Below are 141,983 nucleotides of genomic sequence, written 5' to 3'. Positions count from 1 at the left end.
AGCAAGTGAACAGAAGAAGTAATACATTGATTTCATTGGATTTGGTCCAAGTCAAGAAAACACGAGTGAGAATTTTACATTACTCTGCTCCAAGGGAGGGGGGAGATTTCCTCCAAGAATTTTATAATGATAGCATTTGGGTGTGGGCATTGCACTCAGCAACATAAATCATGATGTTTTGATGGGGGTTACAAAACCAGTTTTGAGCTTACAGACGCTAACACTCCATCCTGCAGGCCCCTGGGCTGGGAGCTGGTGGTGAGGTGAGCTGGGTGCACTTACCCGAGGACCCTCAGGGCCTGCGAGACAGGGTTCACGGTTAGGCCCCCTAGGAAGAGTGGGCCTGCCCAGGATATGGGCTGATGTGCAGGCCCGCCTGTCCTCCGACCACACACTGAGCAGAACAACGATGACCTGCTTTTCCAAGAAATGCAAGGCTTGGGGTGCTTCACGGGGAACCAGGGTGCTCCCTGCAGCTCTGGCCGAGAGAGACAGAGAAGGGAGCAACTGGCATCTCCCTGGAGCTGGTTGTAGGGGGCAGACGTGCTTTCCCTGCTGCCAAACCAAACACCACTCCTTTGTGAGAAAGCACAACTGAAGAAATATGGACTGTAGCTCTCTGCACAACAGCCAAGGGACGGAGACACCCACATGGCCGTGTGCAGAGGGCTGGGAGGCACAGAGTGCTGTGCCTACAGTGGAATGGTGCCAGCCGTAAAGGGAACGAATACACACCTACCACAACACAAACGAGCCTTGGAAGCTTCTGTTAGGTCAAAGAAGCCAGACACAAAAGGCCACAGGGTGTGAGATCTTTGCACAAAATGTCCAGAAGTGGCAAATCCATGGAGGCAAGAAGTGGATTAGTGATGGCCCAGGGCTGGAGGGCACGGGGGAGACTGGGAGGAGTGGGCAGCTGATGGCGGAAGGGGGTGTCCTTCAGGGTGATGAGCGTGTTCTAGACACGTCCGTGGCGAGGGTTGCACAGCTCTGTTAGTGCACTAGGAAGGACTGAACGTCACGCTCCAGGCGGGTAAATTGTACGGTATGGGGCTGGCATCCCAGCAAAGCTTTTACAACAACAACAACAAAAGTGGGCTGGCTCAGGTGGCCTGGCCAGGTGTCACCAAGGTCGCCTGGCTTCCTGGACCTGCCAGTGCGGCCCTCTCTCCCCACCCACCTGTCCTACTGTGGAACCCCTTACCCCACTGGTTAAATTCTTGCACTGTCCTTTGGTCCTGGGGCCATGGCTGCGACGCCCTGTTGCAACAGTTCTTCTTACTGGAAGTGGTGGGAGAAGAGGTCCTGGGGGGCAAGGGGCAGACCGAAGGTCGGTGCCAGAGCCGGTGCCAGGTCCTTGCGTCCTGCCCAGTGGAATAAACAAGGAACGGGAGTGTAAGCAGGTGCCCCATCTCAGCACCAGGGCTGCTCAGGAGTGTGGATCCCTGTGCCAAGGAGCTCATCTGGAACAGACGTTCGGCTTCACTGATCGTGGCAACGCTCGGCACGAATCGCGATCTTTCTGTTCGGAGCCACGGGTCCTGGATCTCGGAGGGTGGAAACAGGCGTGATGGTGCTCGACGCTGGAAGGATTCTAACCTCCCCCTCAAACAGGGTGTCAATCCTTTCACGATGACGTTTGGAGAGACCATGGGCCAGTAGGTTGAAACGACCTTCCAGAATGTGCCTCCAAAATCCCGGCCCAAATCCAGGATGGAAAACGGAGGCAACTTGCTGGCTGAACGCTGAGCCATCGCTCAGTTCTGCGGAGCTCCCCACCCACTGCCCCCTCCCCTGTGTCTGCGGCCTGACGCTTCCCCCAGCTTGGGGCTCTGTTCTGGCCGTGATGACTGCATCCCCTTGGGTTTGCCCGCCTCGCCTGCCCTCAGCTCCCGGGTCCTGGGACTCATGCAAGCTCCCGCTGCTTTCTCTGTTTTGCTCTCTCGGCAATGGGGACATCAACCCCTTTTCATGCTGAACGGCTAAGGTAGACAGACTCATGTCCCCCCCAGAGAGGCCCACCTCCCGATCCCCGGAGCCTGTGAATACGTTCCCTTACATGGCAAAAGGGACTTTGTTGGCATCGCATGATTCGGTTAAGGCTCTTCAGAGGAGGAGAGGATCCTGGATCATCCAGGTGAGCCCTAAATGTGATCACAAGGGTCCGTTCAAGGAAAGAGGATCAGAGGAAGGAGGATCAGAGGAGTGGTGGTGACAAAGCAGAGGTCGGAGAGGAGGGAAGGTCCTGTGCATAGGCCTTGAGGATGGATGGATGGGCCGTGAGCCTCAGAGGGCAGCTGCCCCCAGATGCTGGAGGGGGCGAGGAAACAGCTTGGCCCCTAGAGCTTCTGGAACGAACGCGTCCCCACCGACACTCTGATTTTAAACTTCGGACCTCCAGAACTCTGAGCTAGCCCATTGGCGCAGTTTGAATCCACCAAGTTTGTGGGAATTGCTGAAGAAGCGACAGGAAACCAATGCCCGGTGTTACCATCGGCCAAGGCAGGAAGCGGGCAAGGAGGGGCGCTGTAAGAAATCCTAAGTTACAGCTTCTAGTAACACTAGGCCTCGCCCAGTGTCAGCAGGCCCGGGGCTGCCTTCCACGGCCCCTTCTCCGACTCTGTGGTACAGGCCAACCGGGGTGGGCGTTCCCAATTCCTGCAGAGGGGCCAGCCGTGCCGAACCCCGGTGACCCCGACTCGACTGCACTGCAGCCGGAGCTGGGGTGGCCTCACCGCTTCCTCTGAAGGGATTCTCACACTTTGCAGGTAGCTGGCCTGAGCATGACCCCCCCCCCCCGCCGGCCGAGCCCCATCCTGAGACCCTGGCGTCCCCCCACGCCTTCCCGGGCCCCTGGATTTCCTCCTCTGTTGGTTTCAGGCTGCTCTGCTGTGACCTGCGGCTCTGGCCTCTGAGAGGGTCCCTTCCTCCCCACGCTTCAGTCTGCCTGGGTTTCCTTATCAGCCGTGTGCATAAGGAGGGGGGCCATTTCCTTAGCTGAGGCTCAGCTCTGTCATTTGTCCTAAGCTGTTGTCTTGGCAAAGCCACCCTCCCTGGCCTGTAGGTGACAGAGCAGGAACCAAGAGAGTTGCAAGTTGAGTGTCAGCAAAGAGCTGTGAGTGTGTGTGTGTGCGCGCGCATGCGTGCATGAGCACATGCACCCAGTCTCTGCACGGTGGACCCCAGATGTGTTTGAAAGGAATGGCATTCATTCCCTTGTTCATTGATTTATTCACTTGGAAAACACAGAGCGCGTGCCTATGGACTGGAGGATAGGGTGTCTGCTGCATGGATCGCCATGTGCGTCACGGACCATAGGGGCTGCGGACGCAGACAACTGGCTGCTCGCGTCCAGACTGGAGGGAAGGTAGTAACTTGGGCCAGAGAGGCAGTAGGAGGAACAGAGGCTGGCCAGAGGAGGATTCAGGAGGCTGCATTCCAAGGACTGATGGAAGATGAGGGATGAGGGCCTGGGGAGGGACACGGTGACCCCCGCTGCTGGATGAACAACCGCTGGATGGCGGGGTGGGCACCCGTGGCTCCTCTTCGGGCACATGCACACCTGTCTGTGCACACGGCTGCAGAGGTGGGATGAGGGTACCTGGGGAGGGAGGGGAGGCAGCAGAGAGAAGGCAAGCCTTCCTGGAGAACCCTGATGGGATCGTTTGGCAGCAGCAGTGCTCTTTTTTTTTTTTTTTCTTAAATATTTGATTTATTTATTCATAAGAGACACAGAGAGAGAGGCAGAGACACAGGCAGAGGGAGAAGTGGGCTCCCTGCGGAGAGCCCGATGCAGGACTCGATCCCAGGACCCCGGGATCATGCTCTGAACCGAAGGCAGACGCTCAACTGCTGAGCCGCCCGGGTACCCCAGCAGCAATGTTCTTAAACCCACACACAGATGAAAGCTCTGGAGTCTGCAGAGGACGGAACCAGGCATGCTCCAACCTTGGAGGCTGTGGGGGCCCAGCCAGACCCTGGGGCCCCTCCTCCCCCAGAGGAGCCTGGGTGCTACTGGTGGGCGGTGGGGGGGGGGGGTTCAGGTGCACGCCTGCAGGGTCCTGCTGGTGTCTCTCTGCTGACAAGCACGTTCTCTGCTCTCAGGCGTGAGTCGGTCCTGCTCACAGGATGGGCTGAGGATGATGAGTTGAGGCTCCCAGGAGGAGTGACCCCTCCAACCAGGGGGAAAGGGGTCGGTGGAGAAATGCTTCAGCTCCCTCTTGCCTGGTTGGGACAACTCCCAGGTGTGTCCTGCTTGGTGTCCCAGTGGGACCCCGGAGGACTGACCTCCCACAAGAGTCCCTGTCCTCCCTCCTCCCCTGCGCTTCCTGGGCCCTCCACCCAAACCACCTGTTTGCACACAGATCCTTGTCTTGGGGTCTGTTCCGAGGAAAACAAACCTCAGCTGTAAAGGAAAGTTCTCCTTGCATATTAGAGTCACTTATTTCCAATGGATAAGGACACATTATCATGTTTTATGTCCATTTACCTGAAAAATTAACAAGGGCACATTATTTTTTTAGAATGAGAAAATGTTATTGCAGCAGCAAGGCCGTGTGACGTATTTCATTCCATCGCAGAGTCCAACGTACTCGTTGTGGTCTTTGGATGACAGCAATATGTCTGGAGCAAGGTTTTCCTGACACTTGAAAACTCTGTTTCCGAGCTAATTTGCCCCATGCAATCGATGCAAAGCTCATATTGCCATCCTGCTCTGACGGAGGGTGGGTGGAAGGAGGGGCTCAGCCCAGCCCCATCTGTTTGAGGTGGGGTGAACTCCCTAATGTGTTTGAATCCCAGTGAGGGGGTGCTGGCCGGCTGTACGTGCCCCAGAGCAGCTCTGGTCCTGGGCATGCACATGACCCTTCCCTCTGTTACACCCGGCTGGCATCTCCCGCAGGGTGAGATCTGAAACGGGTTAAAACACGCAGGGAGCTGCGGGTGGGGGAAAGCAGGTGCCTGCAAGTCCCCTGTTCCCTGGGGCCTGAGGCTGGCAGTGCAAGCATGTCGGGCCTTGGAGATTTTCACATCCACAGCGGCGGTGAAGCAAGAAGGCAGATGCTTTGCTGTGACCCAGCTCAGAGCCAAGGGCGGGCAGAGGCTCTATTCTTAGCTCTGAGCCAGGCTTCCCGTTGACGTTCCAAGTTGTGACGAGATGGCAGCCAAGAGCAGGATTAACCGTGGGCCCTGGGACACGACATAATTCATTAGGCTTTGCCTGACGTACCTGTTGATCGGTGCTGGCTTGTGTGGCTGCTCCGGCAGGCGGCAGGTGGGGCCCTGCTGGCCTGCTTGTCCTCGTTGATGAGGACGGAGGACCTCCCCACCCTCTCCACCCCCCCGTGGAGTTCTGCATGGGGCGCAAGGGGTGGCACTAGAGTGAGGGGACTGCAGGGCCTCCAGAGTGACATAGTATCTCAGAGTGTCTGTCTGTCCCTTCGTTAGAGACTGACCACCCCTCCCCCCGCCCCGGGACAGATCCCTCCCCTCGGATGCCCCTAACCTGCCATGGTCTTTAGTGTCGGAAGAGCACGGTCGTGACCAGTGTGTGCTGGAAAGTGTGCATCGTGTGGTCTCCGCAGGAAACCTTGCATGGGGGGCATGAGGCCTAAGGGGTGGTCTCACCCCTGGCAACCGGTTGGCACCGAGGTATCTAGTTATATCATGAGTAGCATACCCGAGAACATTGAGAACGATGGTAATCATTAAAAGCACTTACATTTTATTTTATTTTTTTCAAATATTTTATTTATTTGAGAAAGAGCTCATGTGAGAGCACAAGCGGGCAGAGGGGCAGAGGGAGAGGGAGAAGCGGACGCCCCTCTGAGCAGGGAGCCCGGTGCGGGGCTCAATCCCAGGACCCTGAGATCATGACGCAAGCCGAAGGCAGGTGCTTCACCACCTGAGCCACCCAGGCGCCCGGCACTTGCATTTTATAAAGTCTTCTCACGTCCTGGATGCTGACAATGACATCGTGGCAGCGAGGTATCACCCTGCAGCCTCATCTTGCCTGCGATGCAACTGGCAAGCTGCCCCCGGAAGTGAACCAGGTGGTAAACCATGAAGCTGGGCTCGGTTGGACCTCCGAGCCTCCAGGCTTTGGCGTGGCTCAGTGCAGTGACAGTGGCTCTTCTCCCTACTGTCTGGCACGCAAGGCAGTGGGAGGCGGCTATGGACACACCCAGGAAGCAGGCCCCTCCGTCCTCTGGTCCCGGGGACTGGTCCGCCGGACACACACTCATCACCTTCAGCTCCTGTAGCTTCTCCAGAAGCAGGTGACCCTACATGATGTGTGTGTGTGTGTGTGTGTGTGTGTGTGTATGCAGGGGCAATTCCATGAATTTTCCCACCTTTAGACTTTCAAGAGCCATGGATCCCAGGTGGCCTGGACATGACCACCCAACCCGCTCCAACGCCCCCGGGCCCACCTTGGCAAACTCCTCTTTCCCAAATGTTGGCTTCAAACATCGAAATCCCTGCGGTCCCTGGTGTCCGCCCACGAGTGCTGGCACCTGTCAGGGAGCAGAAAGAGCCCTAGGCTTGGTGGGAACACAGGCCCAGACAAGGAGAATGGCCGAGAAGGCAAAATCAGCTTAGTGGGAGTTGAAAATGGAATTCTAACCCAGCCAGAGCTTTTCCATTATTTAGGTTGATGGCAGAGAGTAGTGCACAGTGAGGGGACAGTCCATGAGTGCGTTGCAGCCTTTGTCCCCAGTGGCTGCGCATGGCCGACTGCATCTGCCCTGGGTAGGATGGGCCCGTCCGGCCTCCGGAACACCCCCTGAGAGGATCCGGTCGGAAGACAGAGGCGTGATGAGGGAGACGGAGGCAGGGAGGCTGTCAGTTCAGCATGGGACACGGGGACACGGGGCGGCGTGAGTGGGCTTGGCAGCGGACGGGGCGAGAGCTACCTCCCACAGGTTATGAGTGAGCGAATGTGACAACCACCGGCTTCCCGGAGCATCGGGAGTGGCCCTTCCCATGAGGGAAGAAGTAGGGGAGCTGGTGGGTATAAGTGAGCTAAAACACACCAAGGAGGATTGGGGGCGTGTGCTTTCCGCGTAGAACCTGATGACACTCAGTGCACAGTCCCTGCTCCCGCCCTAGTTTTCCAGAGGATTCGGGGTGACCCCATTTGCAAGGCCAGCGGCTGTAGGAGGTGACCTTGGGGAGGTGCGGGGCCCCTTTCCTCATCCCCGACTGCGGCCTCCAGATCCACCTTCGCCCGAACCACACGGAGGCCGGCTGCCCAGCCCGCCCGAGACGCGGTCTTGTGAGGCCCCTGCCCATCCTCCTAGAACCGAGTGTGGACCTCGGCTCGGCGTCCACCCCTTCTCCCCGCCGGGGGCCGGACGGGTGACTCAGGAAGACGCAGCGCTTCCTTGATTTCATCACCGTTTTAGGGCAAAGATCATCATCTACGACTCTTCCTCTCTCTGTGTCTCAAAGTGCAAAGGAAAAGGGACCGGGCATTTCGGCCGATTCTGGGCAAAGGCGGGGGTGGGGGTAGGGGTGGAAATCACAGTCTTGAACACTTGTTTTTCTTTTCTTGTCTTATTTTTTTTAAGATGTCATTTATTTGACAAGAAAGAGAGAAAGAGCACAGGCCGGGGGAGCAGCGGGAGATGGAGAGGGAGAAGCAGGCTCCTCGCTGAGCAGGACCCCGGGATCCTGTCCTGAACCAAAGGCGGACGCTTCACGGGCTGAGCCACCCAGGCGCCCCAGAACATTTGTTTTTGAAACACTGAGGCAGGATTTGGGAATTGGCAGCTCACCATTCCCTGCTGATTTGCGGCATGGCGGGATTTTTAATGCGGAACTTACTCAAAACCTGTTTTGGTGCAAAAAAAAATTTTTTTTTTTTTTTTTGGTTTACCAGGGACTGTGCTGTGAGAGGGGAAAATTCTGGGAAACCAAAGTTGGGTTGAGGCATCTCCAGTCCAAACAGCTGGGGAGCCATTGGTTTGGGCGTCTGTCGGGGACTGCGTGACCTCACTGTGTGACCGTGCAGCAGGGGGACCAAGGGTCACCATTCCCTTGTCCGCAGGGAAGATACCCGCTGTGCATCTTGGAATTTAGAAGGTAAAGAAAGCAATATTGAGATGCAATACTAGACCTTGGGAAATTTATTGTGGTCGAAGGAATTTATTTTAAGCCTCTGAATTCATCAGCGCTGTCCTTTGCTTTCTGAGCAGCGTGTCCCGACTTGGAGACAGAGGACATCTCACTGCAGCTCGGGCCACCACCACAAAGCCCAGACGAAAGCCAGGTGTGAGGTCATTGGCTGGTGGCTGCCAGAGGTGGATTTATAGCCCCCGAGGGGGCCCCTTGATGCAGATCTGTCACCCGTCAGCATTGCCGTCCTCCTGGGTCTCGCGAGGATGCTCTCAGCGCAGCAGGTGCTGGGCTGTGAGGAGGTGACGTCCGGGGGACAGAGCTGTGAAAACCGCCACACAGAGTCCTGGGGGTTCAGGAAAACCACCTCATTGCTTTCTTTCTTCCACAGTGACCCCGGGGGTCCATCTGCTCTGGTGACCTGCTTGAGGGCACCCAGGGCACCAGCTGGCTGCTTGTCAGGGCTCCCATGTCCGAGGGGCAGCGGTGGGAGTTTGCAGAGGAACCCCGGCATTGGGACTTGCAGCTGCCCCCCTGCTTGCTCCCTGGCTGTCATCCTCCATTAAAACTCTCATTGTCGCTGCCCTGTAGCACGCATGCCCTGAACCCATTTCTCCTCCAGCACTCACTGTGCATGAGACACCTGGAGGTCCTGCACAACCACAGCAGGTCCAGGAGTCCGAGCCACCGATGTGCTCCCAGTGCTGCTGCTGCCGCGACCACGCTTTAAGTAGCCAGGCCCCAAACCTCCTTTGACTGCAGGAAACTTCTAGAACTGGCTCCTGGCATTATTTCCATTGTGCCGAGCCCATCCTGCATTCTGGGAAGCACTTCCCACGACCTGACAGGTCAGTGTATAGACATGACCACCTGGCCCAGGCAACAGCAGTGATGCAGGAGGGCCAGGTCCGAGGACCCAGTGGGGGCCCCACAGGACCAGCAAAGAGGGTCCCTGGCTCTGTGCAGGGTAGAAATCAAGCTCAAGCCGGGAGGGAATGAGCGCAGAGGTTCTTGAAGCTACAGAGAGAGACCAGACACAGATAGATGGTCTGGGAGACTCGGAAAGGAAAAGGAGAGAGAGAGAGTCTCCACTTTGCTGGGGGTCTGGGGTTTTTATTGAGGATGTGTCTGGTGTGTGCATCCTCTCAGGCATCCAGGAACTGGGTAGAACAGGGGCAAGGGTCCAGGTGTCCTTCCTAAGTCACTTATTCCTTGGAGCCAGGGGTCTTGGCATAAGGACATGTCACACTGGTGGTCTGCAAGGAGCATACGATGGCTTCGTCCGGTCACTCTCCCCTGACCCTTCCTTAGATGTCTACTGCGTTAGAAGACTCTAAAGAATTCATTCAGTCCTGGTCCCTTGCAAGGAGGACAGTATTTATATTATGAAGCATGTGTAAAGTGGGGCTGCAGGTCCTTGCAAGAGTAAAGCAGGAAAAGGAGCAAAAAGCAGATTTTTACGGAGTCCCTCTGTTTCCCTGTCTCAGCAGAGACATGGATGGACAGCAAGGTCCTATTTGCCAGAAGGGAAGGAAAGATCAACTGGCCCATCAGCTGGGAAGGTGGGATAGGAGGCTGTGACATCTGGAGGAGAGAAGCCACGAAGGGAAACTGAGCCTCAGAAGGCAGAGCGAGGAGCGCTGTGCACGGAGGGTGGAGGAGGAAGGATGCTCGGGGCGCTGCGTGGGGCCTGGACCGACTCACGGCTGAACCCTGGAGAACAAGGCAGGGAGGACCCTGCTTCCCTGGGGACTCCGGGAGTCCCCACGTGAGCGCTCAGCTCTGTGACCCAGGGGCTGGTGGCGCACGGAAGGTTCTCAGTCGAGGCGTCTTGAACGAGTGGAGAGGAGGCAGGGCAGGACTAGGACGCGAGCAGTGCCCATCAGCGCACGAAGCTCAGGCCACCGGGGTGGCGAGCGGGCGCCCGTGCCTGGCGGAGGGCCTCGTGGCTTTCCTCACGCTGCAGTTCTGCTCCCAAGCGGGGCATTTGTAGGATACCTGCTGGGGAGGAGTGTGGAAGGTGGGCTCAGAGTCTGGGTCTCTGGGGGAGCAATGGGGGGGCTGGCGCAGATGCTGGGGGTTCTCAGCTGTGGAACCCAGGAGCTTACCACGGTTTTGGGGGGTTGGGCTGCGCTGGGCTCTGACCTGGGTGCCGGGCCCCGCCTGGGCGTGCGACTCCAGATGCTTGGTCCGAGCAGCTGCTGGGGTGAGCCAGGGCACTGCGTCCCCCGGAAACTTCATAAACCCAGGCACCATCAGGAGGACGGGAACCGTCTTATTGCGGTATCTGATTTCAGCCTCGGGGAAAAGTGCGAGGAAGAGCACAAAGGGATCCCGTGCCCTTCACGTGACTCGCCAGTGGTCAGAGTTTCGTCCCATTTGCTTAACATCTTTTTCTCTCTGGCATCATCTCTCTCTCCATAATCTCTGTGTAGACACTTTTTCATACATATTTCGTAGGATCCCTACCTTCGTATGTATCTTATAGATACGGAATAACCTTTGTCTCTCTGTATGTCTTTTCAGATATATACACACATATACACACATACACATGCACATATACACATGCACATATACACACATGCATACACACACGCACATATATACATGCACACACGCATATATACACACACATATACACACGCACATACGCACGCACATATACACATGCACATATACACACATGCATACACACACGCACATATATACATGCACACACGCATATATACACACACATATACACACGCACATACGCACGCACATATATACACACATATATACACATACACACATATACACACACATACACACGCACATATACACATGCACATATACACACATGCATACACACACGCACATATATACATGCACACACATATACACACGCACATATACACACATATACACATGCACATACGCATGCACATATATACACACATATATACACATACACACACATACACACGCATATACACATGCACATATATATTCACTCATATATATACACATGCATATGCACACACACATATATACACACATATACACATGCATATATACACGCACACACATATACGCACACACACATGCACACATATACGCATACACATATACACACACATACACACATATACACATGCATATATACACGCACACACATATGCACACATATACGCATACACATATATACACACACATGTATACACACACATATATATACACACATATATACATATATATAGTATAATCTCCATCTATGCATATATGTCTATATATGTCTTTTCTTAGATATGCTGTATAATGTGTGTGTGTCTCTGTTTCTACATATATTATACACTTACAGTATAATCTCTATGTATATAACCACATATAGAAAGAGTGATATGTCTTTATATCTTTTCATGTGTATGTATAGTAAGTACAGCACGTATACACATAGACAGTACGTATAGAATGTGTATGTATGTGTAGTATGTCTAGTACGACCTCTATGTATAATGTGTATATGTATGGTATGTGTAGCATGTATATATGTGAATAGCATGACCTCTATGTATAGTATGTATGTCATATACATATGTATATTATATGTATATTATATTGTATGTATACAACATATTATATGTATATTATATACTATATATACTGTATATTATATTATATGTTTGTATATTATATTATATATGTATATTATATACTATGTATAGTATATGTATGTATATTGTATGTATGTATATGTATGTATATTATATATTGTATATAATATATATGTATATAATATACTATACTATATATATAGTATGTATACTATATATACATACTATACATATAGTATATATACTATATGTATGGTATGGCCTCTTGCAATATGTCTAGTATGTGTGCATGCATGTATCCACATGTGTGGTATGGCCTCTTGCTGTGGTTTGAATATTTCTGACCTCCCCAAATTCCTATGTTGAAACCTAATGCCGGGCAGCCCCGGTGGCTCAGCGGTTTAGTGCCACCTTCAGCCTAGGGCGTGATCCTGGAGACCTGGGATTGAGTCCCATGTTGGGCTCCCTGCATGGAGCCTGGTTCTCCCTTTGCCTGTGTCTCTGCCTCTCTCTGTGTCTCTCATGAATAAATAAATAAAATTTATTAAAAAAAAAAAGAAACCTAATGCCCCACGTGATGGTGTTTGGAGGTGGGGCTGTTGGGAGGTGAGTAGGTCGGATGGGTGGAGCCCCTCTGCACGGGATTAGCGCCCTAGTGAAAGAGATCTCATGTTGCTCCCCGGCCCCACATGAGGACACAGGGAGGGGGCGGCTTCCTATGGAGCAGGAAGCGGGCTCTCAGTGGACATCCATCCTGCCGGCACCTTGATCCGGAGCCTCCAGAACAGTGAGAGATGCATTTCTATTGCTTATGAGCCGGTCTGTGGCATTCTGTTACATCAGCCTACATACAGCCTTTGTATATCTATCTGTGTACACACACGTCTCTTTCTGTGTAGACATCTTCAATATGTGATATGTCTATGTATCTCTATGTCCTCATTCTCTTACTTCACCATCGCACGTTCATCAAAATCAAGAGGCTTAAATTATTATATTAGTCTCTAATCCACCATCCAAATGCAAAGTTCACACCCTTTGAAATTTTTAAAAAAATTTTTTAAAGATTTTAATTATTCATTTGAGAGACAGAGTGTCAGTCAGGGTGGAGGGGCAGAGGGAGAGGGAGAAGCAGACTCCCCACTGAGCAGGGAGCCCGATGCGGGACTGGATTCCAGGACCCTGGGATCATGACCTGAGCCCAAGGTAGACACTCACCTGACTGAGCCACCTGGGCGCCCCTTCACTCCCCTTTATAAAGCAGGGAGATGTGGTTAACATCAAGCGTGTCTCTGACACATTTCAGTTACCACTTCCACCATCAGTGAATTTGCTCAAATAAAAATGATGGTGGAGAGTCCGGAGAACAGGAGGACATGAAGTGGGCCAGGTTCGCCACCACCCTGCCTGGCACCTCAGTGCTGCCGGGCGTTGGGCCCACTGTCACTGTCCTCACGAATTCCCTTCCCAAGACAAATGTGGGAGGCTCTTCGCCTGTGTCTCCTCCATTGAAAAGCTCTGGAAGGTCTGAAAAACTTCAAAATAATTACTCGTCCAGAGATGACTTCCTTTGGGGAACAGAAGGACATTTTGAGGGGTGGGGGAAGGAGGACGCAGCCCCCGATGATGAGTCAAAATAAAGCCTACAAATGAGCAGGACTTTCTTGTTGATTATAAAATCATGCCCTTTACGGCTGCCTCGTTTCCCAGCCCAGGACCCTTTCCAGGAACACGGCACTCAGTTGTCACGACCGTCATGATATGCAGGGAAGGCGTCCTTTTCACTTTTCTTAGTAAAGTATAAAACTAGAACCAACCACTGGCATGAACATTTACAGACTTGGAATCCGCAGCTTCTTTCCATTAGCGAACAGAATCCAAACCCAAGTGACTTGGAGTGAACGGCGCGTGGCTGGGGTCCGGGGCCGGGCTGCCAGGGGCTGCTTTTGGGGCCGCACGTAGGAAGTGTATGTGGTTTATGAACTACTGCTGTCCTGACCCCAGCCTGCGCCCTCGCCGGGTGCTCTGCTCCCCCATCGGGGTTCAGGCCCTGTGCACGTGTGTTAAAAGGCAGATTTTTGGCCGTGCTCTTCGACTGTGAATTCAATTACAGATCTTGCCCTAGCTGAGGAGGAGTGAAAGCTTCCCAGCTAAATTAAAGTCAGGTTTGACTGGGCCAGCCTCCCTTCCCACAATTGGATAGTAATTCTTTGTGCAGAGCCATACCGGTCACCCCCAACCTTGGCACCCTTTGTGGGGGGCTCCTGCAGACCAGCGTGGGGCGGACAGGGCCCGTGAGGTAGGGATGTCCTGGCCACACTCTCTGGGCCCCGAGCCAGGGGAGGATTTAGACCAGAGCACCCTGCTTGACCTCAGGCTAAGAGCTCCTGTGTCAGGTCCTCTAGCTAAGGACCACCAGCAAAACGGAGATGTGTTTTATCTGGAAAAAAACCAAACCAAACCAAACCAAGCAAACAAACAAACAAACCCATTTTTAACATTTATTATACTTTTATCTCACAGCAAAAGGGCCCAGGGGCTTTATAGGTAACTAGGAAACACTTGTAAGTTAATTAAGCCTGGTTTGGGTCACCTATTCGTTTTTTTGATGGGTGGCCTTAGAGGTGGACTCAGCTCCCCTTTTTAAAAAAAAGATTTTATTTATTCATTCGTGAGAGACACACAGAGAGAGACAGAGATGCAGGCAGAGGGAGAAGCAGGCTCCCTGTGGGGACCCGATGCAGAACTTGATCTCGGGACCCCCGGGGTCACACCCTGAGCTGAAGGCTGACACTCAACCACTGAGCCACCCAGGCACCCTGCAGATGGAGTGGAGGGTGAGGGTGGTGGGAGTCGTAGGACAGGCAGGAGGGTGCTGGAGAGTTCAGGATTGGGGAGAGGACCCCCAAGAAAGCCAGAGTGAAGCCGTAGTGGCTGTTTCTTTGTCCCAGCACCGCCCTGGACGGGCCACAGGTGCAGGTGGAATCACGAGGACAGGAAGTCCTACTACTCGGGACTTTCTGTGTGGGGAACAGAGGGCCGAGGGGGCCAGATGCAGCCCCTCAGCACCTCTCCTTCATCTCCTCTCCTTCATCTCCAAGGCTCCAGGGGGTCCAGGGTGAGGGAGTTCTCCTTGCAGTTCCTCCCTGTAGACGGAGATGGCACTGGGGCAGCCACCGACCTTCTCCTCTGAGTACCTCAGAGTCTGTGACATGCCTGCAGGTCCAAGGCCAGAGCTGGACCCCCTCCCAGGGCCCAGTGGAGGAAGAAGACCCTGACTGTGAGGAAATGACCGACTCTCTGGGGGATCCCCCCTCTGCTTCCTCCCTTCCATTCGTCTAAGAGGAGGCATTTCCAGGAGGCTTAATTGGATGACCCAAAGGCCATCTGATTCGATTGTATAAAATCTGAGAAAAGAACTTTGAAATTACTGTGCATTGCTGGGTGTCAGCTCTGGGAGGAAAGCCCCGGGGGCTGAGACCCAATCCCTGGCCTGATGGGTGGACAGGAGGTGGGCCCACTGTGGTTGTGTCGCTGGCAGAAGTCCCCTTGGTGTGGCACGACGAGGCCTGGCCTGGGCTGCACCTGGTCCCCAGGCCACCCGGCCCTTCCTGGGCGCATCTCGAGCAAATGCCACCTTCCCCGTGTGACTGGGAGGCTCGCGGGCCTACCCCACAGCCTCTGCATCTAATCTTTTCAAATAGTTTGGAAATCTTGGTGGCAAATCACTTAAATAATCTGCACCGGTTCTCACATCCAGAGGCACCCTCTTTGGTGAGCAAACAGATCTCAGGACGGGGATAATTCTCTGCTCTGCAGTTGGCCCCTGAGCAAGCATTAAACCAAGTGTACTATGCTAGGACGTCTGCAGAGGCCCCTGGGCGGCTGGGTGGGCTGAGTGTCCGACTCTTGGTCTGGGCTCAGATCACGATCTCGGGGTCGTGGGATCGAGCCTAGTGTCTGGCTCCACGCTCAGTGGGGCGTCTGCTGCTTCAGGATTCTCGCTCTCCCTCTGCCTCTCCCCGACTTGTGCTCATGCTCTCTCTCCCAAAATAAATAAATAAAAAAAAAAATAAAAAAGACGTCAGCAGATCAAGAAGAAGCAGACTTGGGCAAGGAGCCTGTCTGAACCCCATGTGATCCTTTCCTTTCCATTTGTAACAGTGTCCTGCGGCTGCTGCAACAAATTACCACCAAATTTGCGGCTTAAAACAACAGACATTTATTGTCTCGTAGTCTGGAGGCCACAAGTCTGAGATGAAGATGAGAGCAGGGCTGGCTCTCTCGGGGGGGGCGGGGGCTCCCAGGGCATCGGCGGGGGGGGCGGGGGTGTCTTTCCTGCCCTTTCCGGCGGCTGGTGAACCGGGCTGTCCCTGGTGTTCTTTGGCTCGTAGACACCTCTGTTCAGTCTCTGCCTCCTCCGTGTGTTAGGGGGCTGGCGCTGGATTCGGGGCTCACCCCGACCCAGGATGGTCTCATACTGGAGCTTCACCTTCATTACATCTGCCAAGACCCCGTGTCCAAAAAGTGACGTTCTAAGCTGCTTCTTCTTCTTCTTCTTTTTTTTTTTTTAGATCTTATTTATTTATTCATGAGAGAGACAGAGAGAGGCAGAGACAGGCAGAGGAAGAAGCAGGCTCCATGAAGGGACCCCGATGCGGGACTCGATCCCAGGACCCCGGGGTCATGACCTGAGCCAAAGGCAGATGCTCAACCACTGAGCCACCCGGGTGCCCCACATTCTAAGCTTCTGCGTGGACATGGATTTGGGGGGTACTGCCCAGCCACGACATCTCCTTTCCTTGGTTGTCATCCCTGCCTTCTCAGGGGACCCCGACTTGCCCGAACCCTCCGCGGAGATGCTTACAGGAGGCAGGCGCCGCTTCAGCAGAGGCGCTGGGGGCCGTGCTGGGAAGGCGGCGAATCTTGCTCCTTCTGGGATGGAAAGCTGCCCTCCGCGGCCCGCCGCCCGCCAGGGGGGCATTCCAAGCCGGTCTTTCCATTTGGACTTTCTCATCTGTCTATCTTTTATTTATACAAGCCCCAAGCCACGGAACACTGCTCGGTAAACACTGGGTTATTTGCTGTGCAAATGCTGGGATTGGAACCCCAGGCCCTCCCTCCCCTGGAAAAGCCCCGGCAAAGCGCTGGAGCGCTGGAGCGCTCGGAAAATACACGAGGACTTAGTCATCTGGAAGGAAGTTCCCAGTTTTGAGGGCCCGTTACCAAATCCTTCAGGGGCGACTGCGGCCGCCTTGCTTTCCCGTCCCTGGGAAGGCGTCGCCCTGCCGCGGGGCTGAGTCTCCAGTGATTTCTGCGCGGCTTGCCTGTCCACCCCCGGCTTTCCGGGGGGTCTTCTCGCTTGCCAGAGAGCACTGCCTTGTGGTGCCAACCCTGAGTCAGGTCCTCCCCGGGCTGGCCCGCCGCGCTCGGCTGAGCCCAGCAGCTGGGGTGATGGAGGGGAGCGGCCCTGGCTTCTGGGTCAGGGATCGCCACGTGGTGGAGGGGACTGCAAGGTGGTGTAGCGGGAACGCCCCGTCAGAATGGAAAATAAATAATAATATTCAATTTAAGTATCTTTCTTTTATTCTTTAATTAAATTAATTTATTTGTTCTTGAGAGACCCAGAGAGAGAGGCAGAGACACAGGCAGAGGGAGAAGCAGGCTCCCTGCGGGACTCGATCCCTGGACCCCGGGATCAGGACCTGAGCTAAAGGCAGATGCTCAACAGCTGAGCCACCGAGGTGTCCCTCAATTTAAGTATATTTCTAAGATGGGTGCAGCACGGAGGCTCGGTTTCTCAGCTGGGAGTGACTTCCCCTCACTCCAGGACCCCTTGGGCAGGAAGTGGGTGAAGAACACTGCTGAGAAGGGGACTTTCCCCCTCCGGGATCTCCCAGGAAGAAGGGGACACCCTGCGAGCCAGAGCAACGCATTTTCCTGACGGCCCGCGCATCAGGGTGGTCGGGTTTCTCCTGGGAAGCGTGGCCGTGGCTCTGCGAGGCTGTCCGTGCATCCGAAAACAAGGTGTCCTCGGAACAGAGGGTGGGGGAAGGCCATGACTCTCCTGGTGGGTCCCCTAATGCTCAGGAGGGCTGACCCAAGGCTGCTCGCTGGACCAGCTCTTACGGGGTGCGACCGTCTGCTAGATGCCCGGCTGGGTGCCAGGAGGAGGTGGTCTTGCATGACCTCCCCATGGTGTTGGCCCCCGTCTCTTAGGGCAGATATAAAGAATCCTCCCATGGACACAAGGATAAACGAGAGAGGGACGCTTGGGGGCAGGGCAGGAAGGCGCAGCAGGAATTAGGATTTGAGCGGGGGCCGGTTGGACCATGTTTGTTTCCTTGTTGGTCCAACGCTGACCTGATGGCCCCGGTGTCCTCACAAGCATTAGCCCCAACTGTGACACCTGACCTTGGCCTCCGACCTCGGGCTGGCTTGGCCCTGGACGTGGTTCCTGCTGCTCAGCGCCGCCTCTGTCTGTGCTCTGGTTGAGATGACCCGCTTGAGGGCCCCGTGCCGTCCCGCAACAGCCATTGCCATTTCCCTTCCAGGATCAGCAGTTTCTGGGCCCAGGGCCAGCCCTGACACCCCAGCGGGCCTCCCTGGGGCCGGCCCCCTGCCCTCCTGCCCTGGGTCCCTGCCGGTGTCCCCTCCGTGTGCTCATGATTCACACCGTCCTGGCTGCTGCACTGTCACCTGATTGCGTCCGCCCCTACCAGCTGCTGCTGGAACCCCCACCGGCCCCCTCGTGGGGACGGCTTCCTAGCACCCGCCAGCCCCCATCTGGGTCCTTGCTGCCCGCCTGCCTGTCCCCAGATGACCTGCGGCAAGGAGTCCGTTTGGCCGGCGGGTCCCCCACATGGACAGTGACTGTAGTTAACACTGCATGTACAAGGTCATCTCACGGTCACTCCTCTCCCTAACCTTCATAAGGGGGGAGCGAGGACAGCAGGCTTGACAGCACCGATGGCGTGCCCAGGGCCACCTGCAAGGGGGCAGCTCTCCTTGCATGCAGACGGACAGATGAGGACACAGCCCAGGGGCCTCCTGAGCTGCTAGAAAGCGAGCCGAGGGTCAGGGCTGGAGCTGGACCCACGAGACCCAAAGGCCCACAACAGAGTCTCCCCCCTTTTCTTCCCGGGTGGCCCCTGGCCCCTCTGGCTCTGGATCCTGCTGCCCAGAGCTGAAGCCACTGCCTGGTGAGGCTGTAATCTCAGACACGGAGGCTGGTGGGGTGGTGCCGTGGGGTCCCGCGGGTGCACCCGTGGCAGGGCCGCAGGGGCGAGGCGGGGGGCGCCCCGGCTGCTCGGGCAGGCTCACCCCGTGCCAGCCGTTCATCGTCACAGCGCTCTAGATAAGGCAGACCAGCGTGGGGCTTAACAGGCCTCATTATCTGACCCAAATACCTCTTGAAATGGACCCGGCCCTGAGGGACGCCGAGGCCCCGTCTCGTACCCCCGAGGGGTCACAGGTGCAGGAGGTGATGCTCACTTCAAGGGAGGTCCTGGGAAGCGACTGGCAGGACGGGGCGGGGACGCACCTGCCCCCTCTGCGCCTCAGGGACCGCGCCCCCTAGGCAGGTTCCTCGCAGGAAGCCGGCGCCGGCCTTTGAAGGCTGTGCCCTTCCCCGCGGGTCTGAGCTCTTGTCCTGGCGTCCTGGCGACATAACTGCTGTGGTGACAGGACTGGTTGTGAGCTTGCTCAGCCCTTATGCTCTGCCCTGCGCTCCGCAGTAGATCCCCAGGGCTGCCCGGGAAAGTGCCACGGGCTCGGCGCTCTAAACCGACAGCAATGCCTTGTGTCCCCGCCCCAGATCCAGGTGTCCCCGGGCCCGCCGCCATCAGCATTGCAGTCTGTACCTCGGTGGTGACACGGCCTTCCCTCTCTGTGTCCATTTCATGAGGACCCGGTCCTCTACAGCAGCATCACCTCACCTGAACCCAAGGACGTCTGCAGAGACCTTATGTCACCTGTACCCGGGGAGGCCTGAGCGTTTCTTCTTGGGGACACACCAAAACCCACGGGGCAAACTGGAAGGCTTTCCGGGTCCGGGTCAGCCCTGGCCACGGCTGTGGTCCTGGGGAGACCCCGGGCGGGGGGTAGGGGGCGTGTGGGCGGGCCTGCGAGTGAGTGAGCGAACAGGTGGACAGTCGACTTTGCAAACGGGTGGTCGGTGAAGAGAACCAACACCCAGGACGGTGCGATTTGTGCTGTCCACTTCCTTCTCTTGTCCTCCCCTTTCTTGTCGCTTTGATCCTTCTCCAACGTGGCTTCACCGTATGGACCGAAGCGCCCCCCCTCCCCCCGCCCTGTCCTCATTCCAGAAGCCCACCTGTCGGGGCTGGACGTGCCCCAGGAGAAGGCACACGTCTGTCCCAGAAAGAGCAGTGACCGTGCTTCCTCCTGCACCCCGGCCCCCACTGTGTCCCCGCAGAGCCTCCAGGGACGTGGCCCTGAGCTGTTTGCAGGGAGGGCGAGAGTGGGGTGGACCCGCGGAGCCTGGCAGTGCGTGCTCACGGCCCCTCCGAGGCTGGCTCTGGCTTAGACCTCGAGAACATTCTCCTCCTCCCCAGAGGCTCTGAGCCCACCTCTGGCAGCATCTCGCAAAACCAGCAAGTCAGATGGCGTTGGCTGCGCCCGTCACCACTGTCCCTAGCCCTGTCTCACTCAGCTGCCGTGACACAAGGCCATGGACTTCGGGACTCAAGCAACAGAAATGTGCCATCTCACGGGTCTGGAGCCTGGACACCCGAGATCAGGGTCCAGCAGGGTGGGTAAGGACTCCTCTTGGCTGGCAGATGGCCCCCTTCTGGCTGTGTCCCGATGTGACAGAGAGACGGGGGAGACAGCAAGTGAGCTCTGGTGTCCCCTCTCATGAGGACACCACTCCTGTGGGGTCAGGGCCCCACCTTGCGACCCCATGACTTCCTTACTGCAAATACACACTGGGGGCTTAGGGCTTCCACTTGCGTGTGCATTTAAAAGACACAGACATCCAGCCCTGTGCGTGCACGCTAGTTTTTTCCAAATCTTTTGAAAGAAATGCTGTTGCACACAACCCTCGGAGGCTGCGGCAGGTGGGGAGGCAGGGAGGGCTGGGGCCGGGTTGGGGCCTGGCTGCCCCGATGCTGGGAGTTCTGGTACCTTCCCCTCGGCCCTCCTCAGGCTGCAAAGCTGAACCAGGTGCCTCCAGCTGGGATTAGGGTGCAGGACACAGCATTCTAGAAAACCGCTCACTCTAGACGGTGCAAGAACCAGAGAAGGTGAGAGGTCTTGTCGGTGAAAGCGGGGAGGGTTTGCAGAGGAGCCTTGAGGGCAGGCCCAGTGCCTGTGACCCCGTGGGAAGAAGCCTCCCAGACGCGACTGAGATAACGCAGCCTAACCTCAGCCTGACGCCCTCGTGCCAGAGGAGGGCAAAGCCACCGACCCGGGGATGAAGGCCTCACGACCCATTAGACCGGGGGCAGCGGCTTCTCCTGGTGTGGCTGGCACGGAAGGCGGGCGGGCTGGGCAGTCAGCGGGAGGCACCAAGGGATCCGAATTAGCAATCCCCCTGGAGGTGTTTCCCGAAGGTTCTCCTGGGGCCCCGCAGAGGGTGGAGACCCCCCCACCCCGAGTGTGGAAGGCGGAAACCTGGCCGTATTATTTCAGAGCGATGGACACACTTCTCGAAGCGCTGATGTGATTATCCACCCACAGATCCACGTGTACCGTGTCTTACTGTTCACCCCCAAAAATCTCTGCCAGAACTTGGAGGGGGGAGGCTAGAGGGGGTGAGGAAGAGGGGGATGGGGCCGAGGGCAAAGGGGGTCTTCTGGGGGTGCGATGAGGGGTGGGTGAAGCTCTGCCTCTGCCCAGGGGGGCGGACGAGCATCTGCAAGCTGCTAGGACCAAGCCCCACGGACTGGGGACTTAACCCCGCAGATGGCTGTTCTCCCGAAGTCTGGGGGCAGAAGCCTGAAACCAGGGTGGGTGCAGGGGCGGTTCCTCCTGGAGGCTCGCGGCAGGGTGGGGGGGGTGACTGTCCTTCCTTGCCTCGTCCAGTCCCTGACGTTGCCGCCAACCTCAGCCTGCAGACGCATCCCTCCGTCCTCCGCCGCCGTCCTCCCACGGCCTGCCCCGACCCCCGTGCATCTCCAGTTCCCCGCCCTTCTCTTCGGAGGACGCCAGGCACCAGGATTAGGACTCACCCTGAACCCAGGGTGACCCCGTCCCAAGAGCCCGATGTGGACCACATCTGCAAAGACTCTCTCTCTCCACGTGCACATTCATAGGCGCCAGAGGTTAGAACTTGGACACACCTGCCATGTCTCGTTACGGAGGGCACCTCGTGTCTGTCTCATTATTGGCAAACTGTCCGGAGGAGTCTGGGCTGACTCAGGGGCTGTCACCCTTGCTGCCCCTTGAAATTCCCCCAAGGGAATTTCCTAAAGAAAGGGGGTCCCATCCCTCCTCCAGAGATTCTGAGCCCCTTTCCTGGGTTGGGGGTGGATGCCGATTGTTTTCTTTCTTTCTTTCTTTCTTTCTTTCTTTCTTTCTTTCTTTCTTTCTTTCTTTCTTTTCTTTCCTTCTTTTTCGTTCTCTCCTTTCTTTCCTTTTCTTTTTTCTTTTTCGTGTCCAAATCTGGGAACGAAGATGCTGGTATTGCTTTTTTTTTTTTTTTTAAGATTTTATTTATTCATGAGACAGAGAGAGAGAGAGAGAGAGGCAGAGACACAGGCAGAGGGAGAAGCAGGCTTCATGCAAGGAGCCCGACGTGGGACTAGATCCCGGGTCTCCAGGATCACGCCCTGGGCTGAAGGCAGCACTAAACCGCTGAGCCAATGCAGCAATACCAATGCTGGTATTTCTTAAAGAGCTTCCCAGTACTCGACACACTCATCCTGGTTTTCATGGGCGCCCTGGTGTCTCTCGTGACATCCTACAACCCGAGAAGTGCCTCATCCCCAGGGGAACCAGGCATGTTGGTCACACTATCCGTGGGATGAGGTGGGGTGAAAGCCACAGACCTGACCCCCCTGGTGGGGCCCCTCTGCTTCTGAGACTCAGTCTCTCCAACCCCAGGGGCGGCTTTGCCCCAGGTGGGAGATACGTGTGCGCAGCGCTGTAATGGGAGCTGCAGTCTTTGAGAAGCCGACTCTACCCCCGGGCACAGGACACCTGCTACCCAGGCCATCCTTTATCCAGCATCCCCTCCTCTTGCTGCGTTTCTGGGTCCCTTGTTCTAATTCTGCAGAGTCCCCTTCTTTCTGACTGGGATCTAAGGATGGCTCAGACTCTTCCCCATGGAGCATCTTTAGAGCTCGGCCAAGGGCAGCTGCCAGCCACAGCCTGTCAAGCCGGGCACAGCAGCGAGGTCACATCCGTCAGGCTGCCCAAAGCTGTGGTCTCTGGGCCTCGCTCCCCCAGCACCGACCCCGGAGGGGGACAAGGAGTGGGAGGGGGGTAAGGGGTGACACGGCCGGGTCACAGCTCACGGGAGGAAGGGAACACCCAGGAGCACTCCAGAGCGATGCAACAAGGGTGATGAAGGCCGGCACGTCTGGGACGCGGGGTCAGCCTGTGCACCTGGCTGGGACATGCTGTGCAGAAGCAGCGTCCTCACTTGCCTCCCCATGTGACCTCTGCGGCACCAGAGCCCAGCGGGGCAGCCTTATTCCCTGGGCCGCAGGGGTCTTCCCAAGGCCACCGCAAGGCCATCCCAGCTTGATTCAGGCCTGAACCAGAAGGGCGTCCTGAGCAGCAGGATTGCTTCTCGCTGCGGGAGTGGAGGCCGCCCTTCCCACCCTCCAGCGTGTGGGGCGTGGGGCGTGGGGAGGGAGGCACCGCCTCCAGGCCAGACCTCGGGGTGTTCATCTGCTTCACAACCTCTTCCTTCAAGATCTCGGCATCCCGGAGCCGAGCAGCCCTAACAGACCATCCTGCAGGTAGAGTGGATTAGAGATCATGCCTGTGGCCGTATCTCTAACGGGAGCAGGGCACACCCCTATTTCCCATCCTCTGACACTACAGATGGGGTCAATGATAAGGTTAGTTCCCTGGGAAAATCAGATTTAGGGACGCCTGGGTGGCTCAGGGGTTGAGCATCTGCCCTCGGCTCAGGGCGTAATCCTGGAGCCCCGGGACGGAGTCCGACGTCGGGCTCCCTGCAGGGAGCCTACTTCTCCCTCTGCCTGTGTCTCTGTCTCTCTGTCTCTCTGGGTTTCTCATGAATAAATAGATAAAATCTGAAAGAAAGAAAGAAAGAAAGAAAGAAAGAAAGAAAGAAAGAAAGAGGAAAAAGAAAGAAAAGAAAGTCAGATTTAACCAATAGAATTGTGACCCTGGGCCTTGCTGTCCCTACAGCAGCCCCAGCACGAGGACTGGCAACAGGGACAAGAAGCCAGTGGGCTTGGGAGAGGCAGGACCCTCGCCCCATCTGATGCAGCACCCCCCTGCCCCCGCCCCCGGCACTCTAGATTTCCAACATCTATTTTCAACTCTCCTTCCTAGGGCCTATATGCTTATCAATTATTTTCGAACAATTTTTGGTTCAGAAAAGAACCATGACCCAAAACTCTTACTGCTTTTCCCTTCATTTAAATTTCAGCATGTTTTCTAAAAGATTCTACGAGCTGCTCAAAGCTAAAATGAAGAAATGCAAATGGGCACGTATGGGATGGGTAATTGACTGGGTCAGGGGGTGCTCAGATAATTGGTCAAACATTGTCTTGGTGTGTCTGTGAGGAGGCCTTGGGGTGAGATTAACATAGGAATCAGTAGCCTGAGTAAAGCAGATCGTCCTTCCCTGTGGGGGTGGGCCTCATCCAATCAGTTGAAGGTTGGAATCAGAACAAAGGCTGACACCACCCCACCCCCCACCGCTTGACTACGTTTGGACTTAGACATTGGTTTCTCCTGTCTCTGGAGTCAAACCGAGAAGTTGGATTTTCCTGGGTCTGGAGCCTGCAGGGCTTTGGATCGAAATTCCATCCTTGTCTCTCCCGGTGTCAGACCTTCGGGATCAGATCGGGGTTCTAGAATGCTTTTCTATGCATTGTTTTTCTGTGCGCTGCCTTCCCACATGTGGGTACTCACAAAATCAGCAGGTGTGAACGCCCTCCTAAATTGGAAGGCGCAGTGATTCCCGTTCTGTAGATTGGGGAAGCTGAGGCACGGAAAGGTTTGGCGATGGTGAGCCGTCTGGCTGTCGGGAAAACAAGGACAGACCGAGGACGTCCAGCCGCCCGTGCGGGCCTTCCCTCAGCAGGTCACTGCAGGTGGTGCCGCCTGTAGAACCCGTGCGTGGTCATCGTCCTTCCCGGTCTTCTGTGCGCCCCTGATAGCGGGCACCTGGGCCCTCGCAGCCCTGCCCCCAGGGACCCCAGCTTGTGGTAGCAGGTGCACCTCTGGCGCCCGGGGCACCTTAAGGGAGGGCTCCTGCTTCTCCTCAGTCCAACCTGCTCTGGCTCGGAGCCGAGGATGCCGAATGTCTGGCACGTTCCCTGGGGCTTGGAGACGACGTCCGCATATGCGCTGTACCCTCACTTTCCAACCAACCCCGCTCTGCAGGCAACAGTTGCCAATGTGGAAGGTCCCAAGCACCCACCACCGCCCGTGTTGCCTGGACGCAGCTCCCGCCCAGCGCCCCTTAGAGATGAAGCACCTCCCAACCCACCCTCAGCAATGAACATCACAGACCCCATGCAGCCCTTGCCCAGAGCCCCCCCTTCCCACAGGGACCTGCCCCTGCAGCTGGGACCCCGGCTAGAGGTCTTACCCCGGGTCCTCAGGCCCCTAGGATGGCCCTGCCACCTATGCCTCTCCCTGCGCTCACCACCCTCACCCCCAACCTGAGCCCAGGTGAGGCGGGGAACCACTCCCGGCCCACTCCACCCGGTTGATGGTCATGGCCAGGACTGCATGTGGAGCAGGATTCCAGGAAGGGGGCAGTGAGCAGTGAGCGACGCCCCCCGTGTCATCCCTGCCCTAGGCCACCGTTGCGCGCCCCTCGGCCCTGATCGCCACATCCCAGGACAGTGCTGGAGGCACGTACCTTTTGACCTGTAGGGTCCTGACGGATTTTGTGGTGGAGTCTGCTGTGCGCAGGACCCCAGAACTCAGAGCCCTGCTGAGGTCAGCTCACTCCCCTCCTGCAGGCGGTCGGGGCGCACAGAGCCCAGCTCGGACACCGACACTGAAACCAGACACACAGTTCACATCCTCGGACACATGTTCCAGGGACAGGAAGCCCATCCTCATCCTGTGTGTGTGTGTGAGCATGTGGGCATGGGTCTGCACGCACACGTGAGCGTGTGAGCCAGCCAGCAGCTGAGCACGTCTGTACTTGCACACGTCGGACTGTGAGCTACAAACACTCCTGAGTGTGTGCATGCACACGTGGGCGAGTGGGTGCGTGTGAGTAGCATTGCACGCTGGCAGTTTTTCCCAGATTCCGGGATCTCGGACACCGTGTTGGGCGAGACGCTGTTTTCTGCACGGAGGTGCTGCCCAAGGAGAGGGAGCCTGGGGCGGAGGCGGCGGGGGGGGGGGGTCCTGGCCGGATGGACATGTGACCGGACACTTCTTGGAAGTGACGAGCATGGCATCCTGGACGGACGCCCCTCTCGCTGCTGGGTTTCAGTGCAGGGCTGTTTGCTCCTCAGAGTGTTCACATGGAGGAGAAACGTGGAAAAACGCCGCGGCCGCCGAACGGAAGACCATGCCCGCGTGGTGACGGGAGGGGACTACCTCACCGCGGGTGGAAGGAGAACAACACAGCTGGGTGTCTTTCTGGGCTTGGAAGAGAAGAAGGTGGAGGGAGCGCAAAGCTAGCGACAGACGGTCAATCTTGAGAGTTTTTCTTTTTGAAAATATGAGTTTTACTATAAAGGGAAAGCGCGTCATGACAACATTTTATGGACAGTTGCAAGTTAGCATGAAGTGCTCGGCTGGAAGGATGCCTTGACCTGGCTCTGCTCTCCCGGGTGGTCTGGCTGGACGTTCTCCTGGCTGCGTCCAACCAGACAGCGGGTAGAGGGGAGCGCAAAGAATCTGGGCTTCAGGATCGAATCTCCCAGGTCACCGGCTACGCGGCCTCTCTGACCCTCAGCATCTTTATCTGTGCAATGGGGATAAGGGATCGGCTTCCTCCAGTGGCTCTAAAGAGGAGAGAAAGCTCACGAACCAGCTTCGACCGAGGGTGGTATTATCCTCGGCTGCACCTTCATGCTTTATAGAAGCATTTGTACCTTATAGGAGCAAAGGTTCCAAGACAGACTAGAATAGAATGTTGCAATTCAGATTCAACTCACGTTTTTAAAAACAATTATCTTTTAATTTTTAAAAAAGATTTTATTTATTTATTCTGAGACACACACTCACACACACACACACACACACACACAGAGGTGGAGACACAGGCAGAGGGAGAAGCAGGCTCCCTGCGGGGCCCTGATGTGGGACTCGATCCCAGGACCCCAGGGTCACATCCTGAGTCAAAGGCAGATGCTCCACCGCTGAGCCCCTCCAGGTGCCCCTCACCTCACATCTTTAAATGTCCAGACTTCCCTAAATTATAATACTTTTCCTATTTATTGTTAGTGCCCATTAAAGTCTCCTTTGTTGAAGACTGTTACAGCTTTAAAATGTATTTTCTTATTGAACCTTTTTTTTTTAAACCTCAGCACAGCTCCCCAGTCCATCCTGCGCTACTGGCTTTCCCCCAGGGGTGCTGCCCTCCAGGACCCTGGCCCCGAGCCCCTCGGCGGCAGCGGGATTGTTTCCACTCCTTTGTTTATGCCTCGTGCCCTGGCATCTACACGCAGGTGCAGCTGCTAATCGTCCCACAGGTTGGTCTGCTGAGGATAAACGACGTAGCAACGTCGGCGCGCGGCGAGGCTGAAGGTCCCTTCTGGGGGAGCCCTTCTGGGGTTGGGGCGCGAGGGAATAGCCCTCGTGAGCCCCACAGCCAACATGGATCTTTGTTACCTCGTCTGAACGTTTCCTTGGTAGAACCAGGGAGCTCTGGCGTTAAAAATGCGCTTCCAGCTTTCGGTTCCAGCAGAGGAGCCGGACGGCAGCGCCGGCTAGAAAGCATCTGGTGCAAAGTGTCCAAATCCACGCCACCCGGGACAGCCACGGGGGGGGGGACCACATGCCCCAGCTGTCGTCCCATCACCCACACCATTCCTCTTGGAGCTCTGGGGCTCTCTCCGGATTGTGCCCGCGTTCGCAGAAGTGCGCACGGAGATGGGTCTTTCCAAGAGATTTTTTTTTTGGTTGTTGTGTTGTTTTTTGTTTTTTTATATATATATAAATTTATTTTTGTATGTTTTATATATATATATTTTCTATGTTTTTATATATATTTATATATATAAATATATATATTTTCTACACATATATATATATATTTTATTGGAGTTCAATGCCGAGGGACGGTTTTGGCTGTATTTCGTTTCCCTGTCTGCACGGCGAGCAGCAGCGTCTGCGTGATGTTGCATTTGGGTGCTCTGTACTGATTTACGCTCCCATTCTCCCGCCGTGGCTCGCTTCGACGCCTTGCCATCGTAGGCGCTGACGAGGAGCGGGCATCTCTGGGGCAGTAGCTCCACGCGGCCCTCACGCCACCCTCCCCGCCCCCAGCCCCCGAGGAAAAGGTCGCGGGGCCGAGGGCTGCGAACATTTTAATGGCTTTGATCTGCATCGTCCGACTGTGTGAAGGACGCTTTTCTGAACCCGATGCACCACTTTGATGTGGTGCTGTTTTCGCGCCGATAAGGTAAGAGAATACTTTGCGCTTGATGGAGGGAGTCAGATTTGGGCCTGAAATGGGTTTTCTGCGTAACGGCGAGATGGGACCTGGCGATGCCGCCTGGTGGTCGGGTACTCACCTTTCCTGAAAGATGCCATCTGTCTGGAGCGAGAATGGGCTGGGCCACGCGGGTTCCCCGAGGGACGCGGCCGTGGCGGTGGCAGGTGTTAACGAGCTGGCATAAGGGACTTGGTCCCTCGGAGCGCGCTCGCTGAAGCCATCGCCACCACTGGCGGCGGCACTGGGAACAGAAGGGCCCTTTCTCCAGGCTCGGCGGCCCAGGCCCCTCGGTGCAGCTGCTCGGGAGAGGCCCAGAGCCTCGCCGCCTCCGCCGACCATGCTCAGGACGCTGAGGCTGGCGCTGCTGGCTCTGGTCAGCGCGGCGGGCCCGAGCCAGGCCAGCGGCTTCACAGGTGAGGGCTCAGGGCTCACGTGGGTGATGCCAGAGGAGTGGGGATCTCCCGGGGAGCAGGTCTCCGGAGGACGGTGGGCCTGCAAAGGAGCGTCTGCTTTGAGAGGCGACATCTGTTCCGTCTTGCCAGACTTTCTGGCAGCCACCAAAGAGGTGGTGTGTGTGCGCCTCTGGGTCAGCTGGGGGCCGGGGGAGTTCGTGTGCAGGTTCTGAGGCGGAGGGGCCTGCAACTCTGCATTTCTGCCTGTGGTGTGGGTGCGGCAGGCCCGCAGGCCTTGCAGACTGCCCCGAGTCTCAGAGCCTTGGAGGGGGACCCAGAGCGGTCAGAGAGGCCCCCGTCTGGCCACACGGCCGGCAGCAGCCCGAATTTCCACCCTGATGATCCTTGCCAGGGCCCCTGGCTCGAACCTTCTCCCCCTACCAGGCAGGCTGGGGATGGAAGTGGGCTCTCACGGCCAGCTACCCTCCCCCCCTTGGGGTCCACCAGCCCCAGCATCCTCCTCGGTAAATGAAGGTGAAAAGTGGCCAGCAGGGCGGTGAGGGACCCAGCGAGGGCGCCTGCCCAAAGCCTTTGCCGGGCACCTGTTCCTGCTGAGAGCATGTCCGGTTTCCGAAGCCCCGGATTGCGGAGAATGGAGGTTGCAAACCTTCACAAACAATCATTTCCCTCTGAACTCTGTCTTATTCAGTTGGGAATTCAAACACATCCACTCGGTTTCTACGCTCGACTTCGTTTTGGCACTGGTTTAAAGTTTTATCACCCGCTGCCAAATTTTGGTTCGTGATTTCTTTTGCTCGATTTTACCTGCAAGATGGGTAACGTGTGAACCCCAGAGCTCAGTGGCAGAGAGGACCGCAGCATCGAGAAGCTGGAGCTGGCAGGAACCCCTCGCCGTGCCGTGGGGACTCGGGGCAGAGGGTCGGGGTTGTGTCAGGGTTACACAGCTCCTTGCCCTTGTGGACCAGGTGTTGCTTTTGCAGGCAGAGCTTCATTTCCTTAATTCCAGGGCATAGTTAGTATTTGACAGATGACAACTCTCTCTCTCTCTCTCTGTGTCTCTTATCAATAAATAAAATCTTTAAAAAAGAAAAAAAAGGGGATCCCTGGGTGGCTCAGTGGTTTAGCACAATCTTCGGCCCAGAACGTGATCTTAGAGTCCTGGGATCAAGTCCCACGTCAGGCTCCCTGCATGGAGCCTGCTTCTCCCTCTGCTTGTGTCTCTGCCTCTCTCTCTCTCTGTGTCCCTCATGAATAAATAAATAAAATCTTAGAAAAAAAAAAAAGACAGATGACAAAATGGGGTCACCGGGAGGGCATGAAACATGCTCAGAGTCACAGAGCTGGGATTGGGGGAAGCTGGTGTGAATGAGGATCTTCTGACCCCAGGACCACGCTCACTGCAGGGCTTTCTCTCCCGCGTCTGAGACCAGAACCCAGGAGCCCCGGCTCCCGCGCTGATGGCTCTTGGAAGGATTTGCAGGATGGGAGGTTCTGCTGCAAGGTTTCTCCTCTGGGCTCTGCTAAGAAGCCAGGCGTGGAGAGGACCCGGTGGCTTCTGGAGGAACGCAGAAATCAAAACGAGGCTAACATCCCAGAGTTTCAGAGGGTGTGTGTGTGTGCGTGTGTGTGTGTGCAGCGTGCATGCACTTTTGATGCAAGAGGGCTCTGCTGATGCTCCGCTGGGACCTGGTCATGATTGGGTGGAGACAGCGGCTCTCTAGAGCCTGGGAAATGTACCTTCGCTAGTGGTTAGCATCTCCTCTTAGGATATGATGCAAAACAAAATCTGGAGCCACCTTGCCAAATTCTCAGTGCGGGAAGCCTCGGCTTGGACAAGGCTGTTGGACGCTGTCACACGTCACATCTCCTGTCCCTCACCCAAGGGATATCCAAGCTCCGGGCTGTTTCCCTGGGCTGGGAAGCTGGTTTCTGCTGCCCCACCCCAAGCACGAGGGCCTCCCCACTCCTGACCCCGGCTCCCCTTTGGGGAGAGGGGGCAGCAGGCTGCTGCGTGGCTGCCTCCCAGTCAGCACCGTGGGTGTAGCTCTGGACTGGGCTCGCTCTGGGTGCTGGGGTTCAGCCCCGGGTTCTGCCCAGAGCAAGGCTGTGGGCCCCCTCCTCAACCTGGGCTGGAGGGCTGGCTCAGCTCTGCTTCTCCCTGGGGGTCTCCAGCCCCCAGAGTCTCACTTTCTGCACCCTCGTGGGATGCAGGGAGGAGGGAGTCTGGGGGCGCCGCCCTGGTGCTGGCAATGCCGATGATTTCTGCTGCTGACACAAAGCTCCTGTCCCCGAGGGGTACGCACTCGGGACAGTTTCCTAAAGCCTCAGCTCACAGGTCAGGCATCTGAGAGCGTAAAGGGCAGTCAGGCCGTCCCTTCATCCTGCCCCGAGAGCCCACAGTGCAGGGCCCCAGGCCGGTGCGGAGCCTTGGCTCCCCGGGGCTGTCTCGACGAAGCTCCAAGCCCTGGAGATTTTCCTCCTCCCAGCTCTGGGGCCAGGAGCCGGAGGTCAGGGTGTGAGCAGGGCTGGCTCCCCCCGCGCTGTGACGGGGCATCTGCTCCATCCTCTGCCCCCGCTTCTGGGGGTCTGCGGACGGGCTCGGCGCTCCTTGGCTAGTAGACGTATCTCTCCGACGTCCGCCTGCGTCTTCCCGTGACCTCCTCCGCGTGTGTGCGTGTCTGTCTCTGTGTCCAGATTCCCCCTTTGTAAGGACACCTGTCATGATGGATTGGAGCCACCCAGTGCGGCGTAGCCCCATCTTAACCAGTTAGGTCTGCAGACACCCCTTCCCAGGACTTGAGCAGGTGGATTTTGGAGGGGTGGGTGGGGACACGATTCAGCCCATAGCAGTCCCTGCTACACGAGGCAACAGAGGCTCCATGGGCAGATGGGACGCCCCAGGACCCAGGCTGGTGAAGGGAGGGGGTGCCCGGGGGTCCTGAGAACCCAGTGATCGTATAACGAAGGGACGGGGGCCGTGGGCGTCTGTGCACAGCAACCGGGCTCCAGGTGAGAGACGCAGAGACGGAGCGGGCAGGTGGGTGTCACACGCTGAGCTTCACCACCTGGGAACGTCTCCTGTGTGCTTGGGCCGCTGCTTATTTACGTTGCACCTCATTCCGAAAAAGGCCGCCCTTGCGATCTGAGCCTGGCATGCAGCAGCCCTTATGGAGGGAACCGTGGCGTACTCGTTTCACGTGAGGCCCTCAAGGCTCGTGGAGATTCAGAGGCGAGCACAGGATTCTCCAGCCTGCAGAATTGGGGGACACGGGTCAGGGAGCGGGGACCTGAGCCCCAGATCTCTGGTCCCTACCGTCTGTGTCTGCGGAGAGCACTTTTGAGCGTGCAGGGTCCCTGTTTACACCTGACTTGCCTGAGTTCACACAATCACCTGACTTCTCTGTGGGCTGGTGGGAAGCCTCCCGGGGTGCAGGGGGTGCAGGGGGTACAGGGGGTACAGGGGCAGGAGGTCTTGTCTCCCCTGCTCTTGCAGAAGTGGAGGCCTGGTCCAGAACCCCTTCTATCCATTTGATTTCGGCTTTTTCTCCTGGGTTGTTTCCTCCATCTCTCCTCCCTGCACCCCAACCACCCTGTAGAAAAAGGCCTTTCCTTGCTGAGCTTCCAACTGTGCAACTACAGCGTGACCCGAACCATCCAGAAGGTGGAGGCCGTCCAGACGTCGCACGTGACCCACGCTCCCTGCGGCGGGTGGATCCCGTGGAGGCGATGCCCCAAGACCGTGTACAGAACCCAGTACCTGGCCGTGGAGGTCCCCGTGTCCAGGAACGTGACCGACTGCTGTGCGGGTTACGAGCAGCTGGGCCTCTACTGCGTCCTGCGTGAGTCCGGGGAGGCCGGCGGGTAGGTGGGGGGGGGCCCTCCCCTGCCCTCTCCCCGGGACCCCTGAAGGGACTCAGCACAGGCTCTGTTCGCACCCCTTAGCCCTCCTGCAACAGGCTAGAGCCTGCACGAGGAAGGTCAGGAGGGCCTGTCCAAGCACAGGCCACCAGCCCTCCCCCTGGTCTCAGAACCAGCGGGTCCAAGAGGAGTACAAGTTCCCCGCCGGTGCTGATGCTCGGGGGGCCCCCCTTTGAGAACCTCCACTCTTGAGTGAGCAGCCGCTCTCAGGCCTGCCTGCACCCTCAAGGCCCCTGGGCAGCTTTAAAAATGCTAATGCCTGGATCCCATCCTCAGAGAAGGTGATAGAATTGGTCTGGGGCCCAGCTGGGGCATTGGGACTTTTTTTTCTTTAAGCTCTTGAGTGATTTGAACATGTAGCTGAGGCTGAGAACCAGCACTGCAACCTCTTCTATATTGGCAGCCGACCGTTTCCTTTTAAAGCTGTAGTGGAATGAGTGTTTCCTTCACCCGAAATCCTAATCTGAGTCCCCCACTGTGTGAAAGGAAGGGAAACCCTCCTCTCGGCACCCCCTAACTGCCCAGGGGCCCCCAGGTCCCCTTCCTTCCTCGGGGCTGTTTGGAGGATGCTTGAGGCAGTTCCCCGGGCAGCCAGGGTGGCTGTGCCCGGAGAAGCGTGAGAGGCCAGGGGGGCTGGGCTTTGGAACATTCAGGGCTCACCCTCTTGACCTAGAGAGAACTTTCCAGAAGACCTCTTCCAGGGGAAAGGATGCATGTGTGTGCGTGTGGGTGGGGCGATGGTGGTTAAAGTTGAGTCAACACCAGATCTAAAATGAGTTTCGGAGCTGTCAGAAGGTGTCCCTGACCCCACCCTGCTGTGCAGGGGAAGTGGGGAGGGTGTGGCTCCCCTGAGTTTCCAGGGGCCGCCCCTAGACAGGAGGGTGCTATCTCCAGAGTGCACAGAGCAGCAATCTGGGGGTCGGTGGGGGCATCCCCGGGGCCCAAGGCCAGGATGCTGCATACCTGGGGGGTCGGCGCCCACCCCTCCCAGAGTTTGGTGCAGACTCTGCAGAAAGGCCATGTGGGCTTGGCACACAGAGTCATCCTGAGTGTGTCCTTCTCAGGGCCCCGAAGCCACCTCACAGGGGACAGGGATGGCTGACCCTTCCCATTGACCCTGTTGGGACGGCCACACATGGAGATGACGGGTGAAACGACACCACTATCGCCAAGGCCATCGGCGCCACCAATAAAGACCAGGTGGCTCTGGCTGACCTCAGGGCCTGGTCTCAGCTCAGGGTGGGGGCATCCCCACTGGTGCCCTTGGGGGCTCTTGCAGGGTGGGGCCGTGTCAGGGGCTGGGTCTGGGGACCCCCTTCCTGTGCTGACACTGGTCCCCCCCCCAGTCTCTAAGGGCCACATGTGCACAGGAAGCCCTGCCTGGAAGCAGCACGTCTCTTCCTGGGGAGTGTGGGGGTCCCCGTGTCAGGGAGGCCTCAGGCGGTAGCACCTTGGTCTGGGGGTTCAGGATTTGGTGGCAGAGGTGGGCGCCACCCTGTCCCATCCATCCTCTCTTCCCACCTGCTCGCTGCTGCTGTGACATCACTTGACCAGGGAGGCCACCTGTCCAGAGCGTCCGAGGAGCCCCCCCACAGGGTCTGAGCCCCACCAGCCCCACCAGCCCCACCGGCGCTGACTGGTGCTTTTCTGTCGGGCGGCTGCCCTGCGGGGCTCAACAAGCTAATTCTCCCGGGAGACGAGGGCTGACGTCCCCTCCTTGTCACCTGCTCCTCATCTTTCTTGCCCTCCACAAGCCAGCTCCCAGGAAGTGCCTCCTGTGGGACCTCAGCCCCACTTCTGAAGCGTTGGCACCTTTAATTAGGGACTCAGCAGGTGTGGGGAGGCCCAGAATGTTCTAGATCTGAGAGTCCCATGGGCAGGGCTTTCTGGGGGACCTGCAGGGAATGGTGAGGCTGTGGAAGGGGGACACACCGGGAGCGAGAAAGGGAGGAGTCCCCTGGAGCTCTCATCAGAGGCCCCTTTGAGGCGGCTGAGCGGGGCAGGGGTCCCCCCTGGGTCTTGGGGGGTCGTTCTAGCAGCTGTGTGGGAGCCCGGCAGGAAGGAGAAGAGGAGGCAGTGGGTGTCTGGTTGCTGCCGGCCGGCCCGGAGCATCGCCCTAATGCAGATGGGGTCACAGACAGTGGCGCGGAGTGGGGGGCAGGGGTGTCAGGTGCCTCGACCAACGTGGCACCGACTTGGGCCGCGTCTCTGCCACCCCCGGCCGGATTCAGTTTGTGGCATCTGAGGAAGAGGGTGGGGGCGGTGGGGAGGAGCAGCGGTGCAGCAGCAGGGGCACAGAGCCGGGGCCTCTTCCCCAGGAGGGCCCCTGCCCGATGCCAGGGCTGGGGTGACACGCAACTGCCACCGGGCCGAGCGGGTGGCAGCACCGCCCTCTTCACGCTTGCTCGCCTCCTTTGATCAAAGCTCGAGCGTCTGATCAGAGCCCGTTCAGAGGTGCCTGGTGACAGGCTGGAAGGGAAGTGGGAAGTCTCTGGGGTGCCCCGCGACACCTGCGGGTCGATTTGCACAGAACGAGGCAGGGCTGGGACCCTGCAGTAGCAGCGGGGACAAGCCTAGGAATGAGGTGGGGGCAGGAGGGCAGCAGGTACCCTTCCCTCCTAGTGTGGGGTGACCTGCCTCTCGGCGACGGGTTTTCTGGGCCGGGGCCACCGCGAACCCCTCAGACGGGCTGGCTTCTGTCCCCACCCACTCAGCAACGGGCCTTCTGAGAAAGGGAAGGCAGTTTGGGTACCCATGTGATGTCCTCTGCGCTCTAGATGACTTTTTCCATTTATTTTTTTTTCAAGTCCAGCATTGGGGAAACAATGATAAGTCACCCACGACTTTATTTAAATGTATCGTCAACATAATCACAGAAGTGAACGCGCGAGCCTTGCCGAACAGCTGGAAACCTAGAAGAGAACGAAGAGAAATTAGCCGGTCGCCCGCTGCCCGTGTATACCCGCGGTCCATATTTTCCCGTGGCCCCTGCTCAGGGCAGGCATTCTAGAAAAGCCCGGTCGCCCCGGTTGGGATTCTTTGTACCATCCTCTTACCACTTAGCAATTCCCCTGGAACATCCTTCCCGTCAATAGATGTGACTTAGCGGCCACGTGGCGCCGTGTCGTGGGCATGGAGGTAGCGGCATCCATGAAGCAAGCCCCCCCGCCCCCCCAGGGCATCTAGTTGCTCCCAACTTCTTGGGTGGCGCAAACACGGCTGTGCATGGGTGGATGATTCACTGGCGATGGATTCTCGGGTGGGGAGGGTCTTGGCCGATGCCCACCCGCAGGGGTGACACCCCTGGTTTCTGCAGGCTCATCATTCTGGGCGAGCACGAGACCCCACGGGGCCGGGAGGCTTCCCCCCTCCCCCCTCTCCCCCTAGGGATGACCAGGACCCCTATGGGGGGAAGGAGGCAGGGTGGAAACGATTATTCCAGGGCCCCCGTCAGATTCCCCGCCCCGGGGACACTTCGGTGCCACTGTCGCGATGGAAACCTCCCTGCTGTCTGGTTGGCCTGTGACCAATCGTGGGTTGCCAGGCACTGGGCAGGCCTGTTGCGCTGTCGGTGCCGAGTTCGTGGAAGGAGAAGCGGCTTTTTGAGTTTCCACCCGGTTGGAACTGTTGACTGCTCCCCTGGGCCCTCAGAGAGTAAGTAGCGCGGGAGGACGGAGGGGGGGCGCGGGGAGCAGCCGCACTCAGATGAACGCGACCTTGAAACGTGACCCGTTGCGATGGAGCAATCGTTTCTCGAGGAGCCACTTTTTCTCCGTGGCCTGGTTTTGCTTCGCATCTAAGGGAACCTCTCGGTTTGGCCTGGTTGGCCTGGCTGTAGATTTGTAGAGAGGTGGGTCCCATTCTCCCTCCCCGGCTCCCCCGAGGGGAGCGCCTTCGGTTACCCTGGCGCCGTGGTCCCCACGGAGGAACCGACTTCACGCTTCATTTAGAGTTCACTATTTTTTTTCCTCCCAAGTGTCATTTTTTTCCACAAGTGTCATTTTTTCCCCCCAAGTGTCATTTTGTTCTGTCCCGGGAGCCCAGGTGACATCTGGTCTCATGTCTCCTTAGCCTCGAGACCCTGGTTTTTAGGATGGGAGGGAAGGCAACGAGCCAGAGGTCATTGAGCGGTGGCCCTGCAGGGATGCTGGTGTCTGCACCCCAGCGACAGTCTCGGGCTGCACCGCAGGCCCATGCTCCATGTCCCCAGAGCCAGGCCCAGCGTGACAATGTCCCTGGGACCTCAGACTCCAGAATGGGGACCTGCATGTCTGGGACGTGGCAGGGGAGCCACAGACAGCATGGAAAGGACAGCGGTACCCAGGGGGACTTTCAAGCCCTCGCTCAGCAGTGTGGGTCAGGCAGCGAGCGGTTGGTGGCCTGGCTCCCCCAGAAGAGTGATGCAGACTCTCCCCCTCGGGGCACTTCCGGCTTTCTCTTCCCCTCCTTGGCTGGCACAGCTGCCCTGGGTGATGTGCTCCCGCACAAGGACCTCCCCGCCTTCTTTCTGTCTGTGGAGCATTCTGTGGAGACCGTGGGGGGACCCAGACTGTCCCCAGGATTGCAGCCCCTCCACTTCCCTTCCACATGGGACCCCACGCATCTCCTTCCCCACTCTCGAGGGACGTTTGCAGAGGGTGGTCACCTGCTGGCCTCTTCTGCATTCCCTGGAGTCTGGAGGGCCCGGAACTGCACTTCCAGAGGTCCCGGGGGGTGTGGGGCTTTAGATGAATCTAGACAGAGCTGCACCTGGGCTTGCCTGACACCCAAGGTAGCTGGAGTGCTCGTCTCCAGGGTGGGTGACAGGATGGCTGCAGATGACACAGGCCCTTCCTCGGACGCCTGCACTGGGGCCTCACCTTCCTTGGGTCCCTCCCTGCTGTCCCCCAGCTGCCTCCAGATCTCAGCTGCCGGGCTCCCTTTGTCCCCGGCTGCCCTGAGCCCAGCTGCACCTCTGGGTGTGCAACTGCTCAGGCTGCCGCAGGTCCTGCCGCAGGAGCACCCCCAGCAGAGTGCCCCCTCCTTGAGGGTGGCATCCTGGCTTCCCCAGGGTCAAGTTCTCCCTGCTTTCCAGCTTTCCATCACCCTAAACGTCAGCACCAAGACTCCTGGCTAGGTCCCCTTGAGGGCACGGATTCTTCTGGTAGCTTTGCTGCATCTCAGTCTCCAAAAGCCCTTTTCTTCAAAAGCCCCCCATGTCCCTCCCACTCCTGGGGCTAGTTCTGTAGGTCTATGTGCATACTGGCTCTGCCCCCTGGAATCTAAGTGTCCTGAAGGCAGGGACTTTGCCTCTGGCCTGCTGCTGAATCCTGGGCGTCTGGCACATGCCTGATGCATAGTAGCTGCTCCGTAAATATTGAATGAGTGAGTGAATGAATGAGTGGGACATGGAGCAGCAAGGGGGTCTCTGGGGGGTGGAGCCCCTGCACCTGGCCTAGAAAGAAGGGGACACCCAGCCCCCAGCTCACACTGTCTCCTCCCAGGAAAGATGGTCAGACTATATTAAATCAGAGCAAATGGCTCTGGATGGTTGCTCTGTAGGACGTGGTGAGGCGATGCCCAGCCCGGACACGGCCCTTGGGCAGGTCATGCTGCGTGTCTCCAGGAACCACAGATGGCATCCAGTGTCGGGAGTACCCGAAGCAGTGCTTGTGGCCGGCATCTCTGACCGTCGATCCCTTTCCCCCCAGCCCTGAATCGGTCCAGGGAGTTTGCCTCGAGACCTGGGGTCTGCCCGGAGGTGGGGTCAGAAGCACCTGTGTCACCATGCATGCTGGACACCGACTGCTCCGGGCTTCGGAAGTGCTGCCCCTCATCCCGGGGCCACCACTGCGTGGCTCCTGCTCCCCGAGGTAGGGTCGAAGCCCCGGTCTGAGTGAAGGTTGGGGCGGAGTGGGTTTCCAGAAGCAGCAGCAGCTCCATCTCACAGAGAGCCTGCAGCTGTGTGCATGGGCGCCTTCCACTCCTGGGCAATGTCTTTGTCTGAATCTGGCCCCTGAAATCTCAGGGGGGCGGAGAGCTCCCAAGTGCCCCGAGGAAGGAAGAGAGTCTTGGAAGAGCAGGGACTCCAACCTCCCAAGTGTGTCCGGGGAAGTCCAGGGGCTCCGGCTGGTGCTGGTTGGAAGCTGAGCTGCGTCACAGCGGGGAGATGTGAAGTTGGTGACCGGTGGCCCTGCAGGACCACAGGGACCAAGGTCATTCTCAGGGCACGGGTTTGGCAGGTCTGTGGCCTGGCCCTCACGACATACCTGATAGGTCTGAAAAGTTCTGCTCTTTTTTTTTTTTAGAGATTTTATTTATTTATTCACAAGAGACAGAGAGAGAGGCAGAGACCCAGGCAGAGGGAGAGGCAGGCTCCACGCAGGGAGCCGATGTGGGACTCCGTCCTGGGACCCCGGGGTCACACCCTGGGCCAAAGGCAGACGCTCAACCACTGAGCCATCCAGGTGCCCCTGAAAAGTTCTGCTCTTGACCATGGGCTGCCCCCAGGAGAACGGGTCGGTCAAGGTTCAGAACTAGGGAAATATATGATAAATAATGTACATATATCATACGGGATCTATGTCACAATGTTACAGCATCCGTATAGTATATATCGTATTAATACAGGGTGAAGTAACAGGATTCACGGTGCAAAATATCACATTACGTATAAGGTGAATCAATTATACTCCTACACTATATACATTGTCGTCTAAGTTATTTATAACGTATCCAGTATTATCTAGGGACATTATACACGGTAATATGCTATACAGTGTATGTAGGGTTATATACTTCGGGGTGTAAGAGAAGTGAGGGGTGTCCCACGCTGTCCCTGGTGGCAGATTTATGTGGGCCTCCGTGGGCCCCAGCCTGTCCCGGGCCTGTAGCTCATCAGGATGTGCCCTCGTGCAGCTCCAGAGAGGAACCCGGTGACCTTCTGGTACAATGTGACTGTCCTGGTGAAAATGGACTTCAAGGTGCTCAAGGAAGTGGACCCCCGACTCCTGGATCACATGCGGCTTCTGCACTCCATGGTAGGTGAGGCAGGGGGTGGGGGATGCGGGGAGCCTGGTCCGGCCTCCTTTCCAGGGCAGGTCCCCCGGAGCTGGTACAGGTGCAGACCCTGGGTGGGGATCCAGAGTGGGGGAAGTTCCACAAGTGACCCCAAAATTCCTGACTCTGCACCAAATGTGAATTCTTTTTTTTTTTTTTTTAATGATTTTTATTTATTCATGAGAGACACACAGAGAGGCAGAGACACAGGCAGAGGGAGAAGCAGGCTCCATGCAGGGAGCCCGATGTGGAACTCGATCCCAGGACCCCAGGGTCACAGCCTGAGCCAAAGACACTCAGCCACCAAGCTATTGGTGTCCCCCAAATGTGAATTCTTAATTAAAAAAAAAGAGACAGCTCTAAAGAGGTGTGATTTATGTGCAATAAAATGCACACCCGGCAGTATGCAGCTTGTTCTGAGGCAGAAGCGATGTCAGCTACCCCCTCACCGCTTAGAGCACGGAACCCTCGATCTTTTAGCTTAAATCAAAGCGTGCCCCAGTGTAGACGCCTCAGCTCCAGAGCTGTGCCCTCACTAACCTCACTCAGGGTCGCTGAGGTCCTCGCTCCCGCTCGGTGGAATTCTGCAGGCATCCTGGTAAGCGCTGGGCGGGGACGGGTCGGTGAGGGTCCTCGGCCTCCGCACGATTCACGTGTCATCACAGGGTTCCCCCAGGGTCCTGCCTTCCACGCACACGAAGCCAGGAACACGCCCCACTGTGATAACCAAAAATGTGTCTAGATGTGGCCACATGTCCCCTGAGGGGCGACCCGGGTCCTGGTGAAGAGGCCCCCGTGGGGGGCACAGCTCGTCCTTGCTGCCACCTGCGGAGCCTCCTCACCGGGAACCCTCGCCCGCAGCTGCTGGCGCCACCGACCTGGGAGCCTTGGGGTGGCCCGGGCATGGCTCCTGGTCACCGCAGGGCGGCTTTCCCAGGGTGACAGTCCCAGGTCAGGGTCACTTCCTGGGCGAGCGACCCGTGCAGCCACCCCATGGATACAAGGGCCTCACCCTCGGCTTAATGCTCAGCTGCTGCCTCTTGAAACGTGCAATAATTTTTGAACAAGGGGCCCCACGTCTCCCTTCCGCATCGAGCCAGGCCCATGACGTGGCCGGTCCCACCTGACCTTTAGGGCCCATCGACAAGCCCCATCTGTAGCTGGGGCTCACGGTGTCGGTCACCGAATGGGGTCCCTTGCTGGCGTTTGGACCAGCCGGCAGGGGCAGCCCCAGGACGGAGGGCACTCCCACTCACCTTGCTCTGGGCTGCCCACCTAGACAGCTATTCCAAGGTGTCACCTCCACCAGGAAGCCTCCTTAACTGTCCCAACTGCGAGTGATTTTTGTCTCTTTGTGGCTTCTTGAGGGGCTGGGGTGGCCCAGTTGGCCAGGGGAAGCCAGGCTGCCTGGCAAATCCCGACACTGCCACTCATCCCCGTGTGACCTTGGGCGAGTTACCTCTCTGTGCCTCAGTTACCTCCGGTAAATAGGAGTAAAATTGTCGTCCCACCTGGGACAGGGCTTTGAGGGCTCGGCAGTTCACGTCGCGAGCTTACGGCCGTGCTGACAATGCAGGTTCCCAGAGGCGGTCGTTGGTGTTTTAAATATTACTGTCCCGGGTCACCCCTTTCCCCGTCGGGTGCTCCAGGCAGACTGTTACCACCCACAGGGGTCCTGTCTCCCAGGGGTGACTCAGGGATCCCCACGCGGTGCCCTGTTCTGGCTCCCGCCTGACGAGCCCTGTGTCCCCCGTGAGGGCATGTCGGGACTGCTGGGGCGCCCCCCCAAACTGCCCTTCTGCGCCCCCAGGGCTTTGCTGGCAGGGCCTGCTCCCGTGCCACCCATCTTCCCGGCGATCGTGTGACCAACGTGGTCCCAGGGTTTAGAGACTGGAGGACCAGGAAAGCAAACGTGCAGGAAATGAGAAAAGGGATCTTTAAGCCTCAAAAGCACCACGGGAAGCAAACCCGGGCGTGCCCAATAGGAGACGGTGCCTGACCCCATCTACGTCTACCTCCGGGTGAGGTGGACCCGGGGTCCTGGGGCGGCCCTGACGCAGCCCCGCAGACAGGAGGCTCGCACCGCCCCTTCTGGAGGCCGCGAGTCTGGACGCGACGTGCGGGCAGGGCCACCCCAGCCGACGGCCGCAAGGGAAGGGTCCATCCTAGGCCCCTGTCCTGGGCCTGTCGTGTCTGTGTGTCCAGAGTTCTTTGTGGAAGGACAATGGTCGTCCCAGTCCTGGGCCTACCCCAATGACCGCATCATAACTAACGACCTATGTCCAAACAAGGTCACATTCCGGCGTTCTGGGGATTAGGACTTGGACACAGTTTTTTGTTTTTTTTTTTTTGAGGGACCCCCGTTTAACACCCGACACCTGTCGGCAAAAGTATTTAGGATCTGGTTGGCAGCGCTTTTACCGGGATGACGACAGATAGAGACCATTGCAGAAGGTCTTTTCTGCGGAGCGGGGCGGCGTGTGTGTGCACGCGTGTGCGCAGTCCTTACTCCTCTGGACCGCAGTCTCCCCGTCCGTGTGACGGGTGCCCGTCCACCGAGGGACGCTCTGACTCTGGCTTCGCAGGTCACCAGCGCCTTGCAGCCGCTGCGCCCCGCCGTCCACCCCGTGCAGTCAGCCAGCGGGGACGCCGCCACCACCGTGTCATGGCTGCTGCTGGGCCTGCCGCGGCTGGTGCCCGTGGCCACCGTCTCCGTCATGCTGGATGAGGTCGTGAAGCGCGTCTATGAAGTGATCAACATCCAAGTGCAAGGTACTGCTCCTTCCCTCCATCCTCCCTTGGGTGGGGGGCATGGGGGGGGCTGCAGGACGGACGGTCCAGCGGGTGAGGGGAGGCCTGACCTGTCTTTAGCTCATTCTGGCCCAAACCAAGTTTAAACTCTGAGCTGCAAGGTGAAGGATTTTTTTTTAAAAGAGATTTATTTATTTATCTTAAAGCAAGCAGGTGCATGAATAGGGGGAAGGGCAGAGGAGAGATTCTTTAGGCCGACTCCCCGCAGAGCGTGCAGCCTGACCTGGGGCTCGATCTCACGACCCCAAGATCATGACCTGAGCTGAAACCAAGAGTCGGATGCTTACATGACCCCAGGTGCCCCCAGAAGGGTTTTGCACCCACATCGCCCTTCCCTCCGCTGGCCCCCTGGTGTCTCCTCCACACCCTTCCACCCCGGATTCCCCTTCCACCCAAGTGCTGGTGAGCAGGTCCCAGAACAACTGAACCGCAGCCTGTTTCTTCAGTTCTTGGCTCCCTAACCTTCCCTCTTGCCATTTTGCACCTTTGCCAAGGACACCCTTGGCCCTAGGAGGCCCAGTTAGTAGCACAGCCACAAAATTGTGCTAAACACACAGAAGTAGTCTTGTTTCTAGAAGAAATCACCTGGTCTTCTTCTTTGGGGTGGGAGTGGGGGGGTCTTTGCCGGGGGTCAGCAAACGTTTTCTGAATGGGCCACACAGTAAATATTTTTGGCTGCAGGCTGCACGGCCTCTGTCTCAACAGCTCGGCTGTGCCCTTGTGGCCTGAGAGCAGCCGTGGATGGCGTGGGAGCGAAGGCTGGGCTCCATCCGTGGAACGTTCTTGCCCATGGCGGGAGGCACCTGCTGCCTCCTGGGCTGAGGGACAGCTGGTCTCTCTTGCTGCTGGAGAGTCTGTGACCCCAAAGGTCATGCATAAAAAAGGATGTGCCAGGGTCTGGAGACCAGCGAAAGCTCCGGGGATTGCATGCCACTGCCTTCAGATCCGCAGCTGTTCCTGAAGACCAGACTGAGCCGTGCCAACAACCGAAGGGGCTGTCCTGTCTGTTCTGATGAGGCTCCCCCCACCCCCACCCCGGTCAGAGACCATGAGAATGCACCAGTAGTGAGCAAGTCCAGTTTATGACTCAAGGCCATGAGAGAGAGAGAGAGAGAGAGAGAGAGAGAGAGAATGGACCAGCAGGGGAGCCCGGGCCATCTGGTGGGGGTGTTGGAGAGTCTTACTGCAGGACTGTGTGGGGAGTCTAAGGAAGGGGGCCTCTATTCCAGGTTAGACACCCCAGTGAGCATGTGCAATGCTGAGACTGGGTGTCTCGGTAATCTCGCCTAGAAGGAGGGGGAGGCTAGCACGAGGAGAAGCCATAGCTGGTGAAGAGCTAAGTCTCTCATTTCAGCCAGGACGGGGGGTGCTGCTTTGCAGGTGACTCGGTGTCTGTGTTTCCTGCCTGGCCTGGGTAGGTTTGTGACGTGGCCTTGCTTTGTCCCCCTTCATCCCGGTTGCAGAGCAGCCTTGTCTGGGCTGGGGTTCTGCTAGACCGTCCGGCTGGCGGGAGAGTGACAGGTCTCTTCTGAACGCCAAGGGGCGGCTCCATTCTCTTTCTGGTCCAGAAGACTGCCCGTCCACAGGCTCTATTCCTGGGCAGGAGTTTCGGACCTCCTCATTCCATGACCCTTCAGACTCGGCACAGCCCCTAAGCAGTTCTTGCTGGTGGCAGCAGCCAACCCCTGCCACTGCCGCCGGGTGCCCATGGCGCTGCAAGATGAGTGTGCCACGTGTCTGGGACGTGGGCCATCTGCGTGGATGAAGGCACCCGGCCGGCCCAGGGGCTCTCTGAGACAGAAGTTACCCTGGGATCACTGCCCAAGCCACTTCTTCAGCCCTTGGGACATCAGCCTGGAGGTTAATGGGAATGACCAGGTGCTTAGGGCTGTGACGAGTGTCTCACCCACTCCTCTTGTCAATAGATGTTGGCGAATGCTTCCTGGATGATCTCAGTGCCTGCTCCGGAGGGGAGCAGTGTTTGCACATGGAGGGCTCATCCCAGTGCACCTGCCACCCCGAGCTGCTGGCCTCGACTCCCCAGAAGCTGAACCGCACATGTGGAGGTGAGTGATCGTGGCCCCCCTGGTGGGGGAGGCATGGCTGAGGGAACCTTCTCAGCCTAAATGGTCCACAGGCCATCGTGTCTTGCAAAGAGGGTGTGACTGGCTCGTGTTCAGAGGAGAGTCACTTCCTTCTTTCCAGCATCCTGGATCCCCTAGTGGGCTGTTCTTGGGTTCGTCCTTGGGAACGTCCTAGTGAATGTTTATGTGCCGTCCATGGTGCTGGATGCTGGTAATAGAAATATGTGCAAATAGGCAACCTTTGCTCTTGGGAAACTCAGTAGAGAACACAACAGACGCTTGCCAGGCATGACGTGCAAGGAAGATGCCTGTATAGCTCACTGCTTATGTCTGGACCCTTCCGAGAGTGAAGGGGATGTGATCAATACTTACACCGAGACCACAGTAGTGACCTGGTCTGTCCCTGTGATCCCACAGTCAACCTAGACGACACCGACGAGCAAGTGCCTGGCTCTGGCCCAGGTGGGTCAGGGGAGGTGACAGGTGTATACCAGGTGTGGGGTGTGTGTGTGTGTGTGTGTGTGTGTGATGGGCTTCTACTGAGCAGTGGCTGCGTTGTGAAAGTGCTGCAGCGTGGATCCGTGGGGGGCTGGAGTCTGGGGGCCGGAGGGCGGTGTGGAGGGGTGGAATCAAGGCATCCGTTGGAGATGAGAGCCCTGGGGACTTACTGATCAATTGGATGCAGGAGAGGAAGAGGGGGAAGGGGCAGCTCGCCCCCGTCCTGGTTGAACCGCGAATACGTGGTGATTCGTGGGTAAGTCGGGGCTGGCGAGGGTTGTTAGCCTCGTCTTGGATGATAATAGTTTAAACTGAGGTGGAGGTGGAATCGAGGGTCCGTGCCAGGTGCAGACCAAGTTGGACATTTGGTTCTGGAGCCCCGAGAGGGCTGCGCTACACGCCTAACTCGGGGGGTGTCTGCATCCCGGGGTGGCACTTGGACTATGGGCATGACTGGGAGAAGGGAGGGGGCCTTGGCTGGGACTCCCTGCAGGTTGGGGTGCTGACAAATTGCCGGGCGAGGCAGGAAGCATGGCAGGAAAGAGCATCCAGCGGTCAAGGAGGAACCATCCTTCTCAGACGTGAAACCCAAGGAGGCTCAGGAGAATGAGGCTGAGCCCCAGGAGGCCTGGACCCCCGGGAGGGCCTTTTGCAAAGACGGGAGTTGCCAAAGCACATTCGTGTGCTGGCGGTCCTCCGAGAGGTGCCCTTGGAAAGTCCTCTCCGCCTCCCCCATGTCCCCCCCGCCCCAGCTGGGGATGATGGTCGCCTGCAGTTATTGGGGTGTACGGCTCAGCCTGCAGGGCTGCCTGTCTGTAGGCAGCCAGGCCGCGGGTGCACCTGGGATGCTGAATGGAAGATGAGCAGTTGACGGAGGGAGCAGTGAGGGTCAGGTTAGCCTTCATTCATTCATTCATTCATTCATTCATTCATTCATTCGTGCATCCATTCCCATATACAACACACTTTAATGAGTATCTGCTATGTTCCTCCCTGTCCAGGAGCCCTTGCTCCCTTGGTTCCCATTTCAGTGAGGAAGAGGACGCACATGTGGGCGAACACCAAATGTGGGGCAGCGGTTCAGGTGCAAGACAAAGGAGAGTGATGGGCTGGGGGTGGGGGCTGGGGGTGTGGCCTCAGAGGTGGTGACTAGGGGAGGCCCCGGGACATGGTGACCTTTGGGTGGAGACCAGAGTACAGTCTGGTCTGAATAACACGCCCCGCAGCGGCCCACCTGCTAACCCAGGGCCTGTGGTTGTCCCTCACGAGGCAGAAGGCACTTTGCGGATGGGATTAGCCAAGGGGCCTGAGCTGGGGGGACAGTGGTGGCTTATTTGAGGGGAGCGGAGGGGGCACAGGCTCTGGGCAGGGCTTTGAAGGTGAAGGGACCACCGGCCACGGAGACTGTGCAGGGCAGAGCCTGAATTCTCCCTAGAAGTCTCCAGAAGGAGCACAGGCCTGCCCACACCTGCGTCTTCAACCTCTCACGTCCAGAGCCCTAAGAGTGAATTTCTCTTGTTTTGGGGTCATTGGTTACAGAAGCTTCGGAAAACTCGCACACAGAGTGAGGTCAGGCCCCAGCAGAGGTGCGTGCGTGATGGAGTCCAGAAGCCAGGAGGCGGTGGGGACGGCGTGGCGAGGAGGGGGTTGGGGGTTGGGGACAGGGGGCAGGGCCAGGCACAACCCGCCCAGCGCAGAGGTGATAAGGCCACGGGGATTCTTAAATCTTTATTCCGGAAACTTGTAGACAGATCGAAGCCTAGAGAGGAGTGTGATGAAGGTCCGCTGACCCCCTGGGGACCCCTTTTGCTCCATCTCTGTCCCCATCTGCTGCCCGCCCCCTGCCCCATCCTTCTGAACCCCCTTCAATGTATCACCCCATCTGTCACACTCCAGGATGTGACTCTAGGAGATGAGAGAGAGAGATTTTAAAAAACCCGAGTATCAGATCATATCATCCCTTAAAACCCCAAACCACAGTTCCTTAAACTCATCAAACATCCAATCTTTTGAAATCTCTCATTTTCCCATCATCATCCTAAGTTTTTGACAGTTTGTTTGAGTTGAAATCTGGGGTTTCCCTACACCTCTCTGGTTCTCCTTGTAATGGCTGGAGGAGTTGGTGCCCCTTCGCCCAGTGGGGTTTCCCATAAGCTGGGATCTGCCTATGGGCATCTAGGGGCCCTAATACCTGCATCCAGGGGCCCTAATACCTGTCCCCATTCTCTGGATTTTCTAACCCATAGTTAGCTCTTCCTTTAATGGTGCTGGATCCTACGCATCTGATGAAGCCAATGGATCCCTTCACAAAATGTTCCCAAGTGCATCAAGTATATGGGATGACAGAGCAATTTGACCATATCAAGACACAGTTGTCAAAATCTCACGGCCCCAAATGATGACACAACTGTCCGAAGCCACACTGTCCCCTCCCATCCCTTCGGTCAACTGTCCATTGCTGACGTGGCTGCTCTGTCTGCCTGTCAGAAGCCTTCAGAAAAGGGCATGCAGGTGGCATCATGTCCCAGAGACTCCTGCTGGAACCGGGTCCAGTTGCCTACTCCGGCACCATCTTCATAGAAGGCCTTTCCCTGTCACCTTCCTTTCCCTGTGCGCCTCCCCTTAATGGCCCCAATTTCCCAGAGTACCTGCTTGCAAGTCCTCGTCTCAGGGCCCGTTTCTGGAGAGGCCAACCTGAGTTTGTACACTCTGCACATCTTCACGCATTGATTAAATCATGCAGTTCAGCAGTTGGAGTGATGAGCACAGATGATGCTCAGAGGGGTGCCACATCGTCCTGTGATAGGGGACTTCTGTGGTTTCCGCCGGTACCCGGGTCACGAATGAAGCAAAGGTTACATTATATTAGATGTGCATGAAAATAAAGATTCTTCTTCTCATCTATATGCGTGGACCCCTGACGTCTGCCTTTGGTCTCCATCCAGGTTAATAACCCCTAACGTAGAGGCACCTTCAGATTCAGATTCAGATTCAGATTCAGATTCAGATTCAGATGTGGCCTTTTTTTGGCAAGGCTCCTTCATACGCCATAGGTTGCGCATCCTATTTTTCCACAATACGGTGTTGTCTCTGCTCCTGCGGCCTTCGTGGCAGGAGATGAGCAAGCAGGGCTTTGCTGGGACTGCCCTCTGAGTAAGACAGGGCTCTGGAGGGCACACGGGGTGACCCGACGCACCTGTGCTCAGGTGCGCTCTGCTCCTGGGTGGGGAACGGACCAGAGGACCAAATCCCATCTCTCCTTCCTTGGTGATGGAATGTGGAGTTTTCTGTGAAGATGTGCCCAGCTGCAAAGGTTATGTTTCTCTCCCTCTTTGCAGGTAGGGTGGCCGTGGGACTCACCTTAGCCGGTGAGATATAGTGGACATTTCCACGGGAGGTGAGAAGACTGCGTGAGGGTCTGCTGAGATCAGGGTGGGCACGTTGCTACGATGGCCAAGGCCCCGATCACCATCCGAGCCCCATGGTGGCCTTGAGGTTAGACCCTAGGGATGGAGGAACAAAGACAGAGCAGAGAAGGAGCTGGGCCCCAGGTGCCATAGACGTTCTCCACGTGAGGGGTTCACCTGTGGGGTCCAGCCTGCTCCATGTGCAGCAGCCGATCCCACTCTGAGTTGGGGCAGGGCACAAAGCAGGGAGGCAACAGTTCAGGCAGGGTGCCCGGAGCAGCGGCTGGTGATGTGACAGTGGGTGTGGTGCGGACAGGCACCGGCAGGACAGCAGGGCATGAACAGGTTGGGCAGGAGAGGAGGCGTGGACGGCCTCGGCACCTGCTTTCCAATGGCCCGGCCGAGATCAGAGACAGCCCACTCCTTGTGGCCACAAAAACTTGGTCTCGTCATTCTGGAAACTGGTTTATTACTCTAACAACTTCTACGGACAGAGGAAGGTGAATGCCCGTCCTGGTGCCCCAGAAGACTGTTTTTATTTTTATTATTTTATTATTTTTATTTTTGCTAGGTATTTATTTATTTATTTATTTATTTATTTATTTATTTATTTATTTTTGCTAGGTTTTTAAATGTTATTTAAATCCTGCTACCGTTACAACTTCGCATCCTGCCTTCTTTACTCGCCATTATGTCACATAAAGTTTTCTGTGGGAGCGAATTGGGCTTCATGATAAGGATTTCCGATGGTTGAGTCATAGAGTGGTCCCCCTCAGAGGCAGGCTTGCGTTCCGTGGGGTCACTCACCTGCGGTCAACCGCGTCCTGGAAGCAGATGATCCTGCTTCTGATGTGCGGTCCGGATGTCGACAGCAGCCTCACAGTGTCACAGCGGCGCCTCACCTTGTCACATCGGTATTTTTGTTATCTCCTGTCATCATAAGAAGGGTGAGGACAGCACAATAAGATATTTTGAGAAAGAGAGAGAGAGAGAGAGAGAGAGACCACATTCACGTAACTTGCATTACAGTATATTGTTAGAATTATTCTTTTATTATCAGTTGCCATTGCTAATCTCTTACTGTGCCTGGTTTAGAAGTTAAATTTTATCTTAGGAATCTATGTGGGGAAACACATGATGTATGAGGGTGCGGTGCTCTCCATGGCTCGGGCATCTGCTGGGGGCCTTGCGATGTATCCCCCCACGGGTAAGGGCGACCTCTGTCATGACCGGCTACAGCAATGATACGATGCTCTTAGCTACTTTTCCCAAGGGATGGGGACAGTTAGCTTGCTCCCAACATTTTGCCATGAAAACTAGAACTTTCACTAACATTGTGAAGTGGTTATAGAGCTTATTGTTTTTTTTTTAATTTTTTAAAAAAATTTATTCATGATAGACATAGAGAGAGAGAGAGGCAGAGACACAGGAGGAGGGAGAAGCAGGCTTCATGCCGGGAGCCCGACGTGGGATGCGATCCAGGGACTCCAGGATCTCGCCCTGGGTCAAAGGCAGGTGCTAAACCGCTGAGCCACCCAGGGATCCCTATAGAGCTTATTGTTATCACTGAGTGTGAACTAGATGTTTATAAGGGGACAGAATGGCGAGGACCCTCCCTTTGTTCATAACAATAACTCAGCCAAGAGCCGCTCAGCACTTAACTCTCCTGGGCTTTGAATGAGCAGTTTACAGTCTTACCTTATTTAACCCTTAGAACACCCCCAGGACGGGGAGCCCCTGGGTGGCTCAGTGGTTGAGCGTCTGCCTTCGGCTCAGGTCCTGATCCCAGGGTCCCACCCACATCGGGCTCCCCACAGGGAGCTTGCCTCTCCCTCGGCCTGTGTCTCTGCCTGTGAATAATAAATAAAATCTCAAAATCTCAAAAAAAGAAAAAAAAAAACCAAACGCCCCCAGGAGGCATCTGCCCTTACTGTGCTCATTTTCAAAAGAGAAAGTCCAGGTAAAGGAAGGTCACTTGTCGGTACGAGGTCCCCAAGCTGATTCTATGAGACAGCCCGGTCCCTGTCCATCACCGGAGGCGACCTTTCCCAGCCTCCTCTGGCTGGAGGGCACCTCCGATTCTAGATTATCTGTTCCTGATCCAGAGCCGGCGCGGGGCCTCCTGCGGGGACTCCCTCGTGGCCATGCCCCTTCTTTCCCACATCCGTGTGCCGGGCTGGGGGTTGACCAGCGCTCTGGAGCAGTGGGGCTTTCTCTTTGCTGGTGCAGAGCGTGATGGGGGTGACGATATCAGGTTCTTATTCGCTGCCTCTTCCCGCTGATGGGGTGGAGGCTGTGAGCTGATGCTGGGACGTGCGGGCTGGTCCCCAGCGTCCCTCGAAGAATGGGAGGTGTCCAGGGTCCGTCCTCTCCCACTGGAATCTTCCATCTCACAGCAGATGAAGCTCCTTGGAGGGAGGAAGCTTGTCTCCTGGTCTCTGCCAATGAGTCTCTGTTCTTGGCAAACAGCAGGCACTCAAAACGGTATTTATTGTCAATGCATGAAAAGGCATGTTTGAGGGTCCCTGGATGTTGAAGAAATGCACCTGCCAGCCCCACTTCTGGTAACAAAACACTCCTCTGTTGTGCTTCATGACACTGGAGTCGGACCAGACACCAGCACCACCCTCCACACACAAATGTGCCCACAGAGCTACGCAGAGAACCCCCCGCCAACCATCCTACCTCTCCCGTCCCGTGGCCTCCGGGGGAGAGTCCTGTCCCATCAGCGAGCGTGGAAAGTGGGAATACAGTACCTGAGAATACTCTGGCGAGCAATCTGATATGCTATCAGGCTCTATTTGCAGTTAGGGACATTGCCAGCCACACTGCGCCATGCTACTCGAAGTCACGAGTTGCAAGTTTCCTTCAAGATAAAGGGTCTCTCGAGGGCGAAACATCACTAGGAAAACCTGCACCCTGTCCTCCCCCACCGCCCTCACTTCTCTTAGGCAGAAAAGACCAGCGAAGCTTCCAGATCAGAATGTCAGAGTGGATCCCAGCCGCGCAGCGCTAAGGGGAGCAGCATGTGTTTTGCATTTAGAGGCTAATGTACATGAGCAATCTGCTGGAATGGTTGAGAGGTACAGAACCCGTGGAAAATACAGCGCAAGTTTCAGATGCTTTTCTTGTGAAATTAGTCATCCGCTTAGCGACATGCAGGGCAGCTGGATTCTTGCACAAAACAAAAGCCGTCAGAAATACCTCACGGTTCCCGCTTGCTCTTCCAGGACCACGGTCTGCTTTTAGCATCGGGTGGAACTGGATTCCAGGTCGCCCTCTCTCCCTCCGACGCGGTTTCCTTCCCAGCTGGGACCTAATAACCACTGGCCTCGTCTCCCGAACCTGGGGGTGGGCGAGGGCAGGGCCGTGGGCGGTCGGGGCGGTCGGGGCCGTCGGGGCCGGTGAGATGCGGCCGTGCAGCTTCGCCCGTGCTGGCGCTCCTCACCCGCCGTCAGGCTTCTGAACATGGGGTGCTCCGGATCTATGGCGGGAGTCCTCGGCATCTCTACCTTTATAAGGTTCAGGTGCCACGCTGGAGCAGAGGCTGAGCTGAGAGATCATGGGAGAGGCAGGACCCCCAGGAGCACCCGAACTGCTTCACCAGAGACGGGTCAGGGTTGCCCGGAGCAAACGAGGGCCCAGACCCGTGGACGCAGGGAATGTGATGCGTGTCACCCACACCAATGTCAGGTCCTGGATCTGGTTCACGGCCGCAGGATGGGGGAAGGCCTCAGGCAGTGGTGCCCTCAGATCATGCAGGCGTCCTGCATCCCGAACATTCTTTTCCGGGACCACATTTTAAGAGGAGTGTCCTAGCGGGCAACGAGAAGGCGTCCTGCAACCGGAGGATGCAAATCCGTGTCACAGGAGGACAGAGGGAAGGAGTAGAAGGACAATTTGCATTGAAAACGTCTCTGGGCCTGTCCCGCAGAGGTGGATCCGCCTTTGAACATTAGAGGGCGGCTGATGGGCAGCATCGGAAAGACCTCGCGACACGTGGCACCGTCCCACAAGTAGCTGCCCCGAAAACTAGTTGGAGAAGGGCTCAGTTCCCGGAGCGCAGACCAGGTGCCGAGAAGCACAGCACCTGACCCTGTCACAGCTCTGCAGGGCACACATCCAGAGTGAGGGGTCCCGGGCCCACGGAGGCGGCAGCAGGTGTCCCTCTGGAGGTCCCGGGGGGAATCCGTGTCACGCAGGTGCATCCTTGACGGTGTGGTCTCGATTCCCGTGGATACACATCCAGTGGTGGGATTGCTGGATGCGACGGTCACCCCAGTTTTAACATTTGGAGGAGCCTCCACGCTGTTTCGAGAGCGGCTGCACCGCGTTCCCGCCAGTGCGTTATCTCCTGTGGTGTTGTCAGCCGTTCCGACAGGTGTTCGGGGACACCTCCCTGATGACCAGTGACGGTGAGCGCCTTTTCGTGTGTCTGCTGGCCACCTGGATGTCTTCTTCAGAGAAATGTCTGTTCAGATCCTTTGCCCATATTCTAATTGGATCGAGTGTGAGTGTGTGTGTGTGTGCACGCGTGTGATTGCTATGGGGTCGGATGAGCTCTTTACACATCTTGGATATTAGCCCCTTAGCAGGTATTTGATTTGTGACTATTTTCTCCCGTTCTGCAGCTTGTCCTTTCCTTTCGCGGACGGTTTCCCTCGACGCCGAAGTGTTTTTGTTTGAGTTTGCTGTGGGCCCGCGGAGGGATGTTGCTTTGGTTGCTTGTCTATGGTGTCTCCGACCTCATTCACCCTGTGCCTCCGCAGACTGCCCTCCCATCCGGGACTACGTGACCCTCAACGTCACCAGCAGCAGCTTTCGAGTGTCCTGGCGTTTGAATTCTTCCCGGCTCCGCACTTTCCACGTGCAGGTCTACAAGGGGGAGGAGCTCCTGCGGAGCGCCAGCACCACGGGGAGGACGCTGGAGGTGGCAGGGCTGGAGGCCGGAGAGCTGTATGGGGTGAAGACCAGCTACCAGGCGTGCGGGGGCAATGTCACCGCCACGCTGACCGTCAGAACAGGTAAGGACACCCACACGCGCCCTGCGTCTTACCTGAGGGTCTGCGGCTCCACCTCTGTTGGCCCCGAGATTCCCATCCTCTTTCGCCCTCTTCTCAGGGCAGGGGCAGTCCTTCTGGGAGGGGCTGTGGGGGCTCCGTGTCCTCTGAGCAGTGCCACGGTGGCCGTCTGTGGTCTCCACGGCTCCTCTCACGCCGCTACATCTCATCCTGTTCCGCGGGAGGTGCGGGGGCCCATGCTCACACCTGAGATGACGAGGTGAGGAGCCCACCTTCCCGGTTTGAAGGCCTCCGCAGTCCGAGAGGGCAGAGCAAACAGTGTGATTAAGCAAAAACGGCAGCGATGGGCATGTCCTGAAAGGCCTTTTTGCAGCACCGACTTCACAGGGCTGCGTCTATGCGTTCCCCGAAGCGGAGCCAAGCATCACGGGGCATCCTCCCGGACCTGCTTCATTTCCCGCATGAGGCCCTTAAAAAGCTAATGTGGTGCCCCCTAGATCGGCCCGTGAAGATGCTTTCTTTCACCCAAACAGGTTGTAGGTGTGAACCAGGGATTCAGCTCTGGAGAGGGTGGCTGGTGTGGCCTGAGCGGTGGGGGGGGGGGGGGGGGGCGGGGATGGGGGCTCCGAGCGCGACCTCACTGCCCCTCCCCATGACTGCATCTCCTCCCTGCCTGGCCCGGGTGTACCTGGGTGGGGACAGAGGAGCTCCCAGGCCGGTCTGGGGACAGAGCACAGAAATCTCTGCGTGGGAGGCCTTGTGCGGAGATGAGGGCCAGTGCCAGGGACGGGGGCAGTGAATGACGAGGGATGGAATGAGCAGGCCTTTGAGGACACTGTCCTGCAGCATTTGGGAGCCGATTTGGGGCCGGCCCTTGCTGAATTGTCACAACACATAGAATGGGCATGCAGCGGCCCCCCCCCACCCCAGGAGCCCCAGCCACGAAATGGGCACACCTTGGCGACGAGGCTTCCGACTTCAGAGCAGGACCCACGTCATCTTCTCATTCTAGGGTCCAAGTACTGCCGGGAGTAAGTGAGGGAGCACGGGGAGTGAGGGCAGACCCCAGCTCTCCCCATCCCCTGCTTCTGCTGACCCTCCCTCTGCTCCCTCCCCAACTCCTCTCCCATGGGACATTCTGAGCATGTCTAGATGTGCATGGGGCGCTCAGCAACCCGTGCCCTCAGGAAAGTTCCAGAAGACTCCTGAACCACCAGCCTCTTCTCTCCTTCTCCATGTTGTAAAAATGCCTGTTGTGAGCACGCTGCTCCCTTAAGGAGCTTGGTTCACGTTAAAGGCTCTATCGAGGTAATTCGGCGTTAGGAGGCGGTGGGCGTTCCGGTCACAGTGGCTGCAGAGCCTCACAGAGAGTCTGGATTTCGGGGGCTCAGGTGGACCCTGATCCCCCCTTCCCAGGAGGCTCTTGCTGTGGGCAGGGTCGAGGCTGACATCACAGGGACACTTGGTGCCCCGAGGACGGGAGAAGGGCCAGAGAGGCCCTGATCTAGAAACGCACGGGGTACAACCCGGTGACAGTTCCGCGGCCCTTGTGGCGCGAGCACCCAGCAGGGATAAAGGGCGCATCCGGCCCACGGCCGTTAGGTCGTCAGAGAAGCACACGGAGACGCAGCGGGACCTGCTTGGGTGTTGGTTTTACTCTCGGCGATGAAAGAGACACGCGCTCCCCGTCCCATCCTACTTCTCCCGGCTTTGCTTATGGCCAAAGAGAAGGGGTGCCTCCCTTGCCGGGCGACCGCCCCTCCCGGTTTGCTGGGGACAGTCGGTTCCTGGGATGGGACTCTGGGTGCACACGCTTGGAAAGTCCTGGGCGGACAGGGTGCATTGGGTACCGGGGCCTGGGGGCATCCGGCGTGAGGACCCGGCCGGCTGTGTGCGTGGACGACGCGGGAAAGCCGCAGCCACGCGGGGTGAGGGATGGCGGGAGGGGCCTGCGGACCGTACGTGTGCCGGCTGAGTCCCGGTTCCCGCCGGCGGGGGCCACATGTGACATCTACTCCTGTCCCACCCGTCCCTGCCCTGGCAGTGGAAGCGTGTGTGTGTGTGTGTGTGTGTGTGTGTGTGTGTGTGGCCGCTCCTTCCTCCCGCGCAGAGGTAAAGCGCCCTCCTATCCGCGTCCCCCGCCGCAGCTCCCCGATCCAGGACTCCTCCCTCCATCTATCAGCAAACAAACGTCCCCTCAGAAGAGGAGACTTTCTGGGGAACAGTGACAGCAAGGCGTGTGTGACGGTTCATCACCGATTTTGGCCAATTTGCATTATCGCTGTTGCAGACGCCCGCGTGTTCGGAGTCACCATCAGGGTCCTGGACCACAACGTGACGGAGGAGCTGCTCAACCCCAGCAGCCCCGAGTACCAGGACTTTTCCCGACTGCTGCTCCGCGAGGTAAAGCCGAAGTGCAGACACGGTGCCCGGGGCGGGGGGTGTGGAGGGGTGTCTGAGCCAGGCACCCGTGCGTGCCAGCCCCTTCTCTGTGACTATGCACGAGCACGCGTCACCCCAGCCCAGATCCTGGGCACTGATTACCCAAGCACCACCCCTTAGGGGGGCTCCCCTTAATCTGGATACGGGGCCAAACAGTCTGTGAAAACCACGCTCTGGTTCAAGTGCGCCCCTGATGGTGCAGCCGGGTTTTCTGCGGAACCTTCCATCCAGGTAGCCCAGAGCATCTGTCTCCCTGCTTTAGTGCTGGGGCTTCACTGGGGTGGGGGGGGGCGTTTACCAGGGGTCACGGCATCCACCCTCCCCGTGGCTAATGAGGGGGCAGCAGTATGCAGCCCAGGGGAACCAGGCCAGCGGCCAGGGCTGTCTCCCCTTGGGTGACAGATGAACCTGGGACGCAAGTGACTTGCTAAACCACCGAGAACCATGAATGGCCCAAGATTTTATCCTGCCCTCAAACTGATAAGTTAGCCTGTTCCTGTCATGGGGCGCTGGCGGGAGACTTGGGATTCTGGGGTCAGTGACCGAGGACTGTCTGCTGCACAGCTGACAGGCAGCATGGGCACCATTGCTGATAGTTCCCTCTGGCCTGCAAGTTCCACAAGGGAGGGGGGTGTGGGGGGCCCGGGTGGGTGGGACACACACACAGTGCATCTGCGTCACCGCCGAGGAGCCCCGAGCTTAGGGAAACCGGATCTTGCAAAGGGCCAAAAGCAAATCTGCCTAGACGTGGTTCCGGAAAGGGACACTATCTTCATGCTGGGAGACGGGGACAAATCTGCCCTCTCCTGAGGCTGTTCACCTTATAAACGTCTTGGAAGGAGGCTCTGGAGCAAAAGGGCTGTTAGTGCTTCTGGTTGCAAAATGTATAGACATGGGACAGGTGGAATGAGGGGTGTAGACACGGGACAGGTTGAAGGAGGGGTGTAGGCATGGGAAAAGTCGAAGGAGGGGTGTAGCCACGGGACAGGTCGAAGCAGAGGTATAGACACGGGACAAGTCGAAGGGGGCGTGTAGACACGGGACAGATCGAAGGGGGGGTGTAGGCACGGGACAGGTTGAAGGAGGGGTATAGACACGGGACAGGTCAAAGGGGGGGTGTAGGCACGGGACAGGTCGAAGGAGGGGTGTAGCCACGGGACAGGTCGAAGGTGGGGTGTAGACACGGGACAGGTCAAAGGGGGGGTGTAGGCACGGGACAGGTCGAAGGAGGGGTGTAGACACGGGACAGATCAAAGGAGGGGTGTAGACACGGGACAGGTCAAAGGAGGGGTGTAGACACGGGACAGGTCAAAGGGGGGGTGTAGCCACGGGACAGGTCGAAGGTGAGGTATAGGCACGGGACAGGTCGAAGAGGGGGTGTAGACACGGGACAGGTCGAAGGAGGGGTGTAGACATGGGACAGGTCAAAGGAGGGGTGTAGACATGGGACAGATGGAAGGAGGGTGTCCGTGCTCATTCACGTGCCCGGTGATTCCCGCGTGTGTGCGGGGCATGGTGTGTGTGGGGGCAAGGCTGGCCTCCCTGGCTTGGCACGCTGGCCCCGCACACCAGTGGCCCCGGTGTTTCCAGGGGGGATACAGCCAGTGAGGGGCGCAGCTGCAAGTAGCCACTGCATCTCTCCATCTGTGTCACACACACGTCGCCTGCACACCGATTTCCAGGGCACACAGTGGTTTGTGCGTCTTGTGCTCCGTGACGGGGAGCCCAACTGTCGCGGTGCCCGTGGAGTCTCACAATTGTAGTGGGGACCGCGGCTGTCCCTGGGAGGGGCCCTGGGGGAGGTGCGGGGGGCCAGGGCTCCTGTCTCTTCTTGGCCCCTAGAGGCTGGTCGCCGGACACCTCCTCTTGGTCACCAAGGGGACACATTCTGTGCACCATTTTGGGGGGTCCCACGGGCCCTGCCCAATGGTTTTGAAGACGCTGGTGGAAGCATCTGCTCTGAGTGGCCGTTGCCTCTTCTCCGCTAGGTTGCAAACGCCTTCCCGCCCGCGCTGTCCGCCCTGTACAGGAGAGGCAAGCTGAAGGTGCGCGTCGTGTCTCTCCAGGCCGGAAGCGTGGTGGTGACGCTCAGGCTGCTGCTTCAGGACCCTGAGTTCCCAGTGGGACTCTCCACGCTGGCGCCCATGCTCCCGCCTCTGTGGGCGAGCCGGGTGTTCCAGATCGACCCGCGGGGCACACGCGTGCAAGGTCGGTTCTCCTCTGTACCCGAGCCCACTGCCGCCAGGCCCCTCAGAGGCCCGGCCACGCGATTTCAGGTCCACGCGTATTTATCGTGAAAGATCGATCAAGCGCATGAAATTCGAATCCTTATCCTGTGTTCCTGCGTGGGGGCCCACCTGCATCCCACGCTTCTTGCTTCAGTGGGAGAGGGACCCCAGAGCCCGGGGAGCTCACTCCTGCAGGTGGCCCAGAACACGAGGTGGGACGGGGCTGGAGGACCTGGGAGGGGAAGGGCCCTGGGGGCCGCCGTCCCCTGCGCCACCTGCCAAACGGCCTCTAGTTCCTTGGCCTCAATGTTATGTAATTTCACTTCATGTTGCCTTGAGGCAGGAAGTCGTAGATCAGGGGAGGGGGAGACACCTCGGGACAGACAGAGGAGGGTGGTGGGGAGACGGAGAGGAGAGAGACAGTCAGATGTAGAGGTAGAGAAGAGAGAGACAGACACAGAGATACAGAAACGGGGATACAGACGTAGGGAGAGACAGAGCTAGAGAGGGAGACAGGAAGACAGAGATAGAGACAGAGATAGGGAGAGAGCAGAGAACAGGCTGATGTGCGAGGGATGACATTCCCCGGCGGGGGGTCCTCAGTTGCTCCCTCAGTTCCACCCGAGGCCAGACCCGAGCATCCCTCAGGGGAGCCAGCGGCCCCGAGTGCTGCTTCCCGGCCCCTGCCCTGTGCACCAGGCGTTGGGTTACTCTTGCTCCTTGCCCGCGGGTTGAAGGGGTGGCCTCCCCCCGTCCCCCAAGAAATGTCCACCTAGAACTGCAGATTTAGTTTGGAGGAAGCGTCTTTGTAGACAAAATTAAGGTCAGGATCGGAGATCGCCCCGGATCGGGGGAGGGCCCTACAGGAGAAGACGCAGGGGAGGAGAGACCCAGACACAGGGAGGACGGCCGCAGGGAGACCGAGGCCGAGGCTGGGGGCCACGAGCCCAGGAGCACCGGGAGCCCCAGAGGCCGGAGGAGGCAGGGAGGACGCTCCCCCCTCCGCCCCGAGCCCCAGATGGGGCCCCGCCGCCCCTGGATCCTGGACTTCGGCCTGTGCAAGTGCGAGAATGAATCCTGTTGTTTCGAGCCAGCTTGGGAGCTCGTGAGGATCTGGGAGGGGAAGAAGAGGCAGAGGAAGAAGAGGCGCCTTCGTCGCTCATGTTCTCAGGGTGTCAGCAGGTCCCGTCAAGCGTCCCCATGAGGTCCCAGACGCCCCTTCTCGCCCTGCAGGCTCCCTGGAGGCCTCCCCGTGCCGACACCCCCTTCCTGCCCGGTGACTGGGGTGGGGGCGCCCGGCCCCATGCAGGGTCTTCTGACCCAGCGACCGCTGGCTTGTGTCACCAGAGCCCCGGGCCCAGCCCGCCTCGGGCCGGCAGCCCAGGCCCCCAGGCCCCGGGCGGGGACCCGAGAAGCGCACGCGGGGCCGTCCTGCGGAACGCCAGCAAACCGCAGCAGGAGGGCTGCTCCGCTCGCGGCTGCACAGAAATGCTATTGTTGGCGCCCTCGGAGCATTCCTGGGTGGCTCGGGGGCCATGAGTCAACATGTCCCAGCAGCGCGGGGGGTCACGTTGTCATGACCTCAGCTTCTCCCTGAGGCCCATCTGTCATGGGGGGGTTAGTGGGTGGCCACGTGTCCTTGGTCTGCCTCCAGGAGGGCGTGCCCCTCGCTGAGCAGCACCCTGTTGCTCCGAGCCGCGCCCTCCGGGCCCGCTCGCCCTCCCGCAGCTGCAGGGCCCCCAGGAGCGAGCCCTCCCCCCGCACCCCCGAGGTGTCTGGTGGATCCAGAAGGTGCAGAGGCCCCCTGGGCACTCTCACTCCAGACCTGCCTCCTCCCTCTGGACTGGAGAACCACCTGGCCCGGGGCTCTAACGCAAGACGAGACAGTGTCCTGCCTCACTCGGGCCTGCTCGCCAGCTGCTCCGGCCGGCCGGGGGGAGGCCGGTGAATCACTGTGGCTAAAAATAGCCGCCAGGTGTTCAGGGGTGCGAGCCCCGTTCTGGACTGCGGGGCTCTGCTCTCTCATCCCAGGTCCCCAGCCCCCTCCACCCCCCAAAACCCCTCGAGCTGCCTGCAGGCTGTGGAGGAAGTGGGGCAGGGCTCCAGGAAGACCCGGGGGGCGGGGACACAGGGCCCTGTCTGGGGGGGTCGGGGAGGAGAGGGGGCGGTGGGAGGTGACTGTTGCATCAGCTGATGAGCCCTCGGGTCTCAGGGAGCTGTTCCGTGAGCTTCCGTGAAGATCACATGAAGCGAAATTGAAAACCACAGCACGAGAACAGCCCTTGGCTGCAGTTTTCTCCGCATAAAACCGAGCGTGCTCCTGTGTCATGACTTAAATATGGGCGAGTCTGGGCTCCTCTGGCCCAGCGAGCATGGTGGATCGAGGGGGGCCTGTGACCGGCCTGGACACAGGTTGTCGCCCAGCCCAGCCCAGCCCAGCCCAGCACCCCCAAGTGGGCCCCCGGCTTGGTCCCCCCGCGGAGGCCACTCAGTTCTGAGCCACCTTCTCCCCTGGGGCGGGAGGGACAGGCAGGCAGTGATCGGAAGGATGGATTCGGGGTGTGGGGAAAGCTGTCCCCCCTCCCCTAGCCCGGCTCCTCCTCGCCTGGGATGCAGCTTGAGACATTTACTCCTTCAGGTTTCTCATGTGTGTCACATGTAGCACTTTATCAGTCACATGTCAAAGTGCACGAGACCATCAGATGTTTCCTTGCGAGAGTGGGGGTGGCAGTCCCCCGGGGGGGCGGGAAGAGGGGGTTGGAGAGGGCAGCGGGGGCCCCAGGAGCCTTGTTTCACGGGTTGGCTAGTGCGGGTCCAGGCTGCCGCTGGCTGGGAAGTGCCAGCTGTGTCGGGTGTGGTGGTGAGCAGGGGCTGGGGGCCCCTTACCTGACGCTCTTCCTTCGGCCCACAAGGGTCAGCGCTTCCCAGTGACATGGGCTCTTCGGGCTTCTTAGTCTCCCAGGCCGGGGAGGAGGTGTTCAGGACCGTTCCTCCGTGCGTCTCTAAGAGTTCCGGTTAGATTTACCCAGGTGCCTCCAGGCTTGGCTAGTTTTCTTTGCTGAAGGGCTAAATATTAGGGGGATGTTGGCCCATTGGTGAGGAGGGGAAGCATCCTGGTTTTGGGGTCTGGAAACAAAGAATACACAGGAGAAGAATATATTCACACCAGTGGGTGCCAAGGGCTCCAAAGGGAACGGGACAGTCGCTAATCTTTGCCCCCAAAGCAGCCAGCCGGCGGTGAAGGTTGTCGCAGGGAGATGCGGGGCCTGCGGTCTTGGGTCAGGGACAGGCTTCCGGGAGGCGGGGGGCCCACCTCCGACCCCGGCCTTCGCCCCTCGACTGCTGGCTGCGGAGGTGCTTGCGGAGAACTCCGCTCCGTTGCTGTTTTGCCTTGTGAGCAGCCTCCGGCCGTGTCTCAGCAGCTCCGTCCCGTTTCTCTCCCGCCCCGCAGACTGGGACGAGTGTGCAGACAGTCTGGGGCACGACTGCTCCCCCGCTGCCCAGTGCATCAACCTCGAGGGCTCCTACACCTGTCGGTGCCGGACGGCCAGGGACGCCAACCCCTCCCGAGCGGGCCGGGCCTGTGAGGGTGCGCCTCCCACCCCCACCCCCGGGACCTCCTATCCCATAGCCTCTCTAGCACTCACGGGCCACTGTCCCGCATCCTTCTCTTATTCGTGTAACGTAGGGCACACTGACGCCGGTCATCAGCACCGAGCCCTGCGCTGAGCCCAGATCTAGAGAAGTTGCCCCATTTCTGCAAGGGCCAGGTGGATTCAGCTGCAAGAACCGGGCCCTGCGCTTATGTCCTGGCTCTGCAGGCCCCCAGCTGGAGCCCCGCTTGTGGCACCTGAGAGCTCCCATTTATCCAGTGGAGAGGCCCTGCCACCCCCTCGGAGAGCTGCAGACACGAGCCCCACTAAACATTCGTGATCCCGTCACCCCCAATGAGACAGCCTTTGTCCCCACTTTTGGGGGCCCCCCGGGAGGCTCTCGCTCATAGGTGGCATCTGGTGGGTTTTGCTTAGCGTCTTTGGACCAGGTGTCCCCTCTGACAGTGGATGTGTGTCTTGGTAGGTGACACGGTGAGCCCCACAGGAGGTGTCCTGGCTCTGGCAACAGGAGTAACAGCCCCAGTTCTCGGCACAGAAACAGCAGCCCTTGACCGGGAGACTCCCGCCTTGTGGCCCAGCGCTGGGCACCCATGGGGCACGCCCGCAGCAGGCCAGGCCCAGACTCCAGGCCTGCCACCCAGGAGAGGGGGCAGCGACGTGGCCAAGCAGGACGGGAACGGCACAGGCCAGGGCATGGAGGAGGAGGTGCCCAGCATGGCCCCAGGCTTGGTGACAGGCCCACCGACACCCAGCAGGGCTCCCGGGAACCCCCATGGCTCCCCTCCTGGGGCCATGAATGTCCTGCTGGACACCCCTGGATGGTTGTCAAGAAACTCCAGCACGGAGCCGCCCGTCTGGCCCACACCTACTGAGGGCCCCGCAGACCACATCGAGTGGCACGCCAGTCTCCCCACTTGGAGAACACCACCAGCGCCCCTGGACCCCACAGGGCCACAGAACATGCACCCTGGGCCCTCCAGCTCCCTGGACCTGCCCTCAGCCCTCACCCCTGAGTCTCTGAAGCTTCTGGCCTGTGGTGAGTGCCTCGGATGGCATGTGCTAGGGGGCCTGTGCCCCGAGACCCCGGGCACACCGGGGAACCCTTGCGTTCCAGTTGGTAAAGGCTCACACGGTCATTGAATCAAAGACGTTTGAGAAAAGTCAGGTGTCTTGCTCATCGTATGGCTGCACCAAGTGGGGCACAGCACAGCCCTGTCCCTGGGGGTGGCCTCTGTCTTGTTAGGACTGAAACCTGGTCCCTGTGCTTTCTCCAGTCCTCCCATGCCTGTCCCCAAGCCTTCTGGTCGCCCATCAGGAGCAGGAGGTCGGGCCCAGGAGGAGCCTGTGGGGTGCATGTGTCCCCTTAAGCACTGCAGAGCCGCCCCACCCAGGAGTGCTGGACACCCCAGCATTCCCACGCCTCCCCAGCAGTGCAGAAGCCCTGAGCCCTAGTGCAGTCCCTTGCACCGTGCAGACCCCCTGGCAGTTCTACTGACAGCACACAGAGGGCTTGGCCATTGCCAAGGTCCTGGGGCAGCACCGTAGATGGGCGGCAGCCCGGGCTGTGAAGCTCCCACGCGGCATCCCTGTGAGCTCACTGTGCTAGCCCGACCCCGGCTTGCCGCCAAACAGAACCTAAACGTAGCTGCATCGGGGCATCTCCTCTGCTGAGTGTCGCACGTTCCGAGACTACACGGCAGGCCCCATAAGTCAGTACCGTCGAGCGCCCCCGGGATCACCCTGCGGGAATGGCTCCGAAGCCAGCCATGGCCACCTGTGCTGGCCCCTCTATGAGTCCGCTCAGGGGTGGCGGGGTACCCCCTCTGGAGGAGCCACCCAGCATCTGCTCAAGAGGTTTGCTTTAGGGAAGACCAGGGACCCCAGTGGCAGAGAGAAAACCAAACCGGAAGGGGCGGGAGTGCTGTCCGAGGGAGCCTGGGGCTCAGGGGGCCGTCCGGGGACCCTGTACCACATGCAGGGCTAGTGGGGGGGGGGGACTTTGTACGACTTCCTTGGGCTGGTGTCCCCCGATGCCCTCTCCTGTCCCCAAGCAGTGTATTTGATTTTAGGGTTTGGTGAGGCTTCTCTGGTCCTCTGTCCTTGGATCATTGGATTGCTTTTCATTTGCTCGATGCTTATGTCCACTTGCCAGATCCTGTCCCCATCCAGAGGGTCACCGTCTCCAATGTGACCAGCACCAGCTTCCACGTGGCATGGGCGGCGGACCTCGCCCGGCACCCCACCTTCCAGCTCACCGTCACCTCCACGCGGAGCCCCGCGGTGCACCTGGAGACCCGGAACGCGAGCCTGACGCTGTCGGGCCTGGAGCCCGGCGTCCTGCACCTGGTGGAGATAGTGGCCGGAGCGTGCGGGGAAGGAGGTGCCGGGGCCCGCCTCAGAGTGAGGACAGGTAATGAATGGGCTTCAGGGACGCTCGTGGCCACTTGTGCTCAAAGGGAGGGAACAAGTACGTGAGAGATTTTCAGCGAGTTCAGGTTCAAAAGAGCCAGAATCATTTGCGAGCAGCTGGGTTTCTGCCTCTCGCGGGCCCAGGAATGCAGCAAGGGGCAGACCGTGGGCCATGCGGAGGCGCAAAGTGCTCAGGACTCTGCCTGCAGAGGTGGTGGCCGCTGGCTGCCCCGTGTCCTCGAGGGTACGTGGCAGGAAAACACATGTGGTGCTGGTGTGCTGAGTGTCACGCCCTCCCTCTGACTGCTCCCGCTCTCAGCGGACCTGGACTTGGCTTCTAGGAAGGACGGATAGACAGGGGACATGAGACAGTTGGACAGCTTGTCTGTCTCCTCCCGGCCGGGCCCTGGTGAGGTGGCATTGGTGCTGGTGATAGTTACGTGTTCAGACAAATCTTGTTTCTCCCCCTTTGCACCCGTCATCCAGATACTTCCCTGAATGCCTAAGTTGCTCAAACAGCCAAGGGCTGGCTGACGTTGCAGATGGGTCCTCAGGTCTTGGGCAGCTGTGTAAGGGCTGACGGGCAGAGTGCTCCAAGGTGGGGTGCACAGCCCTTGGGGGTGCCAGTAAGAGGAGCTTTCAGCTTCCGTGTGCGTCCTTTAGGGTACCGATGAGCTGTGGACTGGGAAATCAGAGGGAAGTCGGTGTGCGAGGGCGTCCTCCGGCAGGATCATGGTGGGCTGGAGGAGGGACGGTCACTGCCGGAAGGCCTCACCTGCTGGAAGGAGGAGCCCCCACCACGGACATGTGACCTGTGCAGGGGCGGGTCCCTGTCCCTTCTCACCTGTGCACCTGTCCTGCTCCTGAGGCTTTTAGATCAAGCTGCATGCCCCAGTTGTGGTGTCTGGACCCGTGGTCCTCTGGTGCAGCGATAGCCGTGACCCCAAGGACATGGATTTGGGGGTCATCAGGCCATGCGTCCTGGGATGGCTTTGTGGTTTGTGCTAGGCCTGGGCAATAAGCCGTGGGGGCAGCACTCTCAGCCCTGCCGGGAGAACCTTGGCCTTTCCTCCAGCGCCCGGAACAGCAGGCACCTGGCAGGTGCATCACAGATGTCTAGTGAAGGAGCGAACGAGGTGGCTGCCGTGCTGGATGCCACGTGCCGGACGCCAGGGTGTAGCCAGGCGATGTTCCTGGACCGCGTTTTTGTATCAAGCCCTCCTAGAAGCCCCACGTGGAGGGAACAGATTCCCATGGAACAGACCTGGTGCAAAAGCAGGGACCACCCTTAAGCCACGGAGAGACGGTGCTCTAGGGGGAGGGAGAAGAGGGTCAGGACCCCTGGGCGCTGTGCCGTGGGCTGTGGGCTCTGGCAGGGGTGGGGCAAGGCCGCCCCACGACTTGATTTGCCCAGGACATCCAGGTGGGCCCCTGCGGCCTGGGCATGAGTGGGCCTCCTTTCCTTCTCGAAGTTGTCCCTGCTGATAAACCACCTGGGCAGCGTGTGCGTGGAGAGCCACACGGGGGTGGGGAAGAGGGGGGCAGGGGGCCCAGAAGTTTCTCTGTCTGTGCCCCGGCTGCATGCCGGCGTCCTCTGGGGTGGCTGGGCTGCGTGTGCGCGTGCAGGGCACCGCCAGCCTCCGGTGCCGTCCTTTCTGGCCAACGTGAAGCCACCGAGCTGACGCTGTCACTGTTCCTAATGCTCCAGACGGGTTTGTTCTCTGTCCGCAGCGGCCCAGAAGCTCAGAGGCAAAGTCAGAATAGCCAACGTCAGGTACGTAGAGTCCTTCGGCAATGCAAGCAGCGAGGAGTATCAGGACTTCCGGGAGCGGTTCCTTACGATGGTGAGTTGGGGGGGACCGTCCCTTCCTTTTCGGGACGTGCACAGGGGGGCGGACAGAAGCCCAGGCACAGCCTCGCGGGACGCGGACGTGTAGGTGCCGGGACCCCCCCTACCTCCGAGGGAAGCTCCGTCTGGTGCGGTGCCCGGTCCTGCCGCTAGACCCATCGGCAGGTGGGGGACACACCTGGGCCCCTGCTGTGTCCTCGCTCGGCGCTGTTAGCTGTTGGGCCAGCTCCTTTACGGCGGTGGGACCCCGTGGAGCAGGAAGCCTGGCGAAGAAAACCTTTTATAAAAAATTGAGATCTAATTTCACGGTCCCTAAAATCCACGCTTTACAAGGGCTCCGTGCAGCGCTCTCGGCTTTTTCTGCGAAACTGTACAACAGTCACCGCCAGTTCCAGAACATTCCCATCATCCCCCCAAAAGAGGCCCCGCCTGTGCCCATTTGCGGTGACTCCCCCCCGCCCCGGCCCTGCCACCCCTGCCACCCGCTAACCTGCCGTCTGCCTGCCCCGGATGTCGTGCGTGCACAGAATCATTACACGCGTGGCCTGCGGCGTCTGGCTTGCTCCCCGGGGCCCCGGGCGGCCACACGGAGAGACCACGGTCCGCGCGCCCCTTCATCCGCTGATGCGCGTGGCGGTGCTTGCACTTTCTGGCGAGCGTGAATGAAGCTGCTGTTCCTTTTTCCTAATCTCGCCGGTGCCTCCCCCGCTGCCCCCACCCCCCGCCGCCCCATTCACACTCCCAGGGACGGTGGTGGCCGGGATTTGCTGCAGCTTGATTCCCCTTTGACGAAGAGAGGATGCGCTGGTCCCGATCCCGTGGTCTCCTGGACGCGGTGGACGTCGGGTCCCTGTTAGCTTTCCCTCCCCGCCGGGTTTAAGACCCAGGAGAGAGGGTTTGGAAGTGCCACCTCGAGGAGGAGGGTGCTCGCCCCGTAGCCCGATGACTTGGTTCCGTTCTCCTCTCTAGGGTGGAGGAAATGGGTCCCACTGGGGCTCCTCGGGGATCTGGGATCCTGCCTTATTTGTCCTGGGTCTCCAGCGCCCGGCCCAGTGCCCCTGTGCATGGATTCAAGAGTTGTCAATGGTCTTCTTTAGGTTCCGTGATGTTTGCACGTAATACTAAGCATCAGCGCTGACCATCGGGCCACAGGGCTCCGGCGGCCACGCGTGGCAGCCCCAGATCCACACACATGTCTGCACGCATCCTTCCTCCCCCAACCACGTCTTCGCTCGCCTCTTTCTGGGGACCGTTGTTGGTTTGTCTAGAGTTTCAGGATAACAGATGATTGTGCAGCTTGTCACTCATGTAGGACAGCTTTTGGGAGGTTGTGGGTTAACGTGGCACCTTGTTCCCGTCACTGCCTAGCGTGGAGGCTGGAACTTTGCTTTGAGACGGATTAGAAAGGCAGCCCCGAGGGCCTTTAATCCAACTGCATCTCTGGAAGTCCCAGATGAGAGAGAGAGAGAGGGAGAAAGAGACAAGAGCTAGCTCTTCCAGTGGTAGTGATGGTGGCCCGGTGACCGGAGGTGACAGCAGATTTGTCACCTTGGATGTCCCAACGCTGAGAAGTGAATCCACGAGCCTGTGCCTTGAGCCACCACCCCTCACGGGGTCCTGATGAAGACGAGATTTCCTGGGAGGCCAGACTCCGGAAGCACAGGTTCCCATAGAAGTCTAGTGCTGTATGGACCGCTTAGAGCCACTACCCGGTGGCGTTTTGGCTGTGAGGTGCCAGGATGGCCTGCGAGGAAGGATTCCCTCCAAGGTGGTAGAGGGAAAAGCGAGGCAGGAGCTGCGTGTCCTGGTGAGAAGGCTTGCAGGGAAGCGGTTTTGGGGAAGGCGGGAAGAAAGGCAGGGGAGCTGGTCTGCAGCATCAGTAGGGGGAATGTTCTAGAAAATGCACAGTGAGAGAGAGATGACCCCCCCCCATGTCCACCCATCCAGCCCCCACCCTCCACAGCTCTGCGCCGAGAGCAGTAGGTTCTAAATGCCATCACGTGCGCCCCCTTGGGTGACGTGTCCCCCCACCCCCAGGCAGGGCCCTTGCATGTCACCCATACCGGCCTGCGGACGTGCTCTGGGGGAACAGGGCTCTTCTTGGGACTTGGGGTTGGGACACGGCACACGGGACCTTGGCCTTTTAGCCGCTGGCCCAAATCCCAGGAGGTGCCCCCTTGGCCGGATACCCCGCTTCCTCTCGTTCTTTTCACGTGCCATCTCTCCAAAGGTGCGGGGTTCCTTGCCAGCCGCCATGCTTCAGCTCGTGGACTCCGGTGGGGTCCAGGTGGAGGTGACCCGCATCGCCAACGGCAGCGTCGTGGTGGAGTTTAACCTGCTGATCACCGCAGACGTGGGTGTCCGTGAGGTGTCCGCTGCGTTCCTCGTGGCCTTTCAGAACGCGTCTCTGCTAGAGGTGGTCGGAGAGGACACCGTCATCCAGGGTAGGTGGAGGCCGGGCTCCCCCCGCCCCCGGAGGCTCACTGTGTCTGCAAGAGAGGTGGGGAGACCCCAGCTTCTGCCCTTGTTTGGAAGACGTCACCCCATGTGTCTCCTCCTAGGGGCTCCCAGGCAGGAGGTCAACATGGGGAACAGATAGGACCCTCATCTTTTTTTATTTTTTATTTAATCATTATTTTTTAAATTTAATTTATTTCTTTTTCTTTTTTTTTTTTTTTTTAAAGATTTTATTTATTTATTTGAAAGAGAGAGAGAGATATAACATGAGAGAGAACACAAGCAGGGGCAGAGGCAGAGGGAGAAGCAGACTCCTCGCTGAGCAGGGAGCCCGATGCGGGACTCGATCCCAGGACCCTGGGATCATGACCTGAGCTGAAGGCAGACGCTTCACCGACTGAGCCCCCCGCCCGGCGCCCCATCTCTCTTATTGCTACTGTGTTGGTTTCTGAAGGTTTAGGGGCCGGAACCATCCTGGTGTGAAGCTGCGCAGATGCCCAGAGATGCTGCTCCCTTTCCGGGGACCGCGTCCCACCCTGGGCCTCCTCTGCCACCCACGTAACCGGGCCGGGGGTGCACCTGCCCCTCTCTGCAGCCCACGCTTCCTCCCAAGCATGGTTTCCAAGGAGATCCTGGTAAAAATAATTGAAAAGAAAAGCAGGGAGAAAAAGCCATTTAGATTCTTCTTTCAAGTCCCATTTGTCATCGCGAGTTGTCGTAACCAAATACCACGGACGGGGCGGCTTCAACAACACGACTGCACGTTCTCACAGTTCTGGAGGCTGGACGGCCCAGATCCAGGGGCCCGCTGGTTCGTTTTCTGGGGCGGACCCTCTCCCCGCCGTGTGGACAGAGCTTCCAAGGCCTTTCTTTCCCCGTGTGTGTGCCGAGCTCTGGCGCCACTTCTTATAAGGACGCCAACCCTCTTGGGTGACAGTCCCACCTTTACGGGCTCCATTAGCCTTAATTACCTCCTAAACGCCCCCTCTGCAGACACAGTCCCACGAGGGGTTGGGGCTTCAACGTATCTATTTTGGGGGCACATTTCGGTTCACAGCGTGTGTCGTACTTGAAAATAAATGATGAAAAAATTTCATGTATGACGTCACTCAGAGGCCATACAAGCATCTTTCCGGTTTTTAGAAAGAGGAGGGTTTTCTAACTTGAAAATTGAAGGCAAAAAAAAAAAAAAAAGAAAAAAAAAAAAAGAAAATTGAAGGCAAAGGAGCCCCCAGAGGCAAAGGCTGAAGTATTTGACTCTATAAAAGTGTAAGGTTTTTATATTAAACAAAATAAAGGCACCCTGCTGAAGAAGGCAACACCCCAAAACATAGTTTCAATCATCTTTTAAAAAAAGGTTTTAGGGATCCCTGGGTGGCGCAGCGGTTTGGCGCCTGCCTTTGGCCCAGGGCGCAATCCTGGAGACCCAGGATCGAATCCCACATCAGGCTCCCGGTGCATGGAGCCTGCTTCTCCCTCTGCCTGTGTCTCTGCCTCTCTCTCTCTCTCTCTCTGTGACTATCATAATTAAATAAAAAAAAAAAAAGGTTTTATTTATTTATTTGAGAGGGAGAGAGCGAGAGAGAGTGAGTACAAGCGGGGGGAGCGGCAGGCAGAGGCAGAGGGAGAAGCAGGCTTCTCACTGAGCAGGGAGCCTGATGCCGGACTCGATCCCAGGACCCCGGGATCATGACCTGAGCCAAAGGCAGACGCCCGACCGATGGAGCCACCCCCAGGCGTCCCGCCATCCGTGTTTGAAAGGACCAGGGGGACATGTCACCGAGCAAACTGTGCTATGCGGGAGGCGGCCTTAGGTGTGGACATGCTCTCTGCTCAGATGGCCTGATTGTTACCCATTTCCTGCAGTAAACCCCCTTCCTGTGAGTTAGAGTGACTGGGTGCAGAGACCAAGGCAGGCAAGTGCGCCGAGGGCCTTCTACGGGGACAGGCTTGTGGGGTGCATGGGCCTGAGGCCAAGGGCCGGGGCTGGGGTCCTGTTGGCGCCCCGATGAGCTGCTCTCCCCCAGCCCCCCCAGGATCAGGAGCCCTCCCCCCACCAGCAGCCCCCGCAGACGTCCGGACACCGGCTCTTGCCCCCATCCCAGCCGAGAAGCAGGTGCCGCCTGTCCCCTCAACTCCCCAGAACTGGCCAGCTTTGTCGTCCCTCCGGATTCAACTCCGCGGCCTGAGACGCACACCTGCCCCCCACCCCACAAGGCCGTGTGAACAGCCGGTGTGGGAGCGCCTCTCGCCCGCAGCCCTCGGGGGCCCGGTGACCGTGACCGTGTCCGTCTTGTTTCCGATGTCGCACAGATTACGACGAGTGTGAGAGCCAGGAGCACGACTGCGAGCCGGGCGCGTCCTGCCGCAACACTCTGGGCTCCTTCACCTGCAGCTGCGTGGGCGGCGCCCCCCACGTCCCTCTGGAATATTCTGGAAGACCCTGTGAAGGTGAGATTTCCCTAATCCCTTCTCTGAGATACCGTCAGGTCATCTGTTCTTTTAAGGACGTCCGTTCACAAAGTCCTTCTTTTCCAAACGGGGTCAGCATGTTTTTATGTCCTGGATGCTTTTTCCTACGTGTGTGTGCACGTGCGTGCGTGTCTGTGCACACGTACGTGCCCCTTCACACTGTGCCATGCATCTCCAGCCTCCTGGGGGCACCTCGCGTCTCCAAGTGCCCCCGATGAGAGACTATGCACGTAAGGTCTGCGTCCTCTCGGATTCTAGAAGTGACCTCCGGAGCCTGCAGCCCGTGTGATAAGCAGCACGCGGGAGACGTTTCTGCTCGGCCCCTCCTTCCACCCCATACTTTAACCATTAAATGAGGCCTCAGTGGATTCAGCGTTGGCCCTGAGGTGACCCCTGCCATGCAGGGATCTGTGGTCAGGTGGAGCGAGACGGACACTTATGCAAGTAAACACTTGTCACCGGGAGTATGGAGTGTGTTCTTGCTTGCAGTAGAAGCAGGAGGCTCAGAGGGGCTAGGCTTGCAGCCCCAAGAGCGGGGTCAGGGAGGGCTTCCTGGAAGAGGTGGTCTTAAAGGCCCGCTAGGACAGCACTGGGCAGAGGGGCTCCAGTGGAGCAGGGTGCCCCGGGTCGGTGCAGCAGTGAGCACAGAGCTCCTGACGGGCGCACGGTGCCAGCGCAGTTGCCCGGCTGAAATGTGGAGGGGGCGGGAGCGAGCGGGGGAGGCCAGTGGAGAAGGCGGTGAGCGCCACGAGCGGGGGTTCACTGCATCTTGGGAGCTAGGTGAGGGGTCGGAGCGGAGGGCGAGCCCCACCCTGACAGAAGAGAAGACGGGTGCTGGGGTGGCAGGTGATGGAGCCGGGCCCAGGGAGCGGGCTGACACGTGTCCTGGGTCGGGTTGGCGCAGACGAGGCCTGGAGCCCTGGGGAGACCCTGGACGTCTCTGCGGAGCCTCCGTGTCCCTGTGGAGGTTGAGGCCATGCTTTGGGGGAAGCGGGAAGCGGGGGGAGGAGCTGGGGACTCAGGATGCTGAGACTAAACACCCACCTTAGAGCAGCCCACCTTAGAGATTAGGGGGGTGTCACAGCCAGCCCTCGGGCTCAGCCCATACCCAGCGTCAGCCCGGGAGAGTCTGGGGGGTGGGGGGCAGAGGGCATCATGGTCCCCTGGCCCACGGGAGCCCCCGGCCCACCAGGCCAGGCCCCGCCATTGAGCAGGAACGTGCAACAGGTGCGTGTGTGTGATCGTGGCCAGAATGTGCAGCCCGGGTGTGTGGGAACTCAGCCCCTGCCCCCTGCACGCGGGCTCGCAGGCCAGGCTCAGGGGACCCTCCCGAAACACAGACCCAGTCTTGGTTTCATCTCCTTGTGCCTTGCAGGTGACCCTCCTGGCCACGCGGCCCAGGCTCCCGGGGCCCCTGGGGGCCTCCCCACCCCTGCAGGAACCAGGGCTGCCTCGGTGCCAGCGGCCAGCCAGGGGCCCCAGGACCCGCCCCCGCGGCTGAGCCTGACCGAGGCGGTCAGGGTGCTCTGCGAGATCGAGAAGGTGGCCATCGCCATCCAGAGGCGCTTCCTGCGGCAGGAGTCCATCCCCGAGTCTTCCCTGTACCTGGGACACCCCTCCTGCAACGTGAGCTACCACAACAGCACCCACGTTCTCCTGGTGGCCGGGTGGAGCGAGTGTGGAACCGTCGTGCAAAGTGTAAGGGCTGGGGGGCCAGACGCGGGAGGCACACAGGGAGGGAGGGGTGGGGTGCGGAGGGGGACCGGGGAAGACTGCACCCCAGGGTCTCCGACTTGAAGTGGGGGACCCAAGAAAGGGGGACACGTTAGGGCAGGTTCTCACCAGGGACCAGACTGCGTCCTAGATTCAGGAGGGAGTTTCAGGCTCTGCCCTGCGGGATCCTGTGCAAAGGGCCTGGGGTCGGCCTCGGGGTTTAAAGATACTTCTAGGGATTCTAAAGCAAAGGCAGAATGGGCGGCGGCTAGCGAGGAAACAGGCAGGAGAGCTCAGTGTGTGACCGTGAGCATCCAGACGTGCACGCGTGTGAGAACATGCATGCGTGTAGGTGAGTGTGTGTGATTGTAGACGTGTGTGACTGCGTGAGTGTGCATACATTTGTGCACGCTGGGCAAGGGGCTGGTGTGATCACAGGGACCCAGCCAGAGGGACTGAGGTCCGCTTCACTGCAGAGTCGTTGACAGGGTGACAGGTGGCACAGACGGGAGCCTGGCCCATGGGAGCTCCTCTGGGGGCAGCACCCCTGCACCCCGGGTGCCGGGCTGACCGGCTCCAGGCCCTGGTTCTTCCCGGGTTGGCTCTGGGTCACAGTTAAGGCTCCTGTGTTGCTGTCGCCTCCCTCCTCCCCACACTGAGCAGCCTCGAGGCCACCAGCATCCTCCATGAGGCCCCCTCACTGGCCACGGGAGGACAGGGTGGCCCCCTGAGAAATGTGCTACCCTGGGACAGGACCTGTGGACACTGACACAGTCCCTAGATGCTTGCGGGGAGGCCTGTGTGTGCAGCCAGGGGACATGTGGCAGAGGCTGGGTGAGGGGGGTGGAAAGCAGGGGGTGGTGGGCGGGAGTGACCAGGTGGAAGGTGCTAGAAGGAGCAGTTCTGGGAGGCAGGGTAGCTGGGCCCTGGGTTGAGGGTGTACATGGAAGGGTCTGGTGGTGGCCGTGCCCCAGGAGATGGTCTCAGCCGGGGGCTGCGTGGCAGTGGAGATGGGGAGGTTGTCCTCAGTCAGGAGGTTGGTCCACATGGCAGGGGCCCAGGGGCCTGGACTTCTGCCCCTAAGAACCTCCTGAGGGCAATCCGAGGCCTTGTTTCCCAGAACGGGGTGGGGAAGGGTGGCCCCATGGGGCCGCGGGCTGGGTGCCCTATTGCATTAGGTTAGGTCCCTGTGTCTAGGTTTCAGTGGGACCTGGCGGTCAAGGGGGCAAGGTTGCCCTGCCTGCAAGGACCAGCCCTAAGGCCTCTGTGACTCTGCCTTTCCAGGGGCCCTCAGGGGTACAAGGGGGGCAAAGGCCTTGTACTCAGAGGCTTCTGATTGGGGCCCAGTCCGTGCACCCCAGTGGGGACGCGTGGGCTCCGGGCATGGGCTGGGCTCAGTCAATAGGTGATGCTGGGGCCACAGGCACAGGGAGGCAAGATCAGGGGTTGAGAGGAGCAGAGCTGGGTGGGCACCCCGAGCAGGAGGCCTGGACGTGGACAGTGGGCCCACGCGGGGAGCAGCCCCGCCGAGAGGAGGCAGGGGCTCCAAAGGCTGGCGAGGGACTCGGTGGGAGGCTTCTGGGGAAGAGTCTCCGCCTGAGGAGAGATGGGACGTGGGGGCAAAGATGGCCCTCAGGTGCAGGCGTGCTGGGGGCCAGGCGCTGGCGCTGCAGGGTCAGGTGCAAGAGGACGTGGGGGGACAGGCCGCTGCGGGGTCTGCGCGTGCACGTGGGCGTGCGGGGGACCATGGCCGAGCAGTGCACTTGCACAGTCGGCCTGCTTGCCTCTCTCGAGTGTGACTCCAGCCTCCTTGGGGGCTGTGGGTGGGAGGAGCCACCAGGATGTCCCCAGGGACCCAGAGCCTTCATCAGCCCCCCTCCCACCGTCCAACCAGCACAGCTTAAACATGACCCTGGGGGCTTGCTTCTCTTTCTTAAGGATTCCTCGGGCTCCCTGGAGGCGGGCCGCACTGACGGGGTGGGGGGGTTGGGGGGGTGGTAGCACTTCTCAGCAGCCACGGTTCTGAGCCGAGGCCCCGGGCTGGAGGGTGGGTCCGGGCAGAGCTGCCCCCGAGGGTCTCAGGTCCAAGGTAGCAGCCTGCAGGCTTGCAGAAGTGAACTGAACGATGCAGGAGATGATGTCGGCAGCTGTTCGGGGGGAGCCTCGTACGGGTGGGGGGGCCCCGGGGGCCAGCCGGCGCACTGGCTCGCTGCCTTTGTTTCCCTGAGCCACACACACACCTGGTACAGCTGTCACGTTCAGTAGGGTTCAGAGCCCGTTCAGAGCAGAGGGAAATGCGTCTCTAACGAGCCATCCCAGCCCTGGAATCCACAGTTCTCCATCTTTTTTCCTTTTTTAGTTTCTTTTTTTTAAGGATTTTATTTATTTATTCATGAGAGACATAGAGAGAGGCAGAAACACAGGGAGAGGGAGAAGCAGGCTCCATGCAAGGAGCCTGATACAGGACTCGATCCCAGGACCCCGGGATCACGCCCTGAGCCACAGGCAGATGCTCAGCCCCTGAGCCACCCAGGCGTCCCGGAAGTTCTTGATCTTTTTTGACATTTGCCCAAACCTAAGATTTCCCAAGGACTATTTATACAAATACAACGGGATAGATAGAGTTAGCAGGATCTGCTTCCTCCTTTTCTTTCTTTTTTTCCTTTTTTGGTTCAGCACTTTCAATGTTACTGACCCCTTAATGTTTTAGATGTTAAATCTAAGGCTTTAAGGCTCCCCCGTAAGTCGGATAGGCCGCATACAGATTGTGCAGAGGATGCTCTAAGAGACCCAAAGTGATGCACACACCCCAGGGTATTCGCCAGCGTACGGACTCATCTTCACAAACACTTCCAAGATTCTTGTGGGGGCGGCAGGGGTCCGTCCAATTTGTCTGAGACACTTTTCAAAGCGATTTTCAAAGGCACCGAATGTGCACCATGGTGAGCATGCGCTCCGGACGGGGGCGGGGGGCATCAGAGACTTGACGCCCTGTCTGTTATGACCCTACGTGTACGGGAGCCTCTGCTCCTCAGCGGGAAGAAGCCACCGGACCCCCAAACATCACGTAGATAAGTATTGCAATGTAGGGAGATGCCCATACAAGCAGACGCAGAGACAGGTGCACGTTCAAAAGTGTTTCAGTGCTTCCATTTTCGGATAATTCGGTGAGGAACCTGGGCAGGTGTGTTCCTAGAAGCTAAAGCATCACCAGTCTCTACTAAGGCAAACGAATTCCAAGAATTAACTGGGTTTTCCAAAATCCAAATTTCACTATGTATCTAAAAACCTAGAGACCCCCCCCCCCCCCCCGGTCAAATCCAGTAGCTTCCAATATAAGCCAATGACTCTCTGATGTAGTCAACTCACCTGTGCTTACCGGGTCTGTTTCACGGTAATACACCTGCCGTAATTTCTCATAAGCGAGTGGCCAGTAAGGAGTAGGTGTGGGAGCTGGAGACGCAGAGGAGCATTCAAAACGTCTTCCCCGCGGCGACTCTTCAGTCCAGAACCGTCCAAAAGCAGCCGCTCCCCGTCACGCTCCTGCAAGCGTTGCACCACCTGTGACCCATTCGTGCCAGAACCTGGTTGGCCGCTGGACTCCGCGTCTCTGTCAGACTCGGGGGTGCCATCAGGGCTGCTGTCCAGGTGTCTAGTTTCAGCCATCGCTGCCTGGCAGGCTCACCGCGACCAGGCCCTCCGCTGTGCCGCCGTCGTGGGCGCCACCCTGCTGCCCATCACGTCCTGCTTCGGTGGTTGAGTTTCCGTGGACGCTCCCGATGGGTCCCCATCGGCTTACTTTTCAGCCAGGCCCCCGGCTTCCTCCTCGTCGGTGGTCTGGGTCGTCCGTTTCTCACAGTTTCCCCTGCCTCGTGTCGACTCCTAAGCCGGTTAGGCCGTGACTTCAGCCGAAGAGGTGCCACGCTCGCCACTAGGCGTCCACCAACAATCCGCAGGCGTCCTTGGCTGGCGCTGTGCCCTGTTCTGGTGACAGCGTAGCAGGTGTCCGTAAAGGGGCGCTGGCCTCGGGAAGCCCACCCCCGTGATGGTCAGACTCCAAGCCACGAGCACCGCAAACGAACGAAACTTCAGGCATCTCGTCAAACAGAAGACTTGGTTCGGCTCCAGTATGAGGACGGAGATTTTCACAGAAATATCCGTCTCCTCCTATATGCCCGCCACTGAAGCACATCGCGCAACTGCCCACCTCGGGCTCTCCGTCCCCGTGGTGGGCTCTGGAGAAATTCCAGAACCCTCGTGCGCTTCGGAAGGAGCATCACCCTGCACAGCTGTCTGGGGAGCCTCTCCTGCTAAACGTTCACACCGCGAGCAACCAGTCCTCAATCCTGGTGGACTCTAATGTGGTTTCTGTAGGTCCAAACCAGTCTGCTCTGCCCCTGGGTCTAGGGGGCTTCACTCCATGACAGGGGCAGGCTCAGCATTGTTCCCTGGGGGCTCAGGTGAAGGTCACGATGACCTCTGCTCTCTGGAGGTTGTCCTCTGGGTCCCTGGGCTCCTGCTTTGCCCCCCAAGACGATGGCGCCTGGAGAGAATGCTGGTGGTCTAGTGTAGACTTCAATCAATTGATTTTACCTCGATTTCTTTGTGGGAGGGTCTTGTGCTCTCGTCTCTCGTTTTTTTTTTTTTAAATAATAAATTTATTTTTTATTGGGATTCAATTTGCCAACATACAGAATAACACCCAGTGCTCATCCCGTCAAGTGCCCCCCTCAGTGCCCGTCACCCAGTCACCCCACCCCCCACCCTCCTCCCCTTCCACCACCCCTAGTTCGTTTCCCAGTCGTCTCTCGTTTTCAAAAATGTTCTGGGGGATGATTTGGGGAGGAATCGGATCTATTATCTGGGGGGTGTCAGCCGATGATCCAGTTTGTCTCCGGTTCTCTTCCAATGAGGAAAATGGGCAAACAACACAGGCTACATAAACCAGGGGTCAGGACTTCACGCCCTCTTTGGCATTTGATGTTAGGAAAAGCTCATCAGGGTTTTGGTATTTGGGGGACAAGCTTTAGAGAAGAGCCATCCCTCCTGGCCCCGGGCACCCAGAAGCACAGTCCGCACATGTGCCGAGGGGCCCGGGAGCACGCTGACGCCCTGTTTGTGTCCAGAATGTGACAAATACGGTGGTGAGGACCATGCTGAGGAATGACCTGTCCCCCGAGGGCATCATCCACCACCTGAAGATCCTGAGCCCCATCCACTGTGCCTTCCAGAACGACCTCCTGACGTCGTCGGGCTACACCCCAGAGTGGGGGTGAGTGGAGCCCTCTCTGCCCATCCCTCCCCAGCTCACTCTCCTCTCTCGTGCCTTCACATTGGATTTCTGGAGGGTTCAACCACTCGAGGACCCTTTTGTGAGGCGCACAGTGGCCAGGGCTTGGTTGGTAACTGCCGGCTCCCCTAATTTTTGTCTTTCCTTCCAAAATAGGAGCAACCAAAGAAAGCCAGATATGCACCCCTAGCCAACCACATAGGATGCCCTTGGCTTCCCCATGACGAGGCCTCCATCGGGGCTGCCTGGGGCCGCCCAGTCCCACTGTGAAGCTGACCCCCGCCCCCGCCTGTCCCTGAGACCCCTCCAAACCCCAGTGGTGGCACTAACACACCACTCCAGCCAGCTCAGAATAGGTGGACTTTCTTTGCCTCTTCTCCTTTGAGTGGTTTTCCTTTACTTCCGTACTTCTTTGGAGTTGCTTCTCGGGGAGGAACGGGCAGGGGGTGGGTCACAGAAGCGCAGCCCCCGAAACCACTCACTCTTGCAGGGTCTACACCATCATCGAGGACCTCCACGGCGCTGGCAATTTTGTCACCGAAATGCAGTTATTTATCGGGGACTCCCCAATACCTCGAAACTACAGCGTGTCTGCCAGCGACGACGTCAAGATTGAAGTGGGGCTCTATAAGCAGAAGAGCAACCTCAAGGTGGTGCTGACCGAGTGCTGGGCGACGCCGTCCAGCAACGCCAGGGACCCGGTCACGTTCGGCTTCATCAACAACAGGTAGGGCTCGCGGGTAGCCCGCTCGGCGGGGCCTCTGGGTTCCCAGACGCCCGGATCTACGGGCTTGGGTTTGCAGAAACGCCCGAGTCTCTGAGGAACGGGAGAGCTGACGGGCCTTGCGACCCACGGGCAGCAGGTGGACGTGGTGTGTGCAGACAGAGGTGCTGCCGGGAAGCCCACCCGGCCAGGGGACAGGAGGCCGGCTCCCGACTAAGGAGTCACCGTCCCTTCCTTCCCAGCTGCCCCATCCCCAACACGCACACGAACGTGATCGAGAACGGGGATTCCAGCAAGGCCCAGTTCAAGCTGAAAATCTTCTCTTTCATCAACAACTCCATCGTCTATCTGCACTGCAGACTTCGCATTTGCATGGACTCCCCCGGAACCTCGTGCAAAATAGTAGGTGTTTCGCTTTTCTGAACGCGTGTCTGGACTCGCGCACCTTATTGCTCTGAGGAGGGTTGCTCCGTTGTCTGAAGCCCAGGGCTTGGGCAGCTCTGGGGGCCTGACTCCTGGAGGAGACATGAGGCCCCGCACACCGAGCCCCCGAAAAGGGGCAACGTGAGGTGTGGACGGTGTGGGCCCACGGGGTGGGCGACCCTTGTGGTCGGATGGCTAAGCTGCGTCCTGGAGCCCGCGCCGTCTGCTGGCCGTCGCATCGCATCCCATCCCTGGCCGCGACGCTGCGGTGCTCCTCCAGGTGCTTTAATGCATATTCAGGTGTAAAAACATCACTTGAATTTCGTGTTATTTTTAGCAACATTGATGGAACGCTCCTGAATCCCACCACTGTGATATTTAATAAGATGGGGTCCCCCCCCCCCCATGTTCATCCTTCGTGTTGGGATCTTGAATAATTTTACATTCTCATTTCCGGAGACCTTTGAATGTGAGATATGCTTTGCAGTCTAGGGTTTGAAAGCTGTTCTTCATACCAGACAGGTGCGTGAGCTGTCACGCGCTGTCTGCGCCGAGGACGGTGTGCAGAGCTCTGCTGGCCTCAGGCCCAGCTCCTGCGTGTTTGTCGCTCCTCTGCGCTGCTCACAGACCTGTGGGCTCCCTGGGTGACCCGCCCCCGGCACCCCCAGAACGTGCATAGGAGATGAACTGATTTTGTTGATGGCACTTTTTCTCACACAGTAGATCTTCCAGAAAGAAAAAAAAAGGATTGAGAGGAACACAGCCTCCCCTCCACCCCCCTGCCCGATGACTGGAAGCTAAGGGCGCACATGCGCCTGCACCTGTTCCAAAAGCCCCTCAGAAATACAGAGTGTTTGTAGCCCCAACCACCTCGGCAAGGAGCTGCCAATTCCCGGAATCTTTATAATACGGCTTTACAGATTCCTCTCCAGGTTCTCTTAGGGCCGGTGTTGTTTTGGTGTCCTGTGGCTGCAAGGACCACAGGGCACCCGAGATAGCAGGCCCGCATCCTCTGAGGGGCTGACGGCTGGACGTCCACGCTCAGGGCGCGGGCAGGGCCGGCTCCCCCTGGGGCTGTGCAGGAGACGCATCCAGGCTCTGTCCTTGGCCTGTAGACGCGGCTCCTCTCCGTGTCTTCACTGCTCTCCCCTGTGCCTGTCTGTGTCCAACGTCCCCTTTTCATAAGGACACAGTCACGTAGGATGCACCTGAGTGACCTCACCTTGCCTTCATCCACAAAGACCCTGTCTGTAGATAAGGTCCCATCCACAGGTCCTGGGGGGCTAGGGCGTCAACATCTCTTAGGGGGAATAATGCAGCTGGTGGCAGGTACATAGCAAGCAGTTCCCACCTTGTCCCCAAGCCTTCATCGTCCCCACTTCCCGGCTCTGATTAGTTTCCGTCCAACTCATCTGAACGTTTCTTTCATTCCGAAAACAACAGAATTGCGATGGCATCCGGTCCCCCAGGAGCGGTGAAGCATCTGCGACACACCAGACGTCCTGGGGACCCCTCATTCGGGCTGAAGGTGAGTTGGTGACTTGGATTAGTCAGTTAAGGAACAGATGCCGCTGGTTCCGTCTCCCGAGTGCGTGAACCAGGGTGCTGCTACCGGGAACCGGGGGACCCGGGACGGTCCTGCAGCCTCGCCACAGGGGACGCAGCAGCTGGCGAGCGTGGAGACCCCTGATTCCAGCCTGCAGTCAAATCCTTCTGGTGCAGAGTGGGGCTGCCCCCCACCCCACCCGGCAGGCCTGGGGGTAGGAGCTCTGCCGTCCCCACGCTGCAGAAGAGAAGGCTGGGGCTTCGGGAGGTCAGCACACGCTTAGTTAGATAAAGCAGTATGTTGGGCTGTGTCACCGGGACCACTCAAGTTTCCTGACCTGGAATAAATATACCACGTGGGTTGGTTGCTGGGAGGGAGGAACTCAGGCTACGCCAGGGCGGAGTCCGTGTAGGCACACGTGTGTGCATGCGTGTGTTTGTGTGTGCACACATGAGAATGCTGTTTATTCTGGGCTTGGCTAAACTAGAAGATGCAAAAAAAAAAAGAAAGAAAAAGAAAGAGAAAAAAGGCATGGCTTCCTCCATGGTATAATATTCCACCAGCTGCTTACATTCCATGTGATTTCAAAGGCTGCCGTCACTTCTCCAGAAAAACATTTTATTCCTTTTGAGATCAATTTTATTGTTATTGTTGTTGTTGTTTTCAAATTGGTTGGGGGAAATTGTGTGATTTGGGTATTAAGACAGAAACCTCGGGGCACCTGGGTGGCTCATGAGTTGAGCATCTGACTCGTGGTCTCGGCTCGGGTCATGATCTCGGGATCAGGAGATCGAGCCCCACGTCGGGCTCCACACTGCTCGGAGAGTCTGCTGGAGGTTCCCTCTGCCCCTCCCCACCCTTGCGTGCACTCACGCTCTCTCTCCCTCTCTCTCTAAAATAAATAAATTTTAAAAAAGACAGAGGGATCCCTGGGTGGCGCAGTGGTTTAGCGCCTGCCTTTGGCCCAGGGCGCGATCCTGGAGACCCGGGATCGAATCCCACGTCGGGCTCCCGGTGCATGGAGCCTGCTTCTCCCTCTGCCTGTGTCTCTGCCCCTCTCTCTCTGTCTCTCTGTGTGACTATCATAAATAAATAAAAAATTTTTAAAAAACTTAAAAAAAAAAGACAGAAATCACTAGCTGTCCCCCAGGAGCTGTTCTCTTCCCCTTCATAGTCATAGAATCCCCAGTGTTTTGCTGGCATGTGGCTCCTGGGAATAAGAACTGTGATTTCCAGCTGACCTGGCAGCTACATGTGGCCATAGGAGTAAGTTCTGGCCAATGAGATGCAAATGGGAGGTCGAGTGACAGCTCCCGAAGGGGTGCCCATCATGTGTCCCTCTCTTCTTGATCATGTCCCTTCTGGCTGCCTGGTAGGGGGGGTGGGGGGTGTGGCCAGCTGCCTGGTGGACCCTGCGGGCCTTGAGGACAGGAGCTGGAGGGAGTCCCATTCCCAAGGACACCGCAGAGCAAGTGTGCCAGGCCAGGCTTGGCCTCTGACCTCTGAGTTTTGTGCCAGAAAGAAAGAAACTTCCACGTTTCTTGGTCACTGCTATTTTGGCTTTTTCTCCTTCTGTAGCTACACGTAATCCTAGTTAGTTTTCCTTTTTTGTTGTTTTTTCCCCCAACTTTGAGGGCCCTCCTGGCCTCTCTGTATCTTCCTGCACAAGAACTTTGGGGTTTTGGTTGTGGGGTGTGAGCCAGGGTCCGAGTGCTGATCAGGGCTTGGGAAGGAAGCTGAGGGAGCAGGAGGAGGAGGGAGGGCCTCCTGCCCCATGATCCTCAACTGCTGGTTCTCATCCAATGTGCTTGTGAAGTTTAAAAGGTTTGGGGGGTGCACCCCAGCTGGGCTCCAGGCTCCGGTGTCTGCACTGGTCATCAGGCAGTTGCAGGACCCACCCAAGGACCACATACTTCTACTTTTTTCACTTTCTCAGATTGCTTAGGAGAACTGGCTGACCAGGGGCCCTAATATGCATTTTCATTTATAGAAATAGAACTTTTGTTTATTTATGGATATTCCAGGTAATGTCAAAACTACTGGAGTGGAAAAAGCACTAGGCTTTGAGCTGGGGGCCTGAATTTGAATATAGACTCTCATGCTTCTAGTTGCATGGTCTTGGGAAAATTGCTGAGTCTTCCGGATTCAATCTGTCCTTCCATCTTTCCTCTATCCATCCACCCATCCACCCATCCATTCACTTATTTATCTATTCATCCACACACTTCCATCCACCCATGCATCATTCCTCCATCCACCCATCCATTCATCTATCCATCCATCCATCTATTCACCCATCCATCTATCCATCCATCTATCCAGTTACCCTTCCACCAACCCATCCATCATTCCTCTATCCATCCATCCATCCATCCATCCATCCATTCATCTATCCACCTACCCTTCCACCCACCCATGCATCATTCCTCTATCCACCCATCCATTCATCTATCTATCCATCCATCCATTCACTCATCCATCATTTCTCCATCCACCCATCCAATCATTTATCTATCTTACCCATCCATTCACTCATCCAGCATTCCTTTATCCATCCATCCATCTATCCGCTTACCCTTCCACCAACCCATCCATCATTCCTCCATCCATCCATCCATTCATCTATCCACTTACCCTTCCACCCACCCAAGCATCATTCCTCTATCCACCCATCCATTCATCTATCTATCCATCCATCCATTCACTCATCCATCATTCCTCCATCCACTCATCCAATTATTTATCTATCTTACCCATCCATTCACCCATCCAGCATTCCTTTATCCATCCATCCATCTATCCATCCATCCATCCATCTATCCACTTACCCTTCCACCAACCCATCCATTATTCCTCTATCCATCCACCCATCCATTCATCTATATATCCATCCATCCATCACTCATCCATCATTCCTTCATCCATCCATCCACTGATGCAGCATTCATCCATCCATCCATCCATCCATCCATCCACTGATGCAGCATTCATCCATCCATCCATTCATCCATCCATCCACTCAGCTTCCATCCATCTCTCCATTCACCCACCCACTCATTCATTATTTCATCTGTCTACATGGTAGACATACATCTCTACTAAGTGTCCAGCACTCTCCTTTATCTCTGCAACATGGGTGACTACATTGTGCCTCATTTCCTTCATCTACAAAATGGGAACAATAATAACTTCTAGTTCATACAGTGCCTTGTCCATAGAAATTACTGAATAAGAGTTAGTTGTCATCATTTGAAATCAGTAGAACACACACTAACAACCATTCCAGACAACACCAAGTGTAATAAGGGTATAAATTGTCGGGCTCAAAACCAAGGATTATTATTATTCATTTTGTTCATCATTCTTTCTCAGGGTTTTCTTAGCTTTTCTTTGCTCCATGACTGTGCCACACGGATATGCAGAAAAAGCATTTAGAAACATGGCATCTCCCAGTTGGGGGAAACTTGACGTTTTGATTGTGTACGTGAACAGAAATATTGCTGGAGAGTGCAGGGGTGAGATAGACTGGCAGACACTTCCTTCAGGATTGCCCCCTCCCATCCTGCGCCCACACTCTGTTCCCGTGTTCACCCACGCCCTGCCCCCATGTGTGTCCATGCTCTGCCCCTGCAATATGCACCCACAGTCTTCCCCCTCAATGCACACCCACGCTCTGGCTCTGCAATCACCATCACTTCCACTGTTGGGAAGAATGAGAGTATTTGAAGATTTCAGGGAACGTGGCCAAGCTCACAGGACAGGTGAGGCCTCTCAGAGCGGTTCCTGGCTTCTCCTAGACCCCTTGCCTTCCTTTCCTGGGGCTTCCTTCTCTACCCCGCTCCCCCACCCCCACCCCACCCCCGCGCTCCAGCCCTCACACCACCTGTGTTAGTTTTCTGGGGCTGTTGCTCCAGGAAACTAAGTGCACAGACTGAGGAGGTGCTTAAAACGGGAGAAAATATTCTCTCACCGTTCGGGAGGCCAGAAATTCGAGAGCAATGTGTCAGCCGGGCTGATTCCCACCAGGGCAGTGAAGGAGAATCATTCCAGGCTCTCCCAGCTTCTGGCATTTGCTGCTCTGGCTCCCCTTGCCTTGTGGGATCTCGTCACCGGATCTCTGCCTCTGTCCTCACATGGCGTTGTCCCTGTCCTCTGTGTCTTCAAACGGCCGTCTTCTTCTAAGGGCATGGGCCTTAGAAGGCCCCCAAATGATTGGATGGGCGTGGGCCCCAACTGGATCAGGGGCTTCTCCTGCTGAGTGTGACCGCATCTGAACCTGCACCGACTCTATTACATCTGCAGTGACCCTGACTCCAAATAACATCACATGCTGTGGTACTAGGGGCTGAGACCCCAACACATCTCTATGGAGGACACACACAGCACCGCAAGTTGCACGTCGTGCAATATATATATATATATATATATATATATATATATATATATATTTAAAGATTTCGTTTATCTATTCATGAGAGACACAGATAGGGGCAGAGACACAGGCAGAGGGAGAAGCAGGCCCCATGCAGGGAGTCTGATGTGGGACTTGAGTCCGGGACTCCAGGATCACGATGTGAGCTGAAGGCAGATGCTTAACCGCTGAGCCACCCGGGCGTCCCGCACGTCGTGCAATATTAAGGGAGAATCCATTTGGGCATCGTCCCTGAATGTGTGCTGCCAACATATCTTATATCAGCATCACAATTTCTGATTTAATTTTTGGAACTCTTCCATGGCCATTTGCTTCGCTAGATGACTCGTGACTTCTCACTAGAGTTTCTTCGTACCGAGAGGAAGGGAACGTTTAGGTGATGTCTGCCAGAGGCTCACACGTCTCAGCAGGAAGGGTCTGGAGCCGTCATTGAGGCCACTCTGAAGTGAGGAGACGGGGGTCCCCAGTTGGCTGAGCTGGAATGCAGACCTTTGGAAGGGGCTGTTTTCCCTGGGGTCGTACCTGTACTAGAAGATTCTCCATCACATCCCTTACAGGGCATGTGTCTCCTTTACCAAAGCTCTGACAGCTCAGTGTCTTTGCAAAATGACTGATTGTGTGAGCTATGCCCAGTGACCATGGTGACTGTCCTGCACATGGGTGCAGGCTGCTTGAGCTATCCAGGTGGAGGACCAGTTTTTTTTTTTTTTTTTATTAAAAGACAGGCAGGTGGTCCAACTGTGTGACCCTCATGGAGCTCACGCCACATGACTGGTCTCACCTGGATGGGTGGTCACCTCCCTGCTCCCCGATGGTGAGGGTCATGCTGCAGGACGCACTCACTCCCCATTCCTAGCTATCTCATGTGGACTCAGGTGACCATCCTGGGCCACAGGAACCAGTGGATAGTGCGGGCTGTGGACCCCACCTGGCGCCACTCTGGGTCAGGGGGTCAGTTAGGAGCATTTGGCAGCAGGTAACAGAAACACAGCGGGGCAGGTAGCAACCAAACCCGCTCATTTGTCCCCGGAGCCGGCAGTATGGGGCTGGCACTGGACTCCACTGTGGACCCTATGTCCCCGGGGTGGTCCACCCTGCTTGTCCTAGCAAGATGGCCTGCACCTGAGCCCCGGGAGGAGGGCAGCGGCCCATTATTGCACCCCCACCCCCCAGAGGCTGGGTCTAGGGACCAGCCATGCCAACGTTGGTGGGGAAGCAGGCTGCCCAGAGTCTGGATGACTTGGGAGGGTTAGCTGCTCGAGCAGCTGTCCCCAGGGCCTTCCTCCCTCTGGAGGAGGGGATGACCAGTGTTCCAGGCAGCCAGGGGGGAGGGGTGGTGGTGGTGGTGTTCCTAGTGCTGTTGTCGGACCACTTTGCCGACTGTGCACACCTGTGCCATGCCCTGGGAGACCTGGCGCAGCGTCTACTTGGAGCAAGTATGCTCCCCGTCACCCGGGGGGAAACGATGTAGGAGGATGGATGAAGGTGAGTGTGATGCTGGGGTGGCTCTGGCACCTGCTGCAGACGCCCTGTCAGGGCTCACAGCCACTCGCACTGTGCTTCAGGACGCCCCGACTTCCTCGCAGGGGGGTGGGTCTCTCTCCTCGGTGGGGAGGAGGGGGGAGGGCCTGCTTCCTTCTCTGGCCCTTCAGTTTTCATCTGCCATGAAACCAGGGGAAATTCACACACCAAACAGGGAACCAATCAACAACCCAAGGGGCCCTTCGCACACTCACCACGACGTACAACCACCACCTCTCCCCGGTTATAAAACGTTTTCATTGCCCCCAAAGGCGGCTCTGCACCAGTTGGGGGTCCCTCCCGGCCCCCTTCCCTCAGAACCTGACACCAGTGTGCTTTCTGCCTCTGGTTTTGTCCATTCTGGATAGTTCTACAAGCAGGGTCATACTGCGTGTGGTCCTTTGAGACCGGGCCCTCTCGCTGGGCCGGATGTTCTGGAGGTTCCTCCGTGCTGTAGCACGCATCAGGACTCTGCTCCTTTTCGAGGCCCGACGACATTCCGCTGTGTGGACGGAACACAACTTGCCCATCTGAGCATCCTTTGGTGGACACTTGGGCTGTTGGGATACTATGAACGTGGGTGTCTGGGTGTTCGAGTCCCAATTTCCAGCTTGTTTGGGTCTGTGCTTTCCTGGATGGTCACTGGGCCTCTGGGTCTGGGGAAGGCCTCGTGGCCACATGCAGAGCCCAGCCGAGGCTCCGGTGGCCCCTGCTGCTCCCACACGGCCTACCCCCTGGCTAGTGATAATCTAGAACGTAGGGCAGGCTGATGCGCTGCTCTCTCGGGGTCGGGACACCCGCTCGGTCACCTTTGGGAACCCACATGTACTCCAGGCCCATCAGATACAGATAATAATGTCACAAGGCAGTGGACACCGGTGGACAGCTTGGTCCCCTCCTGTCCTAAGACCTCTGCTCCACCCGCACCGGCAAGGTCGGAGTGCTGGGGTCACAGGAGACGCGTCCCTCCTGGTTCGGGTGGGCCTCCCACCTGTGCCCGTCTCGTTCCCTGCAGGTGAGCATCCAGGTGCCCAGGCAGGCCTGGCGGCCGGTTACCTCGTCCTCATCGCGGTGGCCGTCTTTGCCTCGGTGGCAGGGGCAGCTGCGCTTGTCATCGTGCAGTACCAGAGAATGACGGGCAAATACGACTTCAGAGCCCGCCCGGATGACTTCAGCTACCAGGTGTTCTCTGAGTAGGAGGTCGCAGCTGGCACGAAGGTGGGTGAGGAACAAGAAGCCTCCGGTGCGCGCGTCCTACCCTTGCCGCTGGTGGAGACCTGACAGTGTGTCCTGGTGGCTTTGGGAGAGGGTAGGTGGGGGCTGTCAGGTTTGACGTCCGTCAGTGGGAAGCCACAGGAGCAGTCGCAGGAGGGGAAATGGACCATCCGTCGTTAGGGACGATGAGGTGACTCATCCACTGTGCACGGGTTAACTCATCCACTGTGCACGGGTTAACTCACCCGCTGAGCATGAACTAACTCCTCTGCTGCATATGAGTTAACTCATCCACTGGGCACGGGTTAACTCATCCAGGTTCCCCACAACCGTGTGGGGTTGTGTTATTACCACTTCTTCAGATGAGGACCTGGGGCGGGGAGGTGAAGGGGTGCCCTGGAACGCAGCTAGGAAGGGCCAGAGCTGGGATTCAGGTCTGGTGTCCGTTGTCCTAGCTGCTGAGCCACAGTGCCTTAGCCTGGACGCGACCGGCTGGCCCTCCCTAGACCAGCGTGCGCCTGACCGGCAGGCATTTAGAACGAGGCTCCCGGGCTCTTCCTTTCACTGGAGACCCGGAGAAGTTGCATGTTAGCAATGATCTAAGAAACCCACAATTCTCTCGGTGGGGCACGGGCACCCAGCAGTGTGGGCAGCAGCTCCTGGGTCAGAAGTGAGGCCCCTCCTGGGACCCTGAAGCCCCTGGGGAGGCAGGTGCTGTTCCCACTGCTCAGGGTTCTCTGCCAGCCTGAGGGCCCCAGACAGGTGGGGGACTGGCAGTAAGTTCCCGTTCAACTTAACACTAACTATAAATAAGACTCCTGAGCGTGGTGCCTTCTGGTCTCTGGTTTGGGGCCCATGAGGTCTGAGTCATGGAGGCCTTCCTATTTACCGACCTGTTGCATCCTATTGCCCAGGAGGGGACACTGTCCTGTAGACAGGCCTCCGTCTCAGGGTCTTCCCCTAGTCAAGGCTGCCTTCCCCACATTCAGCTCTTTATTTTCTTGAGATAACAGAGCTTCGAAACAACCCAGCAAAGTGTGGTCGATAAGTCCCATCCTTAAATCAGGAAATGGGGCCCAGAGAGCTCAAGGGAATCCTCCGAGTCACACAGCAGAGGCCAGATCAGCACACTTGTCCACAAGGCGATGTCCTTTTCCCTGTGACTTCTCATTTTTAGAGAAGCTCCAGGAGCTGGTTCTGCAGACACAGGGGGTCCATGCCTTTGCTTTGTCTCAGCCCCCTTGGCTCCCGGGACACCTGATAACTTAGGTGCGCATTCCCTGGGTTCTTAGAACTGTCACAGTTCAGATGGGAAAGACTAGACGAGGGCCAGCACTGAAGGCCAGTCACCGCCCTAGACAGAGTTACAAGGAGGAATTTAGTGAATTTTACTTAATACTTGCAACATGAACCCCAACGATGGATGATGTCAATGCATGTCCTGCTAACTTTCTGAGGAAATCTGGTATGTTAGTGCCAAGGTCACCCTGAGTGTCCTCTCTCCTGAAAATGAAAACACTGGGGGGGAAATTGGCCTCTCGTCTTTTTCATCTTCTCCAGTGGCTTCCGTTTCCAAAGTGAAAAACATCTGCAACTGGTTCTCAAGTTCCTGTAAAAATCTGTTCTTTGGCAAACACCACACCATCCCCACCAGGGTGGCACTTGGTTCAGCCCTGCTGCCCTGCAAGCCCCGTGTCTCGGTGTGTTCTCTGCAGATAGTACAAAGGCCAAGGCCCCCAGGGTGTGGTCACCTGGCTCAGGTGTCCGAGCCAGACACACCTGTATGCTGGTGGGAAGCTAGAGCTTCATTCACTGGAGACCGGGCCTCAGCCACCGTGGTTCCTATTCCTCTGTGCCTCCTGGGAGCCCTTTTGTTTGGGCCCAGTCTCTCTCTGTCCAGGAAGCATAGAAGTCCTGTCCTTGGGGTGATGGGACCCCTTCACTACCCACGCTCTGGGAGTATTCCTGCATGAACCTCTCCTTTCCTGCACACTGACCCTGGTGACCTCCTCCTTCTCCATGCAGGTAGCTGTGATTCCAACTCAGTTCTTAATTCATCGAGCATTGACGGAAGCCTGCTCTGTCCCACATCCAGAGCTTGGATGAGTCCCAGAGGTGAAAACACAGCCTCTGACTGACCCAGGAGACCCGTCATCTGTATAGGTCCCAGATAAGCAGTGCCCTCCAGGAGGCTGAGCGGAGCTGTTGGAGAGGGAGGCAGGGTGAGGGGGATGCCCAGACACGGGGATATTCAAACCAAGCATGAATGCAGCTCTGCCATCACACAGATCACTCCCACAGGCCCCCAGTTTTTTTTACCATCTGACTCTTTTTTACCATCCTGACTGGTCCAAGTGGCCCTTTTTGGTTTTGCTCACCATTGACATCTGTCACCTATTACCCATCCATCCATCCACCATCCATCCATCCATCCATCCATCCATCCATCATCCATCCATTCCATCCAACTGTCCACTCATCCTTCCATCCATCCTTCACCTTTCTATTCATCCATACATTTACAGACCTACCCATCCATCCACCTTTCCATCCACTCATCCAACACTGTTAAATATTTAATATTTCACATTTCTAAATATATTTGACTCTATCCTTGAAGTTCTTTTAATAATAGATCCATCATAAATATGTTGCTAATATTATTTCTAGCGGGTATATATGCTCTTTACCTTTTCTCCTGCATTACCAGGATATCATTTTTACACAACAGTGACTCAAAAGACATTCTATTAATATGAAAAAAGTAGAAACAACATATATATATATACTCATTATTTTAATATTTTTCCAAGCATTTTCACAGCCATTTAAAAATATAATTTTACCCCAGGGAAGGTACTATTTACCCATTACACAATGGGAAACCAGAGAAGAAATAGGTGAGTCACTTACATAAGGTCACAAAATGAATTAAAGAGGAATCGGGTGTAGAATCTAAACTTCTATTTTAAAATGTTTTCCATGACACCCTACTGACAAGTAGTGCTTTTTACTTTATTTAAAGTAAGTTGAATTGTATGTGATCGCAAAATGCCTGAAAGTATAGTGTTTTTCCTTGACGAACTTAGAATTGGAACGCGGTCATAGCTTTTAATTAATGAGATTAATTTTGTTGAATGTAACTAACTGCCATGAATACAGGACAGTTGGAGAATGTGACTATTTTGATTTAGCGGATATTCTCAGAGTCAGTAAAGAATTACAATATGTAACGTGTGTGGCTAAACTGGTTTTGGGCAAGTAGAATAAATCTCATGTGATGCTGAAATGTGACTGGGCTGGCTGCTCTGTTTGGTTCAGGCACATCCCATGCTTACCTGCGTCCATGGAGGGCAGGTAACATGTGTTTCTGGCTCTTCATGAGCTGCATCCATTTGTTTATTTGTTAGCTTTGTGTGTGTGTGTGTGTGTGTGTGTGTGTGTGTTTTGCTTCCATCTGTTCTGATAATTGGCTCAGTACCTGTCACTCACCTTTCTTGAAAGAAGGCAACATGTTCAGTAAATCCAGGTTTCAAGACCCATGACCGTGTGGGTCCCACATGATTATCCTCACTTTACCGCCGCAGGAATGGAGACACCGTGCAACGTTCCCACAGGGGGACAACGAATCAGTGGACAGAGCTGGACTTAGACCCAAGCCTGGCTGGTTGTAAGGTCCGTGCTCCCGCGGCAGGCTGGGGTGGGACGTGAGCACGACCACGAACGTCCTCCCGGTGCTCATCTAACTGTTACAACAGCCCTATGAGTTAGAAGTCACTGGTCCCATTTCACAGATGAGCAAACTTGAGGCTAAAACTCTAAGTTACTGCAGTCGGCAGCTCACCACGGACACCCTGATCTTGTCCCTCCTAGTGCAGGCTCTTCCTGCGATTCCGGGGAAGACCTGATTGGCTCACTGGTGAGGAATGGGAACCTTCCAGGGCTCTAAGGAGAACCCAGAGTCCCCCGGAGCTGTGGAGAGGCCACCCAGGAGGTCTCCGCCAGGTGGTGGGCTTCGATTGGTTGAGGCTCTGGGTCGCTAGCGGTTCTCACGTCCAGAAGCCACCGGGAGCCCAGTGTCCTTCCTGGCCCAGGATTTTTCAGGCTGATTCCCTCTGAGCTGGAGGGTCCGGTGGAGGTGAAGGTGGAGGCGAGAGTCGTCCCCGCTCCGGTGCGCCCTGCACCCGGACTGCACTGGGTCGCTCAGCCAGTAGATGGCGATGCAGACCAGGGCTGGAGGTCCTCGTTCCCGCACAGCCACAGCCCTGCTTCTCCGGTTGGTTCTTTTTTTTGCTCCCTTTGAGCCATTTGCCTGCAAACGAGGGGAATCTGGAATTGTCCCTCAGGGCTTTGGGGTCCTAGAGCACGAATCTGCTGGGGTGCGGCCCTAGGGGTCCTGGAAACCGCTCAGGAAAGGATGCCCGTCTTCCAGGGTGGCCGTGGCGCCTGGAGAAGTGAGTTATTTCCATGCGGTGACCCGAGTGGACCCTGCCTTCCCGCCAGGACTGCCCAGGGGAGGGAGACGCCTCCTCACCCTTTCCTCTCACCCCGTGTCTGGGGCGGAAAGGGCAGCCCCACCGGGAGACAGTCTCTATGTGCCGCAGAACCGCTGGGGACGAGCCAGCGTCCTGCGTCCCTAAAGGGGGACACCCCAGGGGGGACCTCCGATGCCCGCTTGCCCCGGGGACCTGGGGCCTCCAGCAAAGCCTGAGAGCCGGCGGGCTGGAGGAGGACAGCGTGTGTGCCACAGGGTAGAAGTGCTTCCAGCATGGATGCTGCGTGGGCATCTTTCTGGGTTTAAGTTCCCTGGGGGGGGGGGTTATGGTCAGGCAGGGCAGGGGGTGCCCAGCGTGGAGGGAAACCAGGGTGCCCCGGGCTGGTCCCAGCGCTCAGGACGCTGCGTCTTGGCCGCGTGGGGGGGGATCCTTCCCAACACCAGGGACTGGACAGTCTTGCTTGTTGAGGCCTGGGAGCCACAGTGATTCTGATGGAAAGAAATTGATGGTAAGGACTTAGCGGGGGAGTTCCTGAGAGTTGGCACCCCACAGGGTAGCGTGGAATTGTGGGAGTCAGGGTGGTGTGGGGGTTACAGGCACTGACTCTCCCACATGTCACCTAACCTCTCTGAGCCTGCTTCTTCACCTGAGAAGTGGGGATGGTGGTTGCAAGGGTCAGGGAGCTTTGGGCTATAGGCAGTGGAGACCTCTACCCAACAGGCTTTAACGATAAAGACGATTCAAGGCCTCCTGCAGATTAAAAGTCCAGGGCAGGGTGGGCTTCAGGTGAGGCTCGCTCCTGCAGCCCTCAAGGACGGACCTTTTTTGCTCTCCTTCCATGGCTTCAGCCTCAACCAATGGTTCCCTCTTAGGCCCCCGATAACTACAAGAAGTGATCAGGACTAGGTGCGCCTTTGTTCACGGTCAAGAAAGATCGTGTCTCCCCCAACTACTGATTGAAGGGGCTGAAGTTATGTCTTGGTTGAAACATCCTGGATCGTGTCCCCAATCCTGAGCCAGTCACTCAGGCCAGGAGGGGCTCTGGGCAATGATGACTCCAGAACACTAACCAAGAGGCACCGATGGCTGGCGCTGGACACACACACAACCCGTTTCTTGCTGCTGCTAACTTGGGAGTCCAGCGCTGGCACCCCGAAGCTGTAGGAAGAGAACAGAGGCGGCCCCAAGGCATTGGTGAGCTGCCCCCGATCAAGCAGCAGGTGCAGGAGCTGGGCCAGACCTCCCAGAGTGTGGACTGCCACACATGGGTCCCACCCAGGACCCAGGGTCCCAGGGTCAGCACCCAGGAGCACCCTTGGAAAGAGGGAGGAGGGTTTATGTTCCAATAAACATCGGGAAGCCTGGCTGCACGAGGCCACCCTGCCGGTTTGGGGCAGGATCTCTTAGCTGCCTGAGTGCATGGGGGCCGCGGTCTCCATCCCAGCCCTGGCCAGGCCCTGACCTTGACCTTCACTCTCCGTCCAGCAGAGGAGAATATTTAAGATGATGCAGGGGCGAGCAAAGAGCCTGGTCCCCCCAGGAGGGGTTGGGTAAACATCAGCCCCACCCCACACCTCCCTTTGTTCCAGAACCTTCCTCCCTTAGGGGCACCTGGGCAGAGTGGGAGGCTCACCACCTGGCATGACCCACAGGAGCTGGGACTGGGGGGCAGGACCCACAAAACAACAATTCCCGGCCTCCCTCTGAGCGGGGCCTGTGAGACTTCGTCCTCCTGGCCCCCCTGCCCCGTCACCTGGCCACAGTGGGGAGCCCTGGTCTGGGAAGGGGGCGGCCTGGCGAGGAACCTGGCTGTGGAGCCCTGGGGACAGGCGAAGGGGGCACCTCGCTACTCACGTCGTGCAGGAAGCTGCGTCCATGTGGCCCATGTGGCCTTCCACTCCCGTGGACTGGCCGGCTCGGCCTCCCCTTGGGGAGGAATTGGCTCACCCAACACCCTCGAGTGTGAGGGCCGCACTCAGAGCCATCAGCTCCTTGTCCGAGGTGGCCTCCCTCACGCTCTCACCTGCACTTGAGCAGGGCCACAGTGACCTGATGTCCCCAGTAGGTCCCCTCGCTCGCCGCCGCCCACGCTCAGACCCACATAAGCCGACCTCTCTGGGGGCCTGGCTGCTCAGGACAGGGGGACAGCCCCCCAGCACCCTTTGTCCGTCCCGGGGAGCCTGGTGTGATTCCTCAGCCCCTCAAGGGCAGGACCCACACCCCGCAGGAGCCTTCTCAGCAGCCTGTCCCTTCACAGAGGCTGCTGACCCATAGCTGGTCCCTCAGTGTCCTCCTCGGGGCAGCAGGACTGGGACTCTCTCTGGGCAGCCCCGGGTGCTGGGGTGGCCCAGCTTTTCAGGTTTGCACAGAGCTCCCCCACTTGCTACCCCACACCTGGAAGGAGGTGATGCCGAAGGTCGCTGTCCCGGGACGTGTCCACTGTCCTGCTCTGTGCAGCGTCTTGGCCCTCAGCTCCCAGGGCTTCCCAGTCTGCGCCTGCCTGCACGGACCAGTCCCCATCGGGGGGCTCCTGTGCACCGCAACAGGAAGGTCAGGGAGACGGGACCCTGTGGGTCATTCCCCTCCCACCCATCCTGGCCCTGTTGTGGGAAGACTGAAAGGCAAATCCCTTTCTCCCATAAAGGGCAGGAATCGTCTCAATCCTGTTTCAGTGGAGGCTCCAGTCGGGGACATTTCTGGGGGGAGGAGGATGTGCCAGGGGCCCCCAAGACCATCTTTAGGCTCAGTGAGCTATTAGAAAGACTAAAGAGGTTTAATATCTCATAACACAAGGATGCAGAGGGCAATCGGCAAAGGAGAGGCCCAGGGAGGCGTCCCGGAGAGACCAGAGCGGGGGGGGGGGGGTGGATCGCCCCAAACCCGGGCAGAGTGGACCACAGGGGTGAGTGTGGGGCTCGGCCCCGGCCCCTGCCCAGCCGCGGAAGACAGTCGGCACCGGCTGAGGAGTCGGGAAGAGCTTCCCTCGGGCGTTTTGGCTGCCTCGTGCTTGACACGTCCCCGGAAGTGTCTATGGATCCTCTCTGGGCAGTAGCACAAGTTGCCATCAGCTCAGCAAAATAAACATGTGGGGGGTAACCATGGCGATGGGAGTCCTCCCGCAGCGGCAGAAAGGGCTCCGGGCGGACGCTCGCGGGTGTGATCCGTTTGCCCGGGGGCTTTGATTCAGGGCGGCATCGACCCCACTGAGAACCTTCGGTCTCCGGGGACCAGTGCTTCCCCCCTTCCTGTGGGTGTCCGTCTCCCTTTCGGAGCCTTCGGAGCCCACCGGAGCTGCCAGAGGCCAGGCCTGGCTCCTGATGCCCCATGTGGCGCCCTGGGCTTGCGGGCTTTCACCGCACCTGGGGCAAGGGGCCAGGGCCCCACAAATAGTGCTCCCGGCTCCCCACCCCGTGGCCTGGACCCACCCGGGGTTGGGTTTCTCACGAAGCTGGTGCCAAGAAGCACGAGTATTGTGAAATTCACCGGCGAACTCCAGGCTTATCTCTGTGGATTTTGTGATTAAAGGATAGAGAGAGAGAGAGAGAGAGAGAAACAAAACCCCAAGCAAAACCCCAAGGAACCAAGAGTGAGACAAAACATAATGAGCTTGTGGAGTTTTTAGTGGAAAATGATCCTCGGGATCCCTGGGTGGCTCAGCGGTTTAGCACCTGCCTTCGGCCCAGGGCCTGATCCTGAAGACCCGGGATCGAGTCCCGCGTCGGGCTCCCTGCGTGGGGCCTGCTTCTCCCTCCGCTTGTGTCTCTGCCTCTCTCTCTCTCTCTGTGTGTGTCTCTCATGAATAAATGAATAAAATCTTTAAAAAAAAAAAAAAAAGAAAATGATCCTCAAACCACCGACAACACAATCTCAGGTTTGGAGCTGTGTTTACAACCACCTATGAGTGTTATGAATAGACCCCGCCACGTGGCATCCATGAGAGTTCGGGCAAGAGACCCTCCCGTGGAGCTACTCCAAGCGTGGGGCCGTATCTATAATCAGATGTGAGGGAAAAAGGGGCAAGTTGGAGTTTTCCAACTTGGGGGGAGGGGGCTGCAGAGAAGCTATGGGACAGGCACCAGGACGGGGGGCTGGGAGGAGCCTCCTCACCCCTAGGGGTCCAGAGACCTCGTATCCCGCATCCTGGGAGGAGAGGTGGTCAGGGCGCGGCCAGGGGCTTGTCCCAGGGTTCGGGGCCCTGCGTGCACGCGTTGCTGCTGTGGGCTCCGCTGGGATGGGTAGCATTGGAAGTGTTTGGTGAAAACCATAATAGAATATTTAGAAAATCCAGAAAAGACCCCGTAGCTTTCTTCCTGTGGCTCTTCCCTCCTCGTTCACTGGAATCCAGAAGGTTCTGTGGCCTCTGATGGACACACGAGGCCGAGAGACAGGAGGTGAGGGCATCCGGAGGCTGGATGCAAATGCACCGGGGCCAGACTGGTGGGTGCTCCTGGTGGTGGACCAGCCCTCTGCTGGTCACGGGGGGCTGGGACGAGGGCGGGCCTGAGGGCGACAGGCCTGGAGAGAAATCCCAGGGCAGCGGTGTCCCCTGCTGCTGTGAAGCCTGCTCACAGGCACCTCAGTGCCCAGCAGACCCTGGGCAGGAAGACTTCGCGGGGTCTGGGTCTGGGTCTAGGTCTGGGCGGGTGTCCAGGGGCTCCTTGGGGCCGGCCTCAGTCGCCTGTAAGGCGGCTGCAATGCGCCGTCACACCTCTGAGCTCAGAGCACACCCTGACCCCAGAAGGCTTCCCACAGTCCTGCAAGCACCAGCACCTGGGAGTGGGGGTCCGTCCTGCGGGTTCCCAGGCCCCACGGCGGGGGCTCTGACTCAGTAACCCGGATGTAGCCTCATCTCTCATGCCTGTTTTCACAAAGCTTCAGCTCGCCCTCCTCCTGCCGTAGGCCGGGCTCCCCCGACGGCCGCCCCTCTGCTGGGCCAGACCCTCCCCGGCCCCCTGACCCTGGAGCCCTGGAGCCCCTGGACTGCCTCCCCCCACGGCCCCCACGCACGCAGGGCCCCCTGAGAGGCGGCAGCTTCAGGCCTCCCCCACTGCCTGTGACTCCGGTCCCGCAGCAGGGGACATCACCTTCTCCATGGAGGGGCGACAGGGACCCCATCTCTTCTCTCCAGCACCGAGCTTCTGTGCCCTCGGCAGGGCTGGAGACACGAGCAGCCACCAGTGTCGCTGTGATCCTGGAGGACTTGGGCGCTGCGTGGGGTCCCGTGAGTGCACCTCACCCTGTCCTCAGTGGCACACAGTGCAGTGCTCTGGTGGCGCCACCGGGTCCTTGGCCACCAGGGCCTGGCTTCCACGGGAGCCATCACGCAGCCCAACCCTCCCTAGGCGCAGGTCTTCAGCCCCTTGTAAGGCTTGTAAGCCCAGGTCTCAAGGTTTGTCCTCGCCCCAGGGCCCAATCTGGGATGCTGAGGGGACAGGGAGAGATAGCAGCAGGGGACCCCAGGCCATGGCAGGAGGAGGACGGCTGGGGGCCCCAGCAGAAAGGGGGGGGCTGGCACCCCAATGGCACCCTCGCTCCTCACCGTGCTCTTGCTCTTCTCCCCAGGCAATGAGTCCATCTTGTGGATTTTTCCAGACCTTGGGGACCAACACCCTTAAATCTGGAAGGGCTCGGGGACTTCTGGCTCATCCAGGATGAGACAGTGGAGGCCTAGTTCTGCTGAGCCCTGGGGCGCCAGGGGAACCTCTGCGACAGGGAGCAGTCCTGGAGCCTGACCCGTTCCCCTCTTGCAAGCAGCTGCTTTGGGAAAAAAGCCGCCCGCGCGTCCACGTCCTGGCCTCTGGCGGCACCTGCCCGCCTCCCTGCCTCCCTGCCCTCAGGTGAGACACCCCACGCTCCGGAGTCGGGGGGCCAGGGGCCTGCTCCCCCAGCCCAGCTGTGCCCGAGAAAAGAGGCATATTCTGATCTGCCTGAAGGACACAGCGCGAAGATGGCTCTCTCCCAAGGCACCAAGGGACAAAGGCAAACAAAACACCACTGGCCGTGCTGGCCCAGGGCCACGCGGCGTCGGGAATCGGCATGTGCTGCAGCTGCATCTGCGGGGGACAATGCACAGCGGCCCTTGTCCTGAGCACGTGGGTTCACGTTCTGCCCGCGGCTGCTTCTGGGAAAAGAGAACCCCGGACCCCCCAGAGAAGCTGCTCAGATGAGGACCCGGCCCTCCTCGGCTTCCCGTCGCTGCCGTGGTCAGGGGTGGTCACGCGGGGGGCACCGGCCTAAGCCCTTCGCGTTCAGGATCCGAATTAATCCTCATAGAGACCCGATGAGATCAATACTGCTGCCCTCCTTCCTCCTGAGTGAAGCTTGGTGACTGCCCAGGGTCCCCACCCCCCGCGCTGGTCGCCCCCCACGGCCGTTCACAGTGGTGCAAGGAGAGGGCGTGGAAACACAGCAGGTGTGTGCACCCGGCTCCTGCGGCAGCTGTGACGCTTCCCCGTGAACTTTGTGCGACAACACGAACTGACCACCTCCGGCTTCTGGAGGCTGGAAGGCTGACACAGGGCTCATGGGGCTGAATGGAGGCGTCGGCGGCAGTGCGGGGGGCCGGCTCCCCCGGAGGATCTAGGGGAGACCTCCAGCTTCCAGAGGCCACTCCGCTTCCTGGCTCCTGGCCCTTCCTCCACCCCAAAGGCAGATCGGTGGGGCCGTCTCCGTGCTCCCATCGCTCCGAGCTCCCTCCCTCTGCCACCCCGAAGGGTCCTGGTGACTCCGATGGGCCCTCCCTGGATAATCCGGAATAATCTCCCTATTTTAAGGCCAGCCGCTTAATAGCTCGGTTCCATCTGTTGCCTCAATCCCTTTGCCATATAGGATGATATGTTCATTCACAGGGTCTGGGATTGGGGCCTGGGAATGCGTTCGGTGCGTTGGGGGAGCACATTCGCGTCCGTGCCCTCCATGCCCGCCCTTCACATGTACCTTGGCCTGGCCATCCCTGCCCGCGAGGTCCACGTCCCCCTGCAGGCTGCGCCGGCGCTGGCTCGTTCTGGCTTTGGGAGCCCAGGGTCAGCTGGTATTAGTCAAATGTACAATCAAATATATATATATATTTTTAAAGATTTTGTTTATTTATTCATGAGACAGAGAGAGAGAGAGAGGCAGAGACCCAGGCAGAGGGAGAAGCAGGCTCCATGCAGGGAGCCGACGTGCGACTCGATCCTGGGTCCCAGGATCACGCCGTGGGCTGAAGGCGGCGCTAAACCGCTGCGCCACCAGGGCCGCCCATCAAATATATTAAAGCAAAGATAACCAATGCTCGGAACTCATCGCTCTGTGATTATTTCATTACTAGTTACCGTCACCTGCGTCCTGTGGTTATTTGCGACTCTTGGACCCCAGTGGCAGAAATCCTGACACGGGCCTCACCGCCCGTCTTGTCCCCATCATGCGTTTAGTGACGTCACGGCGGCAGCCTGCAACCGGCCACACCTGGACGATGAGGACCACGGCCATGAGAAGACACGTCCTGTCGGGGCCGGCCTGACGTATTGTGTTGACTATTTTAGTCTTAAGAAAGCGACGCAGGAATTATGAATCGTGCAGATGGACTTGCTTGTCGCGGCTGCGGGGCGAAAAGCACAAAAGATCGCCAAATCGCAGTTGAACCGCAACCCTAGGTTGGCTACCAGTGCCAGGACTTGGCAAAACGCTCAAATGCGTCCCATGTCAACTCATTGGCTCCATGGAATTCACAGTACAAAGTACCGTCTATGTTATTATCATGTGCAAACCGCGTGCTACGCTCGCTTCACACCAACAGACGGTTGGTTTTTCTGTTTGTTTTTTTTTGCAGAGGGCTGGTTGTGAAACCCTCACCAGCACACTGCTGCTCCCCTCCCTCGGCCTCCCCTCCCAGCACCTGTGTGCTGTGGGCTCACCCTCTCAACCACTCATGCTTTCCAGAAGCTTCCTTGCTTGAACACGTGCTGTTTGTTCCGTGTGCCGTGAACAACCCACCCCACCCCGCCCGAGCATCGCCCAGCAGATCCTGCTGGTCCCTTGGGCGTAGCCCAGGAGCCTTGCTCCCCGGGAGGCTGTCCTGGCCTCGGGGGGTTGCGTGTCCTCACTGCTAGCCACAGAGCCCGGGGCAAGCCCTACACGCAGGTGCTCAGGAGACGTCACTGCGCAGAACCGGTAGATCCTTACGTGGGGAGCTGGGCCTGTTCCCGGCTCAGGAGGCCGTCCTGTCTCGCCCGGGACAGAAGGAACAGGAGGGAAGGCCAGGCTGTAGACACAGTTCTTAAGACAGCCTGGGCTCCCAGCAGGCGGGTCTTCTGGGGGCTTGGCGGGGGCTGGGGCGTCTGGGGGGACGACACCAGCCACCTCCTTCAATGCCTGCCGTCCCTGACATGGGGTTTCGTTATGCGGCTCCGCAGGCGACAGGGTGCCCAGGACCTAGGGCGGATTAGCTGCCTCCCCCGGGGGGACCCTGGGCACTGAGATCCTGCCAGCTGTGCTCAAGGATACACAGGCACGAGGGCGAGGCAGTTCCTAGGGACGCAGCTCCCAGGGGCGCCCCTGGCTGTCAGCCCAGGTGTGGAGGTGTCCGCCCGACCGCCTTCCTCCACCCTCAGAGGGCTGCAGGGCAAATGGTGGGAGGCGCTCATGGAGGCAGTGCAGCCCGGCCCGGGGTCATGCTGGGGCTGTGGGTGGCGGGGGGGGGGGGGGGGGACCAGATGGGACCCAGAGGAGATGCCAGGTCAGGTGGTCGTCAGTGACGGCAGTGCTGGTGCCACCCTCAGGCCAGATGCGGGGCTAGGCGCTTCCCTTACATGCACGTCCCTATGGGTGGCCCGCAGGGTCACCCCACTTTACAGAGGGGAGACTGAGGTTTGTACCTGGTGGACGTCCGCACCAGGACAGCCTCTCCGATCCACGCCCTGAGGACACCACAAAATACAGCCTGACGGTGGCCTTCAAATCCCTGGTGCCACCTGCAAGGTCCTCGCCTGCCCAAGGCTGCGGAACACCGGCCCTCCGCCCTCACCCGCGGGGGCTGTCGCCTGTCCCCACCAGACTGACCCCGTGAGTCAGCGGAAACTGCCAGAACGCCCGGGGGAATGTTCTGGCCTTGGGCAGGGAGGAAGCAGAGGCAGGGAGATGGCCCAGCCGCACAAGGACCCGCGACGTTGGACGACAGACGCGGCGGCCCGGGGCCAGGGCTCTCCCCCCCCGCCCGTGGGGGACTTACCTGGATCCCTCCCCCCACCCCCCCGCGGCTCCGGGCGTGGCTCCTACAAGCTGCAGAAATTCGGGGCGGTTGGCAGGGCCGGGGAGGGTTCTTGGAGCAGCTCCCGCTGGAAACATCGCCAGAGTTTTCCATGGCTTCGCCATCAAGTGCTTCCAGTCAGAGGAGCAGTGGGCTTCCAGGTGGTGGTGAGGCGCCAGCAAAGGCTGCCTGGGTTGTCTGTCCGTCTACCCCAGCTGGTACACACATGGACATACAGACACACAGACACACACCCAGGCACACACATGGACACACACACACATACACACAAGGACACATACAGGCACACACGTAGGGACACACATAGGGACTCACACAGACATACACAGGGGCACATGCACACAGATACACATGCACACACACAGGGACATGCGTGCACACACAGACACACATGCACACACACAGGGACACAGGCACCCTCACACACAGGGATACACACAGAGACAAACATGAACACACATGGACACACACAGACACACAAGGACACACATAGGCTCACACATAGGGACACACACAGATGTACACAGGGGCACATGCACACAGACACACATGGCACACACACAGGGACATGCGTGCACACAGACACACATGCACACACAGGGACACATGCATACTGATACACAGGGACACACGGGGCACACACAGCCTCCCCAGTGGCCACGACGGGGATGCGCCACCCCCTCCCTGCCCTTTGCACCAACACTTGGAGACCTGAGCCCTCCGGATTTTGCAGGCACCAGCTGCTGTGACCCCCTCCCTCCAACGACCGCTTGAGGAGGCTCTGCTCCCTGTTCGTGTTCTGGAGGAGGCCCCAGGTGAGGAGGGATGAGGTGAGGGGGGCGAGGGGCAGGGGAGACCTGGGGCTGAGCGCGGGGGAGCAGGTGCAGGTGGGCTTGGAGTGAGCGGGCGACAGGGCTGCGAGGCAGAGAGGGCCTTGTCCCCAGGGAGCCCGCAGCAGAAGCCGGCCAGCCCTGAGGCTGAGGACGCCACTGGTTGAACGGAGGGAGCAGATGCCGAAGAGACGGGTGGGGGCAATCCCGGGTTCGTGGGGTCAGCAGGGCGCGGCCACTGCCAGCTCCTAGGGGGACAGCACACGGGTGAAGGAGGAAAACAGCGGAGAGAGGGCCGCGCCGCGTGGAGTAGAAAGTGCCCACTTCGGGGGCAGCGGGGGTGGCGCCGCGAGCTCAGAGCCCGGGCCGTGCAGTGTGATGAGCAGTTCAGGGTGGGGCCTGAGGACCGTCTGCCGTCTCACACGTGTTTGATTTTGAGATCGTTGTAGGTTCACGTGCAGCTGCGAGAAGCCGTTTGGAGAGATGAGAGCTCTCTCCGCCCCCTGCCAGGGTGCACCGTGCAGGACTCCCGGGCTTGGCCGTGTTGGTTGGAACCTGGGCCCTCCCAGCCCCTCTCCTGCACGCCCTCTCCCCCTGGTGGCCATGCTCCTGATGCCCTTGTCCTTGGCTTCTATTTTTTTTTTTTTTAAGATTTTTATTCATTTATTCATGAGAGACACAGAGAGAGAGGCAGAGACACAGGCAGAGGGAGAAGCAGGCTCCCTGTAGGGACCCCGATGTGGGACTCATTCCCAGGACCCCAGGATCATGCCCTGAGCCAAAGGCAGATGCTCAACCACTGAGCCATCCAGGCATCCCTGTCCTTGGCTTCTAAAGCCATCTTTTACCCTCAGGAAGACCTGGCTGCCCACCTGCAGACTCACGTAGGAGGACTCACCTGGGAGGACTCCTGACGGCCACTCCTCATGTCTGTGGCGGGCCTCGAGGACTAGCATGGACCTAGCCACCAGCTTGGTTAGCCAGGTGTTTGTGGTTGCAAGCGAAAGAGCATGGATCTGGATGGGAAGACACGTTAGGGAGACACACGCGGGTGGGACAGCCAAGAACAAAGTTAGGAAGGGCAGGTTCCAGGCAGCTCCGGGGGTCTGGGTAACTGCTCCTGGGAGGAGTTGTCCCCACCCCAACATCACCTGGATCGGGGTCCTAGGTATGACCATTGACCAGGCTTGTGTCCAAGCCTCGCCCTTGGCCAAGGAGGAGGAGCTCCTTGGTTGAGGGTCCCCTGAGCCTGCGTGCCATGGCCAGCGGTCGAGGACAGCCCTCCGAAGTCGGGGACCTGCGGCCAGAGGAAGGGGGAGGAGGAAACCGACTAATCTGATCCCTCAGAGCTCGCTTCAGTGTTGCACAGAACGGCAGGTGGAGCCGGAGGTCACACCTTCCAATGACACTCAGATGACAACCTTGGCGTGCAGAGCTGGTGGACACATCTGTGCTTGAGAACGTCCTGGGGTGGACCCCACCTCGTGCTGTGTAGACAAGCTCAGAGTGCTGAGAACGTGTGACTCTGAGGACAAACAGAGCTGCCGTTCCCTGGGATCCTACTTAAAATCAAACCAACGCGTGGTCTGTGTCTTGCTGTCATGAAACTGAGTCACGACCGGCAAGCAGCTTCCCTGCGAGATTCCACTAAAACTGTGAAGATTTATTTTATATAACTCTTCGCCTGCAGGCTCTGGTGTTCGTTTCCCTTAGCTGTGCTGAGAAATCGTCTTTCCTCCCATTTCCTTCATGATGGGAAATTGGACTTACTCATCGACCCCGTTACATTGAACCTGCACGCTCTCTTGTTTTAATACCCCGAGCGGCGACGCGAGAGAATGGTCTTAGATTTTTCTCTTAGTAAGGATGATCTCTGGTTCTGCTCTCACCCAGAAAACAGTGCAGTGAAAACGTAAATGGCAATGAGAGCGGATCCACTTTCAAAGTGCACCGTAAGCCTCCCGGTTTAAAAACAGTGGCCTAAGTCAGCACTCTTCTTTGCCTCGAGGAATTGTGCAAACTAGAGCAATGAGGACGGAAGCATGAAGTCTCCCCCAGATGAGGGGAGGCCACACAGGAGACCGCGTGCCAAGAGACAAGGGGAAGGGCCATGGAAGGCATGGTTGGGGTTGGAGAGAAGGTCCCACAGTGGCCAACTTTAGAAAAGGCACTGATAGAGCACAGGGCCAAGGGAGGGTGTCTGGAATGGTCAGGGCAGGCAAGGCCGGTGCACAGGCGTGGGGAGCTCCCCCCTCAAGCCCATGTTGGTTCTGGGGAGCAGAGCTCACAGGGCTGGATAAGGAATTACCTGGAAGCCACATCTGGATGCACATTATGTTGTTACAGAGAGAGAGAGAGCAACCTACAGAAATCCAAGGGAGCTAAGGTCAAGTGCATGTGAGGTCATATACATTAAACCGGACATAGGTAACACCTGAAACCCCAGTCCTGTACCCTGTCTAGGAGGCACCCCTGATCCCATGGGACTGGGAAAGGTTGGAAATCCAAAGGACGGGCAATGGCACCGGTAGTTATCGTCCAGGGAGGCAGAGTTTAGGTGCAAAGACATGGAGCAAGAACCAGAAGGGCTCGTTAGAATAATAAAGAATGCACTTTATAGCAACTCATCGCAACTATGAATACTTATGAACCTGATATGTTTCAACACGTACAGAGCAAAAGTTATAGGAATTATAGGAGAGGGGATGACGTGTATGCAGGGTCACAGAATTAGCAGGAAGCGTTTAAGAAAGTAACTTATGGTTTATTTGTTGACTTTTTTGGTATTTTCTCCAATATTTTACCATGAAAAGGTTTCAAATACAGTTGACCCTTGAACAAAGCAAGGGTTGGGGACGCCAACCCCCCACACGGTCAAAATTCCATGTAGAGACCCCCCAAAACTTAACTACTAAGAGCCTATGTTGACTTGCAAGCCTTGCCAATAACCTAAACAATCAATTAACACCTATGTTATGTGTTATGTCGTATGTTGTATGTTCTATATGCTGTATTTTTTTAAAGATTTATTTATTTATTCATGAGAGACACAAAGAGAGAAGTAGAGACATAGGCAGAGGGAGAAGCAGGCTCCCTACAGGGAGCCTGATGTGGGACTCGATCCCAGGACCCTGGGATCACGACCTGAGCTGGAGGCAGACGCTCCACTGCTGAGCCACCCAGGTGCCCCATATGCTGTATTTTCACAGTACAGTCAGCTACAGAAAAGAAACTATTATTAAGGAAATCATAATGAAGGGAAAATACATTTATTTTTAAAAAATCTGTATCTAAGGGGTCTGTGCAGTTCACGTCCATGTGGCCCAAGGCCAAATGTATACCAGAAAGTTAAAAGAACTGTGCAGTGAATGCTCCTAGGCCCTCCCCCCACCACATTAGAGAACAGCCAACCAGAGTTCATGGGCTCAACGCACCCACTGCCTGTTTTTTTATGTTTTTCAGTGGTTGGAAAACAATCAAAAGAAGAGAAGTATTTTGTGACACATGAAGATTATATGAAATTCAAATTTCAGCATCTGTAGATACAGACCCCCTGTACTGAGGTGCAGGTGGTCTAGGCTGGTTTCTTGCACCAATGGTCAAGGTCAGTGAATGGACAGAGACCGTATAGCCTGCAAAGTCTAAAATATTTACTATTTGGCCTTTTACAAGAAAAGTTTAACCAACCCCTGCCCTAGATTCTAACATTAACATTTTTCTTTCTTTTTTAAAATATTTTATTTATCCATGAGAGACACAGAGATGAGAGAGAGAGGCAGAGACACAGTCCCCCAATGTGGGACTCGATCTCAGGACTCCAGGATCACGCCCTGGGCCGAAGAGAGGCATTAAACCACGAGCCACCCATGCGTCCCAACATTAACATTTTTCTAAAATTGCTTTATCACCCATCTATGCCCATCCCTCTACCCATGCATCAATCCACACTGCTTTTGGATGCATTTTTCAAGTTGTAGACATGAGCGCATTTCACTCTTTCAATGCTCCAACTCGCTGATAATAATAGCATTAATCAGCGTTCATTACCAGCTGGTGGGTTTCTCTGTAGGTAAAATGTATAAGGTTTACCAACAGCAAGATGTATAAAATTTAAGTCTAATCCAAACCTCTCTGTCCTGATACAGGACAGAGAAAGTTCCCATGACCTTTCCCAGGCCCTATGACCCCACTGGGACAGCCACAGTTCTGACTTTTGGTCGCGAAAGTTTAGTTCTGCTACTTCTCGACTTCCGTATAATCCTTGCATGCCACATACTCTTGTGGGTGAGGGTCCATTCACACCGCGGAACACTTTGAGGGTCACACTGTTTCGTGTCACGGTGCTGCTGGCCTTTCTACCGAAGCGTATTATTCCGCTGTTATTCTCCTCATGGTGTTCTCCCAAAGCTGATTCTAGCATTTGGCTGGTGTGTGGAGAAAGCTGCTGTCGCCTGTACAATCCTTCTGATGCTCTTGCTTCTCTTCGGTAAGTACCTATGAGTGGAAGACTAGCTCATACCTGGGGCGGGGGGCGGGGGGCGGTGTATGACCTGCTAGATCTTTCTCCAAAGTGGTTGCACCATTCCCTCCCAGTGTATAAGACTCCAGCTCTACCATGCATGTCTTTACTAACAACTGGTGTTGCCATTCTTTTTGATTTTAGCCCCTCCGGTGGGTGTGCAATGATATCGGGTGATTTATTTGGGGTTTCCCGATTACTAATGATGTTAAACATTCTTTATTGTGCCCTTTAGACATTTGCCTATCTTCCTTTGTCAGGTAAAACAATTAGATGGATTTTTGCCAAGTAAAGATTTGTGTTTCAACATTTATTTGTTCACAGATGAACATTATAAGATGAAGGATTCCGTATTGTGGATATTTTTTGACCCTGGCACAATCAGTTACAAAGAAATAGCTATTTAGAAATTTAACTTTGGGGCACCTAGGTGGCTCAGTTGGTTGAGTATTTGACTCTTGGTTTCGGCTCAGGTCATGGTCTCAGGGTTGTGAGATCAAATCTCCTCGCGTCAGGCTCCACACTCGGCAAGGAGTCTGCTTGAGGTTCTCTCTCTTTCTTTCTCCCCACTTCCTTCCCCTGGCTTGCTCACTCTCTCAAATAAATAAATCAAATCTGAACAAAAATTTATCTTTATTGAGGTATAATTTACATTGCCAAAAATGCATCTATTTTAAATATAGACTCAATGAATATGATGTGAGGTGAGGTTTGAGGTTCATTTTTCCTCTTATATGGGCATCCTGTTGTTACAGCACCACTTGATAGGAAGATTACCCTATTCCCCCATTGAATTACCGTTGGTAGGATCTTTGTGGGAAACTGATGGACTATATATATGAGGATATTGCCAGATTCTCTATTCTGTTCCATGAATGAACCTACAAATCTGTCTTGACATCAACCTACAAGGCTTTCTAGTAAATCTTAAAATCGAATATCATGAGTCCTCCTCTAATTTCATTCATTTTCAATAAAAACTGGCTGTGCTTAGTCCTTTGCATTGCCTTACAAAGTTTTATAATCATTTTGTCAATGCTACAAAAAAAAAAAAAAAGACTTCTAGGGTTTGGGGGAAAGTTTCCATAGGATCAACATGATTTCTTCCTAAAGTGTTTAGTAGAATTCTCCGATGAAGCCATCTGGGATCAGAGTTTTCTTTGAGAAATGTTTTTGTTGTTGTTGTTGTTGTTGTTTAAGATTTTATTTATTTATTTGAAAGAGAGAGAGAGAGAGAGAGAGAGAGAGAGAGAGGGAGAGAGAAAACCTTGAGCAGACTCCCTGCAGAGCGCAGAGCCCAAAACAAGGCTCTATCTCATGACCCTGAGATCATGACCTGAGCCAAAATCAAGAGTCAGATGTTTAACCAACTGAGCCACCCAGGCGCCTCCTCTGAGGAATGTTTTTAACTACAACTTCAATTTCTTTAATAGATACAGGGATATTCAGGTTCTTATTCAATCTTGGGTGTGCTTTGTTATAATTTGCATTTTTAAGACTTTGTTTATTTCAAGTAATTTGTCAAAGGTGTTGGCATATAAGCTGCTCATAATATTCTGTTATTTTTCTGATTTTTGTAGTATCTATAGTCATGTCCTCTTTATAATTTACTAATTTTGATTTATGCTTTTTGTCATTTTTAAGTTCTGAGTTTCCATCCGAAAAATTCATCAAGTACATCAATCTTGTCAAAGAACTTAGTTTCACTTTTATTGAATTTTCTGTTCTTTTTCTATTTTTCCATTTCATTGATTTCCACCTGTTATTTCCTTCCCCCCTTAATCTGGACTTGATTCTCTGTTGTCTTTCTAGTTTCTGAACTTGCAAAATGAGATCGTTGACTTGAGGCCTGTATTTCTCAATTGGGCAGCGGAGTACTGAATGCCATACTTATCCTTTTGAGCGCTACTGTAGCGGCATCCCACAAATGCTGATATGTTGTGATTTCATTTTCATTCAGTTCAAAGTATTTTCTCATTTCCTTTGTGATTTCTTCTTTGGCCCTTGGGTTATCTAAAAGCGTGTTACTTAATTTCCAAATGTTTAGGAGATTTTCCACATACTTGCCTGGTAACTGATTTCTAGTTTAATTCTTTCATGCTCAAAGAACAGACGTTACATACTCCGAACCGGTTTACATTTGTCACCACTTGGTTTTATGGCCTGGCACATGGTCTCCTTGGTGAATGTCCCGCCTGTACTTGGCAAGAATGTGTTCTGCGGTTGTCAACTGGCGTATCCACAGCTGTAAATCAGGCAAGTTGGCTGATACTGTGTTCCTGGGGAAAGATGATACTGTTCCTAATTTTACTGAGAGAGGAACATTGAAATCTCCAACTGAAATGGATGATTGGTCTGTTTCTCCTTTTAGATCTGTCAGCTTTTCCTTTATGCATTTTTGGAGCTCTGTAAGTAGGTGTGTACACATTTAGGACTGTTATATGATGAACTTATTCACTTATTCACTTATAATTCTGAAATCTTTCTCTTCATCCTGGGTGATATTCCTTATTCTGAAGTCTGCTTTGTCTGGTATTTACGTGCCCAGCCCAGCAACTCTCATGCCTGGTACCTGCATGTGTATCTTCTCCCATTCTTTTGCCTTTTAATCAGTCTGTGTCTCTACATTTAAAACAGGTTTCTTGTAGAAAACATACATTTAGGTTCTGCTTTTTGGTTCACCTTGATCATCTCTGCCTTTTAATTGGAGTGTTTGGTCCATTTATAATTGCAACGGTTTGGGGATATGGTTGGGTTTACATCTATCATCTTGTTCCTTTTTCCATTTTTTCATCCCATATTTTAATCAACCGAGAATTGAGTATTTTTATTGTTGTGGTGGTAGATATACATAAATGCACATTTTATTTTTTTTAAGGGATTTTATTTATTTATTCATGAGAGACACCGAGAGGCAGAGACACAGGCAGAGGGAGAAGCAGGCTCCCTGCGGGGAGCTGGATGCGGGACTCGATCTCAGGACCCCGGGATCACGCCCTGAGCTAAAGGCAGGTGCTCAGCCAACGAGCCACCCAGGTGCCCTTAAATACACATTTTAAATCGAGTACTTTTTAGTGCTTTAGCATCTCCACTTTGGATAGCTCCACTTTGAGCACTTACTAGCTGTTCTTTATTGCTTTGTTACCCAGCTGCTCTACGGCATCTCTCATGTGCCACAGTCAATAACACCATGCCATTCCACCTCAAGAGTGTGACTGTGTCCTTTTGTTTTCCCATCCTGTCCAGTGTGGTACTGTTGCCACACATTCCACTTTCACATGTGTTAGGAATCTCACAGTACATGGTGATCATTTTTTTTTTAAAGCAGGCCTTTTAAAACCACAATTTAATGGACAAATCATTTTTCAGATAAAAGTATCATTAACATCAACTGCCAGAAAAACACAGCAAGTGCATTGCTTCTTCCTCTCGTCTGTACTGGGATTGCAGCATTTTCATGCTGTTATTATTTATTTGTCTTTCTCACACATTAGACAATGGGGTCCTTGAGAGCAGAAACAGTATCTATTCATCTAGCAGCCTCAGCACAGTGCCTGGGGCTTCCAACAAACGTTGTAGGACTCACTGATTTCCTGATGGACTTACTCAGTGAGGGATGCCCAGACGGCTGAGATGCGGATCCTAGGCACAGGTGGAATGTACTCCAGCGGGCACACCACAAACACACTGGCTCCTAAGTACTTTTATATGCATTTCGTCTCCTTCAGCCCTGCTGTCACCATCAGCCTCCCAGTCAAACCTGGCAGGCGAGAAGTGGGAAACAGAGTTCTCAAAGAGAAGTGAACTTAAAAGGTCACAGATCAGGACTTGGAGTGGAATCTGACTTTGGCCACCTTCCAGGAGCTGCCGGGCGCGGCCCCACTGGGTACCTCATTGTGTCTGGAGGCCTCAGATGTGCTTATGTTATGAACAAATGTGACCCTGGGTGGGGTCTGAGAATGGAGTGGGCCACTCTGGATCGTGCTCTGGCTCGCCTGGAAAGTGGCCCGAGCCTCGAGCCTGCTTGCTTGAGTCGGGACCTGACTGCTCCTGATCTCACTGGGGAAACAGAGGCCACGGATGGCTTCATCAAACGCCAAGGCTTCTCTGCAGCTGCACCAGAGCATCAACTGCTTGATTATGTAGATGGTATTCATCACCTGGGGTGTAGACATTGCATGCCCACAGCTGCGAATTTCGATACTGAATGCTTGCTACAGGGGTTGAGCGGCTCAGGAATAGTTAAAGCCCCCTCACAATGGGCAACAGTGAGTCCTTCTGAAAATGTGGATGTGAAAATATTTCTCTTCCAGCATTTTGAATTCAGAACAATCAGAGCATTATGGATTTTACTCTGCTTTGCTGACCTTCTCTCATTTTCTAATCCTTGAAATGTTGAGAGGATCATAAAAATGTTCACAATGTGCTTTTAAAAAAAATTCTACATTAATAAATAGAAAACCAAAAATAATATTTCCCCCTTCCAGCTAGTTTTAGCCTTCTATGATAGGAGAGAACTTATTTCAAAGAGGGATCTTTAATACGGACGTAGTTTTTTGAAAAAACTAAAGAATTTTCTTTTACATGTAAAAATAAACAAGTTCAACAATATTCTTGTTTCACATTTTATTTACTTAGCAATATGTACTAAGCACTTACTGATGGGATGAGGAAGGTACTTTGCACTGATTACTTCTCTGGTATCAGGCCGTCAGGGTTTTGTGGTCAAAGGGAGGTATGGGGCTGCTCCCCCCAAATGCCCACCAATTCTCTCCAGGCTTAGCTTTGTCTTTCTGATGCATTTATGGATTAGCCATTGGTTTCCCTGTTCATTTCATCCTGGAACTAGAAAGGCCTTTGAGGATAATGGACTAAGGTGGATATCATACCTTTTTTTTTTCTTTTTTCTTTTTGCAAAGGACCCCACTATTCAGTGATTCAAATGGAATGGAAACTGCCTGGTTGCAGAGGGGATGGGACGCTTGTAGCTCTGCTTGCTCCCCTCCAGCCCCACCACCCAGCTCCAACCCTGGGCCTTGGAGAGTTGGAAACACTGACTGAGTCCAATCCATTCACTTATACACCAGAAGTTGTGATCCAGAGAGGCTCAGTGACTTGTCCAAGGTCCCACAGCTGCCGTGTCAGAATTGTCCTGGATTATGGGATCTCGTGACTCCTAAGCCAGTGTCTCTCTGTGGTGGCCAGGGGAGTGGGTGGGGAGATAAGGGGCTGCTTTGGGAAGTGGTTGGCACCTCCCGGCACCTGGACAGTGGCCTGATGAGCTACAGCAGTGGTGACTGGCTGAGTCAACTTGGGTCCTGGTCAGTGTGGAGGGCTGCTGGGTGTGGTTGTCATGGGCATAGGGACCTTTAACCTGTAGACACTACACAGAGAGGTCAGTGAATCCAGACCACCCCCTAACCCAAGGGGCCTCAGGGGTAGGGCTTTTCCCTCAGGAGACATTCTGTGTGGCCCACTGGGGAGCTCCAGAAGAACTTTCCAGACTGTCATCTAGACCCCCAGCAGTTCCACCACACAAGTCAGTGCACATATCTCCTTTGCATTTAAAATGGCAGTCTAGGGGATCCCTGGGTGGCTCAGCGGTTTGGCACCTGCCATCCCCCAGGGTGTGGTCCTGGAGTCCCGGGATTGAGTCCCACATCAGGCTCCCTGCATGGAGCCTGCTTCTCCCTCTGCCTGTGTCTCTGCCTCTCTCTCTCTCTTTCTCTCTCTCTCTGGGTATTTCATGAATAAATAAATAAAATCTTAAAAAAAAAATGGCAGTCTATGGCTGGAGCTTAGAATTTTCTGGAACTAGCCAGCCCGGTTCATTCAATTAAAAAACTGCTCCCAGAAAGTGAGCCAGGTGCTGTTTTAGAAGTTCCATTATCCCCTCCAAAATGATACGGTGCCATTTGGTAAATTACTACTCTCTAGTACTTAACAACATCCTAGCACCTGGGAAAATTGATTTCATCTTTTGACACTCTATGAAAGGTGTGTGTGTGTGTGTGTGTGTGTGTGTGTGTGTGTGTGTGTGTGTGTGTGATAGAGACAGAGACCAAGAGACAGAGAGGGAGAGAGAGAAATGCAGGGAGGGAAGGAGGAGGAGAAAGGGAAATGGAGGGAGGGAGGAAAAGGGAGGGAGGGAAAAGGAGGAAGGGAGGGGGGAGGGAGAGGGAGAGTTTGGGGATTAATACATAAACACAAAGGTTCATCTGTACCTCTAAAATGTAGATCATTTCTCTCTCAATGGCCTCAATTAACAGCTGGTTCTATTTCTATTTTGGGCAATTATTAGCTGTAATTTCCTAAAAATGCCACTTTAAAAACCATCATCATAAAAGGCTGTATTAGTCAAGAGTCTTTCTGAGCTGCAACCACCCCAAACCACCCTGAGCAAACCAGGTCGCTTACTGGTCCGCAGGATGGGGGGTTCCAGGTGGAGAGGCGGCCCCCAGCAGGACTGTGCCAATGCCAACCCACAGGGATGCTCTCTCTCCAGGAGGGCCTGGCTCGTGGCCAGGAGACACAGACAGCTTTCCCACGGGGTCCGGGGGGCCAAGGCCAGGGAGGACTCTGACTGGCTCAGCTCAAGTCACATAAGCACATTCCAAGCCAATCCCTGTGGCTGGGAGGTAATGGGCTGAGTGGTCAGGGCCGGATCGTGGTGGACAAGGTGGCAAGGTGGTGGCCCCTCTTGGGCCAAGGGAGCTGGTTTCCACGTGGAGTTAGTCAACTGAAGAAAGGCAGGAAGGTTGCTGCTGGACCCACCAACCCCAGCACCACTGGACCCTGTCTTTCCTTAGACTGTCTCTTCCATTGCCTTTAAGCCCGACAGGCCACCGACCCCTTCTGGAGCAAGGCTGGATGTCAGTACATCGTGTTTCATTCTCAGACCTTGGCGCCTGCTGTATGTGTTGCCAGCGCTTTCACTGTATTTAGCTTTCTGGGTTCACTTCTTCACCTATGGCCCATTTGGCCTGGCAATGCACTTCAACCTCAATTTCAAGAATTCGGAGGTTGAGCAACATCGCTGAGCTGGGAGCTTTTAGCACAGGAATGTCTTTGCAATTTGTGCTTTTGCACCTGCCGTCCTTGGCTACTTGAAATCCCAGGCGCACAGACCCTCAACCCGCCGGGATTGCCTTCTGCAGGGGAGGCTCCGTGGATACTCTTGCTCTCCCCGGCAATGTGCCCAACAATGTCCATGTATTTTCCTGGTGGGGGTCTGGCATTTGCTTGCACGCCTTCACCCCTGGCCACCTGCATGCCTCGGAAGCCTCCCAATCCCTGTGCCTTCTCTGAGCTGCCGTGTAGATATTTTAATCTGAGGGATTATCGTGAGAAATGACCTCAAAGGGCAGGGTTGAAGTTGGCTTTATAAAGCAGTGAAGAAATGCTCTGGGTCCTCAAAGCTAGGGACCCCATCGTGGGTCATTTGGCAATAGCACTCTGTGGCTTCTTCCCTGCACGTGATGGGCATATCATTAATGCTGGTGAATTTAACTCTGATACACACCTGACACACTTCCGCCTCTTTCCAGAAGTCATCCAGCTGCTCTATCTCACAGGAAGTGAGCTCTCTTTCGGCTTCTACAAATCATTGATGCTTGATCATATATTTGTCAAAGATGTGTAATGTTTTGGGCGCATGTGGGCATGTGTGTATGTGTTCGTGTGTGCATTCATGCATTCACAGAACGTAAGTGGTGAAGATTGAGTTCGGGGACCGAGCGTCCTACAGCTCGGGACTCCTCCCAGGGTCTACCTCACATGATGACTTACATCATAGCAGATGTTCAGTAAATGCTTTTGAATCAACTGAAGAATTATTTTAGTGTTTTCAATTATGTCTCCTTCCGTGTTCTCCCCGGCTCTGCACAGTGCCCCAACAGATGATTGTTCATCGTCCCCCACCCATGAGGCTGCTCTTACATACCCGCAGTTCTCAGAGCCACTCAGTTGCACTTGGTGGTGGTAGTGGTGGTGGGGTATGGAACAGCTTTCACATTTCTTTCTGGAACCTTGGAGGGGCACCTGCCTTAAGGTTCAAGATCTGTTGTACAAAACCCAACACTGGGGTATCAGTGCATCTCCTAGAAGAGCTCAGGTTTACTCATGCCTTCCCGCCAGGCGGGTTGCTATGTTCCCCCGAAAGCAAGAAAGATCACCAGGTATCTGGGAAGACACACCAAGGTCTCCTTAGGAATTCACAGTGAAACAGGAGAAATGCCAGATGATGCTCTTCATCTGTAAAATAAGGAGCTTCGCATGACGATCCCCCACGTTCCTTGTAGCTGAAAAGTCTGACTTAGAAGCTCAGTATATGTGCGCAGGGCTGGAGACGAATGAGTCCCAAGAGCAGTCTCTTTCATGAGGCCATTCACTCAAAATCCAATTCAACTTCTTAGAAACATGGATCCCCTCCAGCAAAATACCCTTGGTTTCTTTTTAGAAAACCATTTTTAGGCCATTTTTAAGTGGCTAAAATGTTCTTGGAAACATTTTCACATGATTGCACTGGATGGCTCATGTTAGGATTAAAGCTAAAAATACACCCACTGTTTTTTTCCCTCTACTGGCAATTTTGACATCACTTATATCGACACATTCAAGGAGCTGACATTTGATGGTTACATCTTCTATTTGGATTAAACACTTTGGAAATTTTTCTTTTTCTTTTTTTTTTTTAAGGCAATCATCCAAGTGAAAAAAAAATCTTGATTTATTAAAATGTTCAAATGCCACTAGAGATGAATCACCGTACGTGATGATTCTCTTTAGATTTGAGAGGCAGGTGCCTGATGGACAGAGCCAAGCACTGCCGTGCACTGACCAGGTAACCGGGACTGCACCCCTCCTTGCCTTCAGCTTTGAAAGAATCACATTGTAAAGAGTAAGAATAATAATTTTCAAATTCACCAAATGCTGCCGAATTGCCCTCCAAAGCAGTTGTGCCGTTTTTATGCCCCTCACTGAAGGTACAAGAAGTCTTGCTCCTCCACATGCTTGGGGACACTCGTTATGGATAGACTTTAAGGATTCACCAGTCCACAGGGAGGTCGCGGCTCTCATTTCCAGCTCCACGCTTACTGACAAATTTGGGCACCTTTTCACGTGCTTTTTAGATGCTTGAGTTTCTTCTGTGAATTTCCTATTCATCCACTCTGCACATCTTAAGTGACAGATTTTTTTGTGTGCTTTTAACTTGTAAGAATTCTTTACATTGTCTAGATATTATGTCTTTGGGGTTGAGTTGCGCACGCGTATCTTCCCAATCCAGTTTTCTTGTCAAACCTATGCTGGCATCTCACAACAAATTGTATAACATACTCTCTTTCTCTGTTCTTTGAAATACTTGTATAAGATGAAAGTGATGAAATTCATGAAGGTTTGGTAAAATTCACCTGAAAATCAGCCGGGGATGCAAAGGGAGGTGGGGGAATTTTGGATACTATTTGGATTCCATTTGGTAAGGGTGAAGGGTTTATTTGAGCTTTTGTTCTCTTCTTGATTCAATTTTGGTGATTTTCACCTCTCGAAAGATCACCCATTTCACTGCTGTTTCCAGACTCATAGGATAAAGTTATTCATAGTATCTCTTTAATGTGTTTTCTTTTCTTTCTTTTTTTTTCAAAAAAAATTTTATTTATTTAATCATAAAAGACATAAGCAGAGGGAGAAGCAGGCTTCCTGCAGGGAGCCCAATGCGGGTCTCAATCCCAGGACTCAATCCCAGGATCACACCCTGAACCCAAGGCAGACACTCAACCACTGAGCCACCCAGGCGCCCCAGTGTGTTTTCAACTCTTGCTGTAATTAGGTCCCATTTTTCATTCTTATTAGTCATAACTTGTTGCCTCCCTCTCTCCCTCCCCCCGCCCGCCCCCTCTCTTCTGTATCGTGGAAGCTAGAGATTTGTCTATTTTCTGAGCTTTTACAGAGAACTCACTTTTAGATTTGTTGATTTTTGTCGTTGCTTCTGGGGGTGGCGTTTAGCTGTTACAGAATCTTGTGTTCTCACCAGCCAGCCACATTCGGGGGGGCCAGCGCCTCATGATTTCTATTGTGGTTTCCTCACTCCAGAGTCATTTAGCAGAGTGTTTACATTTTCTCAACATACTTTTGAAGTGTTTGTGTTGTTGATTTGTAGTTTAATTGCACTGAGGTCTATGAATGTGCTCTGGATAATGGCAATTTTTAAAATGTGTTGAAACTTTTTGGGAAAAAACCCTTCTCTTGTGGTTGATTAACGTAGTGCCATGTGCACTTGAAAGAATGCACATTTTCAATCTTTCAGACACCAGATGTTGGCCGCTGCTGTAAGCAGCTGGGCTTGACCTATTGGGAAAGGCATAGAACTTTCCAGACTTCTTTGTCCAAGGAAGGAAGGTTGGGGCTCCCGCCTCCTGACAGGTGAAGTTACTCCATGAGGCATCGCCTCCTGCGCTTCTGGGTGACTCAGGGCTGAGCGGCAAGTAGGGTCCTGCTGGCAACCTCCTGCCAAGGCATCGGAGAAGCGAGGGGGCAGGATGTGAAAGATGTGGGGCTGGGCAAGCTTGAGGTGAGGGCCATCGGCCGGAAGGGAGCCGAAGCTGCACGCACCTGTTTGCCGCGGCCACAGCTGGCATGGGACAGAAGCCGGTGGATCTGAGCTGCAGACAAGACATCTGGTGCAATTAGTTTTCTAATTTATTAATGTCTGTTTGGCATTTATGACTTCCTTCCATTTTCTTTGGGCTTATTTGCTCATTCTTTTCCTGACTTCTTACATTTGGAAATCTAGTTCATTATTATCTTAGCCTCTCCTCTTTTCTAATGGAAGCTTTTAGGGTTTTAAACATCTTCACGAGAAACACTGTATCTGCATCCCTCAAGATTTTTAAAAATTATTTATTTATTTATTTATTTATTTATTTATTTATTTATTTATTCTACTTATCTACCTGTCTGTCAACCTACCGACCTATTTATTTATTGTAAGAGAGCATGCCAGTAAGTATAAGCCGGGGTTGAGGGTGGAGGGGCAGAGGGAGAGAGAGAGAGAGAGAATCCCAAGCAGACTCCCAACTGAGCATGGAGCCCAATGAGGGGCTCAATCCCACGACCCTGAGATCAGGATCTGAGCCAAAATCAAGAGTCGGAGGCTCAACTGACTGCATCCCGCAGGCATCCCTGCCTCCCTGAAGATTTAAGATGTAGCCGGTTTAATACGGCTATTTCACTACGTATTTTCTAATTCCAACATAGTTTCTTTCTTCGGCCCACAGGTTAGTTAGAAGTGTACCTATGAATTCCCACACACGTCTCCTTCCCCCACATTATCCTTGTGGTTAATTAGTCACCCAAGAATGGACAAAGAAATATGATGTGGATGAAACCAAACTTGAGGTTTTTTTAAGACTCGCCTTGTGCCCCAGACGTAGGGGAAACTTTTATAAATGTTCTGCGCGCACCTGAGAAATACCTGAGTTCTCTCATGTGGCGGATGCTGTTCGTGCTCATCCAGGTCCCTCGGGGCTTAACGTTTTGGGATTTTTGTCCAACTTCCAACTACCAGTGCTTGCCTCTCAGTGTCCGAAGGCTTTTCTGGAACTCTAGAAGGCAGGGCAGGGCAGAGAGGCCTGGGATCGACAGCCCCCCGGGAAGCCATCAAGAGTGAGAATGGGAACTCAGGACGGGGGCCCTGGGCCCTGTGCACCGTGAGGCTTCCGTTGTCCTGTGAGCAGAGCCTTAGCGTGAGCACTGGACTCTGGATTTACTGCTCACACTTTTGCTTTAAATGTTATTTTGTCTGATATTAATATGTATTCTTTGACTAATATCCTCCTGTTATTTCTCTTTTTTCTCTCTTTACTTTTTTTTTAAAATAGATTTTATTTATTAATTTGAGAAAGAGATTGAGAGTGAGCACGCAGGGAGGGACAGAGGGAGAGGAAGAAGCAGATTGTCCACTGAGCAAGGACCCTGACTTGGGGCTCGATCCCAGGACCCTGAGATCATGACCTGAGCTGAAGGCAGATGCTTCACCGACGGTGTCACCCAGGTGTCTCCTCTTTCCATTTTAATATAAAAACTTCTAAGCATAATAGCAGAGAGAGTAGTATGACAAACCATCGTGTATCCTCCATCTGGCTTTAAGAACCATCTACAAACCTGTTTCTATCTTCAGAGGGAGGTGCTGGGTTTTGAGCAGAAGGGGGCTCATCCACATGGAGGGGAGAGGTGGGGGGTGAGGGGGCGTAGGAACCAGACTGAGGTGTGGAAGCGTCCGAGGTGGGGGCAGCGACGTGCAAGTGTGTCCCCGGAGGGACTGCCCAGTACAGCTGATGTCCTGACGAGCCTGTCCCACTTTCTGTTCCTTATGTCTTCAGGATTAATTTAAGGCTTGGAAAGAGACATTCTCAGCACACTCTCGGTTTGTGACTGGAATTAAGAAAGATGTTTTGATAGTTCTGGATAAAAGAGATCACTCAGAGGAAGCCCTGGTGGAATGGCCTGGAGCCCGGGGCCTGGACTCGGAACCAGCGGGGTTGGGATCCGGCCGCCTCCCTCACAGTGAGCTCTGGATAAACTCTGGGCCTCAGTCACCTCATCTGCAAAGTGGGGGTAATATAGGGCGACCAACTCATCCGGTTTTAGCACCAAAAGTCCCACATCCCAGGGACTCCTGTCATTGCTGCTTCCAGTCCTGGGAAAACCAGGACAACTGGTCACCAGAAATAATACCTCCACCTCTCAGTTGTCCTAACGAGGAAGGTACACAAAGTACATAAACAGCTGAGCAAGGAGCCAGGCATGCGGTAGACACTTGATCAAAGGCCGTTGTTGTTTTCATAATGATGGCAACAGTTAGAGACATCTTCTCCTTGGGATAAAGTGTGAAATACTAAAATTCGGTGTACAAAACAGATTAGGAGTGATAAACACGCTAGCTTAAGTGGCTGATCAGAAGGCCGTATTTATATTTTACTTAACTCTGCAGCCCAGTGATGGCCGAAGGGAAGGCTGGTACCAGCTGCCAGGAAGGCACACCCGTCCTCTGCTGGCAGGACCAACACCTCCAGGTCTGTTCCACACTGGCAGCTGCTCAGCCGAGAGGCAGCCAGAGTAAATGCCCCCGTGACGATACTCCCGGAGGCCACCTGCCCGGCCGTCCATGGTCTGCGGCCGCAGACTACAGAGGGCGCAGGGGCCTGACTGGCGTCCCCTTGTCCTCTCTGGGTGGAGAGGGGCTACAGGAGCCTTAGCAACGACAAATGGAGCCATCAGGGCATTTTCCATGACGAAATGTCACAGCTGAGGCCATGACAGCCAGGCAGCTGTGGGGAAGCAGGGAGATGGCTCTGGAATGTGGAGCAAACCTGCAGCCGGGGACTGTGGCTTCACAGACCAAAGAGGAGAGGTCAAATACAGACCACCAAGAAGGCCTAGCCTGGGTGTTTACTTGTTTAAAATCTCTATCATCTATCTGTCTATCTATCTGTCTATCTATCTATCTAATCTTCCACTATCTATCTACCATATAAATCTATCCACCATCCATCCATCCATCCATCCATCCATCCATCTTTCATCCCTCCTCTCAAAAGAACATCCTACATACAGTTGCTTCATGCAAGTTGAGTTCACTATGTTAACAACAAGACAGCTCTTGAATTTAAAGAGCCTGAAAGGTTTGGGGTGGATTTTAGGGGACACCTGAACTCCACAGGGCAGGGTTGGGGAACTAGGCAGCTCTTCCCACCCAAGGCTGCAGCCCCACTCGAGCTTGGCCGGGGACCTGGGCTGTAGGTCATGTGACTACCCGTAGGTCCACAGCCCCCTGTCTTGGTTCCGAGCCAGCGGTGTGCAGTGAACTTTTCAGCAGGTGTCAGGAGTTTTGCCCTCTCTGCTACATAAAGATACCCTCCTTGCACAGGGTTCCTGGTGCACCTCCCTTGAGCCCTGGAGCACCTAGCTGCACCCCAGAGCGGTGCCCATTGCAACACAGGGTTTGAGGGGGTAGTTGGGGATGAAAAACATTTTTACATAATAATAATAATAATAATAATAATAATAATAATAATAATAATAGAATCATAGCATTTTAGAGAGAAAGCACCTTCACATTAGATTGTAAATCAATCAATAAGGTGCCATTTTACTTCTCCCGATACATTGATGTACAATTATGAAGACACACAAAGTATGGTAAGATAAAATTATAATAATGGGTCAGGTACAGGGCCCAGTGACTATAAGTGTATTATGTAGGTATGTTCTTCTGGACGTTGAAGCAAGAAATGGGGACCTTTCAGTGGTAGTGGTTTCAGCTATCCAGGCAGCATAAATTTTATGTATAAGAACGCCTTTTCCCCCAGAACATGATCGCTTTTTTCCCCCACACTGCATGGACATCATCGGGCACATAGCATTTTCAGATTTATGTGCCCAACTGTAGGATCCTTGACAAGGAATGCTTCTATTAGGGACTTCTGAAAACTATCTAAGTGTCTTATTGCATAGAAGACCATGTCTTTCCTTGGGGGAATGCTAAAAATATGGCAGGGCCTGACTTCCCCAGTGAGGGCATAGCCAGGGTTGGCTAAACACCTACAGACTATCCCTGCCCCTTCCCTTGGCAGACACCGCTAATCAATCGGGGTGCTGGGTCCTGTTGAGTCCAGACTTGGCCCCACAGGGATTAAAGCAATGACATCCATCCTGGAGGATTCAACTTGGGCTGCAAGATGAATCCTCACTGCCCAGCTCCAGGTTAGAGTCTTTGTCCTGACCGGGAGCTCTGGCCTGGTTTACCTCATGTGTCCTTGATTGTGAGGGAGACCCACAAACCAGCACAGACTCAGGGCTCCACTTTCAGGAAGTCTGATACCTTTATTACGAATCCCTGTGTCTGCCTGGGACTCAGCTCCTCCCACCACTTCCCTGCTTTGCCTCCGGGGCCCTGGCGTTGCCACCTCTGGGATGGTGGTCTACACACTGGCCCCAACCTGGACCCAGGTGTCCCTGAAGATTGGTCTTCTGCAGGAAGGAAGACCCAGCCCAAAGCCCAAACGTCCTGGAGGCTGAAGGCTGAATTGGGATATTTCCCGACAAACAGTGTTGTAGAGCTCTCTATACTGAGTTCCACAATTTAGTGCGGTGAAGAATTGCAGTAATGCAGCGTATCTACAAGTGAAACAAAAATGGGCTTTTATGGGCTGGCCTGGGAACCTAACCCCTGTGTCTATGGGAAAATGCATTCTAAATTCTGAACAATAAGCGGGACAAAGCGCTGGCCCGCCCTGCACAGGGGCTGCCAACACTCCGGATGTGTCGCGTCCCCCTACCCCCCCACCATGGACTGGGGCCGGGCCGCGGTGGAGGGGTGACACTGCCACCATGCGCTCTGCGTCCCGCACTCCGCGGGGTGCAGGGCTGATGAGGTGCCGAGCACAAGAAGTCCTTTCTACAGTGCTCCACCAGCATTTTGTAAAGAGGTCCAGAGTCCAACATCTCTTTTTAAAGATTTAATTCAATTTTATTTAAATTCAATTAACATATAATGTATCATTGGTTTCAGAGGTAGAGTTTAGTGATTCGTCATACACCACTGTATGTAACACCCAGTGCTCATGACATCACGTGCCCTCCATCATGCCCTCCTTCATGTTACCGCATCCCCCCACCTCCCTCCCCTCTGATGACTCTCATTTTGTTTCCAAGAGTTAAGAGTCTTTTAGGGTTTGTCTCCCTTTCTGATTTTGTCTTGTTTTGCTTTTCCTTCCCTTCCCCTATGGTCCTCTATTTTGTTCCTTAAATGCTGCATGAGTGAGATCGTATGATAATTGTCTTTCTCTGACTTATTTCACTTAACATAATACCTTCTAGTTCCTTCCATGTCATTGCAAGTGGCAAGATTTCATTTTTTGAAAGCTGAAATTCCATTGTGTATATATAGACCACATCTTGTTTATCCATTCATCTGTCAACGGACATCTGGGCTCTTTCCATAGTTTGGCTATTGTAGACATTGCTGCTATGAACATTGGGGTGCAGGTGCCCTTTCGGGTCATGAAAGCTTTTTCAAGGTTTTATTTATTCATGAGAGACACACAGAGAGGCAGAGACATAGCCAGAGGGAGAAGCAGGCTCCCCATGGGGAGCCCGATGCAGGCCTCGATCCCAGGACCCCGATCTCAGGATTACAACTTGAGCAGAAGGCAGATGCTCAACCACTGAGCCACCCAGGTATCCTTTCGGATCACTACATTTGCATCTTTGGGGTGAATACCCAGTAGTGCAATTGCTGGGTCATAGGGTAGCTCTATTTTCAACTTCTTGAGGAAGCTTCATACTTTTTTCCAGAGTGGCTGCAGCAGCTTGCACTCCCACCAGCAGCATAAGAAGGTTCCCCTTTCTCCCCATCCTTGCCAACATTGGTTGTTTACTGTAGAGTCAAAATCTTTAAGTTGGGACTTCTATGATTCAAAAGCAAAGCCTTTGGAAGTTGATGTCTTGATAACAGTGGTGCGTGGTCGCGTTCTGGGTCAGTGTGGCCTAAAGAGCAGTCTCAGGAGACAAGGCTGTAGTGGAGCGGCACTGTGCTCCCTCATTGTCCTTGGGCTCTGCTGCTGCCCTGATGGAAATTTCTCAGACACTCAGCGGTCAAGGCTGGTTCTCATGGGTTTTAGACATTTGATGTTTCTGTGGCCCTGTCCACAAGCTGCTCCATGCTCAACGCCAGCTTGTAAAACCCACCTACTCAGCTTAGCCCAGAGACCTGACTGGGACAGAACACCTGTCCACGTCTGATGGTGACCAGAGGAGGAGCTCTCGTGCAGACCCACAGCCATTCATCTTGCCTTCCAAGTCCTCTGACCTTGGGGAGGCACCTTGCTTGGTCTGCTTTTGTCTCCTCTTGGCTCTGGAGTTGCACAAACAGCCTTTCCCATGGCCGTTGGGACCGTCCCTGCCATGTGAGCAGATATGAGGTTTTGCCAACATCCTTGTGACTTATATCAAATTGTATAGGTATGTTTTTCAATTCCAATATGTGAGATATTCTTAGGGGCTTTTCCAGTGTTCACATTCTGAAATCATTTAGCAGAGAGAGGTGGTTATAAGAATCTGCTCCTGTTGGGACACCTGGGAGGCTCACTGGTTGAGCATCTGCCTTTGGCTCAGGTCATGATCTCGGGGTCCTGGGATCCAGTCCCATATGGAGCTCCCTGCAGGGAGTAGGTTTCTCCCTCTGCCTGAGTCTCTGCCTCTCTCTCTGTGTCTCTCATGAATAGATAAATTTAAAAAATATATATTTTTTATATATATTTATATTTTATATAAAAGGAAGCTGCTGCTGTTGACTGGGAACATCTTAGGACCCTTCTTCCTATGTTGGGGACAAAAGGCTCTGCCCTCAACTTCCTATTTTGTTGTTGTTTTGGTGCCTGTTCTTCTCAAACCCATTTGACCTTTGGCATATCAAGAAAATATGCCAGGACTTTTTTGGAAGAGCTAATAAGGCAGTTGACTTGGGCTTATGCTCTACTTCTCATTTTCTTAATCAGGAAAACCCCACCATCACTATGCCACAGTCTTGTCCCATAGTGACCTCAGACCACACCACCCCATGAGATGGGCATAGAGGGAGGGTAGCTGGACAGACTCAGGCCAGCAGGCCAAGTTAGGAAAGAGGATCAGTTACTTCCAGCCGGAATGCAAAGCTCCCAGGAGTGTGGGTCGGGTGGTAGCCAAGGTTCATAAAAGAAGTGGAGGCCACCTGGCCCTCATCCTGGGCCACTGGAGATGGCCCAGCAGCAACTCTGAGGCATGGCCCTGGACCCCTTTCCCTGCTCTCCCAGTGGTACTGATTCATGATCTGGGGTGAAAGGAGGTGTTGATATTTTTAAAGAGCCCATCTCCCAGAAGATTCTACTGGGAAACCTGGTTTGGGAACATTTTACTCAAATTGTGGGCTGTATATGCGGGAATTGGCCATCTTCAATACAGATGGCCCAATTCAAGGAAAATGGTGGAAGTGATTTTTATCTGTAGGCTTGGTGTTGCCTAGACAATTGAGTGTTGTTCATGGAAGGGACAGATGCCGCCTGATTTCCAGTGATGACATAGTTTGGCTTATTGCATTGGTGTTATTACTAAGTGTGGATTGCAACATTTGTCTCCGGACCGGTTCCTGGGAGTGCAGTGAGCACCCTAAAATAAACCACCCCCAACAGCCACAAGCTGTAGGTGAGAAGTAATGCAGCTCCAAGAGCCACAGAAATCAGGAACTAGGCTTCATTGCATCTCCTCTGTGGAAATGGCTTGCATGTGTAGAGGTCAGAGAATAACTCAGAAAAGCATTAGCAGTCTGTGACTTCAAAATAACCATGACAAATATGTGGGAAATAGAGTAAAAGAGAGAGAAAATTGATGCAAAGAAGGGACATTTCACAGGGGGATTGGAATCTACAAAAAATCATCAAGTGGACGTTCTGGATGCACAAATAAATATTTTAAGTGAGGGTATTTCAGAAGGCTGTAACAGTGGATTAGATACAGCAGAACACAAGAAAATAAATCTGAAGACAGATCAATAGAAAATATCCAAAGTGAATCACAGAGAAAGAAAGAAAAAAAATATAAACACGGAATAAAGTGTAAGACACATAGGAAGGACATGATCAATCGTGACACAGGTATAGCTGGAGTCCTGGAAAAAGAGGAGGACAGACAGGAGAGGGAAGGTGGGAGAGAAGTGGTATTTGAAGAAATAATAGCCAAATATTTTCCAAATCTTATGAAAAGTAGTAAACCCACAGGTTCAAGAAACTGAATCCAACCAGGATGAATAATAATAATAATAATAATAATAATAATAGTAATAATAAAATCCAATGTAAGCACATCAAGGCAAAACTATCTATAAATCGATCTATAAACTATTATCCATCATAGATGATTTTAGGAAATTCACTAACATGTGGAAATTAAGCAACATGCTCCTAAATAACCAATACTTCAAGAAAGAAATCTCAAGGGAAATTAGAACATACTTTGCTGTGAATAAAAATTAAAAATGCAGCATACCCAAATTCGCAGGTGCAGAGAAAATCATGCCTAGAAGGAAGTTTATAACCATATGTGTCGATATTAAAAAAGAAGATCTCCAGATCAATAACCTAATTTTCCACCTTGAGAACTTCTCAAAAGAAGAGCAAATTAAACCAAAAGCAAGCAGAAAGAAGGAAATAATAGAGTGAGGCAGAAATAAGTGATTTTACCAAAGTTGCAAGATACAAAGTCTCCATGTAGAATTTTTACATTGTAGAAATGTTTATTGGATGGAGCCATAGTCCACAGACGTGGGTGAGGAGACTCAGGGTTGGAAGATGTCTGCTCTCAAAGGGATCTGTAGATCAACGTGATCCCTGTCAAAACTCTTATAGGTTTGCTCTCTTCCTTTACCTCTCCCCCTGTTTGATGACTATTGACAAGTGGATTCCAAAATGTATGTGGAAATATAAAGGATCTGGGGTACCTGGGTGGCTCAGTGGTTGAGCATCTGCCTTCGGCCCAGGGCGTGATCCTGGAGTCCTGGGATCGAGTCCCACATTGGGCTCCCTATGAGGAGCCTACTTCTGCCTCTGCTTGTGTCTCTGCCTCTCTGTGTCTCTCATGAACAACTAAATTATTTTTTTAAAAAGGAAACACAAAGGATCTAGAACACTGTCATATTTGGGAACTTCTAAAACTGCAGTAATGGAGGTGGTGAGGTAATGATATAAGGACAGACACACAGACCTATGGAACAGAATAGTCTAGAAATGCCTCTTTCTCCCAACTATGACTGCTTGACTGTATCAAAGAACTGATGCAATTTGATGGAGAGAGGATGACGTTTTCAGGAAATTGGCATTGGAGCAATTGAGCGAGCATATGGAAACGTGCACATTGACCTCGGCCTTTCACGTAGAAATTAATTAAAGATGGATCATAAACATAGACGTGAACACCAAAGCAATGGTGCTTCTAGAAGAAAACACAAATTATTTTCATATTCTTGTGGTAGGCAGAGATTTCTTAGAGAAGACACACATAAGAAAAAAAAACCTAACCCATAACCATAAAGGAAGATATCAATAAATTGATTTTTTTTAAATAAGGAACTCCTATCGTAAAAAAAAATATTAAGAACGGCAAGCTGCGAGGGCTCCTGGGTGGTGTCGTGAATTATGCTGCAGACTCTTGGTTTTGGCTCAGCTCATGATCTCAGGGTCATGGTATCGCGCCCCACGTCAGGCTCCACACTCGCTGGAGAGTCTGCTTGAGATTCTCTCTCTCTCCCTCTCCCTCCGCCCCTCCCTGCTACATGCTCTCTCTCTCTCCTATTATTTATAAATAAATCTTTTTTAAAAAGATGGTAAGCTACAGACTTGGATAACACATTTGTGGTATATCCACGTGATGGAGAACAGAACCTAGGATATCTCAAGAAATCCTACAGAGCAATACTAAAAACAATGAGATTTTAAAACGAAGGGGAAACTGAACAGACAGATCATTAGTCAGCACAGAAAAGCAGATGAAAACCTTGGTGGTACAATGACCACACACCTATCAAGGTGGCCACATTTTAAAAAACAAAAAACAAAAAACTGAGAATGCCAAGTGGGGGCAAGTGCGTGAAACAACAGGAGTGTTGAGAATATGAACTGGGAGAAATTTGGAAAGCTGGTTGATTGGTGTATTTACTAAAATTAAACATTCTTATCCCAAGACCCAGAGATTTCCCTGCTGGGGGTATCCTCGAGGGAAATGAGTGTCCGTGTCCACCTGGAGTCCGGAGCAGGAGCTAACAGCAGCTTTCCTGATAGCGGCTGAAAAGCCTCCACAGGGCACAGGCCCGTCAGTAGCAGAAAGGAAAAATAAACTGCAGAGGGAGGGAGTGTGGGTCCACACAACAGCATGATGAGTTTCAGGAGCATGATGCTGAGCAGCGGAAGAACCCGGACACGGAGACGTATGTACACTGTAGCCCGATTACACGAGCACCAAGAATAAACTAGGCTAATCTGTGGTGATCGAAGCCAGAGTAGTGCTTATCTTTGGAGATGGGGATTGATTGGGATTGGGCCCAAGGAACGCTTGACATGGTGGAAATGTTCTAGGTGGGAAGGTCGTAGATGGCCATCTGGGTGGTGAATATACAAGCGTGTGGATATGTAGGGTTCACCAAGGCTTATGTTAACGGTTTTGTGCTTTACTTTAAAAAAGAAAAAAAAAATCCCTCTTATAGGGGAGAAAAAAAAAAAGATTGCAATCTCTGGAGCCAGACTTGACTGTTTTGGAACTGAGACTGGATAATTTCTTATTGTGTGACCTCAGGCAGGTTACATAACCTCTCTGGGCCCTACTTCCCCATTGTGGATAATAATAGCGGAGTTGGGATGAGGGTTAAATGATCTGATGGCTATAAAGTTCAAAGCATTGTCTGGACCCCACCATGGCCTCCCAAGCTCTCAGTTTTTGTTATTAGGTGATGGCTGACTTCCCCTAACACGGTGAGGCCTCAGACGTGCCACTAGCCCACTTTGCCCCCACTTTGCAGCAACGATCATTGGCCTGAGCGATCTCGACGTGACGCTATTTATGTTATTCTAGGCTTTCCACCAGGAAGTACTCCATTTATCCTTAACTATTACCCTAGAGGCCTAGATGGTTTTTTTTTTTTTTTTTGATTTTTTTTTTTTTTTTTAGTCTTTACTATCCTTGTTTTTAATAAAAAATAAATTCCACGATGTTGGCCAACGTGAAATCTATCATCTGACCCAAAGTGGGGAAATCAGTAGATTTCACGCTAGGCCCATCTGTGGACAGAGAGGTAGTGGGTGCTATTTTGTGACAGTAACCACGGAGGGAGCAGACCGACCTTTAGTAACCTCACATGCTTCCTGTTGGCTGCGGGAGCAGTGACACCGGCCGTGTTTTTTACACATGTGATTGCATTGCTTCTACCTTCACCCAATTCGCCCTGTATGTGTATAGAGCAGAAACTGAAATCATTGTTTGTGGTTTGGGGGTTTTCACATGTCTGCAGTGATGAAAATTGAAATTCTGTCCTACATAAGGAAAGGGCTGCTTCCCACTATTCACAATACGTGCACCTCACCGCAGATGGGTCTGTTTCACAGCAGAAGGGCTCCTTGGGACATGTTTACACCTCAGCTTGGGGGTAAGTCACTCACAAAGTGCTTTTTAGTAAAAAAAAAATTTTTTTTCCAATATAAATGTATGGAGTAAATGTAACTAACTAGTTGTAGGTCCAAGAAACCAAGTCGTGTGGGTTAGTATAGGCACAGGCAATAATTTGTCATGTAAGCAGTGAGCAAATGTTGGAGAGCCAAGTAGGAGGCAGGCATCTGCTGGAAGTTGGGGCTCGGGGAGAGTGAGCCAGAGTCTCCCTCTGTCCTCCGGGCCATAGACCAGCGAGGGAAACAAGCAATCTGTAAACGTGCATGGGTTGCCTCTCACTGAAAAGTAAGATGACTTCGTTATTTCCCTAGTTTTTCTGAGAAAGAATTGGCATATAACATTGCGCTAGTCCCAAGCTGCACAATATGATTGGATATTGTTTATACTGCAAAATGATCACCACAATAAGCTTGGTTAACACTCCTCCTCTCACATTATAAGTTATGTTTTTTTCCCCCTTGGGATGAGAACTTTTCAGCTATTCTCTTAGCAATTTTCAGATACACGATATGGTAATGTGCGCCATGCTCTATGTCACACTGCCCAGGACTTATTTATCTTATCATTAGAAGTTTTAACCTTTTGGCCTCCATATTGATGCCTTAACATTTACTATTGGGCTGTTGTCACTCTGGGCTGGGAGCCCTCCTTTGTACATTTATCCATCCATTTTTCCTTGTAGGACGTCCCATGCACAGGGGTTCGTCACAGGAGGAAAAGAAGAGTATGCCATTTGGGAAGATGGTGAGCAATAGCAACAGTGGGGGAGGGTCAGGGAAGGTAGTGGCCTCAGGGTTGGGAAGACAATGTTCAATGCACACAGGCCTCTGCTTTCCCGTCTTCTGGGCTCCCCACATGGTACTACCCCATCTTATTCAACCGTCACCACGGTACTCTTGGTATCCCCATTTTACTGTTGAAGATTGAGGCTTTGAGAGGTGAGGAGCAGCCCAGCAGCACAGATGGCTAAGGGTGGGGCCGGCCTCCCATCCATCACCATCCTGCAGGTGCCTGGGTGCTTGAGCACGCACACACAAGAGTTCTAGTAAGGAGGAAGAGCATCGTCCCATCCATCCTCACCTTCTCAAGTTCTCAGTTGACAAAGAACGGCCACAAATGCTTCCTTGTCCCGCAGCCCGTTGTGTGGTCCCAAGTGACCTGGTACTCTCCGGTTCCATGTCCTCTCCTTATTCATCCCCCAAAGTCTGCCACTTGCCTCTCATTCCCCATAGTCCATGTGCTGTCTACTTGCTGTCACAGGTGGTCTGAGGCCACCTCATCCAGAGTGGCCTCACTCAGAACTGTCCTGTGACTTAAAAAAATTAACCTTTGAATTTTGAGATAATTATGTGTTCTCGTGGAGTTGTAAGAAAGAACACAGGGAGATCCTGTGTGCCTTTTACCTAGCTCCCCCCTTGGTCACATCTTGTGACACTGTAGTACAACATCATATCCAGGACGTTGACACTGATACAGTCCACACAAGACTCCCTCATGCCACCCGTGGGTAGCCCTGTTCTCATTCTTTCCACTCTGTCCCCTCCTTAACCCCTGACAATCACAAATCTGTCCCCATTTTTGTGATATTATCGTTTCAAGAATGTCACATAAATGGGATTGTACAATGTCCAACCTCTTCAGATTGGCTTTTCCCAGAATTCTCTGGCGACCTATCCAGAGGTTATTGGCTGTTGAGTAGTTAATTTCTTTGTATTGGTGAGTAGTGTCCCATAGTGTAGACGGGGCCATAGTTTAACTATTTACCTATCAATGGACATCCGGGTTGTTGGTAGGTTTTAGCTAATCACAGACAAAACTGCTGTGAACGTTTGTGTGCTAATTTTTATCTGAATGTGAGTTTTAATTTCTTTGGGACAAATGTCCAGGAGTATAATTGCTGGAAGTTGAGCAAATTGCCCTTTATTTCTATTTTTCTGAGTTTTTTTTTAAACATGAATAGATATTCGATTTTGTCAAATTCTTTGTCCATATCAATTGGCACAATCGTGTGATTTTTCTTCTTTAGTCTGTTAATATGGTGTACTACATGGATGTGCAAATATTGAACCAGACTTGCATGCTTGAGATAAACTCCACTTGGACTTAGTGTATCATTTTTTTTAATGTTTAAAAGATTTTTTGTATTTATTTGAGAGAGAGAAAGAGAGAACACAAGCAGAGGGAGGGGCAGTGGTAGAGGGAGAAGCAGACTTCGCGCTGAACAGGGAGCCTGATGCAGGGCTCGATCCCAGGACCCTGAGATCATGATTTGAGCTGAAGGCAGATGCTTATACAACTGAGCCACCCAGGTGTCCATAGTGTGTCATTTTAAATGTATATTGCTGAATTCTTTTTTTTTTTTTAAACAGAAGCATTATTTGTAACTTTTATTTTACACATCCACAAATGCTTGTACAACATACTTCTAAGGTTTATAAATTCTATTTGCTAATATTTTGTTAGTGGTTTTTGCATCTGTATTTATGAGGGATTTTGATCTGTAGTTTTTAAAATATTATCTTTGATAACAGAGTAATACTAGTTAAATAAAATGAATTGGGAAGTTATTCCTTCCTTTTCTACTTCTGGAGGAGATTGTAAAGAGATGATGTGAATTCTTTAAACATTTGGTAGAATTATCCAGCGAAGCTGTCTGGGCCTGGATAGTTCTTTTCCTCCCTCTCTCCGTCCCTCCCTCCCTTCCTTCCTCCTTCCTGAGTTTTAAAATGATGAATTCAGTTTCCTTCATAGTTATAGAGCTATTCAAATAACCTATTTTATATTCAGTGAGTTGTTGTAGTATGTGCTTTTTGAAGAATTTGTTCATTTCATCTAAATTGTCAAATTTAGATGCACAGAGTTGTTTGTAGTGTTGGCTTATTGTCCTTTGGATGTCCATGGGATCTGTAATGACATCTCCTGCTCCATCTCTAATATTGGTAATTTGTGTCTTCCACGTCTTTTCTTTGTCAGACTTGCTGGAGATTTTTCAGTTTTATCCATCATCTCTAAATGATCAGTCCAGCTTTGTGTTTCATTGAGTTTCTTTATTCTTCCATTTTTAATTTCATTGATCTCTGCTCTTATCTTTATTATTTCCTTAATTTTGGTTTATTTTGCTTTTCTTTTTCTACATTCTTGAGGTGGGAGTTTAGATTATGGATTTGAGACTTTTCCTCATTTTCACTTTATATGCTTTTGATATTATAAATTTCTGCTCCACATTGATGTGGCTCTCACATGTGTACTTTGACATGTGTACTTTCATTTTAATTCAGTTAACTGTGTTTTGTTTGCCATTAAGATCCCCTCTTGGACTTATGGATTATTTAGAAATGCATCGTTTGGAGATTTTCCTATTATCTTTTTATAGTTTGATTCCATTTGGGTCAGGGAACACACTCTGCATTATCTCAGTTCTTTTAAATTTGTTGAGGTTTGTTTTATGGCTCAGGATATGATCTATGTTAGTACATGTTCCGTGAACGTTTGAGAAGAATGTGTATTCTCCTGTCGTTGGCTGGAGTGGAATGTTCATAAATACTAATTGGATCCTGTTGGTCAGTAGTCAGTGGTGCTGCTGGGTTCTACCTCCTTGCAAAGTTTTCTGTCTAGTTGTTCTAGCAGTTGTTGAGTGAAGGGATAAAGTCTCCAACTAAAATGGTGAATTTATCTATTTCTCTTGTCAGTTCTATCAAGTTTTGCTTCACATAGTTTATAGTTCTGTTATTTGGTTCATTTACATTTAATGTAAGTATTGACATGTTGGGCTTAAGAGTGTATTTTATTTTTTATTTTCCATGTTCTTGGGTTTTCATTTCCCTGTTGTCTTGTTCCTGCATTCCTAGGAGTCATTTGAACATATTTTTATTTTTTAAAAGATTTTATTTTATTTATTTATTCATGAGAGACACACAGAGAGAGAGGCAGAGGGGAGGGCAGGGGTGAGAAGCAGGCTCCCTGTAGGGAGCCCTATGACCGACTCGATCCCAGGACCCTGGGATCACGACCTGAGCCGAAGGCAGATGCTCAACTGCTGAGCCACCCAGGTGACCCTGAACATAGTTTTAGAATTGCTTTTTGACTCTCTATAATGTTTTTGAGAGTATCTCTTCGTATTGCTTTTTTAGTGTTTTATCTAGGTATTACATTACATATACATGACATCAGTCTTGTCATAGTTTTACAAGTCGGAGTGCAATGTAGGAAATTTACTTCCCTTTATAACTATTTACCCTCCTCTATTTATAGTATAATTGTCTTAATTATTTACTCCACACACATTTAAAAGCACATCAGACAATATTACAATTTTTGCTTTGCCTATCAAATGCATTTTGAAAAACTCAAGAGAGGAAGAAAAGTTTATTTAAGTTACTCATATTTTTACTTACAGTGTTCTTTCCCTTTTTTGCTTTATAAAATTTTCTTCTTTTGCCATTTCCTTTATGTTTTAGAGGACTTCCTTCAGCCATTCTTTTAAAGTATGTCTACTGGTAACAAATTTTCTTAAGTTTGTCTTGGTTTCCCTTCCATTCCTGGATATCTTTTCTGAATGTAAGAATCTGGGTTGATCTTTACTTTCAGCAAGTGAAAAATGTTGAGCCAATTCCTTCTGACCACTATTGTTTTTGATGAGAAATATACTGTAATTTGAATTGTTTTTTTCTTTCCAGGTGACATGTCTTGTATCTTTTACTGCCTTCAGGATCTCTCTTTCGCCTTTAGTATAAGGAGTTTGACTATGGGGTGTCTTATTGTAGATTTCTTTGGATTTACCCTATTTTGAATTACTCAACTTCTTGAATCTTTTGAATATGGAGGTTTCTGTCTTTTGCCAAATTTGGAAAGTTTGTAGCTACTATTTCTTTGAGCATCTTCTTTTAAGATTTTATTTTTTAATAGAGAGACTGTGCATGAGTTGGGGGAAGAGCAGAGGGGGAGGGAGAGAGAGAATCTCAAGCAGACTCTGCAACTGAGTGTGGAGCCTGTTTCAGGGGCTTGATCTCACGACCCCTAGATCATAGTCTGAAACAAAATGAAGAGTTGGATATTCAACTGACTTAGCCACTCATGCATCCCTCTGAGAATTTTCAACCTCCAACCATCCTTCTGAATCTATCGATCTTCCGTTAGATCTTCTGTTATAGTCTAATATGTTCCTTGGCTTCTGCTCATTTTTCATACAGCTTATTTTCTCTCTGTTGTCCAGACTGGGTAATTCTGTTGTTCTGTTGTCCAATTCATTGATTCTTTCCTTTCTCCTCTTCATTCTGCTGTTGAGCCCATCTGCTGAGTTTTTCATTTTGGATATCCTATTTTTCAGTTCTAAAATTCCTATTTTATTTTTTAAATTTATTTTATTTCTTTACTAAGACTTTCTATCTTTTCACTTGTTTCATGTAAGTTCATAATTTCTCACTGAAACATTTTGATGATGTCCGCTTTTAAAACTTTGTTAGTAATTGTAACATTTTGTCATCTTAGGGTTAGCATCTACTGATTGCTTTTTTTCATTTGAATTGTGAATCTTCGTTCTTTGATAATGAAAGACTTTTGATTGAAACCTAAATATTTTTGGTATTATGTTATAAGACTTTGGATCTTATTAAACTTTCTGTTTTAGTTGGCTTTCTCTGACATCACTCAGGTAGAAGAAGTGGGTGGGCACTGTCTCATTACTGCCAGGTGAGGGTAGAAGTCCAGGTTCCCTGCTCAGTCTTTGTTGACATCCAAGGGAGGAGCTCCTCATTACTGCTGGAAGGGTTGGAGTTCTGGCTCCCCACTTGGCTACCACCCACACCTCCCTGGCTGAAGGAGGCAGGAGACCTCATTATTGCTCCTGACATGATCTCCACTGGCATGACTTGGGGGGAGTGTAGTGTCTTTGTTAACACTGTGTGGTGGTAAAAGTCCTGAGTCTACTGGATCTCTTCTGCCTCCATCCCAGTGAGGAAAGGAGTGACTTCTCATTACTGCCTGGTTCCTGCCTCTGTATATGCCATTCTCTGACACCATTTTGACTCAGGATGGAGGCATTTTGGATGCTTCATTAGAGCCTGAGGAGGGTGGAAACCTAGTTCCCAACTCATCTTTATTGGTGTAGGTGGGTGTGGGACCATAATTTATTATCTGGTATTAGACTGGAGTAGAGCAATCATCTAAAAAATTTCTATATTTCTAGGGTGCCCTTTTACTGTTCTTTTGGCTACAGTGAGTAGCCTTTCATCGGGGCTTGTTTTGTTTGTGCCCTTGAGCATTTCTAGGTTGTTGGTTTCTTCAAATGAAAGTCTGGGATATATGAGGCAAAAACAAAACCGAGGGATCTCACTACAGTGTTGGGTCCCAAGGTTCCATCTTGGGCCATCTGCTTCATGCTCTGCACCTGTCAGGGTCTCCTCATGTGCTTTGTATAGTTCAGAGTTTTTAGTTGTGCCTAGGTAAGGGGAATAGAGAAAAGTATATCTGCTCCATGTCTCCACTAGCCTGCCTGTGATTTTTAGCAGATTGAATGTGAGCTTCTTCAGCTCTCTGTCCCTATTTGAAAGAGTCATGATGCTCAAGTGCAAGAAGTACTCAGCAGGAGTCCTGGGGCTTTTCAAACCTCATGCAACCTCAATCTCCTTATTTCCCAGTGGCAGGATCATTTACTGAGATAATTTCTGAGGCTAATTTCCTTGCTTTAGCTAATTTTCCCTTCCCTCCCTTAAAGAGTAGCCAAGTTTTTTTTTCTTTTAATTAAATTGTTTTTCTTTTGCCTTGGGGACTTTTGAGTTGCAGGGCCCTGCCCAGAAGTTTCCAGGCATGCAGAAGATAATCACCCCCCAACCAAATTTTTGCTTTCAAAAGCCCAAGTTCAAATAGGTGATTGCCCAGGTCTTCCTAGGAGGTAGCAGAAGGGGGTTGGGGACCTGTAGGAGAGAGATCCTGTTCTTCTGGAGGCAGGAAGAACATTTCAGGCCTGGGGAGGGGGCGGGGTAGGGTCTGTAAATCACAGGAGAGCTCAGGTGTCCCAGGGAGGCAAAAGGCACTGAGCATACAGGACTTGAGCTGTGGTCTTTGGAGCTAAAAGGGTAGATCTGTGCCCAAGTTGGCATGGCATGGAGGCATTGCCTTCTGGGGACCATAAGCAGATTATTTGACTGCTAAGGAAAGTAAAATGTGGCCTGCCCTGTACCTGGGGGTGGGGTGTCAGATTCATCTGTGCTCCAGTGATGGCATCTGCCCTCCTAGCCTGCAGGGGCATCCCGAGCATCCCATGGGATAATGCACGTTACAGTACTTTCCAAAACACTGGAGGCTGTTCAACGTAACTCATGATTTTTATCAAGCACCTACTCTGACTAGATGCTATGCCAAGAATGATGTTGACGACAAAGAGACTTTGGGATTTATGGTCTCCTGGAGGAGAAAAGTCAAGTGCCCAAGTGAACAGGAACTAAGGCAATACAGGATTGTGAGGTTGACCTAAAAACTATTTGTAAGGATTTCCCCCATAAACTAGCTTACGGGCCCCCGGACTTTAAATAGCTTGTTTGTCTTAATCAGGACTTTTAGGCTGCAAGTGAACTGAAACCTACTTTATGCTGGTTCAGGGTCAGAGGGAGAGTCCTGGTTCTCATAATGAGGATGACCAATATTTATGGGTAAGACACACACTATGAGTCAGATGTGATTATCAAAAATTTGACTCATGTAACCCTCCCAACGATCCTGAGGTGAGCACGACTATCACTTTGTGGCTGCAGTCACAGGGGCATCCAGAGGCGTGAACGTGTTCTAGGTGCCCAGTGCCTCCCACCATGTCTTGCAGCCTCTGTGCCTCCGTGGTTTCCCTTCCCAGCTGGCCACACCCTGCAGGCAGAGAAGATGGCCACCGTATGGGGTTGTCAACCCCCATAAAGCAAGAAACCCTCTCCTTCTCAGGGCCCTGGCAAGTCCCAGGGAGAACTCTTATGAACCCCCCCCCCCCCCCGCCCGGGCTGGTCAATCCTTTACAAAGCAAACACAGTGACCTTAGGGATGGAATGTTCTGGCTGATGCCAGGTGGGGGGTGCATTCTAGGATTGCTTACATGCAGTTAGGGGAGAGCAGGTCTGCAGAGGAAAAGTGGGGTGCACCCCACGGGCTACCAGATGTTTCCCAGCTGAGCGCTTGACTGGGGGTGGTGGGAGGCTTTTATTTCTGTGTGGGAGGAGGCCTCCAGCAATTGTCCGGTGTCTGTCTTGGAGACCTCTGTCCTGATCTTCAGCTTTGAAGGTCATTTCATTGCCAGATGTTACTCCCTCTTTCTTCATTTGTGGAAATTGTTTCCTAGAACTTTCCTGCCACTCTCTGTTCTGTGCTAATGGAAGAAAACAGGAATAGTCTGCAACGCTTACTTCTTCCTAACTTAGCTTATGGATATTTGCTTGCATTTTTCTGTTCCCAAAAGTCTCCCTCATTAACCTCATCTTTCCATCTTCCCACCTCCCAGGCGCTCTCCCTCTTCCTACCTCCACCCCACATGCACCTGGGGCCCATCCCCTGCCCCCATTTCCTGGGGAGGGGTGGTGAGGAGGGAGGGGCTCCCTTTGGAGCTGTGCCAGAGGGTGCAAGGTGGGGACATCTGGACATTGGAGCAGGACATGACAGGAGGCGGGAGGGAATCCAGCAAATCAGGGAGGTGAAAATGATGTTTCTTTAAAATGAATGAGCCTGCCCTAAAGAGTCATCAGATAATAATGAGGAGCAGCAGGCCAGCTGAGGTTCTTATCTAGCCTGGGAGTGTTTTAACTCTAAAATGAAACAGGCAGTTCCCATTTGGTTCTTGGTCCGGTCTTAGGCAGCCACCCTCCCGGATGTGCTGTTTGCGTCTGCTGCCCCTTCCCGTCCCTGCCCACAAGGGCTGGGGCATGGTTTTCCTCTGCACTTGCTCCTACCTCCTAATAGTCTTTCTTTCTCCCTTCCCCTCCCCAGCCATCCTGCCTTCTCTCTCGCTCGCCCAAATTCTTCTTTTTCTCTCTCTCATTCTTTTCTGTCTCTTCCTTTTTTAAAGTGCAGGCATTGGCTTTTATGTAAACGGAGGTAGAAAAGGTCCAATGGCCCTAACTTCTCTGTTAACATGACAGGGAAAGGATCAGAGAAGCCAACAAGTCAGGGGCCATGAGCAGAGGGAGGTCTCAATGCGGTGGGGGTACAACAGGGGTGGGATTCATCCCCGCTGACCCAGCTCCAGGAGGCCCCATCACATCTCCCACCACAGTCTGCCAAGAGAAGGGATGAGCCCCCTTCCCCACTGGCTGTTGCAGCACGAGCCTTTTGCTTTTATTGGTTTGAAAACATTTACCTTCAGAGCCGGAGCTTTGGGTTGTAAAAAGCAATCACGCAACTGAGCAAACACCTCCCTACACCATGCCCTCCCAAATCGAGTTTCCTGGAGGCTTTGGGGCAAGACATCTCACAAAGCCTCACACATTGGCACAGTGCAGCCCTTGAAGAGGAGCTGGGGATGGGGCAGGGAGACCGCCTTCTTTAGTTTTTTGTTTTCCTCCATGACATGGTGAGATGTCCAATGAGGGGATGTTCCACTGGTGGGATATGGGCAGGGCCGGCACTTTCCTACACTGGGGGTTCCTCTCCCACGCTGGAACTAGCCTGGAGGGTGGGCTCCAGAAGGGGCATGGCTCCCGGAGACCAGGAGGCCCATGTGTCCCCACTTTGCCTCTCCCCTAAACCACACGGTGGGAGCTCCTATAGCTTCAGGTAAGGAATGGCCCCAGAGTATGTTAAGCTCACAGAACAAGTTAAAAACATACCCAGGCTAGACAAGAACCTCAGCTGTCCCATCTCTCCTCATTACCGTCTGACGACTCTTTTTTTTTTTTTTTTAATTTTTTAAATTTATTTATGATAGTCACACACACACACACACACACACACAGAGGCAGAGACATAGGCAGAGGGAGAAGCAGGCTCCATGCACAGGGAGCCCGACGCAGGACTTGATCCCGGGTCTCCAGGATCGTGCCCTGGGCCAAAGGCAGGCGCTAAACTGCTGTGCCACCCAGGGATCCCCCGTCTGACGACTCTTCAGGGCAGGATTTTCTCCGTTTTGTGCTCCATCACCCCCACCCCGTGTTCCAATGCAGAGATCAGCTCCTAGCAGAGCAGGCAATTTTTTAAAAAAGATTTATTTATTTATATGAGAGAGAGAGATGGAGGACAGAGAAGGAGTCAGAATCCCAAGCAGACCTCCACTGAGGGCAGAGCCCAACTCCAGGCTCCAACCCAGGACCCTGAGATCCTGACCTGAGCCAAAAGCAAGACTCGGGTCCTCAACAGACGGACTGCAGGCGCCCCCAGAGCAGGCGATCTCTGAGTGTGTGCTGAGCGTGGGGCCAAAGTCGTAGGTCCTGGAGAATGAAGTTCAGGCCCGTGTAGCTCTGCGGTTGAGCAGCAGCAGGTCAGCCAATGGGGGCCACTTAGGTTGATTCAGAGCTGGGCACCGTGTAATCAAAGAAGGCTCAAGGTCATAATTGTTGAAAGCCGAATCACCAAAATATGAAGAAGACTGTATTAATAAAGAATATATTCATTGGATTTCTTCCTCGCCGGCTGGCAGCAGGGGGCTGGGAAGCCACAGGATGTCCCTGAAGGTTTCTCTTGGAGGGATCTTGTGTTTGGGAGCTGCAGGGGTGGGACAATTCACCATGCCGAGCCAGCCTCACCCCCTTGCCACCGGCTCCCCGCAGGAGTTCACTCGCGTCAGTCCCCAGACCCTCGGTGAGCCCATCTCGATGTCTGACCTACCCGCACCCCCCCTTCACTGGATGCCAAGAGCAGAACCTCTGCACCAGAGCCCGAGTGCTCAGAGTGCCCCCGTCTCCCCACCATGTCCCAGCTCAGTAGCTGGATGTCTGGCAGAGATAAATTGAATGGTCCTTAAAAAGGAATTTGGGGGATAATGTGCAAAGCAGGTGACTAAAATGACAGAATTATGAGGAAAGTGAATTCAGTCCCTGGTGGTGGGGCCACTCACCTGCTTGTCCCTAGGATACCAGGTAGCCAGCTCTGTGGCAGGGAAGCTTGTCCTTACCAGCAGTCTGAGTGGAGCCTGGGGACGCTGGATCCTCAGCAAGAGGAGGGAGTGTCTTGAATAGATGGTCAATGGTATGCCCCAAATTTCACAAGGGACACCGAGTAAATGGAACCCATGGAGAGAAAGGTAAGCAGGAAGAAGGGGCATGGTCTAGGAAACAAGTTTTGGGGATGGGCAGGGATGTCTGGCCCAGAGAAACGAAGGCCTAGAGAGAAATATGGCACCTTGGTTGAATAAGTCAAGGCCTACTTGAGGAGGAGGACTGCCTGGCTCTGTGACTTGATGTCTTATGAGCAGAAATCCCTATTGGGTTTGGGATCTGTACTGGACAGTCCTGCGTGAGCCCTCTTGTATTTACCTGCTTGGCACACACACTTGTGTTCAGAGTGCCCCAAAACGGCCTTGTGAAGCACCCACGGCCCTATCTTTCTGCGTAGTTCCCCTGAGGCTGCTCTTCCCATTGGCCTATTTGGCCCCACTAATCAGTGTTTGGCACCTCCCACCCCACCCTCATCCCCACCCCTGGGGACAGTGACTAGCTGCTGGCTGATAAGATGCAAGCCTGGAGACAGTGGGGGGCCTTGCCGAGACAGCCTCACCGAGGAGAAGCCAGCAGATGGAAAGTAGAGGCAAGGAAAGAGCTAGAGACCAAAAGCCAAGGGTAGAGTATGGGTCCTTGGCCTTGACAGGCTTGAAACCAGCACACCCTGACCTCTTCTGCTACCTAAGACAATGCCTCATTACCTTTAGCATAAGCCGGTCAGGGGTGGGTTTCTGTTACTTACAACCAAGAGTCCTGACACGAATGTCATAGATCTGGCTTCGTCTACTGTTCATTCCTTAATCTGGCCCAAGAGGGACAATACCAGTAAGGATGGGGAATGGCTTGCTTGCTGGGTGCCACGCATGGTGGAAAGTGCTTGACATGCACCATTTCCCATGTGGCTGAGAGTCTTATTAGCCAGTGTACAGATGTGCACGCGAGGACTCTCTCAGCACCTGCAATGGAAAAGCCAGCAGCCCAAGCTGTGCCAACAAGGATCCACTCTCCCACTGTCTTCCCTCTCTGGCTTCATACTCGGGCTCTACACACTGTCCCCTTGGCTGTCCCCAGAAGCCCAGCAACCATCACCTTACACTTCTAGGTCCTGAGCAACCATTGTTATAAATTACATGATATAGAACAGGGAGGGGGTAGAGTAGGGAGGTTTCCAGGGGGGAAATTGTGCACACATCCCTACAAGTGAGGAGAGTGGATAGTGGACAGAGAATGGAGGCCAGCGCAACAGGACTATGATGTCACATCGCTTGCCCTGGCCACATAACTGGATAGCGTCCAGCCTGACATTCATGGAAAAACCCTCCGCTGCTGTGTTCCACGTCCTTCCGTTCCTGCTTTATGTCCTGTCTGTCCCTGGAGCAGGTGTTGGGCTGCAGGGCCAGCCCTGTCTCTGCCTTTTGGCCTCATCTCTCCCCCAAGAAGTTTGCGGATTTGAATGCCCTTCCCAGAACATTTGGAGTTTCTCGGCTTCTCT

The 141,983-nt window shown here is 54.6% G+C and overlaps 1 protein-coding gene across 1 annotated transcript; it reads left to right on the top strand.

Moving 5' to 3' along the window:
- Positions 1-36,232: 36,232 nt before the first annotated feature.
- Positions 36,233-91,323, top strand: UMODL1 (uromodulin like 1). Its single transcript, XM_072739840.1, has 20 exons — positions 36,233-36,494; positions 38,531-38,692; positions 39,738-39,859; positions 42,464-42,650; positions 44,615-44,755; positions 53,448-53,702; positions 55,990-56,102; positions 58,130-58,349; positions 61,821-61,958; positions 62,447-63,019; positions 64,136-64,393; positions 66,124-66,236; positions 68,472-68,685; positions 71,012-71,149; positions 72,546-72,868; positions 78,010-78,155; positions 78,664-78,900; positions 79,140-79,299; positions 80,764-80,848; positions 87,835-91,323. Exons 1-20 carry the CDS (start codon positions 36,245-36,247, stop codon positions 88,014-88,016), a joined length of 4,017 nt encoding a protein of 1,338 aa, XP_072595941.1. The 5' UTR covers positions 36,233-36,244; the 3' UTR covers positions 88,017-91,323.
- The last annotated feature ends 50,660 nt before the right edge of the window (positions 91,324-141,983 follow it).

This window comes from Vulpes vulpes, chromosome 15 (genome assembly GCF_048418805.1).
Source record: "Vulpes vulpes isolate BD-2025 chromosome 15, VulVul3, whole genome shotgun sequence".
Lineage (NCBI taxonomy): Eukaryota > Metazoa > Chordata > Mammalia > Carnivora > Canidae > Vulpes > Vulpes vulpes.
Note: the sequence above shows the minus strand (reverse complement) of the source record. Positions and strands in the feature narration are given on the sequence as shown.

What these genes read in the sequence shown, in the direction of transcription:
- UMODL1 (XM_072739840.1), top strand. Translation starts at nt 36,245, where the DNA reads ATGGGGGGAAGGAGGCAGGGTGGAAACGATTATTCCAGGGCCCCCGTC. An exon ending in GGCTACACCCCAGAGTGGGG is followed by an intron (nt 78,156 to 78,663) that starts GTGAGTGGAGCC and finishes TCACTCTTGCAG; the next exon opens with GGTCTACACCATCATCGAGG. An exon ending in ACCCCTCATTCGGGCTGAAG is followed by an intron (nt 80,849 to 87,834) that starts GTGAGTTGGTGA and finishes CGTTCCCTGCAG; the next exon opens with GTGAGCATCCAGGTGCCCAG.